The 126,034-nt window shown below is 38.5% G+C and overlaps 2 protein-coding genes across 10 annotated transcripts; one reads left to right on the forward strand and one right to left on the reverse strand.

The window, feature by feature from the left end:
- Positions 1 to 7,165: 7,165 nt before the first annotated feature.
- On the forward strand, positions 7,166 to 87,965 carry PAM (peptidylglycine alpha-amidating monooxygenase). 9 transcript variants are annotated; one of them, XM_086479863.1, is made up of 25 exons: positions 7,166 to 7,257; positions 8,415 to 8,535; positions 17,204 to 17,261; positions 23,773 to 23,860; positions 32,925 to 33,010; positions 34,725 to 34,808; positions 44,534 to 44,582; positions 45,043 to 45,110; positions 46,747 to 46,827; positions 46,942 to 47,018; positions 49,281 to 49,384; positions 52,753 to 52,940; positions 53,614 to 53,685; positions 63,764 to 64,063; positions 68,986 to 69,115; positions 75,630 to 75,746; positions 76,253 to 76,325; positions 76,863 to 77,076; positions 77,716 to 77,916; positions 80,604 to 80,722; positions 81,660 to 81,759; positions 83,117 to 83,170; positions 85,488 to 85,691; positions 87,201 to 87,257; positions 87,784 to 87,965. In XM_086479863.1, the coding sequence occupies exons 1-25, from the start codon at positions 7,166 to 7,168 to the stop codon at positions 87,963 to 87,965; spliced, it is 2,919 nt and encodes a 972-aa protein (XP_086335989.1). The 9 variants fall into 9 exon arrangements, with proteins under 9 accessions (XP_086335989.1, XP_009949992.2, XP_086335990.1 ...); XM_009951690.2 differs by having other exon boundaries at positions 76,863 to 77,070; XM_086479864.1 differs by lacking the exon at positions 87,201 to 87,257 and having other exon boundaries at positions 76,863 to 77,070.
- A 10,963-nt stretch (positions 87,966 to 98,928) lies between these two features.
- On the reverse strand, positions 98,929 to 112,229 carry GIN1 (gypsy retrotransposon integrase 1). The gene is made up of 8 exons (XM_086479641.1): positions 112,126 to 112,229; positions 108,388 to 108,533; positions 107,327 to 107,520; positions 105,815 to 106,120; positions 104,517 to 104,705; positions 104,256 to 104,420; positions 103,559 to 103,847; positions 98,929 to 100,566 (listed from the first exon to the last, which is right to left on the reverse strand). The coding sequence occupies exons 2-8, from the start codon at positions 108,524 to 108,526 to the stop codon at positions 100,268 to 100,270; spliced, it is 1,581 nt and encodes a 526-aa protein (XP_086335767.1). The 5' UTR covers positions 108,527 to 108,533; positions 112,126 to 112,229; the 3' UTR covers positions 98,929 to 100,267.
- Between the last annotated feature and the right edge of the window lie 13,805 nt (positions 112,230 to 126,034).

Raw genomic sequence — 126,034 nt, forward strand, 5'->3', positions numbered from 1 at the left:
TGATCTGACAAAATCAAGTCTGCTTAGGCTTTGAAGTTCTCTCCTTCAGTTGCCTGCAAGGCCCTGAAGATGACAGCTATGGGCAGAACTCAGGTCGTGGGGTGACAGCGATTCTGACACCTTGAGTTGTACTTTTTTTGCTTCTCTTAGTGTTTTTGCTTTTCCTCATGCATTTCCTGATGTTCACACAAAGAATTCTGAGGCTGATTTTAGCTTCTATTTATTTCATAAATTAGTAGAGGGTAATAAACTTTTTATTGCCTAATTCCCCTGGAAATAATGTCCTTGTTCTTTCTTTGCATAAACAGGTCTTACAACCTGTTTTCTTACGTCCTTTTGTTTCCGATTTCCATGATTGCTGTTGCAGTATGAGTTGCCTAAATATGATTTGAATGTTTCCTCCGTTGTTCAGTGTTTGATTATGCCTTGGGGTGGTAGGACTCTGCAGTTGTCGCTCCTTATAGCAGTTAGGAACCTGCAAGTCATGTTATGAACCTGTTGATCTCCAAAAGGCAAAGGCAGAGTGTAAATGACAGTTCTTCATCCTCTATTTCTTTGCTGTATAAAAGTTCAATTAATTTTGAAGGAAAGCTGTCCAGTAGGTAAAACTCTCCATACACACTGAATTGACAGAGTATTTGAAGGAATTGGCTTTATTGACTTAGTACACGTAGCCTGTCTTCAGGTAGTAAGTAGATCTTTCCTAGTAGAAGACCCATTGAAAATACTTCATTTAACAAAGAGCACGTAAATGATTAACAAGTCAGCAAAATCCCTCAAAATAAGTTTAGATATTCAGGTATTCAGGTTTCTTCATAAATTATGTTTCCCTTATAACCATCCTTTTAAGCACTGCTTAATAGGAGTTTTCGTTTAATATTTCTAGTCAAATAGGAAAGAGATACACACATTGTCCACTTTCAATATACTTGGAAAGCATGCAAAGAGTAAATCCATTTAGAAAGCATCCAGTTTCACTGCTGTAATACATAAAAGAAAATTCAAGTTGTAGTTCTTTATTCAATGTATAAATACTGTGCTTTTTCTGATGGAGTGAACAATAGGTTCTTATCATCATGCAATATTTCTTTTTAAAAAAATGCACTGTATTTATGCTTAGCAGATGAAATTTTTAGGAAAGGTTCGTAAAAACAATCATATTTCTCCTATTTTCCTTTGGTATCCATAAGTGAAAAATGTTTTGGTAGCAGAAGATACAAATTTGTAAAATCTAAATTAAACCAAGGGGCAAAACTATGTTTGAAAACTTAAAATTCTCATTTTAATGAAGTATCTTTAATATTACACCAAATCCAGTGTGGATTGCTGCCAAAACAGGGGTTCCTTTCCAGCTGCACCTGCATGCTCACACTTTCTTTTGTGATAGAAGTGCAGCAACTGCCTGTTGGCACGTTGACCAGTTGATCTGGTGGAAAATTAACACACTGCTAGGATGGGGAGAGGGGAGAGCGTCAGCTTTCTTTACCAATGCAGAGCAAGAGGAGGAGGAAAATACAAGGCAGCCTACAATTAAAATTGGTTTGGTACGTGGTGAAAATTTATCTTTAACTCTTTTTGGAGTAACAATCCAATGAAATCTAGTTTGAAGGAGGTTACTCTACTCCTTAGTTTTTGGATGGATAATCACATTCTAAATCTTTTCCTGTAAAACTGTAAAAAAATTCCTTCAAGGAAAGTAAACATTTCTCCACAGTGTAACAAAGCTTTATGGAAGAATTTTCTAAGGTGATAAATGTATTATTTAATCCAAAAAGTTTGGTAAAAACATGACATAGGAGGAGGACATTTTTTGCTACTTATTAAAAAAACCAAACAAACCTCTAAATATAAGGCCACATTTGTTTGACCACATATTGCATTAAAATTCATGTAGGCACTATGTTTTCTGTAATCATGTTTTGCTGGTGTCCAAAGAATTTTAAGCTGTGAAAGCAGCCTGCCTGAAGAGAATTTTCTTGGCTTTCCTGGCATTTCCTTACCATATATGGGCAGTGGACTTGTAAAAGTAACCAAGAGACCTCTTGGTTTTCATCATCTGCTGCTGCAATCTAAAGGGAAAATCCTTGGTATCATCTATCTTTTGTGCCTTTTGTCTTTACCATATCATGGGTGAATGCTAGAATTTACATGATTGTAACCCCTTATCCACATCACCTGCCATCTTCCTCTCAAATCGTTTTGCTGCTTTTAATTGACATACTGAACTGGCCTTACATATTATTTTTAAAGCTTGAAAGAATTTATTGTCACAAACTCACAGAATGGTTGAGGTTGGAAGGGACCTCTGGAGGTCACCCGGTGCAACACCCCTCCTCAGGCAGAGCCAGTTACAGCCAGGTACCCAGGTCCATGTCCCATTGGGTCTTACTGTCTCCAAGGATGGAGACTCCACAACCTCTCTGGGCAACCTGTGCCAGTGCTCAGTTACCCTCACAGTGAAAAATGTTTCCTGATGCCTGGAGGGAACCTCCTGTGTTTCAGTTTGTGCTGTCATGAAATAGAATCATACAATTATTTAGGTTGGCAAAGACCTTTAAGACCATTGAGTACAACCAATCTAACACTGCCAAGTGCATCACTAAACCATGTCCCTAAGCAGCACATCTACATGTCTTTTTAATACCTCCAGGGATGGTGACACAATCACTTCCCTGGGCAGATTGTTCTAATGCTTGATAACCCTTTCAGTGAAGAAATACTTCCTATTATCCAGCCTAAACCTCCCCTGGTGCAACTTGAGACCATTTCTTCTTGTCCTATCACTTGTTACTTGGGAGAACAGACCAACATCCACCTCACTGCAGCCTCCTTTCAGGTGGTTGTAGAGACTGGTATGGTCTTCCCTCAGCTTCCTCTTCTCCAGGCTAAACAACTCCAGTTCCCTTAACTGCTCCTCACAGGACTTGTTCTCTAGACCCTTCACCAGCTTTGTTGCCCTTCTCTGGACACGCTCCAGCACCTCAATATCTTTCATGTAGTGAGGGGTCCAAAATACTGAACACAGGATTCGAAGTGCGGCCTCATCAGTGTTGAGCACAGGGAGACCATCACTTCGCTGATTCTGCTGGATACACTGTTTCTGATACAAACCAGGATGCTGTTGGCCTTCTTGGCCACCTGGGCACACTGCTGGCTCATACTGAGGCAGCTGTCGACCAACACCCCCAGCTCATCCTCCAGCCTGAAGCATTGCATGGGGTCGTTGTGACTCAAGTGTAGGACCCAGCACTTGGCCTTGTTGAACTCCATATAACTGGCCTCAGCTCATAAATCCAGCCTGCCGAAATCCCTCTGTAGAGCCTTTCAGCACTCCTGCCCAACTTGGTGTCATCTGCAGACTGACATCCAAATCATTTATAAAGACATTAATCAAGATGTCACCTGGCTTCATCCTCATTGCACCCTCCCTTCAGGTATTTTTGTACAAGGGTAAGATCCTCCTGAGCCTTCTCTTCTCCCGGCTGAACCGTCCCAGCTCTCTCAGCCTTTCCTCAGAGGAGAGATGCTTCAGTCCCTTCATCGTCTTCGTGGCCCTTCCTTGGACTCTGCACTAAGTCCATCTCTCTGTTGTACTGGGAAGATCAGCACTGGGCACAGTACTCCAGATGTGGCCTCACCAGTGCCGAGTAGAGGGGACGCATCACCTCCCTTGACCTGCTTACAATACTCTGACTAATGCAGCTGAGGATACCGTTAGCCGCCTTTGCAGCAAGGGCATGTTCCTGGCTCATGTTCAGCCTGGTGTTCACGAGGACCTCCAAGGCCTTTTATGCCAAGGTGCTTTGCAGCTGGGTGGCCCTCAGCGTATACTGGTGTCTGGGGTTGTTCCTCCCCAGGCGCAGGATTTTACACTTCCTTCTCCTTGTTGAATTTGATGAGGTTGCTGTCAGCCCACTTCTCCAGCCTGTTGAGGTCCCTCTGGATGACAGCATGCCTTCCAGCTTGTTCACTTGGTACAGTATATGAAATGTTACAGTGGCTAAACTGAACAGAAATTGTTATAATGTGCTTTATGAACTTGTGGTTAATATGGAGCTTTCTTAGTTGATTTTTTGAAATTGATCTTTTAATTGCTGTTTTTTTAAAAGACTCACTGTTCAAACCATTCAATTCTATAACATGACATTGAATTACTGATTACTGTTATTTTGGGTGCTATTTTGAATTGTATTTTGAATTCCAGCTTCTTGGCCACTTCCCCCCCGCGCCTCCCCCCCCCTCTCCCCCCCCCCAGCTTATTCAGTAAGATGATTTCATACTAGTTGCTGTTGGCTGTTTTGTTTTTCTTCACTCTATTATTTTGTATCATTGTTTTCTGTTATGTCTAGGAGAGGCATGTGGAATAAAATAACATGCTTACTTTGCCCAATCTCATTTTCATTTCACTTTCTTTCTTTTCACTCTAGTCTTTGTCATTAATTATGTCTTTTTTACTTCACTTCTGTTCCTTTGGTAACTCTTACCCCAAGCTGAAAGTAAAACAGAGCTATCAAGACCTCCACATACTGGACCGAAGTGTGTCATCTTACTATCTCTTATCCTCACTTTTTTCTGGTATTCTTGATTGCATCATATCTAAAATTACATTGAAATCTCTTCAGGATAGTGCTGCCTTTTTTTTCTTCTTCTTTTCTCCCAGCTGTAAAATCTGGTTGCACAGGGGTCTAATGTTAAGCACCAGGTGCATTAAACTTTTATTCATTTCATATCCATCCATCTGATGAAACTGTAATTAAAAACAAAGCTTATGGATGAAATTGGGCCACTTTTAAAGTAGAATGTGCAGGTGTTAGACATACATGTATTGTTCTCACTGCGGATTTAATTTCTTTGCTTTTTTAGGTAATTCCAGATTATGATTTTTTTTTTCCCCCCTTATTTGTGGTCAGCATTCTAAGAACCATGAATAGTCAGGTATTCTTCTCTAACATTACGGTGTGTTCTGGTGATTTTTGCTATTACCATGCTTATCTCTGCAGTGAGAGTTGAAAGCTGCTGTAATGAAACCCTCATGTTTCAGATGAGGAGGAACTGATACTGATCAGGTTTCTCAGTAGCTTGTTTTATTAATTTGTAGAACAGGTAGATGTTATACAGATGTAACAGACTTGGTGTAACCAATCTCAGACTTCTTGAAGCTGGCAAAAACTAAGCGTTTGTTTTTATTTCTAGTCACTGGAAAGTATCTTTTCAGATCCCAAAAAATTAAGCCTGAACGTTGTAATTCTGTGTATGTTAAAATCCAGTGTACTCCTCCTACCTCTGTTCTTCAGAGTTCTTGCTTGTCAAGTGTATTTACAGTATGGTCTGAAAATAAAGGCATAACTTCTTGCATGATACAAATTTTAAAAGTACTAGAACTTCCAGCCAGGTGTCTTACAAAGATGCTGAACAGTTACTGTTGTATAATTATGCCTTAAAGAGTAAAAGTAATGAAGCCTTCTGCTTTTATTGTTGTTTTAACATTTTGTGATGCATATCACACTTGGTTTTTTTTTTTTAATGATTTTTGGTTTTCTTCGTCGTACAGTCCTTTATATGCATTGCAGCTTTCCATAGTTCACTGGTGGAGATAATTTAGATCACAGAAGTGAAGACATGAAAAGCTACATTAAAAATAAGAATTAGGCTTGCATTGTTGCTTGTGTGAATGATTGTGAATGTCTTTGGCATGGTTTTGGTGAGCTGAAAACTAAGATAAAGTATGTTTTTAGCTGTTTGTGACTGAATCTTTCATGTCATTCTTCAATGGATAAAATTTGCAAGTTTCATAATGATGATTAATGTAATCAGGTTTTTAAATCTTACAAATAGTTCAATGCAAATTTAGTGTGGCTGCTGAACAACAGACAAGTGGCTGACATGGCTTTTTAGTCTATGCATGAGCACTTTTGTTTCGTAAGAATCCTTTTCGGTACATGTGCCCCGAGATGGAATTGATTTTTCTTAAAACACATGAATTCTAATTGTGTTTCATGTCAGAATCCTTCTTGTGTATTTCATCCTTATAGCGGTATTTTTACTGTGTCTTCCAGGGGCTGGCAGGTAGTTGGGTTTGGGTGGTTTTTTCCTCTTAATATTTATCTTGAAAGAATTAGCATGTAATACATTTTAAAGATTCTGATTTTTATTATTAAGTGAAATTTTTCTTCTGCCAGCATTGGAATGCTTAATAAAAATACTACTATATGTCCTTAGTAACAATATGATTTTCTAGCGTACTTAAAGAAAAATTAAAATTTTTAAATTAAAATGTGGCATCAACTAAAATGGGGGGAAGTAAGAACAGTTAAAGTTAAAGCATTGAGGAGAGTAATAGTTTATGCTGATATAACCTCAGTATATGAAAGGATAGAAAACTATTCAACTAATACAAAGCAGTCTGATCTCAGTAGTTTTTGTTGCAGTATTTAAAAAAAAAATGTATCAATTTTCTGAAATGGATATAAAAAGTAACCAAAGTACATAAGAAACAGATACGTTAATAACATAATGGTGTATTGCAGGCTGTATTAAAATATCAATATGAGATATGAGAGTTTCTGACTCTAGGTGGATGGGCAGGGAGGAAAAGGAGGAATCAACAGACTTGATGCAATCTTCACTGGATTAGGCTAAAGCTTGTGAAAGAATTTACTAATGTGTTAAAATGCCTGAACAGGGATTTGCTGAGAAAACTAGTGCTGTAATGTGTTAGTCATCCTTTATCTGCTTCTGTTTTTACAGGATCTGAAGGATGGCTGATGGTGGTTTTTGTGATGCCACTTGGAGTCTCTGGCACTGTGGGTTGATAAGTAACATGCAGATTTAACTGCACAACCTGGGGAGAAAGCATCAGCTTCTTAAGTGGACAGAAGTACAGTCTCATCTATCTGCAAGGGGAGATTCTTCAACAGATTTTTACAGCTAATAATAAAGACAACATAGCATCATCCACCTTCCTGGTTTACAGCACATCACCTGCCTAAACAGATGGTCTGTCTGAAGCTTGAAGCTGGAGGATGCCTGCAGAGTACATAATAATGAAGTAGTGAATTGATACTGCTGCTGCTGGTGCTGCTGCCTAATTGTCAGGATCACAGCCAATAGAAATTCACTGCCTTTTTTCTGCTCACTTAATCAGGACAGAAACAGCAGGGTGGACATGGCCGGTCTCGTTAACAACCTGCTAATACTGTGTCTTGTTTTTCAAAACATCTGTTTGGGTTTCAGAAGCCCAATTTCTGTCTTCAAGAGGTAGGTTATGCAGGACGACCTTATATGTTGAATGCATGCAGTCACTTAGGATATTACGCAAGTATGAAAAAGCATATCCTAGATAAAAATGTGTATGGTATTTGTTCCATTTTGCTCACTTGCTCTGAATTTTCTTTCTGCAATTTTGAAATGGCACTGTTGCCATCCTGAAGACAGAAACTCTTTGTTTTATTCATAGGTTGCTCTATAAAATGTGAATTTAGGGTGATAAAACAACAGTTATTAGAACTTTGTAGATGCCACAGGTGTATTTGAGACTATATAGGGAGTAAATATATTTCAGCTGTCTGAGTTAGCTTGAAGTATAAAATGACATTTTAACAAGAAAGCATCAACTAGCTTAAAACTGGGCAATCCTGGGAAATTTGTGGGGTTTTGAATGCAAAATTGCATAGGTAAACTTTAGTATAGTGTGGACAAGAGAAGTAGGCTCTTAGCTCTCCAAAAACATCTTGTACTGTTTATGAAGTCTATTGGGAACCATAGTTACCATATCACTTCTGTATTTTTTTTAATGTATCTATGAATATAAATATTCAAAATTTATATTAGTGTTGCATCATGTTTCAGATGTCTTACCATTTAGTTCCTTACAGTGATCTACATTTTTTTTACAATTTGTTTATACATTGCATTCAAGACAGACTTTGATATTCATGTGAAGTAAAACTTACTGTCTTACTTCACTACTTAAAATAGGAGTTACTATAAATGTTACTATAAATTTCCCCTTTACATATTATTTAAAATTAATCTGTATTGAATTCTACTTCAGGCACATAGTCTTAATAAAAAACCCCAAAACTGTCTTGAATGATTAACAGTGCTTGGTATTTTCTAGTGAATTAATTTTCTATCTGTACATCCATGTACCTCAGACAGTTATTTAGATTAGATGACAGGTAACATTTTCAGCTCATGTGTTCAAACTAGTCTGATTGCTCAAAGGAACTGCTTCAGTAAGTGCTTTATAACTAAGGTGTTTTCCTCAGCTCATGAAGGACTGAAATTTCCAGATCACTCCTGGAGCTACTCAGCATTGTCAAACTTCTTTACTAGTTCTGAAGACCCTTATTTTTAGAAAGACGTAACAGAAATCAGTATTTTTTAAAAAAACTTTCCTCTTTCTTTCTAAGTTACAGAGATACTACTGGATCTCTTTCCAGTGAATGCCTTGGAAGCAACCGACCGGTGATCTCACTTAGTCTGTCAGATTTTGCATTGGACATTCGCATGCCTGGGGTGATGCCTAAGCAGGTGAGAGAAATGGCAGTTTTTCTTTTTGCCACTTAGTCTTTTTTTTGTAAGCTGGGAAAACAAAGCCTTGCCTACAGTATCACTCACATAAAATGAACAAAAAAACAGACTAACTTTTATAGATATCTGTATGTCCAGAGAAAAGTAGGAAGCAGAAAAGTAATCTCAAATGAGAGAAAAATCTTTTCATCTGATTAATTTGATTTGTAAAATGTTGGTTTCATAAGCTGAATTGCTGACATTTATTAGAACAAGGAATATGTGTTTTATTAAAGTGAAATATTTCCGGCTGTGCTAGTAAGACATACATTTATTTAGAGTTGCAATTTCCACCAGATCTCAGATGATGCCTCGGTGAATTTAGTTACAGTAAATTGAACATTTTTGCAACTTTGGCAAGCTGAGGGAAAACCATAAAGCGTTTTATAAGTGTAATACTTTCAACCCAGTATTTTAAAACGTTAAAATACTGGGTTGAAAGTATTTTTTCAGCTTTTAAAACCTCTTTCAGCTTTTAAAACCTTAAAATACTCCAGGAAAGCTACTATAAACAAGTCATACTGGTAGGGTCTTTCAGGTTTGAAGTTGCTTATCTTCTACTGAGCCCAATGAATAAAAATGAAGACAATAATTAAGATTTTTAATATTAGCAGTAGCATTTTTAAGATTCACATGAAAGTCTGAGATTCTACTGTCGTTTTCACATGTGGTTTCATTAAGCAAGATAAACAATCAATGTGTTTTTTGCAGCAAGGCAATGCAGGGAATTATGTATGTCATTAAAAGACACTACGTCTCTTTTAGAGGGCTGCAGGTGCTTGGAAAGAGCAGGATGTTGTGCTGCAGTAGATGATGACTCATTGTTGCAGACAGCACTTTCAAAAAATACTGAAGGTAAAATGAGGTTTTCAGTTATTGGGGAGCAACACTCTAGAACGTGTGATTTAGAGCAAGTGGTGTCATTCCAGTGAGTGCAAAACAGAAGAATGGTTTCTATTAGATCTTATTTATCTGCAGCAAAATATTAAACTTCTCTTTCAGAAAGAGTGAAAAGTAATTTCAGTTCATCCAGGTGCACATTTCTAATTATGTTTTATTGATTTTAGCTGAGGAGCTGTTAGTTGAAGAGCTAGGAAACACATATGAAAGAGTCAGTCACTTCAGATTCCTATTAAAAAAAAAAAAACAAGTCCCAACACCAGCAACAAAAGACTGTGGTAGTTAATCAAGAGGACAATACTTTTCACGTTCATGTGTACCTATAGCAAACAGCCTTTATGTACGGAATGAACTGAAATACTATGGTCTAGTGTAGATTTGGGAGAAGGATGAGGGAAGACAGCAACAGAAAGCAACTTGCCAAGTTAATTCCTAAAAAGGTAAGTGAAAATAATCAATAACTAGCCTTACGTACTTTAAAGTCTAGCTTTTATTTTCTTATCAGTCTCACCCGTCCTTCTCCTCATTTCCCTTCCTGTTTCCACAGTGTCCCACACTTAACTGTGCAGAAAACTTGGTTCCCTTTTAGACAAGTTAAACACTGATATATTCAGCAAGCAGCAATGGCAGAAAAGCAAATCTTTCTTTTCTTCCAGTTCACAGAAGGAGATAAGCAACAGCTTCATAGTTCTGGTGCTATTAGTGCATTGTTGTGGCAGAAAGAAATGGAAGGGAAGAATCCTCTTTAAAGAGGAAATTCATCTGTAGTCGCTTCCTTCTAGCTCGCTATCTTCTTCATGGATCTCTTGGCCCTAATTGTGGACAGACGTAATTAGCAACAGTAGATCTGCTGTGTGTTCAGGTCTTCCATACGGATGTTTACGTAAGAGCATGACTTGGGAGTTGAACTCAATGATCCTTATAGGTCCTCTCCAACTCGAGATATTCTATGATTCTGTGATAATAGGTTTCTGCTTCCAGGGTATATCTGCAAGTTTATCTCTATACATGAAAGAGAAAAATAAACTAAAAAGCAAGAGGACAGGCGCAAAATACTTATATTAAGGGCTTTCTGGAGGTACATCACTATTTTGGTTATGAGTAATTGCAATTCCTGAGTTCTCAAGCGTAACAATTTATGTGGGAAAGTGGGAAAGAGAAAAGAAAAAACGAGGAGGGGCAGAAATTAGTGGAGAAGATGTGAATGAGTTAAATTCTAGAGAATAGAAGAGTATCTGTAGAGCAACACCAGTATGTTCTCTGCTATCTCTTCTTTGTCATGCATTTTTTGTCAAAAGAAAATCTTGTTTCGACGGGATTGTTAGGAATTCTGAATTCATTGTTTGGCTACAGGTTAGTACTTCCATGAAGCTTTACAAATGGAATGCTTCTGGCCTCTTTCTCTCTTGGTGGTGTGCAGACATGACAGTCACATTTCTTACCTAGAATCACAGCTAGCTGACTGAAAGATGTCTAATGGACAGTTCTTTACAATTTATGACCAGTGTGACCTGCAATAGATGTTACAATGAGAAGGTTCAATGTAAGAATTGATCTGGAAGATCTGGAATCATTTCTTGTTTAGGTAAAAATATCTCCAAGCTGGAAAAAGAAAGGGAAATTTCTGAAATAGTGCTGCTGCTGAGTTGAGTTCTTCCAGCTTGATACTGAAGCTTTCCAGATAATTCTTGTGAAGAACAAATACTGAAAATTAATCTCTTTGGCTTCCAAAGAGTCTAACCATTTGCATGTATTCCCTGAAACGGAGATGAATTTTTGATACTACCAGTAAGGTTTTACATAGATTATGAGCATTCACATTGTTATTTTGGAATGATTACTTTAGGAATCATTAAATTCCCTAAATGTAGGGACATACAGCTAACATACAACTTCAAGTCTGTAAAATATATACCTGGTTCACAGAGGAAATTTGTACACATTTCCAGACAGAAGGAGGAGGGAAGAGAAACCCCAAATGATGTTGTATCATCTACATAGGTAGCACCTTAGAGTGATGGAAGTGGTATAATTCTTGGTGGAATGATTTGCAAATGGCTGGAGCCAAGTTTAACGTCTGTCCTTGAATTGGTAGGTTAGTTGCATAAAATTCAATTTGTGTGTATCTTGTGTTGTCAAGGCTGTGAGAAAGGTTGCCAAAAACCCTGCATTTTTTCCAATGATTTACTAGACTCTTAGTGACTTCGGATGTTTGGAGGTCAGGGACGGGGATGGGGGGAGATTGCCTTCCATTCTGTAGCTGCATCTGCACCGTGGGTGAATCAATGAGAACTGATACCTTATGCAGCTTAGGAGTGCGCTAACTGCAGATCTGCCCCTGAGTTATGTGCTGTTTTGGCACAAGTACCGAACATGAACATTCATCTGAAACTGTTCTGAGTGCTTGTTACAAACAGGGGCACTAAAGTGTATGTGCAGGCAGCATAAATCTGGAAATCAATCAGGTACAATAGTTCTCCAACTCAGTTAATAAAAGTTAATAAAAGCTACTTAAATACTTTAGTTTTTTCTTAATAATTATTCCGATTGCACATTAGGGAAAAATACAACCAACATATCATGCGAAGAGTAATTTTGGTGTGCTGCTGAAGGGTGGAGGACACCTAAGAGCTGTGGAGAGGAAGACTAAAGGGCTTTTGTTCAGTTCTGAGGGAAAAATTCTATAATCATTCTTTATACTTAAGATTAGTATAAGAAAATTATCCCTCTGTACAGTGAATTAACAGAATGTTGGGACTTACTATTTTAATAGGAAGCCATATGTTTTATCTTCCAAGAAGGGATGGGATCAGCTCATTTTGAAAATGCTAAATTTCAGATACAAAATGCAATGCTGTTAAACAAATTGAAGGCTTTTTTGTGAAAGTATTAAGAATTCTAGGGTAAACGGGTATTCTGCCGGTAACACCATTTTGCTCCTGTGAATATCTGTGTTTGCTACAAATCAAATAAGAAATACTGATAAAAATTCATACTGAAATTAAAACTGTATCTTGGGTAATTTTATTCATCAATAATTGTTTGGGTTTTTTAATTAATAACTACTATGTTTGAGGCTGAACAAACTTATTGGTAAGTTAGTTTTGGTACAGCATTGGCTGAGTTCTTAAAAGTGCAGTTGAAACTTCATAAATATTGCTAAAGGCACAAAAAAGTGGTAAAAGATGTTGTTATTTGGTGGGATATTGTTAGTGTGGAAAAGTGGTGTGTGAAGGGCTTATTATCCAATGGAATTTGCAAGTTGTTTTTTGTTTGGGTTTTTTTTGAAACTTCTTATCTTGAGCTTCTGCCAGTAGGTCAGCATTGACTCATAGTACCTGCATATTCAATTTTGTAACTTTGGTTTCTCAGTTTGAAGTCTCTGAGTCTTTGGTTAAAATTTTTTCTTATATATCTAGTTTGATTTGGTATACCATATCAGATAAAAATACTTAAAATGAGAAGGAAATTTGATCATTCAGGTACCCATAAATTACTGGCACCTCTTTCTTTACTATTGCTATGACAACCAAGTTGAGATCTTGATCTAAGATCCCCCAAGACTTGCTCTGACTCTGGAGAAAGTTGTGTGAATGACTTGCTTATTACTTAGGGTGAAATTCTGTAAAAAGCAGAATTTAGTTACTTATGTGAGTCTGGGCCCTAACATAGTGAATATCAAATTTATATTGAGAGAGAGATCACATACGGAGATTTATGTGAAGTTATTATTAGTCAGTAATGGCCTTAGTAATATCAAAGATTCTTCCTTTAAAAAAAGAGGCAGGGGAGCAGGAGATGGGAGGGAAAAGTGTGGAGCTTTTCTCTCCCCTGCCTACCCAGTATGCTTTCAAAAGGCAGCATTTTGCACTTTGAAAGTTCTGTTAATCTCTTTTCACTTGTTTTGGAAATATCTGAATTGATGGGGTTGTGCACAGTGGAGCAATCTCTTGTTTTCCCCTCTGCTTGTTTCTTATGCAAGTTGAAGTCTCAGTAATTTTCTTCTGAAGATGAATCAAATGTGCGCCCTCATGCTCACAGACCTACTTATGCTGAGGTAGAGAAAGAAGGACAGAATTATTGTAGATTCTGCAGTGTGCCTTCTGTAATATTTTAGTGTCAGGTTATTCCTGCTTGTCTTGTCTTTGAGCTCTGGAACATTGACAATTGAAGATAAGCAACCAGAATCTGTTTTGTTGAATGCAATAATTGTTTTTTTGATTTGCTTATTTTCTCTTATTAGCTAAATACAACCTGGCTTGTGCGTCAGAAACAAAATTGAAAACCCTTGTGTCTGTGTCAGGATGAGTTTTCATGCCTGTAATGGTAAAGACTTCAGAATTACTACATTGGTTGACTGCATTATCCGTTTGGCCAAGAAATCTCTTCTCTGACTATACCTAATAGGAGTTATTTATGGAAAGACCAGAAGAGGTAGGACAGGAGAGTAGTAATTCAAAAACTAGAACATACCCTCCCTGTTTACAGTAACAGTGAGAGGTTGCTGGCTTGGAGTTTTAGTCCAGACTATCATATTTAATAGATAGTGATAGTTCTTTGCGTCATGAATTTGTCAAATAAATTTCAACCCATAGATAATCTTGGAATTATGTTGGGGTTTTGATTTTTTTTTTTTTCAAATATGCTTCTTTCCTTTTAAGAAGTTATTGGAAGCATTTTGAAAAGGATTGTATTTAGGGTAATTTTGTGGGTTTGTTTCCTGGTTTCTCTGCTTTTGAAAAATACATTTTGTTAGAGAAAAGGAGGAGATAAATATTTTAAACTCAATGTGGCATGGAACAGTAGTAAGGGGTAAAGGATATGAAACTGATCGTCTGTAGTCTTGTCATGTTAAAGTAATGGGTGGTCAGGATCTCTCGTTAATGAAACGGAGTCGCTTTGGATTACTGTGGAGGACAATGTGAAGATGACTAATGCAAGGCAATACGAACAATGATAACAACCAAATGGGAAGTAAAAAAACCTTGAATAGTCTCTGTCTTCTCCCTGTGCCTCCCCCTTGCCTCCGCTGCCCCCATTTCTTCTCCAAAGGACTAGGTCTTGTTAATTTTGATGATGTTGTTGTTTTTTCTTTTAAAAAAAAACTTTGCCATTTTTGGGATTAAAACGCTAAAGGCACATCAGATTACCTAAGAACATGTCTTTAAACTATACAATGTGTAGTACATCGCTATTGAAGAGACATGACAAAGAACATGGAAAAAAGATGTTTAACTGGGACAGTTGCTACTTGTAGATGGATTATAACACTGAGTCAGAGAGGCATGACTGAGTTCTGCAGCAGTTCAGATAGTAAGTATCACAATACCATTTTAGTAGATCGATATTTTCCAATTAACAGTCTTCAATTAATAAAAAGAGACAAAAATATTAGTGCACCTAGACTTCTAATAATCTTTGTAAATATTATGACATTCTCTTCTTAATTAGTTTAATTCTCAATTGGGTAAATGATACTTCCAAAAAATACATGTTGTCCTTATTTCTAGTCCACACTGTTTCTAAATTAAATTTGTTTTTAAAGACAAATAATCTACTGTTTGTTTCTACTATAATGTGAAGCATCGCTGCCATTGACTTTCAAAGTTGGGGTATAATGTTCTAAATGAAGGGTTTTTTTAAAAAAAAAACTACTTCTGAACCCAGGTTAAATAGAAAAGGTAGCATTTTTCCTTTTCTATTTATAGAAGGCTTTAGTATGTTCATTCTGTAAATGCATATAACTAGAGTACACAAAGGCATTCACATAAGTTGATCAGCTGACCTCTGTTCATCCTTTCCATCTTCTAGCAAAACCACCAAAAAATGTTTCTTATTTGTGTAATCACATATTGTTATCAGCATTGTACCTGTCCTTCTTTCTCAGTTGCATTTAATTGTTTACACCTATTTGCAATGTCTTCTGTGAAATCAGGTTTGAAGTTTTTCATAGCAGGAATTTTATCTTCATCTGTTTAATATAGTCTTTATGAAAGTGAAAGTCCTATCAGATTTTGAGTTCACGGGTGTATGAGATTCCAGTAGCTGACACCTTTCCTGTCTTAAACAGCCTTAAAAGTTGTAAAAAAAGGGTTTCAAATGGATAATAGTGTAGCTATCATCCTAATAGCCACATTGCTGATCTTATAGCCTAATCTCTGTTACATGTAAAGAAACCGTAGCAATAAATTTATTTCTTACAATTGTAATCTAGGTAGCCTGCATCATCTTTGGTCAAATCAATTGGTAAAGCAGGTGGTCCTTTTGTAGGACTTGCCCTTCTTCTAGCTGACAAAGATGAAACTGGCTTCATTTTTTGTTTGTGCAGTTCACATGCATTTAAGAAATGTAATTTTGTGCTGTTGCAATGATTTACTGACTGGTTTTTTGATGTACCAAGTAAGAGCTTTCGTTTCAACAGGACTGCCATATTTAGGTTTTACTGTTCTTGGTAACTATGTTTTATATTGCAGGTTCTTTCATAGTTATCCAAGTAAATGGGAAACCTGGATTTTGTTTATGACTATTGCTCTGAGTTTACTGTGTTTGAGTTTTAATTGGTTCATATTTTAATCCAGGAATACTTCCAACGATTACATGCTGAGCATTTTAAACTCAAACAAAAGTATTTCAGGCAACAAAGGCAACTGTAGCATCATGAAGAGGGCATTCTTGATAAGTTTTTTGCCTGGAGTACCCATTACACTGTATCTTGTGCAGATTGTTCCAGGAAAATGTTAGTCCTTTACAGTGCTTTACAAGCAAGTCCTTTACAAGCAGGAAAATCACGTATCAAATTGTTTCTTTTTTTAATTGATTCTGTTCTTTTTCTTTCTTTTAAAGGATGTGATGTTTGTTAGAATGCCCAGGGAAGAATATTTTCATTGATCATAATAGAATTAGGTGCATGAATCAAAAATAAATTTATTTCTGTGATTGCTGCTACAATGGCACAGCATTTTTGCACATTGTGGTCCAGTTATATAAATCTTTGAATAGGATGAACTACTGCTGTAGGTAGAAATCTGTTTGGCTATGAAGACATAGAATTGTACAGTATCTCAGGTTGGAAGGGACCCTGTAAGGATCATTGAGTCCAACTCCCTGCTCCTTGCAGAACTAGCTATAACTAAACCATATGACTAAGAGCATCGTCCAGACGCTCCTTGAACTCTGACAGGCATGGTGCTGTGACTGCTTCTCTTGGCAGCCTGTTCCAGTGACCAACCGTGCTCTCATTGAAGAAGCTTTTCCTACTCTCCAACCTGAACTCCTCCTGACACGGCTTCATTCCATTTCCTTGTGTCCTATCACTGTTCACCAGAGGGAGGAGATTGGCACCTCCCACTCCACTCAAGTTCCGTTTATTCTTGGGTTATAGTAAGTTTATAAAGGCTGAGAAATTAGTGCATACCAAGAACATAATTAATTAGAAGCTCAATAATTCTTTTCACTTCATGTAGCACACTCATTGATTCATTCTGTTTATTTGGACATCAGGAGAGTACTGTTACCCCTTCAAGTTTTTAGCGGGCAGGAAGGGGACAGTGTTTTCTAACCACTGCAAATAAATTTAGTGCTAATTCTTATAAGTATATAATTTTTATATATTAGTTTGTTAAGTATTCCCACATTCATCTTCAGAAAGTGTAGAGAATTTTGATGCTTTGTTTCTATTCTGTTCATTATAAATATAATTTAAAGGTAATTTTTTTTGGTCTTTTAATAGTCTGATACCTACCTCTGCATGTCAGTACCCCTGCCAGCGGATGATGAAGCCTATGTAGGTGAGTATTGGTTGACTGGAAGAACCTAAACAAGCCATTTTGAAGAATCTCAGCATTTTCTTTTTTTTCACTCATATTGTCTTAATCTTCGGTTGTCAGAGTTTCCAAAATGCATTCATCACAGCTAATGCAGAAACAAACTAGAGAGAGCTACTTAGAGTCAAGATAACAGACTGTATCTGGAGAGATTCATGAGTAATAGTAGTTAAGGAGCTGCATGCAGATGCCTCTGGCAGTCAGTACCAAACAGTCCCATTTGTAAAGTATTGGCTTTCTGTCTCTGACCGGATACTTAATTCTGCTCCACTGAGCAGACTGTTTATTTACCTGTTGTTACAGCCTGTAAATCCTTTGCACTTACAGTCATTGTTGGCTGCGGTAAGATTTTACTTACCCAAGGGAAAAAATAAATCGAACAAGCCCTCTGCCCTCCTTTCTTTGCTTTTTTTTTTTTTTAAATGTCGTGGCATGAATAAGATGGTAGAGGAAGGAATAGAAGGAAATAGTGTAATAGTGTACAAATGCTGAGATCATACATATCAGCAAAACAACACCTTCTGTTCAGAAAGTCTTTGAGGTACTTTTAATTTAATTTGCCTTACTTGTGAACATACAGTTGTTCAGGTAAAGAGAAAGCTTGTTGGTTTGGGTGAAGATAGTTTCACCATCAGAATATGCTGTAAACTTTAGTAAAAGAAAACAGTGAGAAGTTAAAATATCTACATTTTCCTTCCTTTACTCTTTTGTTGTGTTTTAGGGTGTGTGCTCTTACAGTAAATATGGTGGGAATCCTGTGTAGGTTTTGTTGTAGTGTATTATGACACTATTGTTTCCTTGTGGAAATCCTTCAGAAATAGAATATTGTGTTTAGATTTTGATGTTATAGTATTCTGTTATAATATATTATAAAACCATTCTAGTTGTCAGGTGGAACTTTGAAGAGCAAGAGGAACTTGATGAGCAAATTTTAAAAAAAACCCCACAAAACAGACAAAGTTGTTCTGTGAACGTAAATTTTTCCCATGATAGCATTGCTTACAACCTCTTATATTTGGATGTCTTGAAAATAAACCAAAATTGCTTCTTTTTTTTTTCTCTTTGCTCCCTTCCACCAAAATGGATAGGCATGTATTCAGGCTTAAGCATGTGAGTTTCAGTTTCATCTCACTTCAGTGAAGTCACTGGGAAGTGTTTTCAGTGGAAAAGATTTGTCAGATGGGAGTCTTCACAGTCAGCAGAAGTTACCTAATCGTTGGAAAGAGTAGACTCAAACATGTCCCACTGTAGAAAATAGAAAAATGCAAACTGACCTATCTTACAAAATACCTGGATAGCAAATTAAATCTTCGTCTCAGGAAAGAAATTTTTGTAATAGGTTATCATAATCTAAGAAATGAGATGCTTAGTGGAGTTTTTCCTTAAATACTTCTTAATACTATTACTTGCCTGCATGTATTTTGTATCATTTAAATAAGCAGAGAAGATTGACACACAGAGAATTAGATACTTCTTTTTAGTGTCTGCATTTTTATGATTTAATCAGAATCTGCCTTCATTGCATTGCCAATAAATAGTGTAATTAACTTTAATTAATTACTGTTTTACTTTGTGATAGAAACATCTAAAAACTAACATATGTACTGTCACTCTGCATTGCTGTTCAGTGATGTATTGAGAAGACAGTACGTGTTCGGAAGAGCTTCAACATGAGGAGGTGTGAATACACAGAAGTAAACCAATAACTTGGGCTTCTGTGACAGTGTGTTGATAAAGCTGAGACCAGAACCTGCGTGTTCTCTGCCTCCAGTTCAGTTTATTTGCACATAATGCTGCCAAGTAAATACCTTCTCTTTTCTGTGATTTTTTTTCCTTTTATGCTTTAAAAGGGCACTTTTATGACCAAGTGTCCTTACACTTTGAGTAAGAAGCACTTGCTTTAATTTTTTACTTTGTTTCTCTATTTTTACTCCCTTTTCTTCCCTCCTCCAAGACAGTGTGGAAAAGGAGGTTCTGTTTATAGAGCATGCAGCTGGATGGTTTTGTTGCATATTGTTTAAATATAAGGGCCTTGGAAGAGAAAATTTCTTTTTTAATATCCTGTGCAAGCAGTACTACATTTGAGTAAGTAGAAAATATTTTCTTTAACTTTTTTCAATATTTTTTATTAAATTCGTAATTGAGGACTTTGAATTTGGACTTCAGCTTTTCTGTTCCCCTAAAGATTTAAAACCAGAAGTCAGTCATGCTTGCACAGGGGCTATGTGTGTAACTTTGTACTGCAAAGCTGAAAGGATACTGTACCAGAATTTACCAACTTGTTCAGAGTCAGTTCTCAGACATTGTCAAAGAAGGAACTGATCAAAGTTATGAAATGTTAACAACTAGAAGGAGGAGTAGAGCAAGTTTTGCCCTAGAAGTCTTTTTCAGGGATCATAGAACCATAGAGTCATAGAATGGTTTGGGTTGGAAGGGACCTCAAAGATCACCTAGTTCCAACCCCCCTGCCATGGCAAGGACACCTCCCACTAGACCAGGTTGCTCAAGGCTCCATCCAGCCTGGTCTTGAACACTTCCAGGGATGGAGCATCAACAGCTTCCTTAGACAACCTGTTCCAATGTCTCACCACCCTCAGGGTGAAGAACTTAGTACTTATATCTAGTCTGAACCTGCCCTTTCCCAGCTTCCAACCATTACCCCTCATCCTATGACTGCAGGCCCTTGTAAAAAGTCCCTCCTCAGCCTTCTTATAGGCCCCCTTCAGGTACTGGAAGGCTGCTGTAAGGTCTCCCTGGAGCCTTCTCTTTTCCAGGCTGAACAAGCCCAACTCTCTCAGCCTGTCTTTGTAGGAAAGGTGTTCCAACCCTCTGCCCATCTTAGTAGCCCTCCACTGGGCTCACTCCAACAGCTCCATGTCTTTCTTGTGTTGGGGGCTCCAGAGCTGGATGCATCTGTGTATTTTTGCAGATGCTGTTAGTTTTCTGTATGATATTCTTCTGTGGAGGGTCAGACTGTCAAGGCTGAGATTTCTGTTTGAACCAGTTGTTTTTCTGTCACCAATGGCTATAAATGCTGGCAAATTGAGGTGGGCAGTGTTTCCTTGTTTGTTTGTGAGGTGGATTGATTTACATTTAGGTTAATGTTAGAAACGTACCTTTTACAGCTGTGAAATGAAATACCTGTGAGATTAATATGTAAAGGTTATTAATGAGGGAAATTGATATGTAAGTTTCAAGAAAGTATCATTCCAGTTACATTTTAAAAACATACTGTGATTTTCTTCTTCTGTCTCATGTTTGATTAGTGTTTATGAACAAGTAGCCAAATCAGAAACTAGATTGAGTCTTTAGTGGTGCAGGCATTGATAAAAATCAGTTTTTGACTACTGAGCTGTAGCAATAGCTAAGGGATGCTCTACAGGCATTTACAAGAATTGAGTCTGACAGCAAGCCACTCAACCAAGAAATCTGACTATCATCTTCACCTCCTTACATTAATTCACATGGGTGACTAGTAAATAAATGTGTCTTCATCTTACTGACTTATGGTAAGTCGTTATTTGTCAGATTGTGCTGTAGAAATGAGATGGAGCCTATTACGTTCAGGAATATAAGTTGACTTAATTAGATGATTTATTACTTTTCATCCATATATGACTCTGAGACACTGTGGGTGTGTTACTTTAGTATGGCATATATAAACTTCCCTATTGCCAAGTAATGATGACTTCACTGTATTGAGGGCCTCTAATGTCTCCCTCATCTGCCAAACTGTAGACACTGATATGTTGATAAACTTCTTTAAAGTTAATTGAATTATAGAGAAGACAGCATTTTTTTAAAAAAAAGAAAGGATATCAACTTTTATCAGTGAATTGTTACTTGTAAAGGTGAACTTCTTAGGATTTATTTTTTTAAATAGATAGCTTAACTAGACACTGATAAGATTAAACTGATGTCATGTTCTGTTCATTCCTATTTCTTCTGGAGTTCATAATTAAATTAGTACTTGGTCAGGGAAGTAAGTCAGGCTTTATTCAGTTCTAGTATATATATGAAAACTGTTACTGTTATTTTAGTAATAATTTTGTAACACTTCTCCATGCATAAAAAATATTTAACTATTGTGTAATCTTCTATTTATTATTGTAAAATGTGGAAGCTGTCAACTGGGAATATAAGACTTTTGTCTGCTGTTTCTTAAGCTTTGGTAGTGACAGGTACTGCATTTGGCATGAATCTCATGCTAATTTGTATGGCTTTTACAACACAGGATTTTTTAAATCGCATTTTTTTGACCCTCTGTTTGGAAGGGTATAAGCCTGGCTATGCTGCTAAGAAAATACCTATACAGGAACAGAGTAACTGACTGTACAAAGCTCTCTTAAGCTCATGGGCAGACTGAGGTTTTTCAACTTTTCCTTCAGAGGCCATCATGAGATATATGAGGTCACACAGAAATCTAATTTTGCTTTGTCAACTGTCGTGCGTTATGTACTATTAGTAAGAGTAGTATTTAGTAAGCTATTTGTAATCAGTTTTATAACAGGTCCCTTCCCTGCACTAGAATGTCATTGTAATGGACACTGTGTGGAGGGAATAAAAGACTTCCTGACACACTCATTAGAGTGAATACACAAGATATGAGGGTGGTAGAGGAGTAAAACGAAACAATGAGACAGTATTAACCAGCAGGACAGGTGATGGCTTCACCAGACAAAAGGTCTAACCTTTAATTTTTACCTTTATTGAAGACTGTCCTTCTAGGTGTTACAATATGTTTTGTACAGGTATGAAGTTTGGCAATAAAGTTCATTAAATTTCACATCTGTGAACTTCTTATAAACTCTTTCAGAAATTTAATCTCTTAAATTGGTAACAGCAGCTTAAAACACCTAAGCTGTAACTTAGGTAGGAAGTCCACATAAAATGGCGCATTGTCTGTCCCATAGTTAACCATAATTTTACTCTGATTTTTACTGATAAAGTTGAAACAAAAGGCCTTTCTGTAACGCAGATTAGTTTTTTAGCTATGAAATGAGTAGAATTTGCCTCTAGAAAAAAAAGGGTGTTAGGTAGTCTTTAGACTTTAATCATGCTGGCAAGTTCAGCGCTTCTGAGTTCATAATGTGGTACTCAAAGTACTTTCCCAGGGCCTGTGGGTGCATCTCTTAATTCTCAAACCAAGCCCTCGGCTCTGACATGATCATTTCCTTACAATCTGACTGCTGCCTTATGTCTTCAAGCTGCAGTTTGACTTGCATGCCTTAACTTTTGCCTGGTTTTCCTCACCTTTCACGACAGACTTCAGCTCAAAAAATAGTTAGAAGGTATTCAAGTAATTTTTTTTCCCCTCAGGAAACTGGGACAATAATCCACATCATTATTCACTTCAGGACCCCTGCCTCAGCCACATGTTAAAATACTGAGTTCAGAGTGCAGATAACCTCAAACTTCGGAGCAGAATAGTGTTTCAGTTGTTTGCAGCTTCACCATCTGCCTGTGTTAAGACTTTTACAAGAGATAAAAGACGCCTACTTGAACGCTCCTCAGTGTCTATGTACATATAAGGGCAGGATTGATTCAGTTTTGGAATTTCTGCTGTCAGATAAGGTTAGAAACCCATTAAGATCCTTCTCTGTCTTATGTGAGGAAAAATTCTGTCTTATGTGAAGAAAAATGACACATCGTTTCAGTAGTAATAAAGGAAGTTTTTTCTAGAAATGCTGTCATTGTACATTCATGGTCAATATTACTACAGTCTGATGTTGGTAACCTTTTTCCTATACTAAACAAGATCATGAACATTTGAGAAACCAAAACATTGTTTTGTTTGTGGCATAAGATAAAGAACAGACATTTGAGTGCTGAACATTCACCTTTGTCTAAGTTTCTAATAGCGAGAAATATTTGGGCGATGAGATTGTGTTGACTTTAAACAAATCTTGTTTTCCATTCCAAAGGGTTTGACATATTAATGAGAGTAAATCATAATCCATTCTTGGAACTGTTGTCCCAGGAAAGGTGGAGCAAAAATGTAAACCAGGTGGAATACTGGAAGAAGATACCACTAATGCAGAAGATGTTAGTTGCTCTTAAGTGTGACTTACTGTTTCTTTGTATTTTTAATGAAGAAGTGAAAAGAAGATTTGACAGATGCAAATTTTGAAGCTAGATTGAAATTAGTCTGGTTACGGTAAAATTTTGTGATACATTGATATATTTACTAAGTGTCATACTTAACTTTTGGGAAAAACACAGCAGTTTTGAGTGGGAACTTGGAATTTCTTAATGACTAAGTGAAGTACAGTGTTTTAGCCTGGGAGACAGGCTGTTGGAGTTTAAGGAATTTAAGGAAAGCTTGTAAGTGGAATGCAGAAGGTAAATAAATGAGTGGGGACATACATGCCTTGTTTCTAGTATTGCAGAGAAAAAATGGCACAAAACAGTCTTGCTTGTGTAACTTATGGGGAGAGTAAGGGTAGCTTATTTGTTTTATCATTCTGTTTTTCAGTTGACTTTAAGCCTCATGCGAGTATGGACACTGTCCATCACATGTTACTCTTTGGATGTAATGAACCTTCTTCTGCCAAAGATTACTGGTAAGAGTTGTAACTTGCTTTTACTGTCTTACCTAACTTTTCTTGTGTTAATTGCTTACACATAAACCTTTTCCATTCTTGCAATTTCTTGGAAAAGTGGAAAAATTTGGAAAGAAGAAATATATAACATTGCAGTCTTTACACACTTAAAGTGTTTATTTTTTTTTAACTAAGGTGGAGAAACAGATCTGTTTTCTGGTTCTTCATGACTAATTGACTGTCTCCAAGGAGGAGACAGGAGCTGTAGTGGGCAGCATGCCATTGGATACCAAGAAATCTAGGCTTCCTCTGTAGTTGGCTGCTTTTCTGTATATGATGTATTGTATCAGGTGTCCAGAAGGAAACTGAGTGAAGGGTAAGCTGAAGGAGATTCTCTCTGTCAAGTGCTTTGGTAGTTGACTTACCTTCAAAATGCCTAAGCAGTGAGATTAGAGCTCAATCAACAGATATTGGGAGTCAGAGTGAAGAGAGTGTGAACATGGGTGGAAATTAATGGTCTGTCTAGTAATTCTGTAGTTTCCTCCAGGTTTTCAAGAAAGAGCAGATGAGGTAGTTTTGCTGACACTGCAAAGCTTCTAAGACTTATTTTGATATATGGAACAATTTTAATACAGAATTTCTGACAGAGTTGTGTAATCACAATGTATCTTTTAAGCATTTACCAAAAAGGTAACTAGAGATGGAGTTTAGAGCTAATAGTATAGTATAATATTTTTCCACAAAAAAATATGAATTTAGCATTTCAAATAAACTCTGCATGTTTTTGGGAGATGATTTGATTAATATTTTGAACATACAACAAACTTGCACCAAGAGTTTAATCTCCCTTCTACCTATCAACCAAAGCTGTAATATTGAAAATGTTGTAATCTTGTCTTTCAAGAAAAGCAAATGCTTTAAAAACTCAGACAAAAGTAAAAATATGAAAACATGTAATTTCTGTTGACTTCTTTTCCCAGCAGACAGCTTTTCTGTATTCTTTTTATTGTATCTTATATGCTAGAATATACTTTTTTAATAGTTTAATGTGAAAAATACACCAACATAAAACTGTTCCCATTGTGGCCTTCTAAAACCAGTTTACATCTTGAGTATCCTAACTAAAACTCCTAAAACTTGAGTGGATTGTACTTGTAGTTTGTTTGTTTTCATATGTCTGGAAGTAGTTTTATTAGAGCCTTGAAATAATCCATACATGATAGAATTATATTACAGATTGATCAGGGGCTTGTATTGAAATGAAGTTATGAAATGATGCCTAAGTCACATCCAGCTGATGTTCTGAAGAAGTATGTGAAATGATTAGTTCCTGAGCTTACAGATATGAAGAAATGGATCAAAAGCTGGAAAGTCATAAAGTTCTTCAAAGTTGAGTCAGACTCAGATCCTAGGTTTGAGACTGGGGTTCAGGTAGTTTGACCTCACTGGCTGTATCATCAGTCTTCCCAGAGAATCATAGAATACCAGGTTGGAAGGGACCTTAAGGATCATCTAGTCCAACGTTTCAAGGTAAAAGTATAGTTTGAATGATACGGCACAGCACCTTGTCAAGTCTTAAAATTGTCCAATATAGGGGAATCCACCACTTACCTTGGGAGATTATTCCAATGTCTAATTGTCCTCATGGTGAAAAAGTTTCTTCTGGAGTCCAGTTTGAATCTCCCCAGGACTAACTTGTATCCATTACCCCTTGTCTTTTCCATGTGACCCCTTGTAAAAAGGGAGTCTCCATCTTCTTGGTAGCCACCCTTTATCTACTGGTTCATGGTAATAAGATCTCCCCTAAGCCTTCTCTTCTCAAGGCTGAACAAATCCAGTTTTCTCAGCCTTTCTTCATATGGCAGGTCTTCCAGTCCTCTGATCATCTTTTTGGCCCTTTTCTGGACCCTTTCCAGCTTGTCCACATCTTTATCATATAGCGGGGACCAAAACTGAATACTCAAGGTGTGGTCTGACCAGCGCTGAGTAGAGCAGGATAATGACTTCTTTGTCTCTGCTGATGATGCCCTTATTAATGCAACCCAGTATCCTGTTGGCTTTCTTTGCCGCTGCAGCACGCTGTTCACTCATGTTGAGCTTGTTGTCCACCAAGCCCCCCAGGTCCCTTTACACGGGGCTGCTCTCCACCCAGGTAGATCCCAGTCTGAAAAGAACAGTTGCCCAGCAGAAAACCCACCAGAAAAACAGCTGCAGTGTGGCAGTTAATGTTGCTTTTGTTCTTGATTGCTGTACTTAACAGCTACCTATCAAATAATGAAACACATAATTAGCTGTGATGGGTTGACCTTGGCTGGATGCCAGGTGCCCACCAAGCTGCTTCATCACTCCGGTGCTCAGCAGGACAAGTGGGGAGAAAATAAGATGGAAAAAACCTCATGGGTCAAGATAAAGGAAGTTTAATAAATAAAAAGTAAAACAAAAGATTTATTCTCTGCTTCCCTTCAGCGATGTCCATCCACTTCCCAAGAGGTTAGGCTTCAGTATGCGTAACAGTTGCTCGAGAAGACAAACATCATAACAAATGCTCCCCCTTTTCCTCCTTTCTCTTAGCTTTTATTGCTGAGCAGACACCATAAGGTATGGAAAATCCATTTGGTCAGTTTGGGTCAGCTGTCCTGGCTGTGTCCGCTCCCAAGGTCTTGCCCACCCACAACCCACTGGGTGAGGGTGACAGTGTTGGAGAGACAGCCCTGATGCTGTGCAAGCACTGCTCAGCAGTAGCCAAAACGCTGATGTGTTATGAACACCTTTCTGGCTATCACTACTAGGCACAGCACTGAGGGCTGTTATGGGGAAAATTAACTCCATCTCAGCCAGACCCAATACAAGTGTGGTGTTTAAATCTGACAGTTCCAATTTTTCATATGCAGGTTTTAACTAAATCTTGCTTTTGTTGTGTGTAGTTTCTGACGTGTAGTATTTGCTTTACATTCTCAAAATAAAAAATCTTCATTCAGTGGCTCATTTCACATCCCTATTGTTGCACACGTTTGCAGCATTTCATCTTGCTCTGCCAATGGCTATCTGCAAGGCCAGAAAGATGATCACACCTGTTCAACATAAAAGAGTCTTTAGACATCTGTGTTTATGCCTGTTTGACATACTTACATAAGCTTGAATAAATGCCTGTTTGCTATGTATCTGTGCTTGCATCTCTATAAATAATGTAGTGTGTATGTGTATAGACATATATACACGTATATACATGTATACTTACCTATGTGTATATCTATAAATGTCTATGTTGTAAGTACGTTCATTTAAATGTCCAGATGTGTAGAAACTTGCACATTTTTGTAAGTCATTGCAGAGAGTGCATGTAATTTAAAAGCCAGTGTTTTTCTACTAGTTTAAATTTGCTAGAGGCTTCCACTAGAACTAATTTTTTTTAAATTATTCTGATGACTATGATGAACAAAACATCTTTGTTATTTTTTATTTTGTTTTTGTTATTTATTATTCTTTTTGTTACCCACAGACCACTAAGTGATGACTTCATTTGCTTTTCCATCTACTAGGGGAAAGAACAGTTGTTTGAGAACTGACATTTGAGGACACCACTCTAAGTCTTGTTTAGCAAGGATCCTTCCCTTACTGTTTACATGGTCAACATTTTTACATAGCCAGTTTTTATTCGATTAAGGCATACCACGTTGAGTTTTTGCTTTATTGTAGTTTCTTCATCAAAATTCCAGGCAATATTAGTCAGATGGTTTGAATCAGTTGTGAAACGTTAAAACATAACAAGAGCTATTTTTCATACCGTCACAATGTGGACTAGGTGTATTTTGGAAAAATAGTTCTTTAGGAGCATTCAGAATACGAGGGCAACATTCATTTCCCTGAGGCATGATGTTTTATTCAGGCCAGTTTTGAGTGTGGAGGAGTGGGGAAGATACAGCATCCAGATAACTGTGTTGGGATTAGCTGCCCGGTGCCCATAGTAGCACCAAGCTAAAATCTGATGCCACTCTGGCCTGCTGGCTTTTCTGGTGACTTGATGCTATTCACTCAAATTCTAACAGTGTGGGACCTGAGCTGCCTCTGCAGAGTGACTGACACATTTATTGCAACATGGTAGAATGTTTATCTGAACAAACACTAAAAGGATGAGCAGATGTTTCTCCCTTCTTAAAATATCCAGGCCTTTACACAGAAATAAAGTAGGCTCCCAGGGCTCATTTGCTCAGGTTTTGTTCAGTGCAGCAAAAAAGCTGCTTCTGCTTTTTGATCATGATTGGCCCTAAAAACAATTCGGCCACTGATGAAGTTTTGCCTGAGCTAATAAACTGTGCTTAAATCGAAGTAGCATGCCTGAGGTGATTCATCAAAAGTTCAGATTCTCCGTAGATAATCATGAATACACTTGAATGATTTAAAAGAAAATGTTGAATTATTCAGGACTTCTGAGTCACCTGGCAAGACAGATCTCACACTTTTTCAAACCTTCTCTTACTGTGTCAAACCTAACACTGAAATGACTGTCCACGAATGGGATGATTCAGAAACATAACCTTTATTTTGAGATCAGGTGGGGCAACGTTAAATAGTTACCAAATCTAAACAAATGTATAAGTACAGATCATAGTTCGCTAACATGTAATTCCTCCATTAGAGTAGCTGCTTCTGTTGGCAGGAGAGCATGGTTTTGGAAGCTTTTGGCTGAATAGTTAAGTAAAGGTTGCAAAAGATGTCAAGAATAGTTTAGTGAAATACTCGTATTTCATTGCTTAGGGGAGAATGGGAACAGTACAAAGATTTGTATTTCTGAATGTAGTTTCTTACCATTGTCACTGCCCCTGAATATTCTGCACCATTCAGCTCAAGAATGAAAAATGATCATTTTTCTTACTCAATTATCTTTTTGCAAGTCTTGCTTAGAATCAAGGAGTAGCATATAATAAAGAAAGAAATTTTAAAAGTTCTTTCTTTTCCTAAACAATACAAAAATCCTAAAAGGATAGCCAGATAGTTGTCTTGCTGACATAGTGAAATATTTTGTTTTCGGTCCAGGTAATCAGTTAAAACCCCAGTGCCATTAAAAGGCCCAGCTCTTGAGCTTACTCAAGATTGAGGAGAATGCCTTTAAGAAGTCCAGGAGAGTTTGCAAAAAACAAAGGTACGAGAGGCTGTCAGTAAGGTCTGCTGCCACGCCTTCTCCTACCTTCCTCACCCCGAGATTTTGACCACAGACCAAGTTAGTTGTTAGCACAACGCTGTATAGTATGCAGTTATAGTCAATTTTTAAGGTATTGTGTGTGTCCCATCCCGCTCAGTGGGTTTCGGGGTAGGTGAATCTTTTGTATTCTCCCTTTTAAAAGGGCTTTTCCTCTGCATGCAGAGACCCTTTGATCGGCAAAGGCAATGAGTTAATAACCCTCTTTGGTCAGTAAGTTGGCAGCAGTAATGCACTTTATTAGTAATATTTCACAGATTGGATAAAGATATGGCTTTCCCAAATTTTATCTAATAATATGGAGAGAGGAAAATAAGAGGGGGAAAAAGAGAAGGAAAGAAAGGAAAGGAAGGGGCGGGGGGGGCGGGGGAGTGAGGTCACCACTCACTGCTGAGCATTGATGGCTAAATGAGAGGGTTGGCCATTTTTTAAGCATAATGAAAGAGCAGTATGTGTATTTCATCTTTCTCTCTTGCAGTCTTTCCCCTCCATTGGCCAGTGTCTCAGGAGGAAAGTTTGGAATAGCCTATGCATTTTTTTTTTACTTCGCTGATACGGTCCTGAAAAATACTGTGTCATAAACGAAGGCTCGCTGGTCTACAGTGTGGTTATGAAGCTGCAACCGTGCTTGTGGTTTCTCCTGTTGTTCCTCCTAACCAATCTCATCAGCACGTTTCCAAACTGTGCAGCTCAATACCTGGTTAGATCCCTGAATTCTTTTGGTTTTTTAGATTGTAGTGGCTGTGCAGCTTTTACCTGCAGCTTTATGAATCATTATTCGTGAAGCATTTCACTTACCCGGAAATAGGTTCTGCTTGTCCATTGGGGCATGTTTGAAGGGGAAGATGACCAAACTAGTAGTTGTGAAGGTCTAGAAATATGTGTTATGAGCAAAATTAGTGAAGAGTAAGAAGTGGCATGTTCCCTTTCCTCTCAGTAGTCTGATGATTATGGCAATGCTTTTTTTCATAAGAAAACATAGCAGCTATGTTGCAGTAAGGCTCTCTGGGATCACAGAAATGCATAATGTCCTGCTGAGGTGGTTTTCCCTCGCTGCTGGAAGAACTGGTTATCCCTGGGAGAGCAGCCTGGAAAGTGTCATCATCACTTGTTCTGGCAGGTGGCACTTATGGCTCAGGCGTACTTAACTAAAAGTCTTGGTCTTTTATGCATTTATACCTCTCCTTACACTATGTGAGACTCTATTCTCCCCAGTATTTAAGATGACTGAAACCATGCTTTATGTGTGCAAATGTTTTCCCAGGTCTCATTTTACCAGTAGTAATAAACTGAGAAAGGGCTGCATCATTTTGTTTTGGATTGAAACCTTGGCATGGGTATCAACCTTTGTTGCGTCTGGCTTGGATCAGTTGATGTCGTCTGAATAGTTTCAGGTTGACACTTTCTAAAAGTCATACCTGTGAATGCTGCACCTGTGGAATGACTTCTACACTCTGTGCTCAGTGCTGTGATGCTTTGCCACTGAAGTACAAATACACTCTGTAAATAGCCTTCTTCCCTAATAGAGGATCAGGAGGGAGAAGTGGCTTCTAGGTGGGTGTTTGGAAAGCCGCTCAGCGTCCCTTATTTGTGTATCTGTGTGTATCATCTTGTAGCCTACACCCACATATAGCAGTCAGCATCCTCTTGGATGTGGTACCTTGTGCTGTCCGTACGGCTGTGTCTGACTGGCCTTTTACAGACTCAGTATTGTTGGTGCCCTGAGTTTATCATAGAGTCATAGAATCATTAGGTTTGAATAGACCTTTAAGATCATCAAGTCCAACCATCGACCTAATACCACCATGCCCACTAAACCATGTCTACAAGTGCTACATCAACAAGTTTTTTAAACACCTCCAGGGATGGTGACTCAACCACTTCCCTGGGCAGCCTGTGCCAATGCTTGACTACTCTTTCAGTAAAGAAATTTTTCCTAATCCTAATTTTTCCTTCAATCTAAACCTCCCCTGGCACGACTTGAGGCCTTTTCCTCTTGTCCTATTGCTAGTTACTTGGGAGAAGAGACTGACCCCCACCTCACTACAACCTCCTTTCAGGTAGTTGTAGAGAGCGATAAGATCTCCCCTCAGCCTTCTTTTTTCCAGACTAAACAGCCCCAGTTCCATCAGCTGCTCCTCATAAGACTTCTCCTCCAGACCCTTCAGCAGCTTTGTTGCCCTTCTCTGAACGCACTCAAGCACCTCAATATCCTTCTTGTAGTGAGGGACCCAAAACTTCACACAGGATTTGAGGTGCAGCCTCACCAGTGCTGAATGCAGGGGCATGATCACTTCCCAAGTCCTACTGGCCACACTATTTCTGATACAGGCCAGGATGCTCTTGGCATTCTTGGCCACCTGGGCACACTACCAGCTCACGTTCAGCCGGCTGTCAACCAGTACCCCCAGGTCCAGTACTGCCAGGCAGCTTTCCAGCCACACTTCCCAAGCCTGTAGCACTGCATGGGGTTGTTGTGGCCGAAGTGCAGGACCCGGCACCTGGCCTTGTTAAACTTCATAACATTGTCCTCAGCCCATCAATCCAGCCTGTCCAGGTCCCTCTGCAGAGCCTTCCTACCCTCGAGCAGATCAACACTCCCACCCAGTTTAGTGTCATCTGCAAACTTACTGAGGGTGCACTCGATCCCTTCATCCAGATCATCGATAAAGATATTAAACAAGACTGGTCCCAATACTGATCCCTTGGGGACAGTGCTTGTGACCAGCTGCCAGCTGGATTTAACTCTATTCACCACAACTGTCTGTGCTCGGCCATGCAGCCAGTTTTTAACCCAGCTTAGAGTGCAGCTGTCTAGGCCATGAGCTGCCAGCTTTCTTAGGAGAATGCTGTGGGATACTGTGTCAAAGGCTTTACTGAAGTCCAGGTAGATGACATCCACAGCCTTCCCCTCATCAACTAGGCGGGTCACCTGGTCATAAAAGGAGATTAAGCTCGTTAAGCAGGACCTGCCCTTTATAAAGCCATGCTGGCTGAGTCTAAGTCCCTGGTTGTCCTTCATATGCCATGTGAGCACCCTCAAGATGAACTGCTCCATATCAGTTCTTGCAGATTCGAGGTGTCTAGAACTCGACAATGTTTGGGAATCTTTCACACTCCATCCTTAGTGTCACCTGCAAAGTGTTAGCTGCAGAGACTAGAGATAGCTCTAGAGTTCTCAGTTACTGTCTTTGTGACCTATCTGTGGTCTGTGACTTTGCAAACACTTTTTTTTTTTTTGCATTGAGTTTTTTTGTGGGTGTCTTTGGTGTGTGTTTTTTCTTTGTGAAAAACAAGAAATTGTGCAGTGGAATAAAAATTAACTTAAACCAGTGCGCTTGCATTAAGTATAGGGAAGAGTATGAGTGCCTTGTACCTGTTGGTTCATATACAGCTTCCTGTCACCTTTTTTTGGTCAATGATTTTTAAATGAATTTTAAATACCAGTTCTGACTTAAAACTTTGATGTCTTGTGGGGCTTTTTCTGCTTTGTGCACAAGTCCTGTCCCTCTGTGTACATGTGGCAGCCATGTAATTTTGTGGCACTTGAGCTAACAGTACTATAAATTCTTACATGGTTAATTCTCACAAAAGGTTCCTTATTTTTTCATCACTGGCTACTAGGGACTGTCAGAACATCAGGTCTATGGTTTTGACCCTGCTTGCCTAACACTATCTTAGGGCAGAGGAAGAAAAAGAGAAGATGGAGGATCTAATGATAGCTGGGAAAGCAGTCTATGTTAAAAGAACTGTGTTTAATCTACATACATCCAAAAACATATTCATAGATCTTAAAATTAGTCTTTTTGTATGTAATTCACCTGCCCTTTTCTGAGTTCAAAATTTAAAAATTATATTCCCTTTTGTTTTCTTTCCTTATATTCTTAGGGACTGTGATGAAGGAACATGCAGAGACAAATCTAACATTTTGTATGCCTGGGCAAGAAATGCACCACCCACCAGGCTACCCAAAGGTATTGTGCCTTTAATGTGAAGTTCTTGTGTACAGGGGCAAGGGAGAGATGAGGATGTGGAAGTAAACACCTGACATATCTGGGAACATTCTGTAATATTTTTATTATGTCTAGTTGATGGAAACTGTATAAACATCAATTTCATAAACTATGAATGTATTATGCTAGCTAATGTACTTGGAGTTTTTTATCATCCTCTTTTTTAAAATACTATGGGTTTCAGTAGGGGGAAAAAGGGAGAGGCAATGATCATAATACAATGCTTTATTTTTATATAGCAGTAATCTTGCATTTCCTACTATATGTTATTGGAAAGGTACTATTTATATTTCTTTCAGTAGCACACAAACTGCATTAAAATATTTTTGTGTGTTTGGGAAAGCACAAACAAGTTCAATCTAAACATCGAATTTTTTCTGTGTCTTAAGTATACTTGACAATTTTACGTGCTTTTAATTTCTTAATGCTTTGATACAGTTGAGCAACATGTTTGTATACCCATTTTCTTATGCAACAGATGACTGCTGAATTCAGTCAGAATTTTTTAAGCTACTTGGAGTGGTATGTCTGGAAGACAGGGAGAAGTAGTTCTTTCTAGAAAATGCCTAGAAACATCAAGAAATACCTAGAAATATCTACCATCTGTATAGCCTCAGTCTGAAAATATCTTGAATTCTAAAAAATTTTCCTTTTATCTTTTACTGCCTCTTTTCATAACCAGGAGCAGTGCATAGTATCATGAAGAGGTTTATTTTTAATAATCCATTTACACACTTACCACCACAGATGTTATTTGATTTGGTTATCAGAATGTGAAGTTAAAAAAAATGTTCCTTGGAGGATTCTATGGAAGCCTGGTATTTGCTTTGCTGTTAAACGCCAGCTAGTAGTAATTTTCTTGTCTCTAAGGTGTCCATAAATACAAGGTTTGTAGGGAGGGTTCATAATAATATTACATTTGGGCACAGAGAGGCTGCAGTCCCATTTATAAGTAGGCTTTGCCGTGGGCAGTCTTTAATCTGGTGCCATTCACTGACCAAATAGGAAGATACTGTTTTCTCTGCTTCTTTTGAAGAATGTTCATTGCAGAATCAGTTTAGAGAAATACCATTTGGTGCGGTTTCATTATTTCAAATAGTTTCATTTTTTTCTGTGTCTGTGCTTACTTCTATCAACACGTAACATAGCTTCATAATTTCCGCAAGATTTTTTCTATATACAATATTAGTTTACAATTCAAAATATTTTGCTGCACATCTTTTTATCTTTTCATTGTCAGTGTATTCTTAGTAAGTCAGTGTTAATCAGTTTGTATCATTCACAGGTTGTATGAGAAATGAATGTTCTACCAAATCCTGCAAGAATGTCAAAACTTGATTTTTAATTTTTTTTTTATATAATTGTGTGTGTGTATATATATATCTCATATGCTATATTCATATTCTTGGATTGAGGGAATTCTCTGCTTAAAGCAGATATCTGTTCATTAATAATGAAGTCATCACCCTAGCTTCCTAGTCTGTTTGGGAACATGTGTTGTGACAGCGGTTTTTCCCGGTTTGCAAGACAATGTTTTCTCAACTGCTGTCTCAGTGAGATTTTCTACCCCTTCACATTAAGCCTTTACAGTGTTTCGTACTTTTAGATATGATCAGCAGTGGTGAACCATCTGACATTTTTTGTTTCTGAAAACGGTTCATTTTCCTTCTCTTAGGTGTTGGATTCAGAGTTGGAGGAGAAACAGGTGGCAGATTTTTTGTGCTCCAGGTACACTATGGGGATATTAGTGCATTTAGAGGTATGTATTTTGGAAATCTGTTCAGTAACTTACATAAGTTACAGCAGCAAAAATATTTACATAACCTGAAGAAAAGAATTTTGCTGTTAGTGCCACTCACAAATGTAAAGATCAGTGGGCATATTTGTAATATATTAACTTGATTTGTTTATAAAATTTATAAATATTTGAAAGGTGAACAGATTCTTTTTCTTCAAAAAGCATAGAGCAAATGACTTAAGGGAATGAAGAAGCAGATTAATAATTTTAAGTTAGGAATAAACTCGTTTTTCCCTGTATAATTCAGTGTTTTCTTTAAGAAAGTTGAAACAAATACCAGTAAATACCCTTAACCTGTCACCTTACTGGAATACCTGCTGAGAAAGATGGCATATACTGGCCAGTCAATCACAGTATCTGTGTTTGGAAAAAGTTGTAACTAGTGGAGACAGTGTCTTTTCATGTTTTTTTTTTTTTTAAAAAAAAGTTGAAACACTCATTTCAAACATGGCAATATGCTTATTCTTGACAGTGAGTGTTTCACAGAATCACAGAATGGTTGAAGTTGGAAGGCAGCTCTGGACGTCATCTGGTCCATATTCCCCCTGCTCAAGCAGGGCCACCTACAGCTGTTTGTCTAGGACCATGTCCAGGTGGCTTTCAAATATCTTCAAGGATGGAGACTCCACAGTCTCTCTGGGCAGCCTGTGCCAGTGCTCAGTCACCCTCACAGTAAAAAAGGGTTTCCTGATGTTCGGAGCAAACCTCCAGTGTTTCAGTGTGTGCCCATTGCCTCTGATTTTGTCACTGGGCACCACTGCAAAAAGCCTGGCTCCGTCCTCTTTGCACCCTCCCTTCAGCTATTTTTATACATGGATAAGATCACAGAACCACAGAATGTTAGGGGTTGGAAGGGACCTCGAAAGATCATCTGGTCCAACCCCACCGCCAAAGCAGGACCACCTAGAGTAGATCACACAGGAACGCATCCAGGCAGGTTTTGAATGCCTCCAGAAAAGGAGACTCCACAACCTCTGTGGGCAGCCTGTTAAAGTGCTCTATCACCCTCACAGTAAAAAGTTTTTCCTTATGTTAATATGGAACCTCCTATGCTCCAGCTTGCACCTGTTGTGCATCCTATCATTGGCCATCACCTAGAAGAGCCCGGCTCCATCCTCCTGACACTTGCCCCTTACCTATTTATAAACATTGATGAGGTCACCCCTCAGTCTCCTCTTCTCCAAGCTAAAGAGACCCAGCTCCCTCAGCCTTTCATCATAAGGGAGATGTTCCACCCCCTTAATCATCTTTGTGGCTCCGTGCTGGACTCTTTCAAGCAATTCCCTGTCCTTCTTGAACTGAGGGGCCCTGAGCCTTCTCTTCTCCAGGCTGAACCGTCCCAGCTCTCTCAGCCTTTCCTCAGAGGAGAGATGCTGCAGTCCATCATCTTCGTGGCCCTTCCTTGGACTCTGCACTAAGTCCATCTCTCTGTTGTACTGGGAAGACCAGCACTGGACACAGTACTCCAGATGTGGCCTCACCAGTGCCGAGTAGAGGGGACGCATCACCTCCCTTGACCTGCTTACAATACTCTGACTAATGCAGCTGAGGATACCGTTAGCCGCCTTTGCAGCAAGGGCATATTCCTGGCTCATGTTCAGCCTGGTGTTCACGAGGACCTCCAAGGCCTTTTATGCCAAGGTGCTTTGCAGCTGGGTGGCCCTCAGCGTACACTGGTGTCTGGGGTTGTTCCTCCCCAGGCGCAGGATTTTACACTTCCTTCTCCTTGTTGAATTTGATGAGGTTGCTGTCAGCCCACTTCTCCAGCCTGTTGAGGTCCCTCTGGATGGCAGCACGCCTTCTGGTGTATCAGGCACTCCTCCCAGACTGGTGTCATGAGCAAACTTGTTGAGGGTACACTCTGCCTGATCATCCAGCTCATTATTGAAGATGTTGAACAGGACTGGACCCTGTATTGACCCCTGGGGTACACTGCTAGTTACCATCCTCAAACTAGACCTTGCACCACTGATCACCACTCTCTGGGCCTAACCATTCAGCCATTTTTCAATCCACCTTGCTGTCTGTTCATCTAGCCCATGCATTATAAGTTTGGATTAATGAAATTTTGATTTCATTAATCTGCATTGACATACTGGTGATCTGAGATTTTTTGGGACAAGATTAAATAATTTTTTTATTTACTTGTATTTCGTGTTGCACTTAAAACCTGAAATGCCTAGTTCTGACACCTTTGAGATGTATGAATTCTTATTTTTACTCTGTGAATCACATCCATTGTGGAGTTTTTGGGTGAAGCCTCTCTGGCCTTCAAGACCAAGAAACCTGTGAATCATCATTCTCTTGGAACTTGGCTGTGATACATTACTGCATAGGATTTAAATGAGAATATGAGAATCCTCATGGGCTAAGTGATAATAAAAATGTTGCACTTGAAAGAAAAAAAGGGGAAGTAAGCTGATTATTCCAAAAATTAAGGGAGGAATGTGCATTACACCAATTGTTTAAGCTCTGCCCATGGCCTCTGAATCATTCTATGGTACCGTGATAAATGATCCACAGGTTGTACTTCGTTTTGAACAGAGAAGTTACCTTGTAGCTGGCAGCTTCCCAGTGCCATGCAGCCTATCTTCTGTACACCTGTGGCAAGGTTTGGGCAATACTCATCTAGAATTTTTGGCAACACTGTCTGGAGCTGAAGGTGTGGTTTCTACTATGACATGAAGATGCATTGTAGCATAATGGCAGTAAAGGTAACTGAGGAGGAGGAGAATGGGGAGGGGGGAAGGAATAAACAGAGTGTGCCAGCACTGTTTAAATAGAGGACATAAGCAAATGTGCACAACTGAAATTGAAAGAATTGATTTTTGTGAGATGGTTCAGATGGACCCGTACAGCGCATGAGATTCTTTGTCTGCTAAAAATAAGAATAGTTAAAGTTAATAAACCTCTAAAGAGAGCATGTTAGTTGAGAGCCTGCTCTTCATTATTGCTTGGGGACAGTGAGAGTTCTCACTGTTCATTTTCACTCTTAAGTATAATTTATGTGTATGTAGCTATAAAAAAAATGAAATAAACAAACAATTGAGATCAGTAATCTCCATTTCAGATTAGTTGAGGATGTGTTTGGAAATTTTTATTAGTAATTTAACTTGGAGTCAAAGCTTCTACTGCAAAAATCCACTTGCCCACTTAGAGAAACTATAGTGAAATAAAGTAGCACCCAGAATTAAAAATTTGACACTAACATGCCCCCTGTAGCAGACTTCCTTATTTTTTTTGCCTATAATATCTGTGCAGGACTTAGAATAATGAATGTCATAGATATAAGCCTGCAAAATTATGAAAGTCTAAGGTGTGTGAACTGACAGTAATTTAAGAGGTGATACTAGTGTCGTGTAGTGTTTCAGCAGTTAAAAGAGTATGACAGAGTGCAATCTGTTTTATTTCAGTGCCTTTTACTTGATAGTCTGATAGCTTACTTCTAAAGTGAAAAATTATCTACCTTTCTGCTGGTTTTGTGAGAAAAAAAAATGGTTTTGGTGTGCCTGTGAAAAGTCCAGTAGAGAAAAATATCATTTAAGTCTCCTAATAATTTAAATGTCCTAAACCTTGATTGTGGTGTTCAAGGCTATTCAATGCACAACCCTCAATAAGTTTTGCAGGTATTTTTAAACTTCAGGAATGACCTCAAGGGCACTTTTTTGTGTGAATGAGATGTCTGTTGATAACTGTGGCTTGTCAAAGTATAATAATGTAGTCATTGTAGTTTATATGTAAGTGCATGCAGTTGTTCCAATTCAGAACAGAGGACGAATGATGAAATGTACTCAGTTAAGTTGTTATGTTTTCAGTAGCATCGGTTCGTAAGCACTGTTCAGAGTTTTAATTTTTTACTTTACTTACAAGTCATTGCAAATATAAAATATTTAGCTTGATGTAGTAATTATTTAGGTATTAGCACCCAATTGTACTTCCTATCAATTTTCGTGGAAAAAATGTCATAGTTAAAATTTATCAGGTCTCATTTTCAACTCTTTGTGAAAAGAGTATTTCCTCATTTCATTAATCAGTTATTAAACTAATTCTGCTTTCCTTCCCTCCTTAGCTATAACCCAGAGCTGAGTATTTGTATTTTGATGTGCACTTTGTGCTCAGATATCAAATTAAAGCTTATTGTCTCTTGTGTAAAATACACATAATTAAAAAATAAGCTGGAAACCCAAAAATAAGTTCTACCAAATTTGAGATGTGTGCAAAGAACGATCATAGAAAAACAGTAATTGCTCTATTTGACTTTCTTTACTTTTTGTATTGCAAAAGCAAAAACAAGTATTTTGATTTGGAGTTATGGTTGATGGTAGATAACAGGTTTGTAACAAGTAAAAAGTCAGAAATTCATCTGTCTTTTTAATGTATTTTTAAGTGTTTATGGTTCATATTCAAGTGAAAGTAAATCCAGTCATATTCAGATCTATAAAGGCATCCAGTCAACTTTCAATTTGGGCTGTAGGTGTATGCAGTGCAGTTGTCACACTGTTCTTGATTTATTCTTCCCTATAATTGCCTTCAGATCTGATTTTTAAAAATGTGGGTTTTTTCCCAATCCCTACAATTTCTTTTTTCCTGCCCTGCTTGTAAACAAAGACTAATGTTGTGTCTAACCAGCCATACTATTATGTTAGCCCTTTCTAGCACATGTGAGAATATAGATGTTACCCACAAGAATCAAAGTAATTAAAAGTTATCAATAACAATATATTTTAACTTATTCTGTATGAAAGGTAATCACATGCTGTCATTTTCTTTGTTTGTAACTGTTGCATTGTTTGAAGCAATTAGTAATTTTTGTCAGTATGCTTGTAGCAAACTTTTTGGGAATTTTTCAATTTTTGTTCAACTTCAGCTCCTTTCTCATTCCCTTTTTGTTCTCTCTCTTTTCTTACAAGGCATGCATAATATTTGCATTCTCTGCTCTTTCTCATAATCCCTACTTCTTCACTGAGAATAGTTTTATTTTTTCCTGCTATCATTCCCTACAAGAATGATATTACCCATGTTACATATAATGTCACAGACATACCTGCTTGGCGGGGGGGGGCGGGGGGGCAGGTGTGTTCTTGGGGTTGGGGTTGGTTATTTTTTCCAGTAGGTAGCGTAATTGATTTTGACCACCAAGCTGGTAGAAGTCTTTAAAATAGCTACTTTCTTCATAAGCATGTGAATTGTAAGCTGTCATTTGAGTTCCAGTCTTATACGAATATTGGATTCAGTGTGCTTCTCTTTGGTAACCAGAAGGCTTAGCATTGGTGTCTTGAATGAAATTAATTTTGCATATTCCCAGATATTTGTGTCTATAATACATTATGATATCTTTTCAACAGATCAGTAATTTGTGACCTTTACAAAGTATTTATTTGTTAAAAAATTTATTCCAGACCAGGATCAACAATTGTTTGTCTCTTTTCTGTTTGGAAAGTAAGTTGTGGAAATGGCTCTGGGAATTCTATACTTGCATTTGGTTTTTCACAAACTGAATAAAGGTAGGGTTTCATTCTACATATTCCTAGACTTAAAAAGAATTTTGCTGAATTCATTTTGGATGAGCAAACAGATCAGCAAGAGCAAGTGCCTTGACTCTCCTGAAAAAAACAAATTCAGGTAGTGTTCTTTTATGTACCAAATACTAGGTATCAATATTGAATGCAACATGTTGAATTTGTCTCTTTCTTTACCAAGACTTCAGGTTCATTTTTGTGCTGCCTGTCTTTGTCTTTTTAAATATAACTTGCACAAAGTTACTTCCCAGCGGGCATTAGCTTTGGAATTGCTTTGCTCAGAGGTTGTGCTCCATCTTTGAGGCTAGTTCTTTTCTTTAATGAGGCAAAGCCAATTCTGAGACCATATGTGGAGATTCTAGTACAAATCAAAGGGCTGATTTTGAAATAAACACCACTCTGTTACAGGGAAAGCTTTTAAGTTTTCTGGTAGCCATGTATAAGTGCTGTACTGTTCGTATTAAATAGTAGAAATAGAGCAGTGAAGAACCTGAATAAATAGTTTGAACAATGTGCTCTGTAATTTGTAATCTGTGTACCCAGAGAACAAAGAAAACAGGTTTTGAAGGGTGCTTATTTTTCTAATTCGGAATAAAAAACAACAGAATTTTAAGTGCCTAGGAAGCCCTCCCTAGAAGTCTTGTCTTCTATGCCAGATTATACATGTAACTAAAGAGTTCAGGACTAGCTCTGGGTAGACAGACTGGCAGGAAGCCTGTCAGACTCACATTGGCAGTTTTATCAAAATCAGCCAACAGAAAGAGAGCGTTTCTGTTTAGGATAATTTAGCTTCTCAGTTACAAGTAGTTCATTTGAGAAATTGTATTTATAGTATTTGAGATATTTCTTCTGGAAAACATGATTAACAGGGGTAGCATAGGTGATTCTTTTTAACTAATTTAAGTGTTTGTTGACAGTTAGACTTGGAGTTACCATTACAAATTTGTCATGTACAATTTTTTAAAATTATGTATTTAAAATCTGAAGCCAGTGTTGGGCTTTAACATGCACTGCTAATTTTGTTTGACATAGGTAAAGAAAAGCACAGAATATTTAATATGATTGTGGAATATTTGCACACCACACAAAAGGCAGTCATAAGCACAGCTTCTAGCTTCATTTGTGTTGGAAACTCTGCACGGACAATTCGCTTTCGTTTGAACCCGATTCTGAGGTATATAAAAATTTTCCAGTTCACTTTGAAAATGCTCAATTTAGATGAAAATACTGAATGAAAATTTTTTCAATACTCTGAAAATTTAAATAATGTGAAAACACTTTCATGTTGTCAAACTGAAATATATTGGAGTAGTTCCCTTCCTCCCACTGAACTATTTTTAAAATAGACACTACAAGGTAGTAAGGGTTAGATTTTTCAAACATGACATGTTTGGCATATGACAGGTTTGGTGTTAGTGTTTTCAGATAGTTTTTCAGCAGTGTTTAAAAGACAGGGTGGTGTTCTCAACTGCAAATTGTAAAACCGAGAGACACAAAAATACTGATTATGTTTTACATTTTTAAATTTTAAATCTTATTCCTTTAAGTAATAAAGTAAAATGTTCTCAGAGGAAGCAAGTATTTTCCAGCCTCCATTAAAACTGATGCAGCACAAACTTTCTAACAATGGTAAACTTGTTAAAGCTGAGTTCTGGAGCATCATCTGTGTTACATGAATAACCAAAAATTTAGTCAAAAGATTTTGTTTGAAATGAGGAAGGTGGGGCAAAAGAGACTTCACGAAGACCTTTATAGCATATGTAGAGGTATTGAGATTGTAAGTGAAGCTTCCTGCTGTCAAAAGTAGAGAAGTGTGATCAGTGTATACATATGTTGAACTTTTTCTAAAACCATGGGCAAAGAATTTGATTTCTCTTTCTCTTGAATGTTTTCCTGCCATTCCCTTACTTCTGTCATAATAGCTTTTGTGGTCTTTCTGGTGCTTTTGGATTCATAAATTGGCCATTTAGAAGCAGCATTTGTTATCTGTGATTGAAAACTAGTGCTTAGTCTGACATGGCTTAACTTCAGTTTTTCGTTCCATCTTGAGCTGGTGCTGACCATATCTTGACTGTCATTTTTCTGTTATCTATTCTAACAGTCTTTTATTTGGTTCTGTCCCTTCTCCCTCCGTTACCATTTTCTCCTCTTTCTTTACCTGTCTCTCTGCCATCCCCTGCAAATGACTTACCATGCAGTGAATGTATTTATAAAAGATTTTTTCTTTTAATTTTTGAGATGTAAATTTAAAAAACATATGAAGACTGTATTTTAAATGTGTTTTAAAGACTTTAAATTGGAGAATTTTTATCTTAAATTTTAGATTAATTTTTCTATGTCTATTTTTCTATACAAACTTTCATGTTTGCATAAAATGATGTTTAAGAATGTATGTTATTATACTGAAAGTCTTTTTTTTCTACAATATGTTGTTTATTTGGCTGTTTTGTAGAACAGAAAAAATGTGAGTGATAACAGCAACACTATACTGGCTGACTGGCTCTGTGGTTTTGTGCAAATGTGCATAGTCTTAAAATATTTCTACTGTAATTGCAAGTGAACTTTATCCATACTCTGCCAAACACATATTCAATCATTTATACAGAATATAGGTACAAAACTCTCTGTGTTTGAGGAGTATTACGTGTAGCTTGTCACAGACAGTGTGAAATACCATCTGTGTTGAATGGGAATGCTTTTGTTTCTGGATTATCAATTGAATTTCCAGCCACTTTCCTTCTGGTTCCTCACACTTGGTTTCAAAAATTCTCATGAGAGACATGCTTGCCAAACATTCAATGCAACTACCATAGTGGGTAGTCTTGATAAAAGAGCTACTGTTCTAATTTTTCTTTTGCAGATACAGTGAAGACTTTCCTTTTTTGTTGTTATTGGTAAAGGTACAACTGTGATTTACTGATTTAGATTTTTAAATACAGAAGTGTTTGTTGGGACACACAGAGCTGGAGGATCTACAAATTCTCAGATGCCGTAATGATGAGCATTATGAGAACCTAGTGAAATTGGGTTAGCAACTTTTTCACTTACATAATGTATATACTAATTTATACATTTTGTAAAAGTGGTGACTGTCTACTTTGTGAACATATTGAAATTAAGTTCTAGTATCAATAATTGTAAAAACCAAACCAAATATTATCCCTTAATAATGAAATATGATGTGGCTAAAATAGCTAATGTTTGAAAAACTAAAATGATACTTTTTAATCTGTAAAGTCTTCTTGTTTTATCCCACTCTAGTCATTATCCTTTCTTCTGTTCAAATGCACTTTTTTTTTTCAGTTTGGAATCTAGCTACTGATGGGAGGTAAATCTCTCCCAAGTTACCACTTGTCAGCAGATACATAGATAGTCTGTTTTCTTTCTTACCTGGAGCATATACTGTTAGAAGGTATTTTTTTGGCATTTTCTGTTTACTTGCTTTGGAGTTACATCTGTCTTCTAAGTACAGCTATTTTTGGTACATAAGCAAAGGAAACTTTCTTGTAAAAGAACAAAGATTGAACTCACAGATCACCAACTAAAATTGAGTAACTATCAAGACAATAGTATCTTTAAATTAAAACATCAAACATATTAGATAATGCTGATACAGTACATTGACAAATGAATTAACTATTTTTACAGTTCTTCTAGGATATCCAGTGTTAAAAAGAACTGCTGTCTGTATTGGTATCTCAAGTTCACCTGTTGACTTTATTACAAGGATTTCTGCCCACTTCATTATTAATGGCTAAAACGATTGGTTTTCCACAAACCTTTCATTTTTCTAACTTTTGTTAAAGTTAGAAAATACAATTTTGTCAAAATACAAATTTGTTTAAAGCAAATCAGCTTTTTCTGCTATTATGAAAATGACACTATTTCATCTTCCAGATGATAGTTCATAAAGATCTGCAATTTCTAGTGCCAAAAAAGCAGTTAGTTTTTCATCCACCAGAGTTTTTCTCTATATTAGGATTTTGCTACAGGTGCAGCGCTGTGATGTTCAGGTTTGTGCAAATTTGAGTAATGTTTCCACAGCAAGAAAGTTTTACTGCAAACAGTACTCTGGTAATTTTTATACAGCAGAAAAATGTTATTAATGTGGAATAATTTCACATGGATTCAGTTGCTAATGATTAAACTGTTTTGTGATTTGTACAGATAAACACAAGGACTGCTCTGGTGTAACTTTACATCTGACGCATCAAAAGTAAGTATCTTTAAAAATACTTCTGATGATTTTTTTCATGAGAACAGAGGCATGGAAACCCCTCGTTCAGATTCATTTGAAAACCTGTGAAATAAAAATAATACATACTTCATAATATTAAGAATTTTGAAGCCATGTGTCATCTGTTGGCAAAAATTTTCGTTTCTGCTGAGAAACTTGAGGAAACAGTGCTATCAGTACTGAGGTAATCCAGCTTAAGAGTTTCCTATTTAGAAGTCTGGGACAAGGACAGCGATTATGTAGATTATCGTTTTGTCCTATTTCACATACTTTGTAGAAGTGCTTTAAAAATTGTAGCTCAGTATGAAAGAAAGGAGGGAACGGGAAATGTAATCCAACATTTAGAAATTAGTGGTATTAAATGGTATTGCATATAGTGTCACTTGCAGTCGGGCTTTACAAAGGACGTGCTTATCAGAACTTGGGTTTTGCATTGCAGGCAGCCTTTGATTGCTGGAATGTATCTTATGATGTCTGTGAACACTGTAATACCACCAGGTGAGAAAGGTGAGTTGTAACTCTGCAAAGTAATTATATAATTTCAGCATCTGATTTATTTTTACTGCTTATTGCAGAAGAAAATTTAGCAGAGACTTGCTGAATTGTAGATGGACAAATTAATTGCTTAATTAAACAAATGAAAAATAGTTACAATTTTAAAATTGTACCGTATTTCCTGATGACTACATTGGCAAAGGTGACCAATGTTGTAGAAAACAGTGTTATACAAAACAATAATGATCTGTGAAATACTGGAGTTTCTAGGATTCTTAAGATTATTTATGTAATTATTTTGGTCTTCATGTTTTACCAAAAAAGCCCTACCTATTTTCTTATTCGTCTCCCCAAAAAAACCATAAAATGTTTTTGACTTTTTTCATCTGCATGTCATTCATGCTATTTGTGATTTACTAGAGTTCAGTTTTAATAAATGAATTTCTACCGGTAAGGACCTATTCTTTAAAATTTTTGTTCTTATTTTCCTTGTTGGTTAAAAGGTCAAAATGCTGAAAAAACATTGTAAAACAAGGTTTTGAAACAGTTTCTATTCAGAATCCTATTCAGTTGACTTTATCTGAAACTCAGCTTGGCTAGCTAACTTCAAGCTAGCATGGAATATTGTGTTTTAAGGAAGCTGAACACTGACTTTACGCTATCCCATGCTATATCAGAATTTTAAATAAGTTGTCCAAGAACACCATTTGTCCCATTTACAGTTAGCAGCCTAAATAGGATGAGGTAGTCAAATGCTCAGCTGACTCCAACTGTTTGCTGAATTCAGCAACTTGAAATCTTTTTTAATTTGAATTGAAACTTAATGTATTTTGCTCTTCAATATGAAAACATATCAGACTAACCCACCCACCCGCAAAATACTTATCAATGCAGAAATCTACTTTTTCAGCTGAAAGCATAAGGGAAAGGCAAATAAAAACAGTTCTGTGGCTTTCAGTAACTGCTTTCTCATGTTCAATCAGATTTGCAGTACTTAAGTAAAGTGTGAATTTTGTTAAAACAGGAAAAATGCATCCAGTCCCCAGATACCTTTCAGAGAGGCATCAGCACAGGAACATCTCTGTAGATTCTTTCTTAGCTAGTATTACTGCACTTAACACAAGCACTAGCTGGGCAGATATTGTCTGTCCCGCACTTCTCTGCTAAAACCTGCATATAAGTCTTTAAGACTGGACATAGAACTATAAGATCTTAAAATCAAGCTTTCATTATAGATCGTATCAGTTTAGAATTATATCAGTTTGTTTTAATTTTCTCCTGAGTAGACTATTTACCATACCTATGTTTAAGTATCCATCAACGTAGTCTGTAAGCAAATGTATTACTTCTCTTCATTAAAGAGCAGTAGTGTACACTGGAAAAAGTACTACTGCGTTTCAGCCCCATTTTGTATGTACAGCATCACAGAAAGTAATTTTCAAGTGACTTGCACTGTATTTTATTATTTTTTCTTTACAGATGTCTTGAGATAGACACTGCAGAAATAAAAGATAGTATCCATTATCTTTTGAAATTATCTGTTGTCCAGTGTAGATATACTGTCTGTAAACCACACTGAATGAAGTACAGTAATGTAGCTTTTCTCTGATAAATAATCTGTCTTCTTTCTTTATTACCATTTTAACAGTGGTTGATGCAGACATTGCCTGCCATTACAAAAGGTTTCCAATGCACCTTTTTGCCTACAGAGTTCATACACACAGATTAGGTAAGAGTTTTGTTGCAACGTAGGAATATCAAATACTTAACAGAAAAATGTCTACACTACAACATATATTTTAGAAGTATGTCTCCTGTTCACATACATATTGGTATGTTATAGGTAAAGTAGTGAGTGGATACAGAGTGAGAAATGGTCAATGGACATTGATTGGTAGACAGAGTCCACAACTACCACAGGTTGGTTGTTTTTTAATTCTAACTGTAAATTTGATGTATCTTTATTTAAAACTGAGAAGCTGAATTGGTAGTCATGTACCCATAGATTTGTTTCCTGCTGTTTCCACTGGTACATGTTCATAGAATCATAGAATGGTTTGGATTGGAAGGGACCTTAAAGATCACCTAGTTCCAACCCCCATGATAGGCAAGGACACCTTCCACTAGACCAGGTTGCTCAAAGTCCCCTCCAGCCTGGCCTTGAACACTTCCAGGGAGGGGACATCTGCAGCTTCTCTAGGCAACCGTTCCAGTATCTAACCATCCTCACAGGAAAGAACTTCTTCTTAGTATCTAATCTAAATCTAACCCCTTTCAGTTTGAAACGGTTACCTGTTGTCCTATTGCTACATTCCCTGATAAAGAGTCCCTCCCCATCTTTCCTGTAAGCTCCCTTGAAGTACTGGAAGGCTGCTATGAGGTCTCCCCATAGCCTTCCCTTCTCCAGGCTGAACCACCCCAACTCTCAGCCTGTCCTCATCGGGGAGGTGCTCCAGCCCCATGATCGTCTTCATGGCCCTCCTCTGGACCCGCTCAAGCAGCTCCATGTCTGTCTGCTGCTGGGGGCCCCAGAGCTGAATGCAGTACTCCAGATGGAGTGTCACCAGAGCAGAGTAGAGGGGCAGAATCACCTCCCCTGACCTGCTGGCCACGCTTCTTTTGATGCAGCCCAGGATACGGTTGGCTTTCTGGGCTGCCAGCACACATTGCTGGCTCATAGACTCTTTTATCCACCAGCACACGCAAGCCCTTCTCTGCAGGGCTGCTCTTGATCAACTCATCCCCCAGCCTGTACTGTTACAAGGGGTTGCCCCAACCCAGGTGCAGGACCTAGTGCTTGGCCTTGTTGAACTTCATGAGTTTTGCACAGGCCCAACTCTCCAGCCTGTCAAGTTCTCTCTGGATGGCATCCCTTCCGTCCAGCACGTCGACAGCACCACAAAGTTTGGTGTTGTCAGCAAACTTGCTGAGAGTGCACTCAATCCCACTGTCCATGTTGCCCACAAAGATGTTAAACAGCACCGGTCCCAATACCAACCCTTGAGGAATGCCACTTGTCACTGATCTCCGCTCAGACATCGAGCTGTTGACCATGACTTTTTGAGTGCAACCATCTAGCCAGTTCCTCATCCGCTGAGTAGTCTATATGTCAAATCTATGTCTCCAGTTTAGAAACAAGGATGTTGTGCAGGACAGTGTCAAATGCTTTGCACAAGTCCAGGTAGATGACATCAGTTGCTCTTCTCTTATCAACCCACGCTGTTACCCCATCGTAGAAGGCCACCAAATTTGTCAGGCATGATTTGCCTTTAGGGAAGCTGTATTGGCTGTCACCAATCACCTCACTGTTTTCCTTGTGCCCTAGCATAGTTTCGAGGAGGAACCTCTGTGCTCTGTCATCTTGCCAGGTGCAGAGATGAGACTGTCTGGCCTGTAGTTCCCCAGGTCTTCCCTTTTTCCCTTTATAAACATGGGCGTTATGTTTCCGCTTTGCCAATCAGCAGGAGCTTCACCAGACTGCCACAACTTCTCAAATGTGATGGATAGTGGCTTAGCCACTTCATCCGCCAGTTTCCTCAGATGCATCTCATCAGGTCCCATGGACTTGTGCACCTTCAGGTTCCTCCTTAGGTGGTCTTGAACCTGATCTGCTCCTACAGGCGGTTCTTCATTCTGCCAGTCTCTGCCTTTGCCTTCTGTGACTTGGGTGGTGTGGCTGGAGCACTTGCTGGTGAAAACTGAGGCAAAAAAGTTGCTGAGTACCTCAGCCTTCTCCATATCCTGGGTAACCAGGTCTCCCATTTCCTTCTGCAGAGGGGCCCACATTATCCCTAATCTTTCTTTTATAACCAATGTAACTGTTGAAGTTTTTCTTGTTGCCCTTGATGTCCCTGGCCAGATGTAATTCTGTTGGGCCTTGGCTTTCCTAACCTGATCCCTGCCTGCTCAGGCAGTTTCTCTGTATTCCTCCCAGACTGCCCTTGCTTCCACCCTTCGCAGGCTTCCTTTTTTTTTTTCTTTTGTTTGAGTTTGTCCATGTTGTTGTGCCACTGGAAATGAAGACAGCCAAGTATTATCATGATTACTTTATGATGCAAAAACTGTTCTGAAATGACTTTTCATATGTAAGCATTGTCATTCTGGAGTATGTGTGTGTGTGTATATTGACGTAAATAATATGAGATGCTTTCACTGATTATGGTGAATCATCCTCTCTTTCAGGCATTCTATCCAATAGAACATCCTGTAGATGTTAGCTATGATGATATCCTGGCAGCTAGATGTGTGTTCAGTGGTGAAGGCAGAACTACAGAGACACATATAGGGTAATTTTTGTTGCTTTGCGCCATTTCATAACCATTTTTTCCCAAGGTATTTGTTATGTGCAGAAATGTGTTTGTTTCCTGTCTTCTTCCAAGATAGTTTTAACAAACTGTTGAGTTCCTCCAGAATGATCTGGTTTGCTGTCTAGTCTGCAAAAGGTTTAACTCTGCACAATATTTGTTGCCTTAATTTATGTGAATAATTACTTTGCTGAAGGAGTCAGAATATTTTCTCAGGTGAAGCTATGCTGCCAAACATCTTAGTCAGATGTTGGGCTGTTTTGCACTTAGAGAAGGATTCAGAGTATCAATTCTAAAAGATGTGGTTATCAATAATTTGAAGCTATTGATTGCTACACAATTTGTCTTCATTATTTCAGAAAGAAAAATTATGGAAGCTTATAAAATTCTCATGAATTTTGATCCATCATAAAATCTAACCTTAAAAATTCAGAATAATATATCCATTACCTTTTTTTCAATATAAAAATACATAGGCTTTTATGAAAAAAAAAAGTACTTACTAATTAGTAAAAAAAATTACTAACAATGTTAAATCTGAACTGCGTTTCTCAGTGATGCTATTCAGCCAGAGACAGATAGAGCTCTCTAAAATCAAGTTGACAAATACAGCTGTAAAAACAGATGCAATATTAATATTCCCTTAGCTGGCTCAAGTTCTTTGAACCGTAATTTGCTGCATGTATAGAGATATGAAGATACCCTGTGGAAATCTCACCATTCTGGTAGTATGTGTTGCGGCACCCCAAGGGACAACTTTTTAGTGCATTGAGCTCCCTAAGATTGAATCTCAGTATAAGGTTAAGGGTTCAACACAAATGTATCGACTTTCAGTGGGCAGTTAAAATACTGATGAGTAGCATCTGAAGAAAAATGTATTGTTTGAGATGAGGATTTTACAAAGGTCATAACACTAACAAAAATATACCTAAACCCTTAATTTAACTGTAGACCTTTTTTTCACAAGTTATAAAAGTTTCTGTAATGTTTCTGTAATGTTCCCCAAAGTAGTTCCTGTTTGTTGAATAATCCTTACAGTTTAAGAAACAGTCCTAAGAGAATTATGATCTATTCTTTCGATGTACTAATATGCTTTTAATGGGGAAGTAATAGGAACAGAAATTAAAGAGAAAAGCAGAGCTTTACATCTTTATTGTATAATATCTACCTATGAATTTTGAGAAACAGCACATAAACATTTTAACCAAACATTTAAACTATTGCAGAAAACCTGAGACATAATATGTAAGTATATATGGTTGGAAAATAATTATCACCATAATATGAAATGAGTGGATGAAAAGGAATGCATTCACAACAATGCTGGTTCTGTGGAAAGACATACAGCTAAAATAAATTAAATTAAAGTTGTTTAAATCTTGGAAAATGTTGCCCTGATACTACATTTGTCTTGCTCCCATTCAGACTTAGTCGTTTGTTCAAAAGAAATATTTGAGTTCCAAATATAAACCTGAAAAAATGGGAAATGTGAACGTGAAAGAAAAGCTGTGAAATAATACATATTTGAAAAGGATCAGATCAAGTCTGCCTGTTCACTTTCCCAGTCTCTGTATTTAATTTTCTGCCTGTGTTTTTGTTTTTTCTTAAACTGGCTGAAAAAAAGATCTTAAAGCCTGATTTTTGATGCTAACTCTGTTTTGTTATGCTTCATACTGTTAATATACCAAGATCTGGGTAAGTTTCTAGGCATCTGGGACAGTGATCTATGGTGTGAAGGTGATTAACAAGATTTTTTTAATTTCTTTTTAACTTACGCATCCACATTTCTACTCATTAAACTCGTTCACAAAACAGGGTTTCTCAGGAGTTCAGATGTCTAATGGAAGCATTTTGGGGTTTCCGTGAATTTACTAAAACTGTTGTTGACAGAGTACTTTTTTTTTTTTTTTTTAACTGTAAACATTTAAAATTATCAACTTTGAAATGTTTAGGCACAGTAACTTGTCAGGTTGCAACAGAGTTCATGTGGGTTCCCCATACCCTTTTCTACTGGAGTTTTAAAGAGGAGGCAATTATAGTGACAGATACAGGGAATCCAACAGTGACATTAATGATTTCTAAAAGCTTAAGCAGAGCTTGCCAAGTCAGAGTCTGATTTTTGTGGTCTCAAGGGATGCTAACTTTTCAATGCATGGAAAAATACCAGTTCCCCTTTCGAAACAGTCTCTTCTCCCACATTCCCCCTGTCTGCCCTCCAGCTGGTCTCATTATTGTTGCTATGGTGAATAAATGAATGCTGCAGGATGCTGCTGGAGAAGTCAGCATTGACGTCTTTTGCAAACAGCTAATACGCCACCCCCCACCCCCACCCCCGTTTCTTTTTATGAGTGTGGGCTCAGTGGTTAATTGTGAAAGCTGATCAAAAAATCCTAATATAAAACCCTTTATTTTGTGAGCCTGTCTTTATAAGTCCTAACTTGTTCCATTGTCAGGATTGTAGTTATAAATAAAAGATAGCAACCTGTATGGCAGAGGAAAAAACCAGAAACATTACAGCTGCAAAGAGGGCCTGTATTGTCTGATTCACAATGTAATATTTTACAGAAAAAAATTCTTTCTCGTACTGGCTGTTTTTAATATTGAAGACAGGATAATGTAGCAGTACAGAAGAGCCTCTACTGTTTCAAGTACATGCATAACATTTATCGAAAACCCCCTTTTTGCTAGTATGTAATCATTTGGTTTGCACCCACTTTTCCTTACAGAAGCTTGTGATCAAGTTATTCTCAAGATGGCAGTGCTGTCTTCTCTTCAAGAGATACTTATGGTGTCTTCATGTATAATGAAATTAAGTTTTGCTGCATTAGAATTGGTGTGATTGGCCAATAAATGGATGCACTTGAACATAGGGGAAAAAAACCTGTTGTAAAAGACAGGTGCTGAAATGAAACATAGATGTTTTTTGCTATTGTTTTAAATTAGATTTGCCCACGATTGACAGAGAAGTCTCTGTATGGTGATGTAATGAATGGTACAGTTCTGTTGTATTTCATCAGAACATGTGCATAGTTGATAGCACACTGGAACTATGGGTATATTGTGGAAATGAGAATGAAAAGCAGTTTAGGTAGTTGATGCAATTTTCTGTAGAATCAAAACAAAATTGTTAGGAATTTCTGAGCTGGAGAGTTTGTGCAAATTGGTGTTTTCTAGCATAAACTTAAACCTTTTATATTGACTGCAATGAAGCTACTAAATGTTTTAGTATGGGACTTCTAAACATTTCATTGCAACTTTTTAATACTCTGTTAAACAAATCAGATGAATTGAGTAACAGCTCTGTTCAGCTCATTTTTTCCTAACTGCGGCGTCTTTTCTGTGTTGTGTAGGGGAACAGCCAATGATGAAATGTGTAATTTTTACATTATGTACTATATGGAAGCCAAGCATGCTGTCTCATATATGACCTGCACACAGAATGCAAACCCTGAGATGTTCAAAAATATACCACAGGAGGCAAATGTTCCTATTCCAGTCAAGTCTGATGTGCTAAAGATGACACATGGACATCATGAAGGTGAAAAAACCCTGTAATCCATTTTATTCAAGTTTTTTTGTGCTCATTGATGTGTGCGTTTGTGTTGCTTTGATATGCTAAATTTTCATAAAAAGAAAATGCAATTCTGATAAAATTTAAATCACTAATTATAAACCACCACAGGGTTCTGCTCTTGGTTTTGGTGGAAATGTCTGCCATCATAGTCTTTTGCAGTTTCTTCCTATTGTTGTCTTTCAATTTCCAACATATTTTTATAGCTACATGAGCTGTGTACCCAAAAGATTGACCTCTTTTCTATGCCAAATACCAGTACTCTTTATGAACAATTTCTTAATATTTGCTTTATCTTCTATCTGTTTCCTACAAAGTTGAATCATAACATTTCCGTAGTTTTCTGGATCCCACTGCCTTGTTATGGAAGGAGTAAAATGTTTATATTGAAGACTAGTAGGCATATAAGTTGCAGCAGCAGTATTACCCAGAAGTAATCTGACTGGTATATCTGTGTAGCAAAGTACAAATCTTAATCTTTTATTCCAGTTGTTTTACTGCTCTGCTGTTTGGTACAAATGCTATAGATAGCTAAAAGTATCAAATGTTCATTTCAGAAGGGCTTTTTTTCCCCAGTAGGAAGATACTCAATTCCATTCACATGCAGAGGTTAACATCATATCCTAAATCCATTTTTCAGAAACCAAGGATACTGGTAAAAGTTCTTTGCTGCAGCAGGCCAAAAAAGAAGAGGAAGAGATTTTGGATCAGGGTATGTACTTGTTTATTTTTATGTCAAATAAGGGACTCACTAATGTAAAATACTGATAAATTATATCCTGATTGTTAATGAGGTAGGAAGTTTTTCATCTCTTTATCTTTAATTGATGCAACTTGCAATGTCCTGTGCGACTAATATGATTGAATGCTATATAAGAAATAAAAAAAAATTAGTCTACCACTGATCTCTAGCCTTGTAGGTAAAATTTATTAGTGCATTTTAATCATTAGATTTTCCTGTTACTGGTTTAATTTTTTGAAGAAGGTTATAGTTTATCTGTAAGTGCAATCCTTAAGAATGGACACAAAGTAGTCCTGTAGTGTGTAACTTTTCTGTATTCTATATGTAACTATCTACTATTAGCTCTTTTCCTGTTTCTTAGTTTGTATTACTGTGTATGTGTTACGGAATAATATGTTCTTATGCTTACGTATTGGTTGTGCATGCAGTGGGTTGAGTGCAGCTAATGTTTAATACTGAATTATTTTTCACTACATTTGTGTAAATGTGAATATATGCATAACAACTCATGGAAAAATGTGTGCAGTGCTTAGTTGCAGGAAAAAACCATGACTGTTATAAAGCTTCTAGAAATACGGAGAATGTTATTTATGTTTCAGAGGTATATTAAGATAAGACTGTACTTTAAAGTTATTGTGGAACATATGCTATTAAATCAATATTGGTTTAGTATCAGGATTTTTCTTGATACTAAGTAGAAGACGTCATCAGCTACAGTTCCATGCTGCTTTCATTGAACAATGTTGACTAAACAATGTTTCCTAAATAAATTAAAGGTGAATTTCCTTTTGCCTTTAATGAGAGCAAGTGTTTAGAATTTTTGGTGACATCTCCCAAGGAGATTAGATTTTCTGTATACTCTGCCATTTTGCAGACTTAACTCAAATGATTAAGATACAGTTACTAAAAACTAGCTTCTAGAGTGTATGAATTTTTTGACTGAAAGTATGTTAAAATACTAGAGACAATATTTAAAATTCCATATCTGAAACTTACCAAGTCAAGAACTTGTCAATTCAAGATGGATTTTTAAAGGAATACCGTTCTAATTTTTTTAAGCCCGTTCCAGAGCAGAATGAGCTAGCTGCTTACAAATTTACATCAAGGTTTATGCTAACAAGCTGCTTCACCCTTACGTTACTAATAAGTGCATTAGCATTTGATTGAGGATCTTGTAATCTCTGTTTTATTGAATTCGTTAATATTTGAAAGAAAATGTTGAAACAAAGTCCTGTTTTTAAAATCTTTTTCATTTGTCTTTGAAACGTATTTCAAAGCCACATTTCTGCAATGCAGTCTTATTTGCTCAGACCACTATTTAGTATACATGCTCATCTAACATGTTTCTATGGAAACACACTGCATTGTTTTGTCCATTTGAAATTAGTTGGGTTCATGATGTGTAATATCAAAACACAGTTGCTGTGGGAGAATTTTGTTTCATGTTCATAATTGTTAGTTTAAGGTAAATTCTCACATCATTTGCAGGAGCCTAGCTTCAGTTTTACATTGATACAGCTCTAGGTTCAGTTGAATTATGTATATGTAAGCAAAAAAAGCAAAAGGAAGAATCAGATCAGGTTTGGTTTTATTTTTGTCTCCAAATGGGGAAGGGTGGGTGGCTGTTTTAGGAAGTGGGTTTTGGTCCTAAAGGCAAATGAGCACCTTGTAAGATACGCTGCAAAAAACAGGATCTGAAAGTGATCTGCTAAAATGTGCCTATAAAAATTACATACAAATTGGAGTCTGGTTTCGTGGGGCAAAGCAGTTTTATGTAACTGCGTTGCAAATTTGTCCATCTCCTCAAGTAACTTTAGTGAGGTAGCCACTATCAACCAAATTTGAACAAGGTCTTAACAACAAGACGATTCTACAGTTTGAAGGGAAGGGACAGTGGACCTCTAAGTGGCACTGAAGTAAATATATACTTTTACTGAGTTAAATGTTATAACATAAATTTTTCCCTTTGTGGTCTGGCACGACATACTCTATATGATAAGCTTATCTACAAAACACAGATCCGCCAAAACTCAGGCTTTGGTTAGTTGTATTGCTGCTGAGCTGTTGCTCAGTAAATTCAGCCTTTGATTTGATTCGGCCTTTGATTTGCTCTGAAGATAGTATTTCAATGATTTTTCTATAATTCTGTGGTTTATCTTGCAAGGTTTTTTCTTGATGGCTCATTATGTTGTAGCAACTTAATTTTGCCCTCCTTCTTTCAAATAACTGAAGTAAACTGTTACTTCACTAAATTGTTTTATTGCCCTGGAGGTATTACAAATCTGTGAGGTAAAGGCGTGGTCAAAGAGACAAATTTTGATGACAGTAGTATTAAATCCAAGCATTTGCCTCAAAAGGGGAAAATAAAGAAGCCTACCATGTGAAAGTATGTGCCTGCTAATAGTTTGTATATCAGGTGATTGCCTGGGCAGAGGTTTAAAAGACCGACTTCCTACTATAGGCAGGCAATTCATTGTATTGGCACCTCCAGGAGTTATCACTGCTTTTACATTAAATTTTTTATTTCATCACCTTTGCTCATCAGAAGCACATTAATAAACAATGTAAATATATTGAAATAAGTATGAACCATCACAAAGTGAAACACCACTCACCATGAAGACAAAGCTAAATCCATGTAGTGTTAAAATTAAGCTGAAATTACCTTAATGAAACTGACCTCGTTATATTGTTTCTGAAACCACAGTGTCACTGTTTGGTGAGGCTAAACTGTTCATAAGAAGTTAATTATTGTAGGAAATGCCATTGATTGAGACATTTGTGCATGTTGGAGAGTTTCCTGTTCCTGATGAAGCACAAAGTCACTAGCAAAACAAATATTATGGGTTTTTTTTGTTCATCAGTAGAAGTTTGATTGATTTGTGTTCAATCGATACAGAAGTGAAAAAAACTAGTACCTGTTCATAGTATTCACCATATCTGCTATGTGTTTCATTCTGTTTGTTCAATACTTTCCTGGCTGTAGTCTGTAGCATAATATAATATTGTTTAGGTTTGTTTTGCTATGCAAGCAGCGGAGTAGCCTTTACTATTGAGAAAGTCAGCTGTTGCTGTACCTGAAAGCTTTATAGACAGAATAGCAGTAGTTTCTTAATAACAAAGAAGGAATATACAGGTGTTGTTAATCAGATGTGCAATTAATTAATTAATTTGTTGCAATTGTTGACTTGTGGCTTGTGATTTGATATCTCATTTTGTGTGCATTAGATGTAATCATAAGCTTTCTTTTGAAGCACAAGGGCAATTTTTTTTCTAGTAAAGCAAATAAAATCATGTTTAATTCGTTTAAAAAAAAATTCAAGACTGGCTTCAACTGAAAATTCACTTGCAGCATATAAACCAAAAATTAAATTTAATTTTTTGTTTTGGAAGGGCAGGTTTGTGCACATGTATACATTACTTGCACATACGTGGGAGAGAAAAGAGACGGGATTTTCGTCTCTGATATTAATGTTTACTGTGACACTTGGAAAAGTACATTTTTGCTTGTGGCTAGCTTAGGGAATTTAGAAGTTAGTACCAAATAAGTAGCTTACATATTTTTGCCTCTAACGGTGGAATATGAAGTGAGAGTCAAAGTTGTGATTCTTTTGCTCTCAATATTTGTCAGTTGACTGCCAATATGGGTATTTTCTTCCCCTCATCCCCCATTATTTCATGATTACCATGGTCACAAGTTATTCTAGGATATTCCCGAAATGAACAGGTGCTACATGACAGTTCTGACTGCAATCTCTAGCAAAGTAGCAGTGATTATGGACCTTAATTTCGTAGGACAGGTTATGATAATGAACTAATTTAGTGTGAGTGTTTCCTAAACAGAGATGATAGAATAGAAATGTTAAGAGAAGTCTTTCTGTTCGGTTAAGACACTTGTTCAGGAGTGCTTGGAGGGGGATTCTTGGAATGAGGTTAAATATAAATATATAGTGATGGCCCATTGATTGTATGAGGGGGTTTCTTTGTAAGAAAAATTAACATCATAATCCATACAAAATGGGGGCTGATTAAGGTTACACGTAATTCTGTTGCTTATTACCTGTTGGATCCCTAACCCATCTTTTAATTATTTTCAGTTGTATGCTACTTTTGCGCCTGAGTGCATGCACACACACAGAGATATAAATACTTTTGCACAACATATTTATTACTCTGCTAGAAATATTTTGCTAAGTTGTAGCTGAATCTGTGTGTTGAGAAACCAAAATGTGTGTTCAACGCTGCACATTTTTCTATTTACTTGCGCATTTCTGTGAAAAGCTCATTACAATAAAAATGTTCTGAACCAGGCTTTTTGTGTCTGGGATAGAAATTTCTGATTGATTTAAATGAAAGGAGAAGGTATAGCTACTCCTCTTCCTGCTTCATATCTCTTAAAAAAAGAAGGGAGGGGGAAATGTGATGGGAGGCCTAGAATTTCTTGCAGGATAGGTGTTGAAAGAAAGATGAAAAGAGAATCAGCGTGCAGGCAGGTCCTTGATTTTTCAGGTAATGAAGTAGTGTATTTCTGTGATAGTATTACATGGCAAACCTATGGCAGCAGAGTCAACCAGCAAGAGTTGATGTATTTTTATGCAAGCACCTGTAGCCATGGGTTACATTCTTTTCTAAAATAAATTTGTCATAAATTAGCTTTGCTACTTTGTGTGCGGTTATAAGAAAAAAAAAAGTTCAATTTGGTAAGTGGTTAAAATTTCTTAGGTTGATGGAGGAAGTACAAGGCTTGAAACAGAAGACAAATTCACTTGCCAGTATTGATGTGGGATGCATAGAATGAAATGTTGGAGACATTTTTAGATTAAGGCCAGACATACGAGAAAATCTTTAGATGTTTTCAAGCTTGGGATGCATGTTTGGTGCTCTGAGATTATATGGGGTCCCTTCAATAGAGTACAAAAGAAAAAAGTGACTGAATTAATTCTTGGAAAAAAATGCTGCTGAAAGATATTAAGAGCAATAATTACAGTTAGTGAAATATAACTAGGAAGAGTCAAAATTGCAGAGGATTTGCGTGTTTCAACACTGAAAGATCCTGCTCAAAGTTGTAAATAAAAGATGAGCCTTTGATTTGGTTAAAGTAAAGTTATTTATGCATAGTCTTTACAGAAACGTCTTCAGCATAGTAAAGAAAGGAGCATCAGATCTAAGCAGTTATTGCAATTGATATAGGTTGTATATCTAAGCAGGAAAAGAATATAACAACATGGAAGGAAGCCGTTTTAGATCTAATGTTTCATTCTTCACTGTTTGACACCTGCTTCATGTTTTCTGGTTCTTAGAATTATAGATGGACTTCACCTAGGTATTTTCTGTAATGTGGAATTACAATTATCAATGAACAACTGTAAAAGCTGCATATAATATCATTAACATGTCTGAAGAAATGGAAAGTTAACATTGTAGGAAGGAATACAGGAAGAGTTCAGAGAAATGATGAAGTCATAGCACAAATATAACCAAATTTTTTTGTTATTATAATTATTATTGGCAAAATGTTTTGATTTTTTTATAATTTCCATTCCCTTTTTGTTTAAACTAAATCATGATGATGGTTAAAAGAAATAAATTGAAGATAGTAGGACTACTCTTTAATAAACATAGTCTCATATATGTTGTTTTGTGAGAAGAAATGTATTTACAAGTATGTACTGCATGAAATAGAAATTTGAGGTGGAACTGACATACTGTGTGCCTGAATTACAAATGCATGTAATATATCCGAATGAGCACAGCAAAGTCCTACGCAGTAAAACCATTGTGTTTATTGCTAGTCATTTAGCAGTAGCTAATAAATATATTTTATTGTGAACAAAATGATTGGTGCTTGTCAGGAACTTATTATTGGTCAGAAAGGAAAGGAAAGAATAGGGCAATTAGGAAACTGCAGCCAGCTTGGGTTTTGAGTCTCAGATTCTGATTTGTTGATGAAGTACATGTGTCTGTAACAAAATTTAAACTTTAGTGGAGACTCTTTCATCTTCTTTCATACTTTCTTTTACCTTTAACGCTCTCTTTCCCAGTTAAAAACTCCTTTAACCTAGTGATTTTATAAACTATGGTTGGATCCTCAAAACATTTGTACATTAAAACATTTTGATAGTTGAAGAAGTAAAAGAAAGAATGAATTAAAACCAAAGAAAGTGCATTTACGTTGCAGTAGTAGTAAAAGCACTTCTTAAGGACATGCAGACATAGAAGAAAACAGCTAATTATTTTTTAACATTTTCTTACATCTTTTTTTTAGCTCCATAAGCTGCTTAGAAATGCTTTAAGAGCAGACACACTTCCTGTGCTTCAAACATGTCAGTCTGGCTGTGCTATAAGTGTGCATCAGTGGGGTGCACAGTGATGGTGACCAATAATCTCTAAAGCAGCTTAACCCTTTTCATTTCCTCATATCTATGCCTCCTTCCCCCAGCCCATCGAATCCCTTCAAAAAGAAAACGGCCTTACTTAATATTTTTTAGTTCTAAAGAATCTTTCCAATGCTTTTATCAAAGCAACAGATTAAATTGGAATGGTAGGACTCACATGAAAAATAATAGCAGACCAGAAGCCATTTTTAAAGTTGTTTGGCTTATTATGTCAAACTGTGTCCAATGTAATTTCAAATAAATAGACATTAAATTTTCTTCACTTCTGCAATGTCTTTCCATGCCTTTCTCCCCTTCTTTTCTGACAGCAATGTTATCTTAAGTATGTCTGTTAGAATGAGCTTAGTAGCTTCATCTAGGAGCCAAAGAAGGCAAAGAAAACTAAACTTCTTATTTTGATAAGTGTTTATTTGGGAGGTATTTATTCATGATGGCACAGTCTTCAAGGAGATACTTACAGCCATCCATTTCTTCATCAGGAAGATAATTCTTCAGCTGAAGTACACATTCTCTGATATGACTCAACATATTACAAAGGCATTACCTGAGATTTAAGATGAGGTGAAGTCATAGTTGGAGTCCATATCATTTGGACCCTGGGTTCAGCACTTCTGAGAAGGCAAAGCATTGACTGTTTTTGCCAGATGAACAAGCTAAACAGAAGCACATTCTGATAAGACAGAAACATGCAGTCTCAGAATACACTCAGTTTTATTCAGAGATAATTAGGAAACCCGAAGTCAACTATGACAACTTATCTCTTACTACAATCATAATAGGACTGAGACATGAGTTTGGAAGGACCAACATACTGGCTCCATGTCAGATCAGACATGCTCCAGAAGAGGAGACTTTCAACACAAGCATTCACACCACCTGAGCTGCAGCAACACACAGATAAACTTTGCAGTACCAGTCCCCCATCAGCACAGGGAACTGCTTGCTACATTTTTGCTCTTAATCCCTCAGTTGTGGTTATTTTCTGGTAAGACATCATTTTGTCAGAAGGTTGCAGTAGTAGCTTCATGTTTGAAACCCTGTTCAGTCTGATTTCTAACGAAAGTCTGGAATGCCAGTGACAGACTGGGGAGCCTATATGAACTGTCTCAGGGAAACTGTATAGGCATCATAACACAAATACATGAGAACTCTGAGACGCCACCAGGATGTTCTTGCCTTTTTGCTAAAACACAGTAAGATAAGTTTTCACATATCTGTCTTAAAAGATGTACATTCAAGCTCTGGACAGGCTTACTATGGCTGCACTTCCCATCTATACCTTGGTCCTACAGCACCAAGGCTAGATACTTCATCCTGACTGGGAACTGATACTTCCAGTAATGGTGTGCTGCATAAGGACAATGGACAGGGACTGCTCACTGCAAATAGGGGAAGTCATGCTCAACCATTGCGCATACCAACAGAGGTAGGGTGCAATGTCTTTGGCTGAAGCAGGAAGCTGGTGAACTTCTTTGTTCAAGTAGAATGAGTGTATGAGTTGTGAGTTAGGGATCTGAAACCTTTATGCAAACTGTAGCATGTTGTTGTTCTTTTTGTGACCAACAATTACAAGTAAATTGATCAGATTGTTGATACAGAACTAGGAAAGCGTGAACTGGGCAAAAATCACTGAAGTTGCTTTAAAAAGGTCTGCAGTTTAAAATAGTACCAGGCTTGCTGGTTTAGGAAGACTTTTCACAGTTACATTAGGCAAAGCACTGCTTTCACTATTCACACCTCTCTTGGAAATGAGAGCATATAAAGAAGTCAGTGGGCTTTGCTCATCTGTGGGTTTCCAGCCATGGATAAAACCAAAACATTTGTACATATGAAATCTGTTTAATTTTAGAAATTGTGCAAAAATATAGTTAAGGCAAATGGAAAGTATTTTAATACTGAATCTTTCCTAAATAAAGGAAATTTCAGATGTGTTTCTACATCAGCACCAATTCTTGAATGCTTTTAGTAGAGACTACTGAACCTGATTAATGTAATTATAAACTTTTCTCAGAATAAATAGGATTTGTATCCAAAACTTCTATTATATCATACTTTTTGAATATTTGCATTTTTTCTGAATCAGTAGTTGGACTAGTTGAATGACAGTAATAGGATTATGAAGCATTTTAACTTCACAATTATATTTGAAGCAAATAATTTGTATTTGTTATATAGTGTAACCATTTTCTCTCTGATGTAATTTGCTTTGTTAATTTCAAGGAAATTGGCCCTGTTACTTCAGTAATTGTTTTCTGACAGAAGATTTGATCTGGGATATTTAATTTCCAAGGGCAGGGAATGGAATCCTACTCAAAATCATTGAACTAGGACTGTTTATAAACATGACAGATCCTCTTAGGGTCATTTCCAAAAGACTTAATTTGCTGTGTTCCAGGCTGCAAGTGATGTTTTCTCATTCTGAATGGTATTTTTTAGTGAAGGCTTCATTAATTATAGTTTTGCTTTTCTAAAAAATGTCTTATGTAGCCTGTCATAAAATAATACAAATTTTTGATTATGAGTGATTTGAACTTAAAATTAAATAGAAGTGTACCTACTTGCATTAAATTTTAAAGCATATTGGATATCTCTTTCCATTCAAATGGTGCAACTGTATGTAACAGAACTGATAATAGTTTCAGGCAACCAAGGTATTTGGTTAATAAATTCTAAGAAGTTGGGTACCTGCTACTTAGCAGAGAATCCCGGGAAAGGGATGTACTTGTCATCATCTCATAACTTCATGTAATCCTGAAAAAAGAATTAAACATTGACTTCACCGAAAACTGTTTGGGTTTTTTGTGAAGAAAGTTATTTTTCTGGAATTTGCGTACCTAATTTTCCATTGTTTGCTTTGAGCTATTGTGCTGGAATTCACTGAAATGGTTGTTGGAGTCTAAGAAAGCTGTAGTGATATCTGCATTGCTAGCAAGCAGCTTGAGAAAACACTGTTCCCTGCATTGCCAGATGATATTGTGACTAAGGGGTGTTACTATTTGGAGAAAGAGGAGGGACAGAACCTAGACCAAATTAATAAATGAAAATTTAATGGATTACTGTTTTACTAGTGTGTCTTCTTTCTACAGTATGTTCTATGGAATCTGTTTATAAATGTCAAAGTTTGTTTTCTTACAGCCTCAGCTTCTTACGTGATGCCAGATTTCAAAGAAATACATTTTTAAATACATCATGACTGTCTATTATTGTCTTTATAAGTGAACAAATTGATAAAAGTATAGAAAATTTACCTCCTCATTTTATAAAAATAGAATAAGTCTGCAGTAGCCTGGCAAATCTGGATAATTCCATCATAAATATTCTTTTACTGAAATTTGCACACTTTTTTCTTTCTTTTTTTTTTCTTGTTCCCAATAATATTTGTGCAGAGGTGATGTTTTATTGATGCCAGAGTGTCAGGTAAAAGTGGACATTCATATGTACATTAAAGTTGATAAAGATTTGACATTATCTTTTCGTACCAGAAGCTTGCCTCATTCAATTCCAGAGGCTGAAATGGTTCCCTCTTTTACTACTTTTGACAGTGACTATTTGAACAACTTTATTACACTATACTTTGCTGAAGTCTTCTAAAACTACATGATCTGTTATAATTTTTTCCTCCTTTCCTCTTATCTTTTCTCTTTTCTGTACAGGTGATTTCTATTCACTCCTTTCCAAGCTGCTAGGAGAAAGGGAAGATGTTGTGCATGTGCATAAGCATAACCCTAAAGAAAAGGCAGAATCAGATCTTGTGGCTGCTAATGTAGTCCAAAAGAAGGATCTTGCCAGAGAGATCACAAATCATGATGAGAGGGACACTACTATTCTTGTCAGAGACAGAATTCACAAATTTCACAGACTAGAGTCTACCTTGAGGCCACCAGAGAACAGACATTTCCCTTTACCACAACCTAAACACGGTGAGGGAAGCTGGGAAAAAGAACATACAGGAGGTGGGTTAGGGTTTCATTTTATACAATGAAATGCAATGTAAGAGCTGTGATCCACATTAGCAAAATCTGAAGGGAATATCAGTTGGTGCTTGGAAGTATTTTATGTGACAGTTTTCCTAATTATGGAAATGTTCTCCCTCTATTTTAGAGGTGTTTCAATGGAGTTCTTTCCCCCTCCACCTATGAACAAAGAATGTATACCAATGGCACAATTCCAGTACTTTTTGGAACATAGAGTATTTTTTCTATTCTCAAGACTTTTACTTAATGATTTGCCACCAATTGTGCTAAAACAAGGTAAAACACAGGATATAGTAGTCATGCAAAGTGAAGAATTTTCTTAATATAAGTAGCTACTGTAAAATGGTTACTGGCATAATCAATGCATTTTATGAGTTTTCTGGTTATCTTGGTTTGTCAGATACAGGATTTTATAAAATTTATTGCTGTAATTCTATCGGGTGTTTTTTCTCTCCTTCAGAAAGAGCGGTAGTTAATCCTGAAAATTTCTTGAGAAGTAAGATTTTCTGCATATTCATTTCAAATTGGATTTGGCTATCCATATATTCTTGGACAGGCTGTTTTATTATGCCATAATTACACTTCATTCCCTTCAGGTTTCTATGACAGTAGAAACCATGGAAGTATTGTGTTTGTTTTACTTGCATTTTGATCTCTGTAATATTGATTTCGCTTAGTCTTACTTGCTAATGTGGAAAGCTAGATAATGCAACATGTGATGAGTAACTCATAAAAGAAACTGGTATGTATGCATGGAAGTCATCTGTATGTGTAAGCTCTAGCAGCACATGCTTGCTTTTGTGTTGCAACCAGCCAGCTTAAAGTTTCCAAGTACTGTTATACACAAATAAATATCGTTCATTATCTATTTGATTTTTATTTCTGTTCAAAATGTAAACATGTATTGTCTCCGCTTCTGTGAGATTCTGTTATAGTATTCAAATTCAGCAAAAATCTGGGTTTGTATTTACAGAAGACCAAAGATGAGGACTTTCCAGTGTTAACGATATGCTAGTCAGTTAAATGAGAGCCTGTCAAGTTACTGATATATGGGCAAAAAACAGGTGGGATATTACCATGACATAAATGTAAATGATAGATAATTCCATAAGCAACACTGGAATTAAATGCTTGGAAGAGCAGTGTGCGTTAGCGTTTCTGCAAAACCAGTTTGTTCAGTTCAGACTAATAGCGTGTGGTGTGTAGAGGGGAAAAAAGAAATTTCCTTTCTGTTTTAACTGATCCAAAGGAGGGAGTATCAGTGAACTGAATAAATGGCTTGGTTGGCTTACCATATGGCATGAATTCTAACTACAGAAAGCATTTACTCAGCTAATTTAGTAGCTATATATTTGTTTGCAGGGAATTTGTTGGTGGAGAACTAATTAATAAATGGACTTTCAAATTATGCAGTTTTGAGTTACAGCAAAAAGGAAAAATGAAATCATCTCAATTAGCTTTGCTGGGGTTTTGATGTTTGTGATACTGCTAACTACAGAAATTCTGAACTGCAGAAGCTGTCAGCGCCATCTTTTGGCAAAATAACTTTTATAGCAGTAAAATTTTTAAGCATGTTTGGTTTCCATTTTGGGAATTATTTTCGTATTAGAACAAAAACTTCCGTAACAGAATTTTCCTTTTTAGAGGAAGAAGTAGAACATAATTTTAAATTATCTTGATTTAATAAAAAAATTTGCACCCTTTATAAAATTCCTTACTATATTGAATTTTAAAATTTCCCAGTATTTCTTAGGATAAGACTCTGGTTGCTGTAAAATTAATTTCATTTAACAATTTAAAAAATAATGGAATTAAAATATTTTAGTATTTTGAGTCTTACGAATGATCTGATTTTAAACTTGTAAGTGGCCTGAAATAGTAAGGGATCAGTATGTTAAGTAAGGTTGTTGCAAATATTATAACTTTATACTACTGCTCTTCCTGCACTGCTGTTACCTTGTTACCCAAGACTGGTCACTGACCAGTCAGGTTGTTCAATGTCACTGCAACTAGTACAATTATACCTCCTAATTAAAGCAAACAGTGTAATTTTCCAATTTTTAAACATCCTTTGTGCAGTGCTTACTTATATTTGTCAAGATTTTAATGACTGCTGTGATGACAGGGAGTAAATGCAACATGACTAAAATTTGTGATGTTAAAAGCTGGCAAAAGCTTCCAGGGATTTCTGGATAGTAAATTGTAATTTTGCCAGTAAATAAAGCTTTATTCTTTCGCAAGGCTTTCTTCTTTCGCTTTGTAGAGAAATTAGAGTCTGATTCGCATGTTCTAAATCTATGTAATTCTTTGTAGTTTTGTTGATGAAAAGAATGACTCTAAATTACAAGGTAGAAGATCTGCTACTTAGTTTAGAAATCTCGTTAACAACAAAACTGGTGATTATTTTTTTAAAAAAATAATTGAAAAATATTTTAATGGGGGAAAGTAATTTTCTTTGGTTTCATGAGTAATTGTTCCATGGACCACTTAGTTTTGTAGGGAATTAATAATCAGTCTTAGATAAATGAAGTCTAAATTTAGTAAGTTTTTGTAAAAAGCTAGTTGTCTTAAGATAAACCTGTATCAAAGAACTTTCAGTGTGAGACTTGCAAAGGGAAAAGAAAAGATAACAATAATAAACCAATTTTGGAAAAGTGTGAGAAAATCCAAAGGTTGTATAGAGGCTGGAGTTCTTGTGACTATACTGTATTTCACTGTACATTCATTTTATTGTTTTGACCTATCAGAATTCTTTTAGTCCTTTAAGTAAGTGTAAACATTTTGTATTTTATAGTACATGCCTTTTGAGAGACTGAATTTTACAGAAGCCAAAATTTGGGCTTTCTACTTTTAGACTTATAATTTTTCTAGCTTTTTTGGAAAATGCTCAGAGGCCAAGGGACCCTGCAACATTAAACATATGTGAGTTTTCTGCAAATGAACTTAGACTGATATGGGATGAACAAGTGAGAAAGCAGACCATGGATATCCATCTTTTTATTCCTTTCAAAATCCTAATGTTCATGAATATACCTGGTACTGCACCTGCTGTGACCAGCTAAACTGTACAGAAGTATGAATATGTACAATTTTTTTTCTTAATGGCTTTTCTTTTATCTTGGAACTTTTGTTCAGCTAAAATTGCTACAGAGTAGAATTTCTTCTTTTAGAAGTTTCTGATTACTTCTCGCATTCGCTGCAGTTGCTGATTGCCTTAGGTTTGTCTCAGGTTTGTGTTAGCCTAAAGATTTTCTCTGTCACCTACTCTAGCTATCGTATCTAAAACTACAAACGCAAAGTATCTCCTAGTCTGTGGTAGTTTTTCATCACGGGTTTTATCTTTCCACTGTGTAGACTGCAGAAAATGGTTTTCCCTCCACCTAATCCTTGCTGTTACTCCTTAGACTAATCTCTTCCTGGTGAAATGGAAGGGGAAGGATATGCTTATCAGAACAGCTGGGTTGCACAGAGGACCTGAAGATTTTGGACATTGTTTCCTTTTTCATTTTTCCTTTCACTAGAAGATCACTTCCAGCTGAACCCTCTCAAACTCCTTTGATCCTGTGTGTAAAGGTCTGTGATCTGGCTGTTTCAAAGCACTGATGCTCTGGCACTTCCTCAATGGGGATATGCGTTTCACCTGCTTATATGGTACCCCAGTGATCAGTGTTTAGGATCACAGCAAACACACAAACTTTGGGTGAAGTGAGAGTTGCAGGGTACAGCATGATGCTGTTAAACACATTGAATACTAGTGAAACAGCTCCAGTTTTATGTAACTGCAAAGAAATTGCTTTCTATTCACCTTCAGTTTGGCTATACATACCTACATACAAAGCCTGCACATTAGAAATACCCAAATTATGCTGTATGCTGAACAGATTAATTTCTGAAAGAAAGGAGTGATGGATTTCTTAACGTGTAAAAGGCATTTTAGGATATGGTGTTGGGGTTTTTTTCACTTTTATCACAGTTAGTGATATTTATCTTGCCATTACGTTTTTTATTTTTGGCAGTATTCTTCAATTGTCTCCTAATCCTGCCAGAGCAACCCAGACCAACCTCTTCCAAATAGCGTTTAAGTGGTCTATATGTGAGACATTAATCCTTGTAGCCTTGTGTTGATTTAGTGTGAAAATTTGTGTTACTCAAAAACTATCCAGTATTTATTGTCAAAACCAGCAAGTTACAGCATGAACAATGACAGATATTCTACCCTTCTTCATTTCTTTCATCAGATTTAGACGTTTATTTCCTATTCATACCTGTAATACTTGGATTAGGATATGAACAGTATCCAGAGCTAATGCTATGTTGGCTGTAAGAAATGTCATAGACAAACTTCACAGAACTACTGTTTTGTTTGCTTCCTGTTCCTGTTTTTCTTCCTTGCCTGTTTTTTTTTTTTCCCTTAGTGTTAAAAGCTTTTCTGAAAAACAAGGATTGAATCAACCATTTCTGATATGTAGTTGCTTTAGTGATTCGTAGTCTTTGTTATGCATTTTCTAATAAAACACTGATAGCTTAATATTTAAATTTGTCTGCTGATTCTGGATAGTAGTTCCACATTTCTGTAATCTTTCAATGTAGAAAGTATTCACGGAGCTCCTAAAACTTCTGGAGTCTGTGTACCTGTATCCTTATGAGATGGAGAAAAGAACGGAGTCAAAAGCAGTTTTGAAGTTTCTGTCATCCTATATGTTGCAGGATGCCAGCGCTTGTGCATGCTTTAATATAATAAAACTGTGCTTGGAATTAAATTGCAATGCACTAATGGAAATACTGCATGTAAGAAAATGTCCATGTAATTCCCAGCAGTCTACCAAATGCCAGTTAACCATGTTTTTTTATAAATACGCTACATGAATGTCTGTCTTTTGTTTATTTGTTTCATTGGTCAGATTTCCACATAGAAGAGGCTGTGGAGTGGCCTGGGTTAGACCTCAAACTAGGACAAGTTTCTGGATTGGCTCTGGATCCTGAAAATAACCTAGTTATCTTCCACAGAGGTGATCATGTTTGGGATGAAAAGTAAGTAGTTAGTCTGCCAAGTGGCATGTTAGAAGGTTAAATTGGTGTGTGCTGTTTGTATATCTTCTCAAGAAAAGCAAAGACAGATTGCAGTTCCTTTTCCATTTAAAATTCAGTTCTTTGGCTGAAAGTGCCTTTGGGAGACTCAAAATGGACTGACAGTTCAAGATGATTGGGTTAGGTCTTTAGACAGTAAAAATGTGTCTCCAGAGACAAAGAACATAGTACATTAGGTCCTTAAACTGTGACTGTGTTAGTATGATATTCACTGAAATTAGTTATCCCTGCTTCTCCGTGTTTTTTGGCAAGTTTAAGACATACAAAGCTAACTCTAGTGTATCTTCATTCTTTTGTGTTTATGTCCACTGAACAAAATTGGATTGTTACAAGGCACTTTCTCAAAACAGGCTTTGTTCTACTCATTTGATAAAATTTACTACATTCAGTGTCACTCAAAACAAATTAAAAAATCCAAACTTTAGAATGGCCATTTTTTTTTTAAAGTATTTGTAAAGTTATATACTCAAAGATATATCATTTATAGAATGGAACGTTCCAAATCAAGTACAATGTCTTTTTTCTACAGTGTCCTAATGTCTTTGGGCTTTAACATAGTATGTCTACCTGTTTAAATGGACACTTTGGGAAAAATTCCATGAAACTGTAACAGAACACTGGGAGGAAAAGTGTTAGCCTGTAACAGAATATTATGTAGTACCCTTTTTAAGTGTGCTCTTTCAACCTTCTTTCTAAGCGTCTATTCTGCCTTTATTTAACTATAACGCCAAGAAGTGGGGGTTTTTTCAACTCCTGATTAATTCATTTTTCAGATAACATAGTTTCTGAAAATTAGAGGAGGCAGCTTTCTCAACCTTATAATAACAAATTATGCTTAGAATACTCTTTATGAAGGAAGGTAAGTTCTTCGAGTTTTTGGCTAAATAACATAATGCAGCAGATAAGGCAGTCATTTATGTCTTGTGCATTACATCAGTGATCTCTCCCATTCAAGTGTATATAAATATAGACTATAAAATTTGAAAGGATGATGCGTGCTGCAACTTGTATTACTCAAGCTTCAAGTAAAAGCTGATAGTAGTTTGGGTTTTTTCCTCCTCCTACACATGAACCTAAGTGCCAGAATCTTTGTGTCATTGAAGAAAGGTTTGCAAAAATATTTGAAAGTAGGCTGGCAGTTGTATTCAACTGGTCCTACCAATTCCATAGCTGACTTTCTGCTTTTGATGCATTTAAAGAAATTTCTGTTATCAGATCAAGCATCTTTAACAGTTTTCTGAAATATGTATTTTTGAGTGTCTAGCAACTGAAGTATACCCACAACTGTAATGGGTTTGCATTGCAAGGTTTTTATAGTGGGGGGCGTTACAGGAGCAGGGGTGGCTTCTGCAAGAAGCTGCTAGAAGTTTCCCTTATGTCTGATACAGCCAATGCCAACCGGCTTTAAGACTGACCTACTGCTGGCCAAGGCCAAGCCAATCAGTGACGGTGGTAGCGCCTCTGGGATAACGTGTTTAAGAAAGGGGGAAATTTACTGTGCAGCAGTAATTGCAGTGAGAGAGAGGAGTGAGAAGATGTCAGAGAAATATTTCTGCAGACACCAAGGTCAGTGAAGAAGGATGGGCAGGAGGTGCTTCAGGCGCTGGAGCAGCGATTCCCCTGCAACCTGTGGTGAAGACCACAGTGAAGCAGGCTGTCCCCCTGCAGCCTATGCACGGTGGAGCAGATATCTACGTACACCACATGCAGGACTTCACGCCAGCATAGGTGGATGCCTGAAGGAAGATGTGACCCCTTGGGAAGCCTGCACCAGAGCAGGCTTCTGGCAGGACCTGTGGCCCGTGGAGAGAGAGAAGCCCACGCTGGAGCAGGTTTGCTGCTAGTGACCCCATGGGAGGGGCCCACACTGGAGCGGTTGGTTCCTGAAGGACTGCACCCCATGGGAAGGACTCATGCTGGAGAAGTCATAGAGGACTGTCTCCTGTGAGGGACCCCACACTGGAGCAGGAGAAGCGTGTGAGGAGTCCTCCCCCTGAGGAGGAAGGAGCGGCAGAAACAACAGTGTGATGAACTGACGGCAATGCCCGTTCCCTGTTCCCCTGCACAACTCAGGGGAGGCAGGAGAGAACTCGGGAGCAAAGTTAAGCCCAGGAAGGAAGGGAGGGGTAGGGGGGAAGGTGTTTTAAGATTTGGTTTTATTTCTCATTACTCTTCTTTGAGTTTATTGGTAACAAATTACATTTTTTCTCTCAAGTTGAGTCTGTTTTGCCTGTGACGGTAAATGCTGAGTAATCTCCCTGTCCTTATCTTGAACCACAAGCCTGTTATATTTTTCTCTCCGCTGTCCAGTTGAAGAGGGAGAGAGTGATAGAGCAGCTTTGACGGGATTCTGGCATCCAGCCATGGTCAAACCACCACAAAAACCCAGAGCACAAAACTGGACCCTTGAGGCCAAGCAATATTTGGAGATTTTAAACGAAACAAAAAACCATTAACATTCCCTTAAATAGCGAGTAAGCATAATGAACCAACCAGATCAAGAGACAGATTGAGCTTCAACTTTCTTTCTCATGGTGTGGGTGCAGAAGAAGATTGGAACAGTGGTCTGGACTCTGGAAGTCTATGTACCTACCAGCTGTGCTGAGTAACAGTACGAGTTCACTTAACTCAGCCCTATCCTTAACAGCAGCCATTGTTCATATTCAGAGTATTTCTAGCCTGCAATTATCAGACTTCCCAGAAAAATGCATTATCTTACATTTAGTGTTGGTAGTGTTAATCTGTATATCAGTTCTGTGTGGGAGCTTGCCATATTTGCCATCATGTGGGGACTGAAGTTGGAACAAAGTGAAACTGCCTGGCCTTGTAAATATGATCAGAAGCATTCAGTCCCAGATATGTAACCAAGACGTAAGGTGAGCTGCTGTTAACTGAAGCTGGTTATGGACCTTCTGTAAAGACAACTACACATTAAATCCTAATTAATACAGAGCATCCTAATTAATTTGTTCACAAGTTGTTGGGCTTTTTCTTCTTCTTGTGGAGCACGGTTAATATTTTGGAAAGCTAGTGTTGGTAGAAACCCTTAAATCAGATAGGCTAAAACTTCTGTAGGCCTGTTTATATATTGTGACTTTAGAACAGTGTGTTTGGAAAACGTGCATGTGGTTATGATGTTGTTCCATATCTTGTGGCATAGAGAAGAGGCATACACAGACGTGCTCAGCCAGTCAGCCTTCCCTTGTTATCTTTGGGTTCTTTGTGGGCATATGAAATAGTCTGAGGACCCCTTCATGGGTTGTGCTCAAAAGGAAGGAGTATATGTGTTCTCATTTTTCAATAAAAAGGAATAAAAAATGAGTATTTGAAAGGGGTTTATCATAACTGTTGTATGGGGGAGAGATAAGAAGTTATCAAACTTTTAAGTTAATATTTATCATTAGCTGTAAATACACAGTTAATTGAGTATAATACTGCTTACCAAATCATAAATGTGATGAATCAATCAAGCCTGAAGGCCCAGAACTTATTTTCTCTGTTTCAATGCTTCACCAGCATAGTATAGAAACAAATCAAACAAAAATTATCTGTGCTGTTAGGCAATGCACAACTGTTTCCAATGTGTTATTAATATATGCCACAAAAGCTGGCTCCTCATTGAACTAAATACAGCTGGATGCATGGTCTGTGCTGTTGTATAAGTCAACTTTGGTCTGCTTTAGAATGCAAAAGCAGTTATGCAGTGACAAGCCCTATAATACAGTAGCAGCTTTTCAGTGGCCATAGCATTCCTTCTGTGAATTATTTTTTTAAAAAATCCTTTTAAATAAGTCAGGTTCTTCTACCACATCGTCTCCTCGGTTTCAGAACAGTCTTTGCTATATGCAGCATGTGCTGTTCAGAATAAAAAAGATTAGAACTATTCAGCTGGCTCAGCAATGAATCAGTTGGAAGTTATTTTGCTTTTTGTGATGAAAAATGTATACTATTCATGCAATTTATAAAAGACATAATAAAGAATATAAACTGCATTCTTGCTACTGCATTCTTAACAAGCTAGGCAATTTAATTTAGGCTGAGCACAGTACCACAATGGTGATGAACACTGATCAAGAATAGAGCTCAGGCTTGTGCCATCAGGGGTTGCGAGATCAGGTGATTTGTCTAAATTTAATATGTAGCCCACCAGAAGGATGTTAGATTTAGCAATAAATTGTTTGTATTAGTGTGAAGTGGCCAGCTGAAAAGTAGAAAAATAGCTGTGAAATTACATTGAGGTTTGAAATTAGAAGTAGTGACATACGCAGTGTATTTTAGTTGTCCTTTGATATCAAACTCCAGAACCTATTAGAAAACCATGCTACAGAGCAATATGACATGTAGTAGTAAGGTGTTCAGTTATTTTGTTTGGTTGGTTGTGGTCTTGCTTCTTTTAAGCTAACAGTAGTCAGCATCATTTGTGTCCTCATCAGTTGAAACAAAGGAACATTGACTACCTGGCAATTGCTCGCAAATACGAGGAAGAATGACTGTGATTCTGTAGCATGCCAGTCTTCCTCCTAGAAAAGGAAATTAGACAGGGAGAAGATGGATGGAAGATCACTCCTATAAACTCATTTCAAAGTTCACTAGGCTTCCTTTGCATAAAATACCATACAATCTCTTTATTTACTCTGAAAGCACTCAGTTCCCAGAAAAGCTGTGTAGTTGTTACTAGGGAATACTTAGAAGTCTGGACAGCACTATTACTAAGAACCACAATCATAATAAGGAAAGTCAATCAATTTTTTTAAGTTGTCCCGACAGTCAGTTCTCCAGAGATACAATCTTATTTTCTGTGGGTTTTTTTGTACGATACCTACCATCACAAAGATTCTCTTCTGTGATCAGCAATAATAATAATATTAATAATAACGTTAGTTCAGTCTGTCCCATGTTGGTTCTCCAGTTGTGCTCATCTATACCTACAGCAAGTCTGTATGAGTATTAGACTGCTTTTTAAATAAAACTGTTTAAAACCAAGAGAACTTGTCATGGGAAATTACTGTCAGTAATAGTAGATAATAAAACAACACCTGCTGAACCATTGGTCAAACAAGCAGATACACTTGTGTACCAGTACCATTTACCATATGTCTACCTGTAGCATCACAGCAGAGCGTTTAGGAGGGCTTAGTAGAGAGTTTTAGTAACTGTCACCTTGTGCTTAGGCATTCATAGTGAACAGAATTTACTGATTTCTATCAGAAATTGAATAATAGTCACAGATAGTTACCATACGTAATGGCAATATCTAAATACTATTTTTTAATTGTAGCCTATGCAGAAACTTAAGCACACCCTGTCATAGATTTTTCTTGTTATATATGAAGCCAGTATTGCTTTTCCACACTGAAAATTCTAGACATATAAATATTTAATGTTATGAAGAGGTGAGGCTGCTAGGACTGTACAATATAGAGTTTTAATAGCTTTATTCATAACCTTCTGTGTGACTACAAAGTGTATTCTTATTTACCAAGTTGCATCAATCATAGCTAGATTTCTCTTGGGATTAACAAATGGGTTTAAAAATACAAGGTGGGAGGGGGGGACTGTGTCTTGTATTCACGCAATTTTCATCCACAGGCAAATACCATTTTCTAACATTTACACTTAAATTTTCTTCAAGATATTTTACACTCTATTTACCTTCACTAAATGCTGAATGTGTATTTCAACAGGTTACGGTAATAGCCAGCTTTTCCACAGGGGTACAGGCAACTGTATTTTTTATTCTTTGTTAAGCATATGATAATTTCATGCCTAGTAAACATCTTCCGGAAAGTTAATTGCAATTCTTAATGTCTGAAATAGTGACATGTTCAAGTGTTGATTATTAATATATTTCAAGTACCCTGAAAATTGAGTGTAGAGTTGTGGAGGATAGGAGAAATACACATTGTATCCTGTAATATCTTGCAAGCACACTTTGAAAAGGATAAGAACCATAAGACCTGAATCTTACGGTAATAAGCTCTAGCGAAATACTGAACTGTGTTTGAAAAAAGAAAAAACAAAAGACATGCAAATACGTACACACTACCTTAGACAGTATGAAGTATACCTGGTTTTACTGGCAATTATGCCTTGGTGATTAGCTATATTTTTACTTAGGCTACATTATTTGAGTTCCCACTTCTGATTTGCCAAGAAGAGGTAAAAAAAAAAAAAAGGTTTTTTTGCTTGCTTGCTCTCTTTAGCATTACCTTAATTGTTGCTGTGTTGATTTTGGTGCTCCTTTAGTTTAGAACTCATAATCTCACTAGGAATGCATACATCCAACCCTGTAACTCTTACAATCATACAGTAATGTAATAAGTCTTATTTAAAGACAAAAGGAAGCCAATAACCCCACATTGGAATTAAACTACAAAACTGGGCTTTAAATTGCATGTGTATTGTTCCTCAGTGGAACCTTCTAATGCTAGCTTTCTATTCCTCTATTTTTGTGTAGTTCTTTCGACAGCAAATTTGTTTATCAGCAAAGAGGACTTGGAACAATTGAACAGAACACAATTCTTGTCCTGAATCCAAGTAATGCAAAATTGCTTCGTTCCATGGGTAAAAGTCTGTAAGTTCTTTTTGCTTTTATTAATAGAAGTAACATTTCTTTGTATTTTACTCAATAAAGTCTCCCAACCCATTTTCACATGTTTGATCTTACATTGTGTGATTATATCCTCTGAGTTTATTTAAATTATAAATAAATAAAAATTACAAAATCAACAACTAATAAATGTAATTTGCCATCTTTACCACCTCTGCTTTCTAGCAATTCATACAATTTCATCTACCAGCCAGATTAATAGAAATGCAGAGCTCATGAGTATTGTATATTGTCCTTAAAGATACCAGATATTAGACTGAGTGAGATACCAGAGATCAACTGAATTTCAGAGCTGAGACACTCTTGTCAAGAAAATTCTATTCTGTAAAGCTATGTTTTTCATTAAATACTACAGGTAGTTAGTATGTACAGCATTTGTTGATATGTAGATAAAAAGTTAAATCTTCACATCTACATCATTCTTCCTGAAAGATGTTTTTAATTTGGTTCTTCTACATTTGTGCTTGCAGATTTTATTTACCACATGGTTTGAGTATAGATAAAAATGGTAACTACTGGGTCACTGATGTAGCTCTCCATCAGGTATGTTCTTGAAGCTTTAGTACCAGACCTTAATATTTTGCCAAAAAATGTTATTCTTTTCCTAGAGATTTGACATAAATTATTTGTCTAGACCTGTTAAGATAAACATTAAGAGTATGCCTACAGAAATTGACCCCTGTAGACTTCAAGGAATATAGTTGTGTTGAATAATTTGCTACTTGGACATAGTATTCAGAAATAAAACTGTTTTCTTTAAAACAATGATTCTTTTGAAAAAAGAACAGATTTTTCTACTACATCATTGCTTATCAATTCTCCTATGTACATAAATCCAGAATGTGAAACGAATTCATTTGCTGTAATCACAGAAAATTTATATTTAAAGCAGAAATTTCCTAGAATCAACACTATTGAAAAACTGGTAATAGCTGTCATAGTCAATATATTAACATGATGTTTGATATATAAATTTATTTTATATACAGTAATAGATATTTTTCCATAGGCAGTCATCCCTCTTATGTTTCACCTTCCATAACCAAAACCTTTTCTCTTTTCCCATTGATGAAAAAAAAGGTTTTCAAACTGGGAGCAGATGACAAAGAACCATTACTGATCTTAGGAGTGGCTTTGCAACCAGGCAGTGACAAAAGTCATTTCTGTCAACCAACTGATGTGGCCGTGGATCCGATCACTGGCAGCATTTATGTCTCTGATGGCTACTGTAACAGTCGAATCATTCGGTTCTCTCCAAATGGATTGTACATGATGCAGTGGGGAGAAGGTACAGGTCAGTCTTGGTACTTTACCCATACTGCTGTTACCATGAACTCATCCTGAACCATGAGATTGCTGGTGTTACTGTTACTTTTATTTATACATTTCTATTACTGAAATACCTTCCAGGCCTTAGCTGAATTTCAGCCTGGTCATTGCTTATTTATACAGATACTTGTAATAGTTATATGTTCGCTAAAAATAATTTGTTAGCATGTTTTCAGTACAAGTATTGGCACATCCTGTCTTATCAAGAAAATGTTCTGACTTTCACAAAAACCTTAATTTTTTTTTAAACATTTTATTAAATAATATAAGTCTTTACAATTTTTGCAAGATTTATGCCATGATCCCTTCTGTTTTAAGTTTTATTAATAATTAAATTTCTGCCTGAATGAGCTTTACGTATCAGGCATTAAACTCTGCCACATATTATAGGGAAATAATTCATAAATTTGGGATTTACAAAGACAACACAAAAGACTACCAGAGTTTACCTACCTAAATGAGTAAAACTGCTAGGAGAAGAAAGCAAGCTGACTTTATTCTTTTCACACTGTTATATTGCATTAAGTGACATATTGCTGTTTCTAAGCGAAACTGATACTTTCAGTGTGTACCTTAACTCAAACGTAGATATTTTGTATTGCAGAGACTTCTCTAGGCAGAGCCAAACCCGGGCAGTTTCGTATCCCTCACAGCTTAGCCCTGATTCCTGACTTCAGTCAGCTCTGTGTTGCAGACAGGGAAAATGGTCGAATTCAGTGCTTTGGGTTAGAGACTGGGGAATTCATAAGAGAGATCAAGCAGAAATCATTTGGAAGAGAGTTGTTTGCAGTTTCGTATGTTCCAGGTAATCTTTTTTCCTTTTCTTAGATTTCAAGTAGTTGCTTTATGCCAGTATGTCACAGTATACCGTGTTATTTCATGAAAAGTGCTATCCTGTTATCTTAGGCCAGATACTCACTTTCAAAGTAGAGCTGATGTAATGGAAAATTTTAGAACTATGCTGTTCTCTTACTTGTGGGATGAGGGAAGCTTGCATATAATCTCTGCTTCTGAGAAATGACTGATTAGACTCCCTAAATGTGATGTCAACAAGTAGATGATCTTTTTTGCTTCCTAGTGGCTGCATAGTCAATAATTAGTTAATAATAACACTTTAAAATATTCATTTCAATTTCCATTGAAGGCAGCAAAATAAAGAGATTCCAAACTGTCAAGAAAGGTTTGTGGTTTCATAAAACAAAAAATTTGAAATCAAACAGTTGAAAAAGCTGTGGTTTTTAATATCACAATCTGGTTAATAATTACTGTATTAAGTTTTTGTGTTAGATTTTTAGTACCAACACTGAAGATAATGTAAATGTTAAAAACTGGGCAAGGAATTTTGGCGTATCAGGCTCCTAACTCTGTAGTTGGTATCAAATTTAATGTCAGTGTTATCTCTCTTGCATCTGACAAGAACATGAGAAATGCCTACTGTCACTGTCAGTGGCAGCAAGAGAGGCATTCGAAGGAGAGTGTGTAAGCATGGCTGCATTTTGTGGTCCATTCCTCTCCTACTCCTCGTGCATTCACAAGCACTTTATTTAAGGGCATTAGGAGGTAGGTCCTGACCTCTTCTTGATAGTATCTTTCTATAGATGTGTTGCCCGTGAGTTTTGCTAATGCCATTTTGAACTGGCTTATACTGTCTGACTCCTTGACCTCCTGCAGTTACAGGCTCCAGAAGTTCACTACTCACTTTATTTTTTTGATTTAAAACAACTGACCTAGTTTCATTGAGTGCTTCTCAGTCCTAGTATTTTGGGAGTTGGTGAATAACAGTTCCACACTCCCTGTATCTGCTGCTTCTTCATCTTCTCCTCTCCGAACCAAAGAACTCCAGCCACCTTAGTCTCTCCCCATAAGGCATTTAATTGCTTCAGCCCCTTGACTACTGTAGTTGCATTTCTTGTCTAGCATCTTTAACTCCATTAGGACCTTCTTGAGATGCAGAGTAAAACAGCACTCAGTACTCAAGATGTGGGATGCTAAGTTTTTGCATAGTGGCAGAACTGTCCCCTCCATTCTCAATTCTCTTCCTGATGATGCCTATCATTCTGTTGAAATTTTGGCTATCACTGTACATGCAGCCAAAGATTGCAGAGACTTTTCAGTGATGGCTCAGAGATGTCTCTCCTGAGTTGTAGCTGCCAGTTCCAAGCTAAACATCATATGCGCATTATCTAGATTATTTTTTCACAGCAGCATCACTCTGCATTTTTCTTTGCTGAAGCCCTTCTCCCATCTGTTTGACAACTCGTTCTTACAAAAAGTCTTTCCAGACTTTCTCAGTATCATAAAGCTTTTCACTACTCAGCAGAACTCAGTATGTTCCTCAAACTGGAAGGTGTCACTGTTCACCCCATTTTTCAGGTCACTGATTGAAGACTATTGAATAAAATTGTTTCTGGCTCTGATCCCTGCAGGATCACACTACTCAACACTTCTCTGTCCTGAAAAACTATAAGCTCTGCCCTTAAGCTCTGCTTTTTGCTTCCTGTTAATTAACGGATCTTTCATTCAGCCCTGTGACAGCTCACATTCTTTAATAACCTCTGATACAGAACCTTGTCATAAGTTTTCTGAAAATGCAAGTATGTCTACAGAATCTCCTTTACCTGTGTGCTTTTTTCCCTGTTCAGAGGCAAGGCACAATTTCCCTCTAGAGAAGCCACACCAACTTGTTTCTGACAGACCACACTTACCTGTGTCTTATTCCTCATTATGGATTCTACCATTTTACAGGGGATAGAAGCTGGAATTGTTGACATGTAGTTCCCAGGCACTCTTTTGAGCCCTTCTTGTAGATGGGCATTACTTTGGCAGTCTGCTAGTCTTCTGGAGGAGTGGCTGTTTGCAGTGCTAGGTTACTCAGCTTGGCCCGAGGTCTGTAATTTCACATTTGACTTCCTTCTGAACTTGAGTGAATGCCATACAAACCTACTGAATTATTAACCTCCACCTTGTCTAACACTTCTGTGTATCTCCTTGCAGTTGAGCTGGCTGCTCTGACCTCTTTGCTATGAAAAAAACTGAGTGTCAGAATCTCCCCAACATATTCAACAGAAAAACCTGACAAAAAACGAGTTTCTCAGACAGAGGCCCCGAGTCCCCAAGTCCCCTTTTCACATCTTTTCCTCTTGTGGTCTCACTGACTTTCTGCTTTTGATGCATTTAAAGAAATTTCCATTATCAGATCAAGCATCTTTAGCAAAGCATTCTTCAGATTATTTTTTAAAATGCTTTCACATTCTCTTAATGTATAACCAGTCTGTAAAGTACTGCCTTGCTTGTTCTCATTTGGACAAAGTGTTCATCTCTTAAATGCAAATTTTCACTTTTACTTTCCTCTTGTGATTTAGTTTCTTATTTAATTGCTCTTCTGTCTGTCTCTTTCTTTCAGACAGCCTTTTTCCATCTATACTATTGCAATTTGTCTTCACTGTAGTTTGCTATGTATGGGTTATTAAAGCAAATCTAATGTTGTTGCAGGTGGTTTCCTCTTTGCCGTTAATGGAAAGCCTTATCCTGGAGAGGTAGAGCCAGTGCAAGGATTTGTGATGAACTTTTCTACTGGAGAAGTAATTGATACTTTCATTCCACTTAGAAAGGTACAGTATTGCACCAAGTGCCTGGTGTATATAATTATGTATATGAGAACATTGGTAATATCCGACTTCTCCACTTTCGTAAGACTATTACAGGAAGTAAGATGTTTTATAATGTAAGGAATTCTTTATAATACTAACTTAATAAAGACCCTAGCATTCCAGGTCTTAGCTTCTACATGTGATATGCATTCAAAAATTACACTACCCTCAAGGTGATTCCTACAGATTATACCTTCAGTCAGGATAAGCCTACTTTATTGCTGTCAGACTAGTTTTTAAAAACTGTTGTAAGAGAAGAATGAATGACTTGAAATATTCATATATTTAGATGCTAGTAATTTGTCAGAAAATAGGGTATATTCTTAAGCAGAAGTAATATAATAATATTCAACTGTATGGTTACATCCCTTCTTTACAGAAGAATAGAGTGCAAATTAAGGCTAAATGTGGTTCAGTCATAAAAATTATGTTTATTTTTTCCATAAGAAAAGTTTCCATAGATTGTTTTAGACTAAAGAATGAATGTTAAGATTCTAAATTCTGGGTACAGATATACTCTGTTATTTGCAGTGTAGTTTTATATTATATTAGAGAGTTATTTTTTTCTGAGTATAGCAAATAGATGTGTTGTGTACAAACTCTGACAAAATCTAAATATGTGGGCTTGAAACCAAGATTCATGATTTTTTAAGTATGTATTTCACAGGATAAAATTGAGTGCAACAATATGAATATAACTATAAAAACTGTTTAAATCTCAATGTTGTTATCCCTGGAGAAAGCAAACATACAATAGAAATGGAATTTCTCTCCTGTCACTCATGTTAGGCTTTCACATCAGCACCTGCTGAGTATGACCTGTCTCAAGTTCAAGGTTAAGGAGGCCTCATGAATGTGTAGACACTTAAGAGTAATCTGTGACTGCTTTTCTTCACAGAGCTTTGAGATGCCCCATGATGTTGTTGCTTCAGAAGATAAAACAGTGTTTGTTGGAGATGTTCATGCCAGAGCAGTGTGGAAGTTTGCATCTATAGAAAGTATGTTCTTTTTGTTCTTAATGTCACAACTTCACATCTTCAGATCAGTACCACTTAACCTGGTACCAATGGCCAAGAACCTGGTGGCTTAATGACAGTAATTTAAGTACACTACAAGTTCTGCCTGCAGAAGTTGTGTGCTACTGCTCAGTTTTCATTAAAAGACTATTCTTAAGCACTGCTGCATGCTCTGACAAAGAAGAGTCCTGATCACATGAGTCCGTTTGTCGCAGGAGGAACCAAAATTCATTTGTTTCGTGGTAGATCTATCCCTTGTCATGTCAGTATCTGCTTAAACAAAAGCATGACTCTTTAGAATTTTAGTAACTTAATATATCATTTGCTGAGAAATCAGCGGCTTCCTTTGACGTTATCATATAGGAAACTCCCAGAGGATGAAATAAAAACACAAGACAAAATTTGTATTCATTTCATCAGGAGTATTTATCATCAGAAAGTGAATCTAGTATAATTTGAAGTCCTATTTCCATGAAGTGGAAACACTTCCTGGTTTTAATCTAGTAAGCCCTAAGGCCAGCAGCCTGACTTCAGGGAGAAGGACCTGATTAGTCAGACATCAATTTAGTAGGATGCAGGGAGACATTAGATACTTTACAGGAATAAAAATATAATCCATGTTACATTATATTGGATAAAAAATATGTATGAGAGAGATAAAGCCTCAGGCTTCAGGGTGTTAGTCAACCAGTAAGAGTCTGCTGTTATAAATTAACTTCTGGCTAAGCTAGTTATTCTATATTTCTTTATAATTTGTGGATTTTCCTTTGGGGCATCTGGTATCTGTTCTTAGTAACAGGAAACTGGACAAGATAAATTGTAATTCTGACTGGATATGGCTTTTTCTGCATATAGTAACCTGAACAAGAACACTTCTAGGCTTTTATTCAAAGAGACATGAGAACAAAAAAATAATGGAATTGTTCATCACTTACAGGTTAGCTAACGAAAGTCTTTGTATATCATTTTCTTTTTAGCTTTTGCTGCAGTATAACACTGCAGTAGCTAAGGAGTCCTGATTCAGTCAGCCTTTAATACATCATGATTTTGATTATAAGGAACAGTTTTATTTTTGTGGGAACCTTTACACGTGCCCATAAAATCTCTCTGTGCCATGAGTTAATTATTACAAACACCTGTCATGAATTAAGCTCTTTGTTTTTTTCATGGCCTTGTGAATTATTGAATGGTTTACATTGACTCGCCTTGGTGAGGCTCAGATGCTGATGGGATTGTTTACTGTAGGATTATACTGTACATTCGAGAAAGCTAGCAGGAAAATGTCACTGAGAGTCTTTCTGAAATGTCAGTTGTCCTGAAGAATCATTTTGTTTTACAGAAATGGAACATCGCTCAGTTAAAAAGGCTGGTATTGAGGTACAGGAGATAAAAGGTTAGTCTAATTTGTAATGGAAATGAAGGAACCGGTGTTTTCACAGAGACTAGGACTGCTTCTGCCAAGTTAGAGGGAAAAAATGCTAATTTGACTGGTTTATTTTTCACCATCATTTCATACAGATACAATGAGCTGGCATAGGAAGCACTAGAAAGCAGCTTGTAACAGGGTTATCTAGTAGATACTATTTTACAGCCAATCTAAACGTTTAATTTTCAGTGATGACAAATGCTTCACAGACACTAAGATAAAAATTTAACTAGTAGATTAATTCCATACCACCATCTGGTATGGTCCAGATCAGTATCTGTGTCAGCTCCCTGAGATGCAGAAATAGCTCTGAAATATAACTGTGATAGTTACTTCCCAGCACCCTTCCCCCTGCTCCACAGCCTTCAACCACCAAGAAAAGTGATTTGAAATGGCAATTGGTTTATCTTTCTGCATTGTCTTTCAGTACACAGCCTTGCCAGTCACATCGTATCACAAAAATATTATTTTTTCTATTTAGATTTATTTACCTAGATTTGCTGTTGTTTTTTTTTTCCAATTTATCTGCATGAAAATAATTATTAAAAAAAAGATAAAAATAAAAACATGTAGAAACTTAATATGAGGTGATAAAGAAATAACATGTAGAGGAGATTGAAAGGGGTAAAGTAGCAATTCAGGGAGATGAAAAGTAATTTTAACCACTTGTGTTCTGTTACATAGGTCTTTTATGTTGAAAAGTTCATTTCCCTTTCAGAAATACAGTACCACGCCATGGAGAGGCCTTTATAAAATGTTCAGACCTTCTTAACTGGTTTTCTTTGGTTGAATTCAGAACTTGTTAAGTTTGCTTTAACCGTGTATATGCAGACAGAGGAAAATACCAAAAGATCCCAACTGCTAATTGCAAGCATATAGAATAAAGGAGAATAAAGTAGGCTGACATTGTAAAACAATTAAATCCTTATTGCCAAAACTGTCATTCTTCTATTTTACCTCTGTTGGTACATCAGCACTTCTGAAGTACACAAAAGAGAAGTGTTGACATTACACCATCCATAGTACAACAAATCTAGGGATATATTAATGCATTTTGGTTTTCTTTAGAAAGATAGCATGCTAGATGACACTTCTAATGTTACAGAGAAAAATGCATTAGTATCACCAGAGTAAGAAACAGTTTTTAAGTAACAATTTCTTAAAACTGCTTAGGCTATGTAGACTGAAATTAATATCTTTCAACTCCACTTGAAGAACACAGATGACCAAAGGACTGTGTGTCATCCTCTGCTTAATAAATGGACAGGAGTGGCCTGCACTTTCACAGCCTCCTGGTGACAGAGTGTTACTACTGCTTGCACTGCTGTGAAATGGGGAAAAATACATCGAGAACTGTAGTTTTGCCCAGAGGTTGGCAAGATGGTGGAAGAAAAGTGCTCTTGGCTATAACTACTACTTGAACAGACAGATGTTATCATTGTATCACTGTTATCATTGTATTAGTGTTAAGTGTAAACAGAAGCACTTCCTATTCTTTCAAAATAGAACATGATTTTAAGTTAGATACAGAATCAAAACAGTTGATTCAGAGTGTTTTTCTGATGCAGCTACTTCTTAAAACACACAGTTAAGTCAGACTTTAAAATACATAGCTAGAGAGTTTTATTCACTAAAGTTAACACAAAGCATGTGATCCTTTATACACACACAAAACAGCACAGAGGATTTTACCGAAATGTTTTTTCGTCTTGTTGGTGGAGAGGTAACAAATTAGTCAGGAATGATTGGATGCAGTTTTCAAAACCTGTACAGATTTACAGAGCCAAAGTTCTTTCACAGGATGTAACAGTTCTGAAAATTTAACCCTTTGTCATAAGTTTGTTAAAAAGAACTAAATACTTTCCTTTTTTGTTTATGATAATACAGCATATACTGAATTTCTAGATTTCTTGTGAAAGTGCTGTTATCAAAAGGAGCTATTTAATTCATCATCACACACCTATTTGCAAAAGTAGATCTTTTGGGGATTTTCTTATATTTTAAATGATAGATATTTTTAAAGACAACTCTCCCTGACAACTTTCCTTTCCCCGTTCAAGAAAAGGGGAGAGTATGTTTGCTAGTGAGTGACACCATTCAGACTCCTGTCTGCCTTATGTTTGGGATAACATCAGCAAGAACTAAAATGTCTCCTTAAGTGTTTGTCTTTTTTTATCTTGTTACTCAACACTTCAGCTATTCTAGCTTGTTCTTTTCTTTAACACCTTGTTCTATGTTGCTTGATGCATATGGATTACATACTGAAATTTTCTTCTTTTTAAAGAATCAGAAACAATTATAGAAGCCAGATTGAAAAACAACCCAGAATCAACAGACCCTCTAAAGAAGCAGAAAACCCAACATTTGGTCCAACAGGCCAGCACTGGAGTTTCTTTTGTTCTTATTACAACTCTTCTAATTATCCCTGTTGTTGTCCTGGTGGCAATTTTAGTATTTATTCGGTGGAGGAAGACAACTGTCTATGGAGGTAACCACACGCATCTCTTCAGAACAGGCTTTTATTATTCCAGTTCAAAACATTGCTGAACACTGAAGGATGAGGATAAGAAGAGAGGCTTACTGTCCCCTTCAGAACAGTTACTGTGACATGGCATGCAAACTAAGAATAGTTTGACACAGCAACTGCATCCCCTTATGCCTTTAATATGACATGTCAAGCCACCACCTTTTCAGAACATGTATGTGAAACTCTTAATTGGTGTCAGGCCAAAAATTGGTATGTCAGAAACGACTAGAATATATTCATATTACTGTCTAGAATACATACATTTTAATACTCTGAGCATAGTTTGATTATCAGTTTGGGATCTTTAAATTGTGGAGAACAAAAGACTCTATGGGAATTATAAAGGGTATATGGGTATACATTATTGTTAACTACTATCTTGTGCATTTTGTGAGTCAGACATGTTTCCATAATGCACCATTACTGTGAGAGCTTTAATTGGTACTTACAATGCTATGTAATTTTTTCTTAATTTGTATTATATAATAATATTGATTTTGAGAAACCCATAGACTGCAATAGAAGTTTGATCATTACACTTGTTATTGTGTATCGCATAAATAGTTTTGTCAAGATATTCTCATCAAGAGAAGAAAATGTACATGGAATAGACAAATAACAGTTTGCCACTGGCTAGGACATACTAGGCCAGAGGAGGTAGCTCAGCAATAATATTGCTGTGCAACTGAACTGGATGAATTTTAAGATTTCAGTGTGCAGCTTCCTGACTCTTTGTGTTCAAACATGTTTAGCACATCACATGTGCTAACATTCTAGACTGCTGCAGTACTGCCGTTAATGCATATGATCTATAATAGCGTCTTTGCATTCAATTTTAATTCAAGCAGTGCTTGAATTCATTGTGTCAAAGAGCATGACACAGTTACGTTAGTAAAAGTAAACTTGCACAGATTTGTGGAAACTGAGTAGTATATAGGAAAAGACAGTTTGTCATGTCATTTAATTTTTCTTCAGATGAAAGATGGAAAGAATTACCAGGGAGGAGGATATAGTTTGTGAGGGGGAAGAGAAAGTCCCTCTAAAATCCCTGAAGAATTTCACAGATCACTGTCTTCCAGAAAGCCAGTCCTCTCTGAAGGGAAACTGTATCAATTCAGGTGTCAAGCTGTATTTTGCAGTGTGCTGAAATGTAGTTATGCAAATTATAAATGACAATGTCCTTCCTGTAAACTCTTCACAGTAACATAAGTGAACAACTGAGGGAATGAAATTCTCTCTTACATGCAAATCTTCTTAATGGCTGAATTGGCATAAACTGATCATCAGTGGTATGATAATTTTGTTAGGAATTTCACCTTAATCAAGAAGCTGAAAAGTGTCAGTTTTGCTTCTTAGACCTGCTGATCAATTTGTTGAATGTGTGTGCTTTATATCAGAAAATACGGATAATTATTTAATTGTAGAGTATGATTTTTTTAGCTTATTTTTGAAATCTAACTTATTTTTCAGCTGATGAGGAACACAAACCTGATTTAAGTTCAGGCAGAATTTTGAGCAGACTTAGAGGTAAGTCTATGTCATTGAAGAACTTTTAAGAACGCAGTAACTCGAGGTTTTTTTCTGTATTCACTTGTCATTGAATAACAGATTTGATGAAGCTTTACCAGAGGAAGGACTGGGGGCAAACCTCAGGTGTTTTGTGGAAATGTCTTTTACAACACCTTTCATCCATCATTATCTGCCCATAAGAGGATGTGTGGGAGAGCAGTAGCTGTTATTATAATGATTTACCTGTGCATCTGGAGAACGAAATGAAGCACTTCGAGACTAAGGGCAAACTGGTGGGAACACAAATAGCCTGCTTAAAGACTTAATGAAACACTGGATGCTGAAAAGAATAGTTTGAAACTTCTGTTTCAAAGAGTAATTTCTTTCCTTTTTCATAATATTTATACTTAGCTTTTGTGGCTCATGGTCTGGCCTTCAAAAACAGTTTCCAGAATAATCTCTGCTATACTGTTGAATGAGTAGATAGATTTCTTTCCCCCTGTACAGTAAAGCAAACCTTATGACAAGCATTTCATTTCCACAGGGAAAGGTGGTGGTGGCCTTAACCTTGGAAACTTCTTTGCAAGTCACAAAGGCTACAGCCGAAAAGGGTTTGACCGACTGAGCACTGAAGGAAGTGATCAAGAGAAAGATTATGATGATGGCACAGATTCAGAGGAAGAGTGTTCAGCACCTCCACCCCCACCAGCACCTTCATCATCCTGAAACCAGCCTTTGAGTTCTCCATTATACGATTCAACCCAGAATGTCAGATTCCTTTTCCCTTAAGCACGTTTAAGATTTTGTGTCTTTAGTTGTAAACTGTACTAGTCTGTGTGGGGCTGTACGCTGGTTCCTTTAATTTTTGTTTGATTTTAGTTCTGTTTTATAAGTGGAGGAGTGTATGGAAGTTCTGTATCAGTGCAGTTGGTTTTTTTTATGTGAACATCGTAATAAAACAATCAGTCTTCTAATTGTAGCACTGATTTAAAGCAGTAGTATTTTCTCATCTCAATTTGGGGATCTTGTAAATAGGTCTTACTATCTGCTTCGTCAAAGTATTTTTCCCTGACTATTCAGTTGTCAATTTCTGTTTTGTGCCTTTCCTCTTCAATGTCCTTAACCTCTTGCAGTACAGAGAAAATATAGGGCCACAAGAAAATGAAGCTGCTAAATCTTCTTCTATTTTTTTAAAATCACTAACATTATATTGCATTGAAGGAAAGAAAAAAGTCTCTATTTAATTTTTTTTTCTTGCTAACTTGATGTGTTTCTGGGATGTCTTATTTTTAGATGGTATCACTGTTAGAACACTATTTTCAGAAGCTGAATGTAATTTGTGTAATAAAGTATTCGCAGAGCATTAGCTGTCGGAGTGTACGTTGGAATTTTTGCATACTTTTAAGATTTTGTGTACAACTTTTGTAAACATTACACAGACCACTTAATACAGTAAAAATTTTAATGTCTTCTACCAGCAGAGAAAAAGTGCTACTTTGTATGGAAGTGGAAAAGTATTTTTTTTAAAGACTAATAATTTACGTACATGTACAAAGTCAAGCTTAAACATTTAAGGAGGAATTTTACTTGTATAATAAAACTGCAGGTTGTTTACTTTAATAAAACATGGTCCCGGCTAAGAGGAAACCTGTGTCTCAACTTAAATATGCAAATTAGTCAGGGTAGGCATCTAATACTACCTGATTTGTAGTACTGATTTTCTTGTTTCTCCACACTTCATTTTTCATTCATACAACAGGAGTCCTTGGTCCCGTAATGTGCTCACTCATTGAACAGGAGACTTGCAGAAGACCTGCTAGATAATTATTTTGGCTGTATGAGTCATCTGAAGTGTGGAATTATTGTGTGACGTCATCATGATTTATCAGAGGAACAGAGCATGATTAATCTTTTAAAACCTGTGTTATAAGCAAAGTGTACACAGCTGTAATTGGCTCAGAGTTTTATGAAACAGCTTTCATTATCATCATTGCAGATGTTGTAATAAGCTATTGCATGTGTTAAGCTTGAAAAATAGGCTGTAAGTTTCTTGTGGTGGCAGGTTTTGGAAGGTAGTTTTTGAGGGAATAAGGGTAATGATAGTGGAGCAAAAGATAAGATTTCCTCCCCAGCAAGATTTTATAAATCTCCCTTTTCTGCAACAAAAACTTGAAATCCTTGACAGGTTGTTTTTTCTCAAGTATAGCAAAATCTCCAGGATAGCTTTCTGAAATGCTGGAGTACAGGCACAGTTTCATGTGATATGTATTCAGTGCATACTCTTAAGTTGCTTCTTCTCCTGCTAGTTTCTATTTTGCTAATGTTACAAGGAAAATGGCCTGTTTCTGTCTCGCTTTTGAAAGCAAGGGAGTATTATTTTTATCTGTGGCCTTGATCCCCTTGTCTGTGATCAAAAACAAAAGGTAATTGGGAAGGATCTTCTCAAGCTGTCTGCAAAGATGACAAGTCACTGGTTTACGGGAGGTTTTCAATGAGAGAGTTAAGATAGCTGGCACTGCTATCATAGATGGTGTATATGGCATCAGTTTAAAAGATCACAGGCTTTTCTCAAAAGTGATCAGTAAGGGTATATTTTTCTAACATTTGGATAGCTCACATTATGTCCATCTGATGTTGGATGTTCTTTGCTTCCATGGTATTATGTCAATGAAGATAATACACAGCTTCCTCCTTCCTCCTTTCCTTTATTTGAACCTTATCTCCAATTAAAAAAATGCTTTGTTGGGGGTGGGTAGTTGAACACAGTTTCATTGCAAATACAAGCTAAAACAGATGAATTCAGCATTAATCATAATCTCTGCTCTCTGAGATTGGTCTCTGTAATAACCCTAGGCTGCATAAAGAGAAGCAGGTTGAGGGAGGGGATTCTCCCCCTCTACTCTGCTCCGGTGAGACCCCACCTGGAGTACTGCATCCAGCTCTGGGGTCTCCAACACAAGAAGAGCATGGCCCTGTTGGAGTGAGCCCAGAGGGCCACAAAGAGGATCTCAGAAGAGGCTGAGTTGGGGCTGTTCAGCCTGGAGAAGAGAAGGCTCTGGGGAGACCTTATAGTGGCCTTCCAGTACTTCAAGGGAGCCTACAGGAAAGGTGGGCAGGAACTCATTATCAGGGAGTGCAGTAATAGGACAAGGGGTAACGGTTTCAAACTGAAAGGGGATAGATTTAGATTAGATGTAATAAAGAAGTTCTTTCTTGTGAGGGTGGTGAGACACTGGAACAGGTTGCCCAGAGAAGTTGTGGATGGCCCCTCCCTGGAAGGGTTCAAGGCCAGGATGGATGGGGCTTTGAGCAACCTGGTCTAGTGGGAGGTGTCTCTGCCCATGGAAGGTGTCCCTGCCTATGGCAGGGGGGTTAGACCAGATGAACAAGGTCCCTTCCAAACCAAACCATTCTGTGATTCTTTGATGACTGCATTGACAGGCTACCAACTGCTTTCCAGCAGCAAGCAAACCAGCACGTCAAGTTGCATGCTCTAATTTCATACAGGTATAATGGCAGAAAATTTGTACCTGCTTGAAAGCACTGAATGTTCTTTTTCTCTTACTAAAGCTTCATCTTAAGAGAACAATGTACCAGAGACTTCGTACTGCAATAGAAAATTCATGTAAAAAGGAAGACCCAAGATTTCTGTAATCATAGCAGGAAGACCCAAGATTTCTGTAATCATAGCTCTTGTTTTAATAAGCCAGCAGACCATCCTCCATCCTAGCATGTTCTATGTGCTAATATTGTTATTTATCTATTAAATGTTGAATACTGGTTATTTGATCTCAGCTAGTGGATTTGGAGTGTTTGTGTTTAATTTAGTTTCAGCAATTGTCCCAGTTAAGACTATGTCTTTTAACAAAAGACATGACACTAACTTTCATGAATTGCTGATTAATCTTTTCTTAAGCCTTTTTAAGGAAGAATCTCATCTATTGTAGGGGCTGAATATTTTCATTAAAATTAGGCTGATGAAGTAGCTAACGACCTTTCTGTGTAGTAGTACTGTATTGAGCATCTCCTAGTTTTGAATAGTCTGACGTACTGAAAGTCCTTCAGAGTGATGGGAAGGTGCGTGCTATCTACTGGCAAGCAGTGTTGGGTGATTTTCAGTAGCTCACTGTGAACTAGCTGTAGCGAGGGCAGACTGGGGCCACTGCAAGCTCCCATGAGGAGAACGGACTGAACTGTAATATGCAGGTTGTCACCCAAGTCACCTGAAGGTGTCCCAATTAAATGAAATTACCATCCCAATTAAGCAGCTGTCCTCACCACAAGTATCATTAGATGTAAATTGATTCCTTGGGAAGCATCTTGATTAAATAGTTTTCTAATTAAGCAGTGCCCTGTAGTAGTTAATGAGGATTTATAGATCAATGCAGTAAATTGCAACAGATTCTTGCTTGCCCAATCTTGATTTATTTATGTTTTATCAGAACTTTTAGGTCAGTAATGTCTGTCATGCTACAGAGGATTAGGTTTAAGTGTGGGTCATGGTACAGAGAAGGAACTTTGTTGATGTCTTGCCATTCAAACAGACATGTGAGAACTTGTTTGAAAGACTTTGTATGTATTAGCAATACAAGTTGTGGGGAGCAGATCACTGCTGAGCAATTAAAAACCAACTTTAATATTTAATGCACATTAGGACATACTTTTAAATTTGAGAGACTGTGTTATGATATAGTGCACAGTTTGTGTGTAATGTACTACTAAAAAAATACAGAAGCAAATGTCCATGTCAATTAAAATTAAGAGCCGAAATTAGGCCACTGTTTTTTCTACGATACCCTCCTCCCCATGTCTGCTACTGCTTTCTTCAGCCATGGCACATATGAAAACTGTAGCTCATGAGAAAATTACTTGCATTAAAAAGGACTGAATACCACAGTTCTGCAACATTTCCTTGAGTTGGCTCTCAGGTCACACACTGTGCTATACATAAGGAACTGGAGGGATGGCCTTTTTCCAGGCACTTGTACATGAGATCGGGCTCACAGCAACAAGGCTTAATGAGTACTGAAAGGTGTCTGCTTCTTAGGAAGCTGCAAAGCTGTACTGAATGTTTGCCACAGTTGGCAGTTATGGTATAAACCACCCAATGCACAAGCAGATGGTGTTTGTGTTGTAACTAACTTCTTTGAAATGCAGCCTTCTCACAGAGATGCAGGTCACATTGCTCTCAGAAATGTATTTATGCTTCCATAATTATCATCTGGTTACAGTTTTTGCTGAAAATAGATGATAATTTTGTTGAGAATGTAGTTTGGGAAAGAAAAACTCAGAGAAACAAACCACTGGGCTGCAGTTTCTCCAAGCCTCAGTATTCACTGTGCCGTGGTGGAGGACACAGCGCCGGCTGTGCAGGGCATGCTCCTGCGGAAACAAGGTGCCACCATGCGACTATGTCAGCAGGGAGGCAGAGAAAGTCAGGGCTCAAGCGTATGCTGCAAAATAAACCCCTAATGTCTGAGGAGTCGAACATATGGAAGTTAAGAATCTAAAAAATTGTTTGCCGCTATAATACCATAACCATGCACTAAATCCTGTCCTGTTCCTATTATTTACTCTGCTCTCCTTTCTCTAGGTCTTTAATCTGTGGGAGTGATGGATAATGGCTTTGACTAGATAAACATTCAAAATCAATCTGGTGGGGAACCCCATGTATTACTTACTGCATATCACTGAGATTCTGCACAAAATGTAGAACTCGTTTTCTTGTGGACTTTTCTATTGGTGCTTTCATCACTATGCCTGCCAGCTTTGTGAAGAGTAATGAAGATATTTTTTCAGTATGTCTGAGAACTGACGTGGTGTTATACATTTTGTACAGAAGGGGGATGTGATGTATAGAGAGATTAAAGGCATAAATTGTCAAAAACTATCAACTAATTCTAAGTAAGTAATGAATTTGTGAAATCTGATTTATTCCCTTTTAACCCACTTAGGTACCACTTTATATATTCAAGGCACTGCTGCTTGCCACCAGCTGCAGCTCTGAATACTCAGGTCTGCTGATGAAAGCTCAGAGACACTTGTCAAGCACCCAGGAAAGGACCATGCAAGTAACAAATGGCAAATTATGGAAAGATAGCAAGTGATCTGTGAACCATTGCACTAGCAATGTGCAGCAGGGCAGCACTGCCTGGAAGACTGAGAATGCTCTGTTTCCTATAACCTGTCTTTTTTATTGGGCTATCTATTTCTGCTACCAGTGCAGCAAGGTTCCTGCAGATCACTTCATCACCATAACACTTTGCATAGTGCCAGGGTAAGATGGACGACACACAACTGCAGCCAGGAGCTCTGTGGCAAGATGAATGTGTGAATCTATCCTCAGAGCCTGCAGTAATGCCTAGTACAATGGGACAAACAAGTAAGCAGCTCAGGCAACGTGAGTCCACTTGTATTTGCAAATGTGATCTTTGTCTGTGTACAAGCAGAGAGGAGGCAAGAACTGACTGGGGAATGCATCTCTCAGGATTAATAGTTCCTGAATCAAATGTTTTAAAATTGTTAGTCTGGTTACTTCTATCTGGAAGAGTCTTCCATTTGAAATTAAAGCTTTCTGTGTACTGCTTTTCATTCCAAATACCTACATAGTTTGATTACCAAGATTTAAACAGTAGGCCAGCAGGTCTTCGAACATGTGTAGAAGAGTGTAACACCTATTTCCTGAAGACACTGCTAAATCCTGTTTATTTGTGTTAATTTTAGCCTTCTAAAACAGTGTCCAATCTTGGTGACTTCTGACATGACATTTCCTTCTGTTGAATTCACAGGTGGACAGCATACTCTCAGGCCTAATGACAGCTGCTGATGTGCCTTGCTGCATTTCCACCACTTGGTGAGACTCAAAAGCTCACGTTTTATTTTTAGCTAGTCCAGTAAGTTAACTGAAAGCATCCACTCCACTCCAATCCCAAAAAATGTTCCATTACATATTTTGAAAATACCAATAACATTACTATGCAAAGATTTTGATGCTGGGTCAGTAGAGGCTGCTGTGAATGGTCATTGATATGGATGTTGCACCCAAGCAAATGAGTAAAGGAAACTTATCTGGCTCTCAGAAGTGGTATTTCGAGATTTGTTAACTGCTTGCTGTGAAAAGCAAATCTTGACTCATTAGTGCCCTCCAGCAGAGAACATTCAGTTCTAGGGAGGAGAAGGAAAAATTGTTAAAACGTCTGTAGCTAGAAAGCAAGAACACCTTAACATAGAACGGGCAAACACTATACAAAAGTTCAGGAAGTATTAAAACAAGAGATGAAAGGTTTTCATTCCACAGTAAAAGACGCTTGAGTGTTTATACGGTCTTTTCACTAGCAGATGGTTTTTATGGTGCTTTGCATCAAACTGTGAGTTGGTAGTTAAGGCTACTAGCAAATCCAAAGGATAAATATTCATAGCTCTGTGTGGGGCGGTATGAGGAAATTTGTACTTTGTCTCTCATGCCGTACTCCCTTCTGTTCCTCCCCTCTAAACAACTAGCCACGAGGGGGCACAAACTCATATTAGAAAACAGAATTTCTAAGAATTCTGTTATAAATAGTCTTTTGCTGTCGTCCTATCATAAATCAAACCTGTGTGGCAGTAAAAAAAAGAGTACAGATGGACATTTGTGTATTTATCCAAACTGGTTAAAATGCAAACCAAAAGTAGGTAGGTTGCAACTCAGTGCGGTCACAAGCATACACTGAACAACTTTTCCCTATGCCAAGGGTGTGAGGGGTTTCTCTGAGCTTCCCCAGGCACAGCTGGGTGAATGCAATGTCTCAGGTTTCCTGGTGTTTTTTTGGTGGGTTTTTTTCACAGTTTCCATTGATTGTTTTTCACATCATTGCTTTGAAACCCCTGTATTTTATTTCAATATACCTCCTACGTGCAGAGAAGGCCCCATTTAGGTGCTCTGAAGAGGCACTAGTGCCTGCTTGTCAATACAGTATATCAAAATTACCAGAAAGCCTGAATGATCAGTTACACAGGATGTTTAATGTTTCCTGGTTTTCCCATTCCCCTGTCATGGTGGCATTTTCTTTCTCTCCATTATACCTATAACAAATACATAGCACACGCGTTGCCACAGAGATTCCTCAGAAAACAGCTCTGCTGTCGTGTGTGTAAACGAGCACCTGATCTAATGACTGGAATGTGGTCATGGATGGCTATGTCCTTTTCAGGAGAGACAGGCCAACAAGGCGAGGAGGTGGAGTTGCTCTTTATGTGAGAGAGCAACTAGAATGTATGGAGTTCTGTCCAGGGGTGGATGAGGAGCGGGTTGAGAGTTTGTGGGTGAGAATTAAGAGGCAGGCTAGCATGGGAGATACTGTTGTGGGTGTCTGTTACAGGCCACTTGATCAGGATGTGGAAGTTGATGAGGCCTTCTATAGGCAGCTGACAGCAGCCTCACAATCACAGGCCCTGGTACTCTTGGGGGATTTTAACTACCCAGGTATTTGCTGGAAGGCCTATTCAGCTAGCCATTTGCAGTCCAGGAGGTTCCTCCAGTGCACTGATGACAACTTCTTGATGCAAATGGTGGATGAGCCAACTAGGAGAGGAGCACTGCTGGATCTTAAACTCACTAACAAGCAGGGTCTGGTTGAAGCGGTGAAGGTTGAGGAAAGCCTTGGCTGCAGTTGATCATGAGATGGTGGAGTTCAGGATCTTGTGTGGTAGCAACAGAATACCGAGCAGGATCACAACCCTGGACTTCAGCAGGGCCAACTTTGGCCTTTTCAAGCAATGGCTAGGGGAAATCCAATAGGACAGGGTACTAGAAGGTAAAGGGGCCCAAGAGAGTTGGTTTATATTCAAGGACCACTTTTTCCAAGCTCAAGATCAGAACATCCCAGCAGGTAGGAAATCAAGTAAGGAAGCCAGGAGACCCGCATGGTTAAACAGGGAACTAATGGGCAAACTCAAGTGGAAGAAGAGAGTATAAATCTTGGAAGGAGGGGATGGCCACTTGGGAGGACTATCAGACTGTTGTCAGAGGATGAAGGGAGGCAACTAGGAAAGCTAAGGCCTCCTTGGAATTAAGCCTTGCAAGGGAGGTCAAGGACAACAGAAAGGGCTTCTTCAAATACATTGCAGACAAAACGAACACTAGAGGCAATGTAGGCCCGCTGTTGAATGAGGTGGGTGCCCTGGTGACAGAGGATACACAGAAGGCAGAGTTACTGAATGCCTTCTTTGCCTCTGTCTGTACTGCTGGAGACTGTCCTCAGGAGTCCCAGACCCCTGAGGCCCCAGACGAAGTCGTATAAAGGAGGGGTTTGACTTGGTTGATGAGGACTGGGTTAGGCATCAATTATGCAATCTGGACATCTAAGCACCCTGATGGGATGCACCTGCGGGTGCTGAGGGAGCTGGTGGAAGTCGTTGCTAGACCACTCTCCATTATCTTTGGTAAGTCGTGGGGAATAGAAGAGGTGGCTGAGGACTGGAGGAAAGCAAATGTCAATCCAGTCTTCAAAAAGGGCAAGAAGGAGGACCCCATTAACTACAGACCAATCAGCCTCACCTCCATCCCTGGAAAGGTGGTGGAACAACTTATCCTTGGCTCTGTCTCTAGGGATATCAAGGATAAGAGGGTCATAAGGAGCTGTCAACATGGCTTTACCAAGGGGAAGTCATGTTTGACCAACCTGATAGCCTTTTATGAAGACATAACCAGGTGGATAGATGATGGTAGTGCAGTGGATGTGGTTTATCTTGATTTCAGAAAAGCATTTGACACCATCTCCCACAGCATCCTCGCAGCTAAACTGAGGAAGTGTGGTCTGGATGATCGGGTAGTGAGGTGGATTGTGAACTGGTTGAAGGAAAGAAGTCAGAGGGTTGTTGTCAATGGGACAGAGTCTAGTTGGAGGCCTGTATCTAGTGGAGTCCCACAGGGGTCGGTACTGGGACCAGTACTATTCAATATATTCATCAATGACCTGCATGAGGGAACAGAGTGCACTGTCAGCAAGTTTGCTGATGATGCATAACTGGGAGGAGTGGCTGACACACCAGAAAGCTGTGCTGCCATTCAGAGAGACTTAGATAGGTTGGAGAGCTGAGGGGGGGGGAAGAAATTTAACAAAATACAAGGGCAAGTGTAGAGTCTTGCATCTGGGAAAGAACAACCCCATGTACCAGTATAGGTTGGGGACCAAGCTGTTAGAGAGTAGCGCAGAGGAAAGGGACCTGGGGGTCCTGGTGGACAGCAGGATGACCATGAGCCAGCAATGTGCCCTCGTGGCCAAGGCAGTCAATGACATCCTGGGGTGGATTAGAAGGGGTGTGGTCAGTAGGTTGAGAGAGGTTCTCCTCCCCCTCTACTCTGCCCTGGTGAGACCACCTCTGGAATATTGTGTCCAGTTCTGGGCCCCTCAGTTCAAGAAGGACAGGGAGCTGCTTGAAAAAATCCAGCGCAGAGCCACAAAGATGATTAAGGGGGTGGAACATCTCCCTTATGATGAAAGACTGAGGGAGCTGGGTCTCTTTAGCTTGGAGAAGAGGAGACTGAGGGGTGACCTCATCAATGTTTATAAATATGTACAGGGCGAGTGTCAGGAGGATGGAGCCGGGCTCTTCTCGGTGATGTCCAATGACAGGATAAGGGGCAACAGGTGCAAACTGGAGCACAGGAGGTTCCACATTAACATAAGGAAAAACTTTTTCACTGTGAGGGTGACACAGCACTGGAACAGGCTGCCCAGGGAGGTTGTGGAGTCTCCTTTTCTGGAGACATTCAAAACGTGCCTAGATGCATTCTTGTGTGATCTACTCTAGGTGGTCCTGCTCTGGCAGGGGGGGGTTGGACTGGATGATCTTTCAAGGTCCCTTTCAACCCCTAACATTCTGTGGTTCTGTAATCAGTTGAAGTAAAAAAAAACAAAAACAAAAACACAAACCCAAAAAAACAAGAGAGGGACTGGTTTTCTTTTGCAGATAACAAAGCAGAAAGGAATCCTGTAGAGAACTCCCTCAGTCTCAAATTTTATCCCTGACACTAATATTTTTTTTTTGCACATGCACACACCCACAAGGTATCTAACATAACAAATCCATGCTAGCAAAAGGTGTCACTTTAGTCAATGATCATAGTGGAAGAAAAAAGGTACAGTGGGAGGAGGAGAGGTTTGCTTAAAGAGCCTGGGCCTCTGTTAAAGATTAGCACAGGAACAATTTCAGCTGCCATATTATTATCATGAGGCACCAGATTATTGTCTTTAAACTACTATTCCAGGGTAAGAAATACTGTATGACCACAGTGGTCATTACTGTGGGGAAAAAAAAATTAAATCAAAATAAGGCCACTGTTCACCATTACTAGTTATGTCCTATCTACATGTGGATTTTTTTTCTGCTCTAACTAGTTTGACAGGGTTTTCTAGCATTTTTTTTTTCCACTTTCTTTACTTCCTTAACTGCTGTGGACTGATGACTATAAAGGTCAGCTGTTCTCTGGGAACAGCACTGCTCAGGGGTAGGAGCAGCTAACAAAGATGAGCTTTTTAGCTTGTGTATGTTTGTCTATGCCAACACAAAGTTTGTTCAGCTCCAAGCACTCAGTGGAGCTTGCATAGAGGAGCCTGTTAAGTCAGCATCCCCAGCTGCCCCCCAGACTCTTTCTGAAGCAGTCTTGGTGGAGGAAAAAGTACATACATAGAACTGGATTTTCAGAAAACAAAAATGCTTTATTAAGTATTTTTCGTTTTAATTTTAAGATAGGATATGTCATAGTGCTGAGTTCTTCCATAACACAGCTGCAGTCCAGAACAAAGACACACAGTACATTAGGTATGAATTTCTGTATGAGTTAGGTACCTAATCAGCCTTGAGGATCACACCTTATTACCTAAGATTAACTGAAAACCCTTAGTAAATAGTACTTTCCTCCACCTGTGTTATAATTCACAGGTTCACAGGCAGATAAGGAAATCTTCCAGTGTAAGACAGAAGTTTTCTGCTAGTTCTATTCCCCTGCATTCAGTCTACTATAAAAAGAACTGACTTGCACCCATCAGTTTTCCAGATGAAATAATCACTCTTCAGCTGACTTTGAAATAGTCTTCTCAGCAGCAAGTCCAGACCAGTAACAACTTACTTAAGGAATTCAGAGAAGCACTGGTATGACTTACTCACCTTTCCTAGACCACTGTCCATGGAACTCTCCAAACCTGCACTGGCTCTGGGAAGATGTAACCACAAGAGAAAGCAGCTGGTCATAAAGAAAGCACAAATGAAAGGTGAATGCTCTTAAGATTTTGACACACCTGAGAAATGAAAATTGCTTACCCTAGAAGAGAGAGCTCCCTAGTGGGGAGCTGCTGAAGTCCTCATTTTGCCATGTACAGAACATTACATCTACTTGATTTTTGTCAGCTTTACTGCTTCATGACATCTGATAGCTGTCAGTTAGATTAGAAATTAAAAGCTGTAAAAGTCAGAGTTGCAGCATCTCAGAAAGAATTGGAAACCATCATAGCAGGAAAAGGAGGCCATGAGCTTCTCTACAGTGAAGGCAAAGTTTACATCAAGTTATTTAAAATTATTCATCCCACAGTATCTCTGCACATTAGGAATGAGTCATCTCAAGGATTAATGAAAAGCTCACTACAGTGAAATGATGTATTGTGTCTTGAGAGGATAACAGTAAGGTACAACCACACTGCCATTCTACTGATAAAATCTAAAATTCAAATGCATGATGAGAACATGTGCTTTCACTAGATTGTGCCTGCTCTACTTTCGGTCACCAAGTGAGTGCTTCTCAACAGCCACATAAATTAATGAGTGGACAACTACAATGTTCTTAAAGTCATATAGTAGTAGAACATGAGCTTTTACTCACCGGTGCCTAGATTTTTGGAAACAGAGCAGTTCCTTCTTAATGCCCATACAAATTAACCAGTGGACAGCTGCCGTACTGTTATAAAAGTGGATTTGGCTACAGAATTTGGAACTATTACATTTTTACAGAAGTTCCAAAGTGTTTGGCAATGAAATGTGACATGAAACTATGCCTAAGTATTCTCTATCTTGGTCTCAAGTGTCCAACAAGATGAAGGCCATTGCTCCGGCTTTGCAGCGTTTGACTCAATACAATGATCTTCTCTCAGCTCAGACTGATGTTTACCATCTGTTGATTCTTGGGTTTTGCAGGCTGCGGGTGGCATTTGCACAGCAGACATGACATCTCTGGTGTAGGCATTTAATTCACCTTCAGCAACAGGGTCTTGTTGGCTTGAATTATAGGATCTTTCAGATAAGCCAATATAGTCGTGGTCAACAACTACTGCACCTTGTAAGAAGTAATGGTTGTCTGTAAAAGAAAAGTAGCCATTAAATCAGATCCTTTAAGCCATACTTCAAATTATAGTGAGGTGGTAACTTACTTTTCAAAAAAATTTCCAGAAGAGGACAAGAATATTTGAGTCACAGCAGTCTGATAATGTGAATCTCCTAATTTCACTGAGCATCAAGTGTTTGGTTGTATCTCATTACATCCAAAAAATAATGCTTGCAATGCTCCACATTAAGAGTTTTTCTTCGCTAGGTGAATGACTAGCTTGACATCTCTCATAGTCATCTACTGAACTAAAATGAATGGACATGCAGACTTTTCCATTTTGTGCACACACACACACAGACACACACACAGAAATGCGTCTACTCCAAGCTTTTCTGGGAAATCTTAATGCAACACAACAAGTAAGTATAAGAAGTGAAAAAAAATGAAATATAACAGTTCTATAGAATTTAAAAGACAGTGGTGATTGCTATTGTATAGTAGTAGTACTGTATAGCTTTTCTTCATTCCCGTATGTGGTTACAGTGTTTCACTTCTCCAAATGAGCTAAAATAAAACAATCTGACCAGACAAATTAGAAGTGTTAATACTTCTGTTTTAGAAGATAAGATTTGGGCTTATCTTCTTGCTCACATAAGGACCCAACAGATAACTATCTCTATACAGCGGGCTAAATCCCCTCGGCAGATGTAGGTCCAAAGAGGGACCTTTGTGGGACCTACTGTGGAGGTGAAACCGGACCTTTCTAGCCATGTTTCTCAACAAATGTGTCTTAAATCTGCCTATTCGCACTCCTTAATCTTGTGAGAACTGGACCCAGAGGCATTCTCTTGAGTTTAATATTTGAAACAAACTACATTCAAACAAGGAAAACAAATGTTGCTTCAGATACATAAATGTATGTATGCATAAGGTGTCCTGGAACCTCTGCCTAGCTGTAAAGACACCCAGGTAGCAAAGCAATCCAGGTATACCCAGACTGCAAGTCTGTGATACACTGATTCAGGATTTGTAAAGACCAAGAGTGTTACAAAAGGTTATGAAAAATTACCTTGCTTCTGATTGCCCATTCTCACCGTCAAAAGATTTTTCTCTCACATAAAAAATGAGCACTCCATTTTCAGGCTTTGCCTTTCCTCTTTAAAACTCCCAAACTCACATGCCTGAAGTGTGGTACACACAAGATACCCTGCTTCAAAAATCTGAAGTGTAAGCAAAATACTTACTTACAAAGTTGGTAAGGAAGGCCAAAAATATCCTCAACCTAAGATGTATTTTTCCCACATTTATTTCAGAGAACACTGTGAATGCTTTGTTCGCATCCAAGGTTACACTACCAGTCTGGTCAGACAGCCACCAGACTTACACCAGAGCAGTAGGAATAATAAGTAAATTGCAGATAAAAAAGTCCACGGCTGCTAATAAAAAGAAGTCCTTTGTTACAAAGACACATGTGTTTCTTTATAGATGAAAAAATATCATTCACTGCTCTTAAGCAACTGAAATACTCTTTCTTGATTGCTGTTAGGCTGTCAAAATAATTGTAGTCTTTATCAAAGCCTGGTTTACTTCTCTACATACTGTAAATATGTAGGAATATTACTCTAAAATTTTAAGATTTGTAAGTATTCCTAATCCATTAGATTTTTGGCCTGTGTCAGAAAACTAATCTTTATGCACTTCCTGGGAAAATGGAAACTCTACGCTTACATACTGCTTCTGCAGTTTGCAGTGGTAAACAAATTAGGCTCTGATCCTACAAAGGCAACTACATTTAACTATTTATACTGTGACACAGTTTACCAAAGTCATTGTAATAGCTGGAGATTATCAACATGCTTGACATGCATGTGACTTCCTCCTTAAGGATCAGCAATTTAATGAGGAACTGGAAGCCACAGAGTGATCATCTAACAGTAAAAAGAGTGTCCTGGAGACATGACATGAAATCAGTATCTTGGTTATGAAATCTAACTGACAACTGGCATAAATATCAGCTTCTTGCATGAAATCCCAGAATTGGTTTCAGCTTTGCAAATGCCTCAGCTTCAAGATAGAAGAAATTACTATCTCAATGCAGTTTATGCATTTTCAAGAACCAAAGCTAAACCACACATGCCAGTAGGGTGAGAATTGTTCTGCTTCTCAAGAACACTGAACCAAAAAGCAGCTTGTTCTGTGACAGAAGTCTTCTAAACACCGAGTATTCATTTTCCTCAAATGCCTGTGGTGACTCAAAGACAGCATCAACATAAAAGAAACGGCTGCCACTGTTTGATTATCACAGCAGCAATGCAAAAGGACACACTGAATGTGTAAGAGCAAAGAGTGTGTTGGTTGATTAGCCAAGTCTTTGGGAATTTCTAGCAGTGCTACTGCAGAGCATTATAATATTGCTTGCTTTGATAAAATAAACTTATTTACTTCTTCAGTAGCACTATTTAAAATAAACTCCCCAAAATCAGTTCTCTGATGTAGTCTTTCTATTTTAAGGCTTTAAAGGACACTCTTTTGTTATTAAAAAGAAGTCTAAACATGTACCATCTGCACTAGCCAGACTAAGCAAAAAGAAAAAAATTAGGTTTCCATTGCAGAAGCAAAATAAATGTGAATCCTGTCTACATCAAAACAGAAACACCGGAAAAGCTGGAAAATGCTCTTTGAATACAGTTCAGCCTGATTATACTTCTAGCATGTTTTCACCAACCTCCATGAACAGGGCCAACCTACAGCTTAGAAGCAATTTTAACGGAAGATATTTGTAAACAGACTTTAAACATGATTCACTAACTCTGTTCCATGCTCCACATAGGTTTGAAGCCACTCACACTCACTGTTCTCCTTACTGAAAACTGCAGTTATTACCCAGTGTTAGTTTAATTGACACTGTGAATGATACTTGTTCACTCTGATAACCTATTTAACATCAAGACATAACAGAAAAGCTAAAAAAAAAAACCCAACCCCAACCAAAATTATATATAAGACACACACATATATATACCTTTTTCACTGGACCCTCTTATGTATGGCTTGAGGTGAGCCATCTTGATGGGTCTTTTCAACCTGGATCCTGTGGCATCTCTTAATACCGCACAGCCATTATCTGTGATATAATCTATAATGCAAGGACCAACCCATTCTGACTGGAAAAGACCATCTTTCCACCAGTTTTTTCTTTGCCTAAGGACTTCATGACCAACTTTAAGTTGAAGGGTATTTAATTGCTTTGGCTTCCTTTTGACAGTGATTTTGTTTACGATTTTTTGTTCATGTGAAGTGTTTTCCTCCACCTGCAGAAAGATACATACGTATTAGTTTCTTTTTCCAAAAGTAATCATATATTTTCATAACATTGTTTAATACTGCAAAAGCATAACATTTAAGTGGTTTTGGATGCAAGTAGCTCATAAGATTTAGGGCTGGAGAGTTTGAAGAAATTGATTTTATCTTCATAAATCGATAGTCCATAGGCAATGGTTTTCAGCTTCCATAGACATGCAGCCCTTTTAGTCAGATGTGAATCTCTTGGCAACTGGTCTCTTAAGGTTACTCCCTCCAAACACATATCAGAACTGTTACACTGGAATCACAAAAACCCCCACATTGCTTTAAAATGTTAGTTATACTTTACACTTCAAGCATTTACATCTCTTATCTTCAGCCTTCTTACTAGTAAAATCTGAATATATAACATTTACCTGGCAATCTGAGGTTTTCTCTTCTTCCAGTGCTTGACTGGCTTTTTTAGTTGCTTCAAATATTTTGGCAAACATACAGTATTCTCCTTCCACACACATATTCATTGGCTCAACATGTGGGTTACGATTAAACATTTGGAAATATGGGGTGTTTTGATCTGGCTCCTATTTAAATGGGGAGCAAAAAGCAAGGAAATTTAGCATACAGCTTTGCAGATATTTTGGGGTACTTCAGTCAAAAAAGGAAGAACCTTCACATACCAAACTTGTCAAATTGAAAGCATAGGCAATAGCAGACAAATGTTCATCCCAATCATCTGGATGGTCAGTGCAGTATTTGTTAAGGAAAGCCTTGATTGTCTTGCATGTTCTTTCATTTACATCATCTGTCTGAGGATAAGATAGTACAAGTTGTTTCATTCCAAACAGGGCAAACAGTTCTTCATTTATCTTTGAAAGAAAAAAGAATACAATTACTGAAAGAGTCCAGCACGGAGCCACGAAGATGATTAAGGGGGTGGAACATCTCCCTTATGATGAAAGGCTGAGGGAGCTGGGTCTCTTTAGCTTGGAGAAGAGACTGAGGGGGTGACCTCGTTAATGTTTATAAATATGTACAGGGCGAGTGTCAGGAGGATGGAGCCAGGCTCTTCTCGGTGATGTCCAATGATAGGACAAGGGGCAACGGGTGCAAGCTGGAGCACAGGAGGTTCCACATTAACATAAGGAAAAACTTTTTCACTGTGAGGGTGACACAGCACTGGAACAGGCTGCCCAGGGAGATTGTGGAGTCTCCTTCTCTGGAGACATTCAAAACCCGCCTGGATGCATTCCTGTGTGACCTACTCTAGGTGGTCCTGCTCTGGCAGGGGGGTTGGACTAGATGATCTTTCGAGGTCACTTCCAACCCCTAGCACTCTGTGATTTTGTTTCACAGTACAAGTAACCAAACTGTTTTTCATCCTTTTTGTTGATATGATGACGATTGAGCAAAAGGCTCGCATACATATTCCCACCAAACAGTCGAGGGTTGACAGTGAGAGCTAAAGGAATCAATATGACTTAGACAACAGTAAGTGATAGTTTCTAAACACATTTCAGCTACTAACTCAGTCTGTCATTTCCTCTCTATCATAGTCTCATGATTTCACCATCTGAGAGGATCAAAGTGTGAAAAGTTCTTCATAACCACTATAGGCCAATGTCAAAAATACCCTGAGCTATCTGCTATACTGGAAAATACAGATGAATGAAATACAGCATGTTGGAGTATGAAAGCTTGTGCCAGTTCAATTGAGTGACAAACCTGCACTATGACTGCCAGGAAATAAATTTTGCTTTGTTCTTTAGCCAAATAATAAAACCCTGGGAATCGTTACAGAATGTTACAACTGCAAATAATTGGTTTGTCATTTTCTGTATGTGCTAACTTTTTAATTAAAGAAAAAATACTTACAGTCTGTTTCAAGAATGGTCTAAAATTCAAATTTAATACAGGTGAAAATGTTTGGGTTTTTTCTTGGGGAAAAAAAAAGGAAACCAGCCACTTAAATACTTACCTGATAAACAAGCTCCTTCCCTTGATCAATAGGCATTTTTTGAGGTGGCCCATATAAGAAAAACACATTTATGATTGCCTTAGCAATTTCTGCTGCTGAAATATCATGCCGTGGCAGGATAACAGTCCATCTTGTAAACACATCTGTCATAATCACAAGGTACTTGTGGCTTCTGTGAGTAACATTAAAAGGTCCCATTAGGTCTATAGTGACTGCTGTCCATGGGTCCTCTGCTTTGACAGGGTGTGTTTTGGGTGCTGTAGTGGTTGTATTCTTTGCCACTTGACAATGCTGGCAAGCATACACCTAGTGTAATCAGGGAAGAGGCTATCAGTAAAAAGCGATGGTGAAGGTTTAAGACAACCAGCAGGATCATAAATCTCCACTATTCCTCTAAGTTAGGTCAGACCAGGAAAAAATATGTAAAAAATATAAATATATATTTTAGTTGTAACATTTATATAAATATATATTATATATAAAATAAAAATGTTTTAAAAAATAAATAAAATTCATTTTATCATCTTTCTTATAATTTTTTACCTTTAGATTTTTCAGCCCCAGCATAAAACCAAAACAAAACCAAAGAACAGTCAAGGCTGGGAGAAAGACATGCGCAGGAATTCATAGCTGAACTGTCCCCATCCTGAAAGCACTGTGCTCTTTCAAGTCCACAGTATACATTTTAATATCCATTACTATCTGTAAATACTAAAGGAAGTATGAAGCAGCTGGGATCATCAAAGTTCAAATCATTCCCCTTTTGGTTCTACTGTGTATGCTGTGGCTGAATAACATTGGCAGTATGCATAATCTTCCATGCATAACATGGATCGGCTTTATCCACAGGACAGACCCCCTTTGTCCAAGTCTGAATTGAAAGAAAAGACTCACTTTCAGTTCAGGTTACAGTTGCACATGAAGTCTTCATGTGCAAGTCAAAGTCTTCAGGTGATGCAAGATGATAGCAACAGTAATCTGTCCAATAAAGGACATTTCCATACAGTTTCCTCAAGGATCACATTCTGCCTAAGGATCAAGTCCATTTATCTTTGGGTGAAGGAGGAGAAAGAACTTTCCCAAGCAGAGATTTGTTTACCTATTTCCTGAACACGCCTAACTGTAAGGCAGAGGCACTGTTTTCATATTCTTATCCGACAGAAGCCACTCTGGCCACATATCCTTGGGAAGGCACATTGCAACCTAACAAAGCTATGTAAGAGTCCTTGCAAAAGAAATCCCTCTCAAGGACCAGATGTGCCCTGTATACCTAAAGGCAGTGTGGCTCCCCACCACTAGCTAACATATAGCAATATGCAAGCCACGTGGTCAGTGGTAAAAGAAAAAAGGAAACAATGTTTTGCCAAGACAAACATTTATGGTTTGATTGTAAGCTTATGTTTCCTCATCATGAAGCAGTATGGGTGCTTGCCGTATCAAAGTCATGTAATTGCAAAACACTGGTAACAGACTACATTAAAAAAAAAATATGCTGTAGCTATGAGACCATACCCACTGCTTGACGTCATTTGTTACAGAGGTCCAGTAGTAATTAGATTCCACTAAAGTCAGTGTCCTTGATATGCCATGATGGGTGCCAGCAGCATTTTCATGGCATTTCTCAAGCACCTTTTTCTTCTCTTCATCTGAAACAACTACCAGGCGCATTTGTCTTCTGTCTTTTCCAACATAGAACAATTTATTTTCTGAAAGAAAAAAAAGTATCAGTAAATTAATATGGAAGCGCTTTGTCTTTTGTTTAGTTTACTAAACACATGTGATTTGGTACAGAATTTATTCAATCAACTTCAATTCACTTCTGTGTAAACGTAGCTTTTTGTTTACAAATACTTCAATTATTCCCTCCAAAGAGCCAATTTTTCACCTATGTTTATTAATTTGGACATGAGGCATCACAAGGACAAGTCAGAATGCAAACAACATTCCCACAGAAAGTCTGAAACACAAGCTAATGCCAGGGGTGAGAAGGGGAGGTAGGACATGTTATGAGACTTACTGTCTCCCTGCCAGCAACCTGACATTGGTATTTGCAGCTTTAACTCCTCCCTGTCTTCTCTCTACATGGACTTGACAGGTTTGATGGGACTGAGAGAGCACAGCAGACTACAAAGGCTCATATAGCTCCTTGCAGGGATGCAGTAAAGCTGGGAAGGGCTGGAGGCTCTAAGGTGACTGATGGCAAAGCCATCCTTGCACTTCTGCCCAGACACACAGAGTGTCCCCTAGACCGGGCCAAGCATTCCTTGTCTACATCTGCAGATCTGTCCCTTTCTGTAGTTCTTTGAATTATGAATTGCAATGGCTATGTATTTTCACAGTACCTAGAACAAGGTTTGGCTTTTAGATAGATGTATAATCTGTCCTGCAAAGGACTAAAGCGGATTGAGTTCCATTTCTGTAAACATCCTGTTAATGTAACAGGTGTGAAGCAGGATGTATAGAGAACGTATATTAAAATCACAGTGTCCTGCAGAGCAAGAGCCCACTCTTTTGTGTCAGCAAATCTTCATCTAAAAATCCATTTTCAGAGTAGTTTGACAGAATATTTTTACCTTTGAAAACAAATTTTTTGGCTGCTCTCCTGATTCCACTTCTTTCACTTGATAGTGTTGTGGGATGATACTCCCCTGTTCGCTTGTAGTATGCTATCTGCTTCAGGTGGAGACCACCATTTTTTCCTCTACGGACCATTGCTAACCTGAACAAAATACACAGTATTTGTTAGATGGAGCAACTGTCACAGGAGCACAACTTCAGGGTTTACTGGTTTCTTTGTGGTTCAGAAGTATCCTGATAATGTAGCATCTAACAGATACTACAACATCCACTGCACTGTTCTTGATATCCCCATGCAATCAACTTAAGCAATAAGGAACACTGCTTGACACACTAATTTTGTTCTCTGCAAAGTTGTTTTTGTCAACCCATATTTTAAAACTTCCAAACAATGGGGACTTCCACTATATCCATTGGACAGAGCGGGGGGAAATGACACCAGAGAGAAAGAAATTGCCCTTCTAATTCTTAAACATTTGGATAGCTCGCAAATTGCAGTTGTGCTGGAGATCAGATGTGTCCTAAGAGCCACCCTAGTTGGAAAAAAAAAAACAACATAGACAAATAGGAAAAAACAACCACCCAGACAGAAACTGACAGAAATTTATTTTGTCCATTAATTCATCTGATAATTAGATTGTGAAGTCCCAAACCAGACTCTGCACGTAAGGTAACAATTCATTCCCCAACACAGGCTGACTTCCCTGATGACATCAATAAACTACAGTTCATTAGTAAAATGCATCATTGATACAAGAGAAGTTTGGGTCTAGCAAAAATAGCATGAAAATAATTAGCAATTAATGACAAGCAGAAATATTCATGCAGGCTTTATGTGATTTCAGTGACTTTTTTTTTTTTTTCAAATCTGCTCCAGCAGCAACGAAGATGTAGACTGAATGGCAGTTTGCTCTTGATCTAATTGATGTCTATAAGAGTAGGATCAGGCCTGGGCTCTGCCATGCCATAACTTCTTAATGAATGCTGTGCAAATTTCTTCCTTATCCTGCCAGTGTCCCAAGACTAGACGTGACAACACATAGCCTGCTAAAAAGAGTAATCAGTTTGTCTGCCATATCTGCTAAGTGGCACATAATTATGGGGAAATGACAGCATCCAGTCACTCTGGAATCCGTGTTATCTCATTATAAGGTGATGCTATTTGAAACCAAATGTGCAATCAGAATGTTTATTTTTCAATTTATAGATTTTCACCTACCTTTACTATACTGGAATTGGGAAGGAGGTAAAGAGCTCTAAAAAGTGATTAAGCCTGCTCTTATTTACTCCGTTCCTCCCAGAAAATAAAATGCTATAATGTTATTTATAGACTATCATACTCTACATATACAGCAGGGCTAAACATTGCTGTGTTATCAATGTCAAAAAGCATGCCAGGAACTTCACATTCAAACAGTGACAAGACCTCTGCCCCACTGAATATTGCATTTTGCACAACCTAGAGCTGACTTTCAAAAACAGCCAACACATGTCATACAATGTTACCGTTTTAAAGTAAAATTCCCATACCTGAGAGAAATAGCACAGTCAGTTTTCACCACTACAATCCTGTCTGCAAGGGAAGAGCAATTTCAGAACAGGGAAGGAGTGGAGCCAGAACACTGTTTCTGGTGATTTTGGCTGGCACAGCAGTTTCTTATAAATTTACATCTGATAGCACAAGCCAAACCAATCCACTGAGCTGGTAAACTGCAAAACTAAGATCAGAAAGGAAAGTGAAGCTACAGTGATAAAATTCCTGTTCCTGTTTTAAAGAAGTTGATTAACTAGCATTTCAGACAGTCAACTGGTGAATAACAATTAAAAAACCCTATCTGTCAGGGGGGATGCATTCAAGCTTCATTCAGGGCTCTCCTGAAGGCCAGCCCTGCAGTTATCCAAGCACAGCTGGAAGTCAAAACTAGCCAGATACGATTTATCACTTAACCACTGGGATGACGGACCATTTTGGCTTGACAGACAGAAAAGATATTCTGTTCTTTCAGTACTTTCCTCTCATGAAAATCTTGCCTGAGACAGTGAATATTCTCCATGTAATACATGGTTATTGATTCCAACAAAATAAAGTTACGCAGCAATAAGATACATCTGAGCAGGACAGCAGCTTATACTTCAGCTAAATAGAAATTCTAACCTCATTGCTACAATGCCAGTTTCTACTATAAAAGTTCAGAAGACTGTACATAAGCCAATGAAGAAAGAATGCATTATGCAGTATCTGTATACATTTCATGTATTTAGTAGGATCCTGATCCAGCAAACTGTTAAGTGCTTCAATAGTCTGCTGGATCGCTGCCTAAGAGGACACCATTAAATGAGCTTACTTCCTGGATACTTAAGTTTCCTATGTCCCTACCCATTTTTTCCCCCAATACTTAATCTATTTTGTTTGGCCTAATCTTAAAAACAAAATAAAAAATTAAAATAACAAATTATAAAATCTTCTGGTTTTGTAATTTAGAATAAACCATATTACTTCAGATAATTCATATGCTATGTCTATCAATACTCATACTGTATCTGGTTGTCTGTAAAAATCGAAGACTTTTACAATCAGATATCAATTCTTAATACCATTGAAGCTGGAAAAGAATACACTGCTTTACAGTCAAGGAAAGTATTTCACAAAAGAGAATGAAACTTCCATATAACCAGGGCTCTTTTTGCTTTAGTGTCTTAGCCAAAACAGTCATACCTGCTAACGCTTAACTATTTTAGTTTTTAATGCTCATTTTTCTGCCACACAATCACAATCTTAACTGCAAAACTGTTTTTTGGTTTTTTTTTTAATCCAGCTTTCAAGTACATCCCCAACCTATACCTGCAGTTCCTACCAGAAACAGGAATTCCCCACAATGGCTTGACAATTTTCTAACCAAAGTGCTTCTAGGAACCTGTAAATAAGACAGACACACTGGCCCATATCCCTCCCTAGCTTTAGCAAGCCTGAGCCATTTTTGACAGAGACACTGCCATTTCAGAATACCCTTGCTTCTTAGGTATCCCTACCATCAAGCTTGACACCACCTAAGAGGCTGTTGGCACCCTTAGACCACAAGCAGGCCTCAGTCGGGATGGAAGCTGCATGACAAATAACAGTGCTACCTCAGAGGTGCAGGCAAGTAAATTAAACCACTGCCCTAAACCCTGACAGCTGCCTCACAAACACCTTCATCGTTTACTGTGGCCACCACATGAGAACAGCAGAGGCGGTAAGGCACGGCCCCTGCAGGACAGGCAGAGGGCGGGGACAGGGACCAGTTCTGCCGAGAAGGTAGGTGTGCCGATACGAGGGCTCATCGCCCGTGGTGGCGTCAGCCATCCCTCCCAGCAGCGCTTTCGCCAGGGAAGGAGTCCCGCCCGCCCACAGCATCCTCCAGGACTGCGGCGCCACAACGCCAAGGCCGCGCCCCAGCTCTGCTCCCGCCCGCCGCCAAGACTACGGCCCCCAGCACGGAGAGCGCCAGCTCGCAGCGGCCGCCCGCAACGCCCCTGCCCGCGCAGGGAGCGCTGGGAGCGGTAGTCCCGAGCGGCCGCTACCCGGCGCTGAGGCCAGCGCGGCAAAACTCACGCATGCGCAAACCAACGCCGACGCGATCTTTTTCGTTCCCCCCTCTCCCCGCCGTTGATCCCTACGCCCTCCTCTCGTCTCCGCGGCGGCGTCGTTGGCACGTCGCGTGCCGCGGGGCGCCGCCGGGCCTCTAGGCACGCACCTGCTCCACCAGAGGTACCGGCGCAACCTGTCCCAGGGGCCGCAGCCCCCTAGCTTGGCCTCTTCCCGACTAGCTAACGGCAACGATAGCCCTTGCGCCCCGAGACTTGTGTGGCGCCCCCGGAAGTGGAGGGAGGGTGAGGGCGGGCCGCCGTCCGGGGGCGGGGCGGCGCGCGCGGTGGCAGGCGGTGGCGGCGGCTTCTGAATGGGACGCGGGGGCGCAGGCGGCACCACGCGCGGCGGCGCCACGCGCAGGTGAGGCGGTTTCTCGCCGGTGTCGATCGGGGCCTCTTCCTTCCCCTCCGCCAGCCCCCATCCGCCCCGGGGGATGCGGAGGGTGCCGGCTGGATCGACCCCACCGGCCGCGCCCCCCTTTTAGACGGGGGGCGGTGTATTGCAGCGAGGCGGCTCGCGCCTCGGGCTGCGGCCTGGGAACCGGCGCTTCCGACCCCCACCCCCGCACGTGGAGCCGGCGGCCGTTCCCGCCGTGGCGCGCCAGCTGCCCTGACTGCAGGCGGGCGGTTGCCGCGGCTCCGCTGGGCGGTGCCGCGGGACTCGTCGGGCTGGGCGCGGCGGAAGGGCGGCAGCCGCGGCTGTGGCCGGATCCGCAGTGAGCGGGAGGTCCCGTGAGAAGGGGATCGGGTCAGCGAGCAGCCTACTCCTGTGGTGGGAGTCCCTTGGCCGGATCCGGCCCCAGTACCTGATGGCAGGATGGACAAAACCCTTCTAGTCCGCTTTATCTTTCGTGCAGACCTAAAACATGCTGTTCAGTAATCTGCAATCATCCATAAAACATGGTGGGCAAGGCCAATAAGCACATTAGCTTTTTGCCTCGTTTTGTGGTTTATTCTGTTCTCGGAACAGTTTTACAGAAATTGCAGTGTTGTGAGTTTGCAGTGTGCTGTGCTGTCAGAAATGCCGGTGAAGGTTTTTAGTACAAAGTACATGGGGTGAAAGGCAGTCTTCCTAAATGGGGAGAGTGGTGTGCGTGATACAACATCTCTTAAACCACTGGAATTGGGGCACTTTGCTAACATCCCCCAAAGCGATGATGAATTCAGTGTAAAATTAGTTGGGGCAAGAAAGATTGCTGTCTGCACTGTAATCAAGCTAGGAAAGAAAAGCAGCAGCAGTCACCAAGCCGAGATCAGTTACATCCAGTAACCAGAAAATAACCCGTTGGGAGCTGAGATGAGAGAGATGTATAGAGTGGCCTGCATAACATTTCTCTTTGTTCTAGTGCTGTTTTCCTGAACCTGGTGACTTTACCGACTGTTGGTAAACTTTTAATATGCTGGGTTTTCAGCACTTTTGTTGCTCTATACTAGTTGATTTTGTAGTTAGCCAGTCTCCTTACACAAGCAGGAAGACAGGGGGAGATCAGTATCACAACCACAGTGAAGTAAGTGGTTTCGTTTTTCATCCAAACCACTTCTATCTAGTGCCCTAAGCTGAAAACTACTCTTAACAGTTGTTTGTTACAGTATTTCTGTTATGTTGCATCTTTCTTAGTATTGTTTCCCTTCATCTGTTTACACTGTTCCATTTCCACCTTTTTTGCATCTCTTCTGTATCATTTTTCTACTCTAGTAGCAAGCTAAACTTTCTTTTTCATCTGGAGTATCAAAATTCCCATAGAATCTTCCTTTTTTTGGTGAAGATTCAATCAATAACAAGACTATTCTTGCTATGTAGAACTGGTTTTGGCATAAGGATTGGACTGATGGAACATGCCTTTTGTATAGTTCAGTATGTGAGGAAATATGAATTTTTGTACTGATTGGCTTGTCTTGGTGTCTACATTTAGCCTGTACCCAGGGCTAAACGTAACAGTCGCTTCATCACCTGATGAATCCTCTCCAGTCAGGGAGGGGAATCAGGAAAAAGGAGAGGACCCATGGGTGGAAGTGCAACAGATTTAATGAAACCACCACCAGTACAAACAGAAAATACTGAGCCAAATGAATATATTGTCATCAGAGTAGTCCTCAGCAGAAGCAGAGGAGGCACCCCAGCAGAAATAACCTCACAGGAGCTCCCTCTCCTCAGCAAACCTCCTCCCTTCATAATGACATGATGGTGTAGGCTACACTTGCCCTGGCTGGCTTGAGCCTGCCAATGGCTGGCCTATGATTCTATCCCAGCCAAACCAGGACAGCATTCCACCCCTTAGCCTATACCATTTATGTCATGCCAACGTCACTAATATTCTTTCCATATTTCAATATATATATATATACATATACGTAACACAGTTACTAGTCCTTTATTTGTCAGTTATTTATCAAGAAGTTCATTGAATGTGTCCAGTCCAGTGGATTCCACATATCACTGCAGTCTCTCAGGGCAGGAAAAGATGGTACAAACTTCATCACAGTTCATGCCCACAGGTTGTCAGTCTGTCTTTGGGAACTTGTTGGACATCGTTCAACAACACTAGCTCCAGTTGTCATTATGTCAGCCGGAAAAATACTTACCAAACACTGTTGATTAGACAGCTCAGCACCGAATGTTCTCACCTAAAGTTAAATTCCCTTGGGGTACACATTGGATTTCACCATTTCTCATCATTATCCACCAAGTATAGCCAGGTCCTCGAGCGAAAGCAGCCCCACGAATGGGTTTGCCTTTGCCCAAAGCAGGAAATACCCACACAGTTTTCCCTAGTAAATTCCTTTCACACACTACAGGGACTTTATCCCCTTCTGTTGTAGGTAAAAGGTCAGATTGGGCAGGACCAGCTCAGTCAATAGATCCCCGGGTATTAACTAACCAGGTGGCTTGTGCTAAATGCTTGTCTCAATCTTTAAAAGTTCCACCACCCATTGCTTTCAGAGTAGCTTTTAGTAGCCCATTGTATCATTCAGTCTTTCCAGAAGCTGGTGCATGATAGGGAATATGATGTACCCACTCGATACCATGTTCCCTAGCCCAGTTGTCTATGAGACTGTTTTTGAAATGAGTCCCATTGTCCAACTCAATTCTTTCTAGAGTACCATGTCACCACAAGATTTGTATTTCATGCCCAAGACAGTATTCTGGGCAGTGGCATGAGGTACAGGATATGTTTCCAGCCATCCAGTGGTTGCTTCTACCATTGTGAGCACATAATGCTTTGACAGGTTTGAGGGAGTGATACGATTGATCTGCCAGGCCTCTCCATATTTATACTTAGACCATCATCCTTCATACCATAAAGGTTTCAACTGCCTAGCTGGCTTGATTGTGGCACATGTTTCATAGTCATGGATAACTTGTGCGATAGCGTCCATAGTTAAATCCACCCCTCGGTCACGAGCCCATTTGTATGTCACATCTCTTCCTTGGTGACCTGAAGTGTCATGGGCCCACTGAGCTAGAAATAGTTTACCCTTGTGTTCCCAGTCTAGATCTGTTTGGAACACTTTTGCCACCTGATCCACTTGCTGGTTGTTTTGATGTTCGTCAGTTGCGCGACTAAGGTACATGAGCGTCTACATGGCGTACCTTTACAACTAGTTTCTCCAGCCGAGCAGCAATATCTTGCCACAATGCAGCAGGCTAAATTGATTTATCTTTGCGCTGCCAGTTATTCCATTTCCGTTGTTTCAGCCATCCCCACAAGGCATTTGCTGCCATCCGTGAGTCAGTATAGAGGTAGAATACTGGCCACTTTTCTCAGTCCAAGGCCAGCTGGATGGCTTTTACCTAAGCAAACTGATTTGATTCATCTTCTCCCTCAGCTGCTTCTGTGACTCGTCGTGTGGGACTCCACACAGCAGCCTTCCACTTCTGACGATTTCCTATGAGATGGCAGGATCCATCAGTAAATAGGGCATGTCGTTTTTCATTTTCTAATAGTTGATTATGTGGTGGGGCTTCAGCAGCATGTGTAACCACTTCTGATGGCCTTATAAAGTCTTTGCCTTCTGGCCAGTCAGTGGTCACTTCTAAGATTCCAGGATGATTGAGATTTCCTATTCAGGCCTGCTGTGTGATTAAGGTAATCCATTTACTCCAGGTAGCATCAGTGGCATGATGAGTAGATGGAAACTTACCCTTGAACATCCAGCTCAGCACCGGTAGTCGTGGTGCCAGGAGAAGCTGTGCTTCAGTCCCAATCACTTCTGAAACAGCTCTGACTCCATATACTGCCAATATTTCTTTCTCAGTAGGAATATAGTTGGCCTCTGAGCCCTTGTAGCCTCGACTTCAGAAGCCTAGGGGTCAACCTTGGGTCTCCCCTGGTGCTTTCTGCCACAAGCTCCAGGTAGGACCATTATCTCCAGCTGCAGTATAAAGTATATTTTTAATGTCCTGTCCTGTTCAGACTGGACCAAGGGATACTGCATGTGCAATTTCTTGATTGATTTGTTGTTGTTCAGGACCCCAAACAAAAACTGTTTCTCTTCCAAGTCACTTCATACAGAGGTTTCACAATCTGACTGTAAGTGGGAATATGCATTCGCCAGAAACCCACAGTGCCAAAGAACACTTGTGTTTCCTTGTTCTTTGGTGGAGACGTGGCTGTCATTTTGTTAATCACATCTATGGGGATCTGGCAACGCCTGTCTTGCCATTTAACTGCCAAATACTGTGTCTCTTGTGCAGGTACCTTAACCTTGCCTCTTTTGATGGTATAACCGACTTCCAGAAGAATATGAATTATTTTCTTCCCTTTCTCAAAAACTTCTTTTGCTGTGTTACCCCATACAATGATGTCATCAATGTATTGCAGATGCTCAAGAACTCCACCCTTGTCCAGTGCAGACTGTATCAGTCCATGACAAACCGTGGGACTGTGTTTCCACCCCTGGGGCAATTGATTCCAGATGTACTGGACACTCTTCCAGGTGAAAGCAAACTGTGGCCTACACTCCACCACCAAAGGAATAGAGAAAAATGCATTAGCAATATCAATAGTGGCGTACCACTTCACTGCCTTCAACTCCGGTTCATACTGAAGTTCTGACGTGTCTGGTATGGCAGCACTCAGCAGTGGTGTGACTTCATTCAGGCCACAATAGTCCACTGTCAGTCTCCACTCTCTGCGGACTTCCGCACTGGCCATATAGGACTGTTAAAGGGTGAGAGTGCCTTGCTGATCACACCTTCGTTCTCCAATTGATGGATCAGCTCATGGTTGGGGATCAGGGATTCTCTATTCGTACAGTATTGTCACCAGTGCACTGTTTCAATGGCAATGGGCGCCTTTTGTTCCTCAGGCCTTAGTAGCCCCACAACAGAAGGGTCCTCCAATAATACGGGCAAGGTAGACAGCGGTTTAATTTTCTCCTTCTCCAGCACTGCTGCACCAAATGCCCATCTGTACTGTTTTGGGTCCTTGAAGTACCCTCTTCTAAAATAATCCACTGCCAAAATATATGGGGCATCTGGGCCAGTCACAATAGGATACTTCTTCCAGTCACATCCAGTCAAGCTAATATCTGCTTGTACTATTGTCGGCTCTTGTGAACCTCCCATTACTCCAGAGATATAAATGGACTCTATTCTTCAGTAATTTGATGGTATCAAGGTGCATTGTGCACCTGTATTGAGTAATGCCTTATGTTTTTGTGGTTCTGATGTGCCAGGCCATCGAACCCACATAGTCCAATAGACACAGTTGTCCCTGTCCTCCCCCTGGCTGGAGTTAGGGCCCCTCTACATCTGAGCAGAGCATACTTTGTTAGTATTTGTACGTGAGCAACTTCAATGGATCACTCTCTGATCACCATCACTTGTATGCCTTAAATTTGGATCCGAGGACCCAGTGAAGTGTCCTGGTTTGGCTGGGATAGAATCATAGGCTAGCCATTGGCAGGCTGAAGCCAGCCAGGGCAGCTGACCTGAGGTAGCTACATGTGTAGCCCATACCATCATGTCATGCTCATTATAAAGGGAGGAGGTTTGCTGAGGAGGACCCCTCCTATCTTCCCAGGCTTAGCTTCACGTCTAACTCTACCTCTTCCCCACAAGCAGCACAGGGGGATGGGGAACGGGGACTGTGGTCAGTTCATAATGCTTTGTCTCTACCACTCCTTCCTCCGCATGCTCTTCTTCTGGTCCAGTGTGGGGTGTCTGCCACAGGAGACAGTCCTTCATGAACTACTCCAAAGTGGGTCCTTCCCACAGCTGCAGTTCTATAGAACAGAATAGAGTAGAGTAGAATAGAGTAGAATAGAATAGAATAGAATAGAATAGAATAGAATAGAATAGAATAGAATAGAATAGAATAGAATAGAATAGAATAGAATAGAATATTTTGGTTGGAAGGAACTTACGATGACCATCTAGTCCAACTGCCTGACCAATTCAGCGCTCACCAAAAGTGAAAGCGTGTTACTAAGGGCATTGTCCAAATGCCTCTTAAACACTCTCTAGGAAGCCTGTCCCAGTGTCTCACCACCCTCTCAATAAAGAAATTCTTCCTAATATCACGTCTGAATCTCCCGTGACACAGCTTTGAACCATTCCCACATGTCCTGTCACTGAATATCAGAGAGAAGAGATCAGCCCCTCCCTCTTCAGTTTCCCAGTCACAAGAATGGGAATCTTACATGATATAAGTACAAGCAGCTCATGAACTGCTCCAGTGGGGGTTGTTTCCATATGGTACAGTCCTTCAGGAACAGACTGCTCCAGCATGGGTCGCCTGCAGGGTCACAGGTCCTGCCAGTAAACCTGCTGCTGCATGGCATCCTCACCACGGGCTGTAGCTTTTGCCAGGAGCTCCAGTGCAGGCTCTCTAAAGGTTGTAGCTTCCTTCAGGGCACATCTGCCTGCGGTGGTGTGGTGTCTTCAATGGGCTGCAGGGTGGCTATCTGCTCCACTGTGGATGTCCATGGACTGCAGGGGGAAAACATGCTTCACAATGATCTTCTCCATGGGCTGCAGGGGAATCTCTTCTCCAGCTTGGAGCACCTCCTCCCCCTCCTTATTCACTGACCTTGGTGTCTGCAGAGTTGTTTCTCTCACATATTCTCACTGCTCTCTCTCAGCTGCTATGCAGTGGTTTTTACCCTTTCTTAAATATGTTATGACAGAGGCATCGCTGATCGGCTTAGCTTTGGGCAGCATCAGGTCCGTCTGGAACTGGCTTTGTCCGACATGGGGGCAGCTTCTGGTGTCTTCTCACAGAAGCCACCCCTAAACCCCCACTGCTACCAAAGCCTTGCCACGTAAACCCGATACAGGCACTTACCTGACAAGGAAGACTTATGGCTCCTCTTCATTCTTCAGAATGTTTCTTCAGGTCTCAGTAGAGCAAAACTGAAAGGTGACTAGTCTGTTTTGGAATGGGAGCTGCTGTAATTTTTCTGGTGGAGTAATGCATAAAGCACTACGTAGTAATGCTTTTGGAACACTGTACAAAATACTTGTAGTGTTCCTGCAAATAGAAGTAACTTAGCCTTTTCACAGTTGTCATTTAGCATAGATTATGTCTCTTCATCTGACAGTCTGAGAGCTGTGCTTGGCTTGTAGGCACAACCAAGTGGCTGGCTAAAAGCAATAAATAAAGGCTACTCTTCATCTTCACTTTTGGGACATTCTTGGCATGTCGTCAGTTCCCAACAGATTTTGAAGACTGCCATATTGCATTGCCTGTAATGGAGGCAATTTGGACTAGCATGTAGAGCTGGTGACACATTGGATTGAGAGTGTAGACAGGACAAAAAGGTGCAGGGTTCTTGGTTTGGGAAGAGGAAAGTAGTAAAGGTGTGGCTGTTCCTGTGCTGGAGTGCAGTGGAACAAGTTGTGGTGGAGTCCTGGGAGAGTCTGGGAGGAGAGTGAGTGAGTTGCAGCCTCTTGGTTGGAGCGGATGAAGTCAGCTGCTTTTGAATAGAGTAGAGGGAGAGAGAAAGGTTGGTTTTGCCTTTCTGAATCTCTGTGTGGGTGCCTACCACTTTGGGCCCATGCCACACTGCCTGCTGGTTCAGAGGCGAATGTGGAGTGGTTTGCCTGCCGCCTTCTGCTACTTTTACGTATCTTGATTGGGGTGTGGGGGGTGTGACCCGACTAGATCTTGCATCAGGTTTCCTGTGAAAATATTTACAGAATAAAAAATAAACTTTGGAAAAGTTGCATTGATGTGTGTGTTACTTATGATGGGGGAAAATGTTAGCGTGTTTTGAAATCCAGAGCTTGGTATTAATACAAGATTGTGGCAGGTGACTTAGTTCCTATAATGCTGCATAGTACCTTTATAATTGCATCTTTCTGCTTTGCTACCTTTTTTACCGTATTTCTTGTCTGTTCTGTTGTACATCAGCACAGTTCCTTGCCTTGTGTTACTGAGCAGGGCTGAGTTACAGAAGATTGTGATAAACTTCTTAAGGCTGTTGTTGAAGTTTGTATTTATCAGGAGAGCTAAAGGCTTTTCTCAGTTTCCTGTTTCTTAATCACCCTATTATACCACTGGACCTTGTAATTTCAGTAATTATTGGAAACCTTTGTATCCCTTCATATTTTCTGTGGTAATTGTTTCATTTTGTTTGGTTTGAGTTTTGGGGTTTTTTGTTGTTGTGCACAAAATATTGTCAGGCTAAAACTGTAATGCTCTTTGTGGTTGAGGGATATTGGGATAGAGCTGCTCTACATCTTTTTTTAGATTTAGTCTATCTCAGTAATGAGCTGACAGCTGCTACTGACCACCTCACAGGATGTGTGGTAGAACAGAACATGTGTGTAGAACAGAACATGTGTTGCGTCGTCTGTGGAAAGGTGTTAGACAGCCATGCAGAGCACTCAGGATTGCAGTCGCTACTGTCAGCTCTCTGAGTTCAGATTCCACTGGTTCTTTCTTCTTTCTATTCTCCCGTCTGCTTCACCCTTGCCCTCGCCTCATGCTTTCTGCTCAGCAGCCCAAGAAACTCCCTGTCTTTGGTGGTTTGTTACACCATAAATCATGTTGCAGAATTGGAATTTTAAAATAGGTAAAATGCCTCAGCAGCAGGCAGACATTTTTGCTGTTAGATATACTACTAATGAAAATGTTAGGTATAGCATTTCTAGCAGGAAGATGTTGAAAGTTTTTTGTCATCTCAGAGACTACCTGAAAAATGGCTATTAAAATCATTTGGGTTTTAACTATTTAATTTGAATTGGAGGATGCTGGTAATGGATACAGTTTTAATATGCCTACAGCAGTAACAACTGAAACTTTAACGGGAGCAATGGAGGGGGGGAGGATGCAGGTGAGTGGGCTGTTTTATTATTGTGATGTGTATAAATATACAGAACCATGTAACAGTTGAGGACCACTTACAGTTCTTGTGCAGTTACCTATTTGTTAAATTCCACAATGTAAATGTCACAAAGTGTTTTGTACTTGTTTTGTTATAATGGCATTTCCAAAAGTTGATTTCCTGAGTGCTTTGTGATTTAGAAATGTTTTATAGCAACTTAATGTATGGTGTGTTGGGTTTTTTCTTGAGATAAAAGATGAGAAGCATTTTTACTCTAGTTTTGTTCCGTTAGTTTCCATTAGAGTGCAGCAGAGACAGTGTGTATTAGTTTTTCTGATAGCTGTACCAACACAGAAGAAAACCTAGTGAAATGCTTTTGTTTATGCAGGAGTTGTATATGTTTTTATTAGTATTCAGAACATGGCTGCTAGAACTTTGAGCCCCTGTTACATGACTGTTCAGACCACTGCTAATGTTGAGCTGATTCGTTCTTGACAGTTACTAGAATGCTAATCTTTATGGTCTAAGTAAATATGGGAAACACCAGGTCTGAATTCCTGAGCTGCTGAAACATGTGGAATGAGGACAGGAAAACTGTGGGAGTATCTGTTAACACTTAGTGAGGACTGCGTCTTGGCTTATTCTTTTAGAATGTACCTGTGGAATTCTTTTTGAATATACTTGCGGAAATAGGGAAATGTTCTGTTAGAAAAAGGTCTGTAATGCGGTGCTGGAGCGAACACCGGACTTCGAGTGCTTAGCAGGCTACTAAAATGTATCAACAGATGGAATGAACAGGCCATACATTTGGTTGGAAGTTGTCTTGGTTTGAAAGACAGGTGTCTGCGGAGGAAGGCAGGAGCCTCCCTTGAAATGGAAAATGCAACCCGCTTCCCTCCAAATTATTATAATTTTGAAATTAACGGTCCTTCAGGCAAAGATATGGGGAATAGGAATAACAGTTCTTTACTAATATATATATATATATAACACAAGGCAGGGAAAAAACAAACAACCACTGGTTTACACTGACAGAGTCAGGAATACAACCTGACACCCTGTTAGGGTGGCAGTAGCAGTCCGATAAGATGCTGGCTGCAGTCCTCCTGAAGCGATGGATGTAGTTCTGTTGAAGCAGCAATCAGGTAAAAGGGTCTGGTCTTCCTCCCAAGGTCCAGTGGTAGGTAGGTAGCTCTTGTCCTCTGGAACTCCAGTGGGGGAAAAAACTCCTCCGGGAATCCAGTAGAAGAAGGCTGCTAGGGTGTTCGAAATCTCAGTTTTTATTTAGCATGGACTGCTTGGCTCCTTCCCCCCGGGCGGAGCATCTCACAATGGGATGGGGAGTCGTGAGGCAGTTCCTTGATGGGCCATTAACAGGAGATAGCCCAGGAGCGAGTTATCGATGGGTCAGGCGATAAGGCATTGTTGTGCCCATTAACAGAAGATAGTCCAGAGGGGGGAGGCAGGGAGCACCGCCCCACCTGGTCTCAACAGCTCCTGAAGATGGTAATAGAATACTTTTTTTTCTCTTTTGGCACATTTTACACTGTAACCCAGGACAGAAGTCCTTTTAAGAAACAACACTGTTAGTTAAATTGTGCTTTTCAAAATTAGCGAAGATTTTTTTTTGCTGTAAGCTGTAAGACAGAAGCCTTGTGTAACAGCTGAGGTTTGGAGGGAACATAGTCTAATTAATTTTACCTGGAAAGGTCATTGCACGGTACAAGATTGTTGCCTGGGTATTCTTGATGCTGTCTCTTTGGAAATAGGTCAGTGATAATCCAACATGAAGCTCTAGGTTTTGTCTTGCTTACATGGCAGTCTTCCATGGTTGAGCCGTGCCTGTAAAAATCTTGTAATATTCACTGTCTGATGAAGCATGCACCAAGTATGAGAGATTCTAACATAGAGCATCTCTGCCCTTATGTTGCTGCTCCTGCTTGCTTCTGAATACAGAAAAATGGTATGGGGAAGACTCTTCCTTGCTTCAGGAGCAGCAAGATGGAATACTGTGTAGGGCACTGTTAGAAGTTTCTCCCATCAGCATTGACAGTACTTCTGGGGCAGAAAGACAGCTCCATCTTCTTGCTCTGCCATTTATTATTACTCCGTGGCATACAACTTGAGAGCTACATTTTTATCCAAGCATGGTCTTACTGCATTTTCAATGTCAGATAACTGTAGGTGTTTGAAGGAGAATTGGGTAAGTTGTTCACTGTAGTTGCAGTTGGTTACTCTTGTATTTCTCTTTCCATGTCTCTTTCTTGGACTCTTTCACACACCACAAGAAAGAAGAGGATTCCTCAATTTTTGTAGTAGCCAAAGCATTTGTAGGGAAAGAATTTTAATTCCTATCTTTGAAAGCATTTGTTCTGAAAAATAAATAATTTATTTGTTGTATCTTTGCTCAAATTTATTCAAATTACAATAGCTTACCTCATCTGCTGTCTGAGAGATAAGATGGTAACCATCAGCAGTCAGAATGCCAGTTCATATGCAATTCAGTGAGTCCATGGAGTAGTTTACAAGCCTGAAAATTGTCCGTATCTTTTTTTGATCCTGTGTCTTTGCTCTTATTTTTACAAACTGTCTCAAAACTCTGGGGCCCAGTGACAATAGCATGGAGTGGCAATCTAGTAATTCCTCCACCTTCAGACAGGTGAAGAAAGAAATAAATCTTGCAGAAAATAATCTATTAACTCCAAGCAGACTATGTGACTGTTCAAAGTCTGTTTTCTGCAAGGGAAGCTCCACTTGACAGGTCTACTTGCCAACAGTAACACCAAGACTCTCCAGATTCTTGAGTTAGGAAGGTAGAAAAACCTTAGATAGGTTTTTTATGGAATTAAGCATGTCAGATTATATCTTTGTGTCATTTGTAGACAAATAACGTTGTGCTTTCCCTTCAATCTTTATATGGTTTCTACCTGCTTTGAGAAGGTAGAATCACTTTGGGTTAGAGAGATTCAGGTAGTGCCAGAGATCCTCAGGAAATAAGTAGTCATTAATTGCACACAAACTTCACAACTTCTCCTGCTCTCACAAAGTGCACTACAGGAATAGGTAGGGGAAACAAAACTTAAAAAAACATCTTTTGATGACCTATTGCTTATCTTTTTGAAGTGGTTACTTTTCCATCTTCGTGAGAAAACTTTAGGTTTTTAAAAAGCTGTTAAGACTCTTGTTTCCAATTTACAGAATTTGGGTACTGGGAGGGGAAGCTGATGCAAGAGGAACTGTTAAATTTAATTTTCAGGCTTTACCAGTTTTTTGGGGTCTTTTTTGTTTTTAATACCATTTCAAAATTCTGTATGAGTTGACAGTATATGTTGGCAATAACCTCTGCCTTCCTGAAGCGTGCTAGAAATAGGATTTGGAAAGCTTGCTTTCATCACCCTGTCATAAACACGATTGATTTATCTTAATACCTACTTTCTAACTCTCATGGGAGCAAAATGAATTAGGTGTTTGAAATTTCATTTTGTTCTTATTGCTTGAAGGACAAATGACTTCAGTTTCACATTCTAAGAGAAAGTAATTTTTCATTAGTGGAATTGAAGGACAGCAGGTATATAACAAATATGCTTAAGAAATGAACCTTTTTAATCCTCTGCTGTCATTCCAGAACCCTTATGTGTCAGCTGTTCGGACCTCAGCTTCAGCTTCTGGATCTGAAACAGCTGTATTATTTACCCATGCTTAACCTATTGCTCTCTGACTTAGGACAGATTCTTTCTGGGTAACTTTTGCTCTGTTTACTATCCCCTTTCACAGGAAGCTGAATGGTTGATCACCGTTGGGAGCTTACTATTGCTTCACTTCAATCATAGAACAGCCAAAATAATTTTGATAGGTATTGAAAGACAAATTCAGTTCTGCTGAGACATCATTGTTGAATGGCACTTACGTAATGATCTGACTAATAAACAACTTAACCTAAAGCATTTGATCAGATAAGCTTCTAAACAAGTAACTTTTTACTAATTTTCTATGTAGTAATAATGGATTATAATTAATGGTATAAAGCCATGCACAACTTACAGCACGATTAGTTACCTAGTTAAAACAACAAGACTGAGCTCAGAGTCTCTGGTTTTGTATACAAGTTTTTTGGCCAAGATTTTATTTTCACGTGACTGGTTAAAAGGGTACAGTATGTGTTCACGTCACGAGTACATTAGTGCTTAGAAATACTTTTGACACAAGGCAGTGCTAGTGTACATTTCTGTGAATATGAATTTTTCAGTGTGAAAATAAAGCAATGCTTTGTTGGAAATAAATAAGCAAACATCAAGCTGGCACATACATTCTGCTTTCACACTGAAGAATCACTCAGTTTTTGAAAGAATAGGTTTCTATTTGAGAATAGTCCTAGTGAAGGCTTTATAGTTTTCATTAGCGTTTTTGTCTGTTTCCCATTGCTATTTGATCAGGAAACTTTGGGGGAAAAAACAGCTGATGACAGGGATGGTGAGTTAAATATTGCAAATATTGGAGAAGTTTTCTGTTGTTTGTTTTTTCTTATATAAGATATACTCTGCACTTTACCATTCTTAAGTTAAGGAAAAAAAAAACATTTGACAGTTTCTGCTTCCGTGAGTTATATCGTCTATTTTTAAAATGTCTGCGTCAGTAGTTTGAAAATATCTTGGAATTATTCCCCCTGCTTTAAACATACATGCAAAAGAGTAGGCTGTGTGTAGTGCGCACAGTCTTATTTCTGATGCTTTGCTTAGATGTCCA

Source organism: Leptosomus discolor, chromosome Z, assembly GCF_034619465.1.
Source record: "Leptosomus discolor isolate bLepDis1 chromosome Z, bLepDis1.hap2, whole genome shotgun sequence".
NCBI classification, from domain to species: Eukaryota; Metazoa; Chordata; class Aves; order Leptosomiformes; family Leptosomidae; genus Leptosomus; species Leptosomus discolor.

Bases quoted from the DNA above. Each gene is read 5' to 3' on its own strand.
- GIN1 (XM_086479641.1), bottom strand. From the start codon at position 108,526: ATGGTCCGTAGAGGAAAAAATGGTGGTCTCCACCTGAAGCAGATAGCA. The intron at 106,121-107,326 runs GTATGGTCTCAT...TGATTACACTAG, and splicing joins CAAATGACGTCAAGCAGTGG to GTGTATGCTTGCCAGCATTG. The intron at 104,706-105,814 runs GTAAGTATTTAA...TTTCTTTCAAAG, and splicing joins GGAAGGAGCTTGTTTATCAG to ATAAATGAAGAACTGTTTGC.
- PAM (XM_086479863.1), top strand. From the start codon at position 7,166: ATGGCCGGTCTCGTTAACAACCTGCTAATACTGTGTCTTGTTTTTCAA. The intron at 44,583-45,042 runs GTAAGTATCTTT...TTTGCATTGCAG, and splicing joins TTACATCTGACGCATCAAAA to GCAGCCTTTGATTGCTGGAA. The intron at 83,171-85,487 runs GTTAGTCTAATT...TTCTTTTTAAAG, and splicing joins TGAGGTACAGGAGATAAAAG to AATCAGAAACAATTATAGAA.